Source organism: Taudactylus pleione, unplaced genomic scaffold, assembly GCF_031769625.1.
Source record: "Taudactylus pleione unplaced genomic scaffold, aTauple2 ptg000465l, whole genome shotgun sequence".
Lineage (NCBI taxonomy): Eukaryota > Metazoa > Chordata > Amphibia > Anura > Myobatrachidae > Taudactylus > Taudactylus pleione.
The window spans coordinates 1,699,454-1,843,632 of NW_028284867.1; the positions used below are offsets into that span (position 1 = coordinate 1,699,454).

The following is a 144,179-nucleotide window of genomic DNA, read 5'->3' on the forward strand; positions in this document are numbered from 1 at the left end:
ACATAAGTAATATTGTGATATATATTTATGAGCTGTGGATTTCTTTTGAGCCGGTAAAAATTTCATTTATTTAATGGTACCTAATTGTACCTATACTGACCAACATTATGGCATCGCCCAATAGAAAAATAGGGTTACCACCAGCGATCGCTTTGAACGGGGAAGCCTATGTACTGAGTAACAACACGTAACACATACTGCTGCGATACCTGTTCTGTTAATGACAGTAAACCTGAAAACCTAAAGCAAAATGTAAATATTACTTTAGTAAAGCATGGCTTTAATATTTCCACCTTGCTGGGACTGAAAGCCACAATCTGGGTCCTCGCTTCCCCTGCTCATGCACAAATCTGCAGAGACCCCAGGCCAGTATCACCAGTGTATTTATTTGGTTTTAAATACTGGTAATAAATAATTTTCTGATAAGGATCAATAAAAAAAAATCTGAGTTCTCATCGCGAACTTGGTTCTGATAATCAATAGCGCCCACAATTAGGGTAAGGCGCTGCAGCGCGTTTTATTTAGAGACCAGAGAAGTAAGACGGGGCATGTCCCACCTCTCACATTTCTCTAATACCAATGTACTGTACAAAGGGAGGTGCTTCTGCCAGTACAAGGGACAAGGAGCCGAGATTGTCTTTGCCTTCAGCAAATTCCTGAACAGTTGTCTTCGGCGATAACTTCAACTTGTCAGGATTATCGTACAAATACTTAAATAAACAACCCCCCCCTGGATTATTAACTAATGTAAGTGTCAACTATTGAATGAGAGAGGATTGTGTAAGATCATGCATTTTCTTAAATAGGCCCCTAAAATCTGTCTAATATTGGGCTGCTGCATGTATAGTGCTGCTATCGGTGTTATGACGCTTCCTGATCTCCTGGGGGTTATTGGTCCCTTATATCCACCCTTCAGTGATTGATTGGATTGTGCAACACTGTCAAAATGAGCCATGTACGCAAATAGCCGTGCCCCCAAAATGGTAACGACATGCCTGCATTTTAATCGCTACTCCCCGGCAATCTGTCAAACTGCGTTTGAAACCTCACTGCGACCGCTTTAGCAAGACCATCGCGGCACATACGCAATGCGGCGCAGGCGCACGTGCAGAACGCACAACATCGCCCATTTGCGTCACGCCTTGTCTGGGTCATTGGTGCCAAGCAAGTTGGTACGCTGCAAGCTGGCTCAGTCCATAGTACAGCCGCCACCACCGATCGCTTTTACAATCTGCACCTAAACCAAAAAGTTTTGCATTTAGGAGCTGATTCAGACCCGCTCGCTAGAAAGCGATCGCTCGTAGCTGGCTAATTCTTGCAATCAGCGCATGCGTATGCATCTCAATGCGCGTGTGCGAAAGATCAGGAAGCACTCGCTCGCCCAGCATAGACAGCCCAGTTGAATGAGTGACAGGAGAGGCCGTTTGTGGGTGGTGACAGGGACTGGCCACTAGAAGCGGGGGAGTGGAGGTGCGAACGCAGGCGTGTCTGAGCGTCGTAACGCCGTTTCAGAGGCGTGCATAATTAACAGGCAGCGTCATTGTACACGTCACCTGGTTGTATTTCACATTGAAGTGATCACAGTGTTTGCGGCCAGATATAGTCAACCTCAAGCATGCAAGCACATCTGATGGTGCTCGATATACCAATGTTTTCATGCACTTCCAGGAGATGACGTGTGCAAGTGGGCATCTTGAAAATAGCTGGTGGGTGTCTGCATACACAAAGTGATCGTACGCCAAGACATAGTGGGCGTGCTAATGCCTTGCCGTATGATCGCCTGCCTTACTGGGCGTGCGCTGGATTTGCATACACTGGGAGCAAGCAAATGCATTTAGCGAGCGGGTCTGAAATAGCTCCGTAGTTCTAAAGGCAAGTTCCCGAAACTTCTGGATGTCTGAGGCCGATGTGATCTGTGTGTGCAGCCAGGGTCACAGTGTACACTCTCTTCTATAAGCTGAAACCACTGACATTTTAATTAGCACGGCCATAATTTATTTTCTTTCTGGCAAACACACTATCCAAACATCCTCTATCCGCACCCAGACAATTAAGTTTTATTAAACGCCCTTAATTACTTTTTCGCTGAACCTCACAATGATGTTTAATCCGGCGACATCCAAATACTTGGAGAGGGTGCTAGAGGGCACGTACTGTCCCCATCTCCACAAGTCATAAACCCAGTCTGAACATACTGGTCATAATGGGGAACTTCACCTTCAGTATATACTGTACATAGGCTTCATGGAAAATGCTTGTGTTACTATTCAATGCGACCCACGGTGCAGCTACAATGTCTAATATGTAACTCGCATCCGAGGGCAGTTTGGCTTAGTAAATGAGGCCCCCCCCTATGTTAGCTGGTATTATTTATTTATATAGTGCTACCTATATGCAGGACTGTATATAGAATATTTGTCTTTCACATCAGCCTCTGTGCTGTGAGACAGCAATGCTAACCACTGTGCCACATTTGTCCCAATAGCATGTTTTCAAAGTGACAAGCTCCTGTATTGGGAAACGTGGAATGGCAAAGCGGAACATATAAAGGGACATCAACGATTTTTTGATGGTAATGCGTCACGTTACAGAGATCGCAGTACTGTACAGTGTATACTGGCGGGTTTCCCAAGTAGTAACCTTTGTTCCCGGTCACTGATCATACAGGAAAGTTTAAATACTTGTGTTTGTCAAGGAAGTGTCTGCATGTTCTATGTACGTCAGAGCATGGCAAACTTTGCTGGGAGGGACGGAGTTAACATGCCGGGGAGTGTCCGCCTGTCGCTTAGTGTTATGTCAGCGTGGGTTTATTTGATCAAACCTGGGCCTCTTCCAGGTACTGTCATTACAATCCTTCTACAAACTGGCAGCATCGTGTCCTAATTTACCATAAATACATATGTTATGCAATACATTTCTATAAAAAAAAATGCAATTTAGATTTATTACAGCAGATGATGGCCAGGGTCACTGGACACAGGTGCACTTGGGTGCTACACCTTAAGGTACCCATACATCTGCGACGTATCGCTGCGATCATATGGGAAGTGCCGACCGGAGACCATCGATGTTCAGCGATCCGTCGCAGGATCGCTGCAATTTCACATGTTAAATTTCACCAATTTGACAATCACGATAATTTTTTGAGCGCGATTGTCATATATCAGTGAAATCCAATATGTTGGATTTCTGCGATCCTGCGATAACGGGTTGCAGCATCGCTGCAATCTGTCGCAGATGTATGGGGCTCTTTACACTAATCACTGGTGAGCACTTGTGGTTCTGCTGTGTTAAGGATTTGCATGCAATAAAGAAAACGGCTCATGGTCTAGATCATGGTTAAGGCAACAATTTTCTCTTTGGACGCCAAATGCTCAACATTACAAGCCAATAAGGCTTTGCTCTACGTTCTATGGATTGGGGAGGGGGGGGGGAGGGGGTTTGCCTGAGCACCTGGTTTGACACTAACCCAATGTGTGTGATTTTTTAGGATGTCTTCATGAACGGGGGATCTTTAGCTCACAGGACCGCCAAACCAACAGCTCATTTTCTTTTATTTGCCAATTTTTATTGGGGTTTTCAAGTTTTTAGATAAAAGCACAGATCAACATACACAGAATAAGGGAGGGGGATCAGCAACTAATCTAAAAAACTCCTGCATTACATTTGGGGAGATTCAGTTGTTTTTGGGAGCCTGTAACTCCCGTCAAAAGTAACTGGGGGGTATTCAACTGTTTGCGCGACCAGCCCCGCGACAGCCGCATTCTAGGGCCCAGAAAGCACGGGTTTAGTTGCGTAAAGCGTCTTCTCTCGTGCTAAGTGCCACGCAAGCTACAGTAAAGGAGCGCCCGGCACTCGCACTATGGAGCTGATTCAGTGCTGCTCGCACGGTGTATGCAGATTGCGTAGGCAGTACTGTCGCACAGCAATGCATTAGCACGCCCAGTATTTCTTAGAGAGCGATCACATAGTGTATGCAGACACCCACCAGCCTGTTTTAAGATGCCCACTTGTGCACGTCATGTCCAGGAAGTGTATGCAACCATTGGGTAACATCGGATGCTATCGCAGCGTTTGAGGTTGACCATACCCTGCCGCAAGCACTGCGAGCACTTCAGTGTAATAATCAGCCAGGTGACGTGTACTATGATGCTGTCTTATAATTATGCACACCTCTAAAACGCCATTGAGATGCTCAGACACGCCTGCGTTTGCACCTCCACTCCCCCGTTTTTAATGGCCGGCCCATTACCACCTACAAACGGCCTCTCCTGTCACTCACTCTGCTGGGCTGTCTATGCGTAACGAGCGAACGCATTGTGAACTTTCGCTAAGGTAGGCGAACGCGCACAATGCATACACACTGCACACCATCGGCAGCAGCGAGAGTATACATCTTAGCGAGCGGGTCTGAATGAGCTCCAAAGCCGTACTCAGGAGGGTGCGAGCAGAAATCCGCAATAAATGCAGCCTAAGGGCTGGACGTCCCAAATAATTAAACAGCTCTCGGACAGCTTAGACGGGGGAGCTACGGGCACCCAAAACAATTGAATCGCCCCCAGAGGGTGGTGTACAGTTTTATAGACGATTTCCTAAGAATTATATTAAGCTACGACCCTTGGACCTGTGGGGTTGGAGTACACCAGCCTGAGCCAGTGACATAGCTGAGACTGGGTCTGGCAGTATAGGAGGGCACCCAAAATTTCTGCTTAAAGCATGTACTGTGTAGGTACAATGTGTATGCTGGAATATTCCTGCAGCTCTACACAAGGCAAGAGGGAACAAACCGGATTAAAACAAATCTATGTGAAAATTTGTTTGTGACAAAGACTATTATTTAAACGACGTCACAGGGCTTCATATCAAATAACAGGACATAAATACAGACATTATTTTCACAACAAAGAAACAATTAAATATGACAAGAATCTCCCCAAGATAATTGCGTTATAAATAATCCTTACCGCAAGTCCTGTTTACCCAGCCTATACATAACTTCCATTCTGGGGCCCCTTACAACCCTCAAATCTACACACACCCAAATGCCCATTTTCTAATCTACCACGGGTTAAATGACCAATAAGGGGCTGATTCATAGTTGCACGCTGCTGCGCCCACTTTAGCGTCTTTCGCCATAGTGGCGTCTGCGACTTTGTGCTAATGCTAGAATCCGCCCTTCCCCTGGGGTACAAGCGCGCTGCTGAGTGTGCAAGGGCTGAGACGCCCACTTTGTACGTCTGCAGAAACTGTAATACCGCTTGGTGCATCCTTAAAACTTGGAGCAGCTGTATGGTAGTTCTCAGTCTGAGCACAACCCCCAATGTGAGCGATCAATTGTTTATTAGAGATGAGCCGTTCGGTTTTACTCCTCGGTTCTATTACGCCAAATTAGCGCAAGTTCGGATTGATCTTATTGGCTATTAAAAACACGTGATAGCCGGATAGCCAATACGATTCGGTTTTCAGATCCGAACTTCACCGGGCCAAAACTGCACCGCTCATCTCTAGCGTTTATGTACGCGACCACTTCAGCGACACACCGATGCGTCTGATTAACCACCGTCTGGGAACACCCGATGCATTTCCTGTACATTCCTGATACAGAGCGTGTCCATCACTCCTGAGCCTCTGTATGTTCTCTGTGTGACGCATGCGCTGTGCGGGTTTTTAGGGACTATTGTTCATGCTCAATAGTCAAAAGTCGCTCATCTCCGTGCCGCCAGAATCAGGCCCTTTAAGTGTTAATAGGCAAAAAAGCAGCTTTATAAATATACATGTGAATTTTTCCCACAAAATAATTAGTATATCTGAAGCAGCTAAGCTAAGCCCGGGCCCTGCGGATGACACCGTAGATAGTGACGCTGTGTTCCTCTGTAGCCCTATAATAGTGCTGGCCTGCTGGTGAAACAATACTGCTCTGTATAATTCATACTTGCCCCTCAGAAAACAATCTGTCTGATTTAAAACTCATATTTCTGAAAGTTGCTGAGGCCTCCTCCAAGCAGAGAAGCGTCTATTTTCGTTTTATAGGCCCCTGCCAGTCACCTATGTGTTTCTTATTATAATTTGTCCATTCACCTCTACACACTGTACGAATGCAGCCACGCCAACTTACAAAGCACAAAAAGTTATATTTAGTAAATGCTCCTTTATGACAGTACTTTCCTGTGAGAAGGCCGTGCCATATTATTTCAGTTAATTCGGAGTATCACAGGCCTCTGTGTAAGCTGGCAGGCCTGTATAAATAGGACACTGTGCTGCTAAGCCTTATTACATAATTGTGAATGCGTCTTACTGCTAAAGAGCTTTTTTTTACCTGCCCCCTCCTCTCTTCCTGTTAGCACCCCACCTCAAACCTTCTTCAGGTGGGAGACCTCACTGACCCCGATCCCTGTGTACACACGGCAGGAGGGCAGACTGTCTCACAAAGCTCTCCTATTCTGCTCCACCACAGGCACAGTACAGCCTCAGCCGTTACAATGGCCCCTGTGTCTGTATATTACCTGGGACTGAAACGCTTTCTCTGTAAGATCCATGTATAATTCTACTGCTCACTTCATTTTATTAGTTTACATATGATTAGATAGCGCAAGAATTCCGTTACGGTTGGACAACTCCCCTTAATATATCCAGCCCCCCCATCCAGGAAATTAGGGGTATTACCTCTAATACCGCTTAAGCCAGGATGCCTATGGTACCTTGGTCAGAACTGCTTGAGGAGCAAACAATCTTTCCTATCCTAGATGACGCTCAATGAGGACCTCATTCGGAGAAGGTCGTAGCGGCCGCACGGTCGTACGCCACCGATGTTCGCTAAACTGCGCATGCGTAAAGTTCGCAATGCGCGTGCGCAAACTAGCTGCTACGATCAGAAATTTCTCTCCTTGAACACAACCAGTTCGGTAGTTTGAGTGACAGGATGAGGCGTTTTAATGTTTGTGAGTAAGGTCTGACCTGCCGCAAAGCTGGGTGTGGGTTCGATGTCCTTCGATGTGTCCGATGTTTGGGCGGTGTTATGAATGTTAGCGTAGGCAGAGGGCGTGTGTATGTTAGACGTGTAATGGCATTGCAGCATTTGCATATATTCGCCTAAGACCTGCCTACAGAATTGCACACAAGTTAGCAACTGCGATCCAAGCTGAATAAGGCCCAAAGTCAGCTCTTATCGGGTCACCTCCTCGTACTGAGGATGTTGGAACGCAATTCACACCCAGGTAAATATCCACATAAAAACTGTATTATGTTTATTAATACTATAAGATACTACAGCAATTATAGCACTTTTCAATAATTATTTTTATTATTATCTTCTATTTTGGCGGTGCCACAAGGGCCCCCGTGGCGCCATCATAGTGGAGTCAACATATAACAAAATGACAATCGTACATGGGTGATCGGACAGGACAGTAACAGAATTGTTCACAACTGTACAAATATACATAATTATAATCTGCAGATTATGCAGCAGCCACAAAGGGAGAGAGGGCCCTGTTCTCAAGAGCTAACATTCTGGAATTGGTATGAAATACCGTCGGCCGCATGGTTCGATTCCCGGCAGCGGCAGCCCGACATCAGCAGAGATCCTGGCAGCGGAAGCCAGACAGCGCTGGAAATCCCGATCGTGGATAGGTAAGTATTGTCTAACCTAACCCCACTAACCCTAACCCTCCTTAGGGGTGCCTAACCCTAACCTCCCCCCCAAGTGCCTAACCCTAACCACCCCCTTCCCCGCTGCCTAAATCTAAGTCCCCCCCCTGGGTGCCTAACCCTAACCCTCCCTCCCCCTAGCCTAACCCTCCCGGGGGGGGGTGCCTAACCCTAAGTCCCCCCCGGGAGCCCTAAACCTAACCCTCCCCCCCCCCCCCCGTGCCTGTCCGCTCGCGGCGCCCGGCATCACTACGATCGGGATGCCGGGCGCCGGTCTCCCGGCATCGGGGAAATGCCGGGCGTCTACATCTAGACGCCCGACATTTCACCCTTGCCGGGATATGACAGTCGGGAAGCCGGCTGCCGGTATTTAGGCAGTCGGCTTCTCGATAGCATACCAAAATTCTAGAGGGGTTATGGGGGACATACAAAGGGAAAGGTGGGGGGGACAGAATTAGGCATTGCAGAGGCTGGAGATTTAGAGGGCTGGTGGGACGGGGTAAGTAGATGAGTTTTGAGGGCGCATGTAAAGGCTGGGAAGCTGGGGGGTGTGCGGGAGGGCATTCCAGAGGATAGGAGCAGCACAGGAGAAATCCTGGAGACAGGCATGGGAGAAGGGGCAAAGGGCCTGCTTTTATTCCACTTGCTTTTGACGGGCATACGGATCCACAGACCCGGAAGATTCCCGATGAAACAAGACGACTGATCTTTGCATTCATTCTCCAGCCTTCCAGTAGAAGCCAGAACCTCTCACCAGTCCTCACATACAGATCATGGGGGGGGTTCCTTCAATCTCTGGGCGGAGACCTGTCCTCACCCTGTGACACAATCTGTCATTCTTATCTTCCAGGGGAGTATGTCAGAAGCTGGCCATCTCACTGAGGACCCCCTGCCCGCAGGGGCTCCATGATGCCTGTGGGGGATGCAGTCACATTAACGGCCAGGGCCATAGCTAGGGTAGTGCGGCCGGTGCCTTCGCACAGGGCACCACAGATCAGGGGGCGCTGTTTGGGCCCGTCAAATTTCTGTTTATTATCATTCTCACTTGTAGCTTCCTCTTATTTCATCCCCAGCATCTCCTGGCCTCTCCTATCTCTTCCCTGGCCCTTCCCCATGAAGCCATGGCCCTTTTTTGGGTGTATTATGTCCCTTTGAAAAATGAGGGGGGCACCAAAAAGTCTCGTTACGGCTCTGTTAACAGCTGTCGGAATCCCGACACGGGACTAAAGATAGGCGTCGAAATCCCGACGTTCATCTTTATCCCGATGCAGAAATCCCGACGGCCACCATCCCGAATGAAGGTAAGGGGGTGCTGATAGGTGTTAGCCAAGGGGGGTGTGCTAGGTTTAGGCACCCCGCGGGGAGATTAGGTTTAGGCACCCCCTTCAGGGGAGGATTAGGGTTAGGCTACGGGGAGGGGGGGGGTTGGGGATGGGCACCCTTGAGGGAGGGTTAGGGGGGGAGAAGGGAGGGTTAGGGTACTCACCGGCCCGTCAGGATTATTCACATTCGGAATGTCAGCGTCGGTGTTTTGACCGCCGGCATCCCATCCATCGGGATATCATACTGATTCCGTCTGGGGGTATCAGCTGGCACAAAAGATATTTCAAAAAAGAAGCCTAATCATAGGTGATAGGACGATCACGGCACTGTTCATATGGGGACCCCCTGCTAAGGTTGTGGCAGCAACGCCTACGTAGACTGGCTACAGGGGCAACATTACGGTGAGAGCATGCATTAAACGCTAATACATTAAGGACCTCATTGAGAGCCGCTCGCAAACAGCGAGCGCTCGCTCTGAATGAGGGCAGCTGCTTTCGTTTAGAAAGGCGGCCTCCTGGCCGCTCGCTAAGCTGTGGGTTAGCACAGCTTTAGCGAGTGACCAGATGATGGTCGCGATGGTCGAGACCATCGGGGCTTGCGACGAGACCCTTACGGTAGGGTCTCGTCTACCGCAAGCCCCAGGTAGCTTCCTGCTCTAACAGAGCAGGAAGCTCCCTACTGACATCACTGGTGCCTCCGATTGTCCAGCCACCCCCCCCACCCCGCCTACAAAACGGGGCGAGCTGTCATTCAACATCGACAGCCGCCCCTTTTGTAGCGAGCCCCGGAGCAAGAGAATTTCTCTCTCACTCCCTGGCTTGCGCAGTGCCCCACCATCGACCCGCTTGCGAGAGCATAGGCGCTTGTGAGCGGGTCTGAATGAGGGTCTAAGTCTCATCTAAATGTGGGAAGGGGATAACTAAGGAGCGCAGGTCCCAGCAGGGTTATCCTGTAATAGAACATGCCGGCCCCTGACTCTCCTGCACTTGGTGACATAGGGATATAACATAGTTGTCCTTACAGATCTCTGCTTGTTGGGATACAGGGCACAGTCAGTATAAGTGCAGAGAACACCTTGTTTCGCCAACTGCCCTCCATAAAAACTTTCTTATTAACACGTATACGTGAAAACGGGACGGGTACGGGATGTCCGCGGTCAAAACCCCGACAGGGTTAGGATACCGACACCTGTCGGTCAGTATCCTAACCCTCCCCCTCCCTCTCCAAACCCCTAACCCTCCCTTCCCGCACCCTAAACCTAACCCTCCCCCCTTACCCTAACCTGTCCCCTAGTGCATAACCCTAACCTCCCCCTAACCCCGCTACTTACCTTTGGGATGCCGGCGCTTGGACTTTGACAGGTGTCAGGATTTCAGCGCCGGTATTTTAAGCGACTGCATTTCGTGAAAACCTGTGTGTGGCAGCATAGCGCCCACCAAAAGGAAGGACAGAGGTCCTAAATATCTATAGCCAACACTCCCTCGTACCCTGTACATGTCATATAGTCCTGAATTGCATGGTCAACTTAAACATTCATCTATATACCAATGCGTATAAATAAATCACTGAGATAGAATAATGTAATGCTTGTTTGATTTGTTTCACTGTTATTCCCCATCATTTATTGCTTTGATCCTTCTACCTCATGAAAGCACTGGCCCATATTTAGCAATACCCCTTAAATGGGTCACACTGGGCCCCAGCTATTTTTTTTCAAACGTTATCTGCTGCCTGCCTCTCATGTGCAACCCTCGCTCACGATTCTTCAATGCCAACTGTGGCGTAACCTGGCAGAAATGGGCGCGGTATCACTCAGTATGGGTTTGTTTGGGCTACCTGGGTAGATTTTGGACAGATTTGCAGTTTGTGTCAGGTGAGTGGGAGTGGATCCCATTGTGTCACCATTTTTGTCTTTTATACCACTTTTCCACCAAAAACCCGGGTCCAACCTGGGTTTCCAGACATGGTTCCAACCCAGGTCAGAACCCGTTTACACAGCACCATCGATCTGGGTTATTCCCAGGTAAGCCCCGTTCACACTGAACCCGAGTCTGCCCTGCTAAACTTGTGAGGTCATAAAAAGGGGGAGGTGACTGCTCCACAACCATCAATCAGCTAATTTTAGGCATGACCCAGGTCAGATAACCCAGGTTCCGCCGTTTACACAGCACCATTACCCAGGTCCATCCTGGGTCCGACACTCGTAGCTACCTAGGTTGGATTTCTGGGTCACTTGACCCGGGTTATTTTTCAGGGACCCATTTACACTGAGCTGCGACCCGGGTAGACCCAGCAATAACCCGGGTTTTAGCTCTGGTGTAAAAGAGGTATTATTTAGAATGTTGTTCTGATGGGTATTATAGTAACAGGAAATGAATAATGTATCTTTAACCATTGTATTAATCACCTCATAAGGCAAAGTCATTTCACGTGATTGCCGGTATCAAAAAAAAATTTTGCTTTTTATTGTCATTTGATAGAGTTATCATTATTTGCTTATGTGAAGTGACCCTTGTATCCAGGCTGGTTGTGCCCTCACTGATCCTGTTATGTACAGATAAGGGTCAGCAATAAGTGTGTCTGGCTTTCACCCACACAATAGAGCAGTTACAATGCACTGCAGACAATCTCATAGGACTATTTGTGTTTACACCACAAGATGATGAAACGGATGCTCTAATATGCTAATTCCTGCAGAAAAGAATCATCATTAGATTATCATTGGCAACACCACGTCTGAGGGGCAAACAATACCCCGAACGAACGGCCAAAAGTTTTTAATTGTTCACAGTTTAATCCATTACGATCCAGCTACAGATAGTGGGACAGATTCCCTGTGATCCATGCGTTGTAATGCAACTCCCAATGCAACACACCAGGCCGGCTGAACCTGGGACACAAGTCCTGCTTGCTGGATAATCTATTTCCAGTATTGTAAATTAATTCAATCACAAATACTCAACCACCCTTCCACCATGTATCTCCAACCAGCTGTCACTCTAAATTCACAATGTGACCAGGTAGACAGAATAATATAATTATAGCAACTGTCACTCCATCTGATTTCATCCATCTGATTTCATAATAAACTGAGTTTTGCATAATGAGGTTTATGTCATTGATCATTACCGACACCTTTCTCCTGACTGCATTCTCCCTTCCTAATAGCCGCATCGCTGCCTCCTTGTGACTCCTCACAGTGTAATCATGCTCCTCTTTTCCCACTTATTTTCCAAACGCAATAACCTCAGATGAATGAATGAACCATCTTTAGCATAATAGATACAGGTTTTGCTAATGTCTGATCGACATTTCCAGAGACAGATAGTAAACGTTGATCAACTCTCCTTTCTCCCTAAGGCCCGTATTCAATTAGTTTCGCACCCGCGATACTTTCTCACATGCCGCACTTTTCATCGACTTTGTGTGTTTTAGCGGCGAAAAAGTTATCGGGCGCTCCCCCGCTATTCGCCGTATTCAATTCCAGAGGACGCGAAAACGCTCCCCGGCGACACTCAAGCAGGCGAAAGTTTTATCAGAAATGGGTAAATCAGCCTGACACCCCCCAAAAGATGCACTAACATTGGGGATCAGTATAGATGTCCCCGATTAGACCTAAGAACACTTAAGTGCTGTCAATTACTTCTAAATAGCGTCTTTGCACTAGTGGTGAAGAATAGTATTAAGCCGTTTTTTGGGGGGTGAAAATAAGTAGTCCTGTCAAATTTGGGGTACTTGAAAATGGGTGCTAGCATAGTTAGAATTCGCTAAAGTGATGTTTTATTAAACGTAAAAAACGCACCTTCAGCAATCAACTGCAATCAAAAAAACACCACACCCCTACATGCAGACCCCCCGAAAGTCTATTTCGCTACTTTTTAAGTTTGTACCCCCACTTTGTACTTTTTCGACCCCATTTTCAATGTGCTTTTTTGGGGTGTTCCTCCCTTTTTTTTTAGGGATTTTTTGACGCAGTTATCCTTTGGGGAGCTGTCCCAAGGGTGTTGAGTTTCCGCACCTTTGCACCCCAAAACAACAATTCTGCCCTTTTTTCCGCCTGCTATTCAGAAGCGAATATTTTTCGCTTATTACATTGCATTGTGTTTTCGCATATGCGAAAAGTGAATGCAATTGAATACGGCGATAAGTTTCCGCCTGGCGAAAAGTCGCAATCAGCGATACTTTTTTGCAGATTCCGACTTTTCGCCGCTAATTGAATACGGGCCTAACTTGTTGTGAGGGTCCGATAATAGGGATTCCAGCAGTTTTATATAGGGATCAATGACCCTGCTGTGACTGCTGTATATTAGGGCCTGACTCAGAGACGTGACGCAAAGCCGATGTTTCCGCAGTTTGAGCAATTACCGGTAAATCTACGCCTGCGTGAAGTGTCATTACCGATGTCGCTTGCAATGCGGATTTATTCGCAAAGTGATTGCCAGGTAGGGACTGTTTGTGGGCGGCAATGGGAGGAGGGGTGGCGACTCAAACGCAAGCGAGTCGTGACTGTATTTGGGGCCTATCTCTGTCTGCGGCTGCAATCCTGTACGCAGCACAACATAGGGACGCCCACTTTACCTTACACACATCCGTAATGTTTAGCAGAATAGCCAAACCATCGGTACAAGCGAGTACCATCGCAGCCTCACGCACACTTGCACACGCACTGACCTTACTCATAAATCGCTAACAACCACGCACGCTATGAGACCTCACGCTGCGTATGGGATCGTGGTGGCTAATTTATGCACGGCCCCTGCAAAGGCGTGCGAACGCACTGGCACGCCTGCTCTTCCCTGACCACCCCCCGTCACCACCCACAAATGGCGCTTCCTGTCACTCACTCTGCGAGGGGTCTGCGTATCCTCTGCGATCGCAGTCCCCATCACAATAGCTAGTTCGCGCATGCGCACTGCGATGCATGCACAGAATGCAACAATCGGCCGATTGCGTGCGTATTTGCAACTGCGATCCTTGCTGAATCAGGCCCTTTGTGCCAGAGTCCAAAGTGCATGCACAGGTCTCCGGGAACATGGAGTCTGAGCTTTGTTCCAGGAGACATCTCTATTGTGCATGCTCAAATCTCCAAGAAAATGGCTGCCACTCCATTTTCCCGGTAATATCTGTCTGCAGCGCCGGCCAGCACGGGGTAAGTATAATGTAATATGAAAGGTGTCAAATCGGAGCTGACCCAGTAAAATCCATACTGCTGGGACAGTATAACACTCATGTGATGTAAATATGTGTATATAAACGCCTGTAAATAATATCTTTATAAACACTGGGTTCTGTTGTCGTTTTGTTATAATCGGTGAGTTCGCCTCATTGTTCATTAACAAAACTTGTGTATTATAAGTGATAACTCTCATCACATTGCAAATCATTATGGGTTTCAGAGGTGGTGATTTCTAATAGTCTAGAGTTTACAGTAGGAAGTAAATAATCCCATGTGTTATTCTAGTTTACCATTATTATATTGTTATTATAGTTTGATCTGTAATAATAGAATGTACTTAAATAATATAACACGGATAATAATTATAAATAAATGTTAATAATAATAAATATATGATGATAATAATAATAATTCAATATTCTCAAGATACTATATAATAATGTACAGTGTTATATGTTATAGTATTCCTATTCCATAATAGTGGCATAGAATGGAAGTTGGAAAATATGCATACACTTTAAAACTATACACATATAATTGTCACTATAATATTAATGTATAACAAGCGCACTAACTGCATAATAAATAATAAACATAATAATAATAATAAACATAATAAATAATAATAATAATAATAATAATAATAATAATAATAATAACAATAAACAACATAATAATACTTATAACCAGCTTAATACTTCCAGGTACACATGGGGGCAGAGCCTGCTCTGTGTTGGGTGCACAGATATTCTTGTCCTTATCCCATTGGACGCGCAATTTTACACTTCACCTCTATTGGCCCGCTCCAATGTCAGTCATGTCAGTCTTCGCTACACCCGCGCCTCTTGATTGGCCACCGAAAATATCAAACAAACTATGCTCCGCCCACATTCCGGTGAACTCCAGCACCGCTTTCCATCGGGATACTAGAAAGTGGATGATTGGCTGAGAGCGATGACGCAAGAGGAATAGCAGGAGACGATTGGCCGGTCGCTGTGTCAGGGCGTGTCTGGCAGGCAGGAGGGGGACCTGGGCTGCTCTGGGCTGCTGTCAGTCTGATCCTGGACACTGAGAAGGGAGAATTTCTGACTGCTGCTCCCAGTGTTATTACCCTGACCTCCCACAGGACCCCACAGGCATCTGCCCCTCACTGGGACCTTCCTTATCACAGCTGCCCTCACTTCTGCCCCTCATACCCCTGCCAGCTGTACAGGGGCACTATACAGAGGACTGGCTCCTTACATACTGCACAGAGAGGACCTTTAAATCCCAGAGACCAGCTGAGCTCTCTCCCCATTACTGCTGAGACTCTGCATTGCAAACTGCAGGACTTGAATGCCCCATTTACTTATAATTCCTTCTAAATAATTGAATTATCTTTTAAGTTTTCCAAAAATAATTCCAGATTCATAGCTTGTGTGGGGTGATTGCTGGCAGAGCATGGAGGTACTGGAGAGTGGAGAGACTGTCATGCAGTGGGACTGTAAGCTGAGTGAGCTCTCAGAGGCGGCGGAGAGCGACTCGCTGTATAATACGGTGAGAAATGACATTATTATTATTATTATTATTATTATTGCTATTGTTATAAGTTTATTGAGGTTTGCATTTGGGGTAATGCAGAGCAACACAAAAAGTTATGTTGTGATGGGATTGTCACACTCTTCCCCAACCTCCACTCCTATTATTATTATTATGACATTTAATGTTTCTCATGTTGGCACCAGTCTGACCCCAATGTTGTCACCAGCCTGACCCCAGTGTTGGTACCAGTCTGACCCCAATGTTGGCACTAGCCTGACCCCAATGTTGGCACCAGTCTAACCCCAATATTGGCATTACTTATGCTTCCATGCTGCCCCCCTGCATTGTTCTGCAAATGCCACCCAGCAATGTTCTTATTTTCTGTGATTAAAGTCACCATTCCAGGTCATCGGGAGCAGCATAACCCTGTAAGAGCAAACGGACTCCTTTATCTCACTCTCCTCCCATCATATACATCGCCCCAGTCCATGAAGGCAGATGTTCTGCCCCCCCCCCTCCCCGCACCTGGATAGGTGCCAGCATCTCTTGCACAGCTGTGAGGGATATGGGGGGGGGTTATGTACATGAAACATCTGAACACTTCAGACTGACTTGAGTGACAGATTTTTATTCGCCCCCCAGGAAATGTAACTTTTTTATTTTTTATTATTATTATTATTATTATTATTCTTTTTTTTTTACTTAGTAAGTTTCTTGTAAGTTTGTTGCCAGCTTTTGTGTCCAATGTAATCTATTGTTATACAGTGACAGAGGTGGGTAACAGCAAGGTGGAGGGTCCTGTTGTTGTGCTGGGGGCCTTTGTTTACTTTGTCTCCTGTCCTTGTTATCAGGTGTAGAAGATGTTGCATTGTTGTGTGTGTGTGTGTGTGTGTGTGTGTGTGGGGGGACGGGGACCAAACACTAGATTGGAAAGATTGTATTGGATTTAAGAATGTGGCTGGTCCCCGGTTGGCTTTCCCTAGAATGTTTTTCTGCATCAAGCCATAGAGAAGGGGTGCAGAGGAAGTTGGAGGGGGGGGCTGGTGTCCTATGGAGTAATAGTGTATATACATGAAACAGATGTGCAAACACAGTACTGAGATGAGGAGTGTTTGCTAAACAGGATTTACCGAAAAGGTCAATTTATCTCCAGTGAGTGGAAACATTGACCTTTCTACTGAATCCCTGTTGTTTAAATAGCAGTAGTGGTCTATCTTTTGTCATGTATATATTATTTACATATTCTATTTATATACCACTGCCTATACCCCCCATACTGTGCGCTGAATGTGCTAGTGATAGCTCGTCCATCTGTATGGCCACCGTGCCATCCGTGTATCTTTGGTTGTATGTCTAATGTTGTGCCTGTATGAGGCTGGCCCCCAGCACTGTTGTCATCGGTGATATCAAATATCAGCATCGTTCGGTAGCGCTGTGCGTTTGTGCTTTTTGTTTGTGCACTTCATTTCTGAACGTTTCCAGGTGCTATATACCTGTTATACCGTGTGTGCACGCCTCGCCAGTCAGTAGTTGTTTATATGCACCAGTTATTTGGCGTTTGAGTTTAGACACAAGTGGTACCCACATTAGTGTGATGCAATGGCTAATCCATACTATAGAGTTAACTCTTTTTCTGCTTTTCCCACTTTTTTCCCAGCAGCAGTAGCCTGAACCAAGATAACTGGAGTTACCTCCACCTTTACCCATTGTCTGTATTTTTTGCTTATGATGTGGACGAGATGGGGGAACGTGCTGTATCCATGTATGATGGCATTTCATGTTACCCATTAATTGCTTGCATATCCCGAAGACTGCGTTTTGGGTGATAGATTAATTCTGTGCCCTGATCCGGTCCGACTTGATTCAAGTTTTGGTCCCCCCCATATATACGAAACTTTGCACATTCTGTGATATTCTAGACCAGGGGTGGGGAACCTTTTTTTCTGCTGAGGGCCATTTTGATATATATAATATTATTCGTGGGCCCGGTACAGGCTGCGCCCCCTCCATGTGATGTCACACGGGGGGCAGAGCCACAATCGCCGGTGAGTACAGCAATGCCCGGCGGAGGATGCTCCGGGGAGCTGTAAGGGCAGCAGTGTGACGCTCCAGGCATCACCGCTGCATAGATTCTGGCTGTAGGGCACCATTCTAGGCACCCTGATAGCCAGATGAGGCAAGCAGAAAAAAGCTCAGAGGGCCAGACCAAATGATTCCGAGGGCCTTATACGGCCCCCGGGCCTGAGGTTCCCCATCCCTGTTCTAGGCTAAGGGGTTTATGTATCAAGCAGTGGAGAAGTTGCCCATAACAACCATTCACCTTTGAAGTAGCATTTATCAAGTACATTCTATAATTGATTGGTTGCTATGGGCAACTTCTCCACTGATCCACTTCTCCATGTTTTTCACTGCTTGATACATAAACCCCTAAAGCTGGGTACACATTAGCCAATGTGTACCCCGCCCGACGTCGCTGGCGACAGGACTCGGCATGCGGCAAGTGCATACACTTGCTGATGCCGGCTCCGACAGGGGGCCAATCTGCAATAGGGCGATGTCGCTAATGACCCGGGGGAGCGCGCATATCATGGGTACACACCTGACGATGTACCCGATATATCGCTCCGATATGCGGGATCGGACGACATATCGTCTAATGTGTACCCACCTTAAGGTTGATAATGGGGGATATTTATGAAAACCGGTGTACGGTTAACTGCATAGAATGCCATAAGCTGTATTATTAGGATGGCAGAATCTGGTTGCCGTGAGTTACAGCATATGTAGCGTAGTTACCGGTGTACCAGTTTCCCTCATTGTCCTCTCTGCATGATGTGCAGGATAATTCTGCATGCACACACATGATTTGCCTGGTGTCAGGGGTCACATGTATGTGCCTGTCTCTGCGGGTGTTTGGCCTGTCTGCCCATGCACCTCGCAGATGCAGGCTAGTCACTGGTGAGGAATTCCTGGCTCGAGTTCAGGACGTCTGGGATAGAGCAGACTTGTACCAGTGCCCCCTGGACCTTTACTAAGGTATTAAGGGAAAGAAAACAAAATTCTATTCTTCTTAGAAATCCGCTTTTTTTTTTTTTTTTTTTTTAATCGTGTTTGTGTCTGCGCTGAACTGTTTAGGAGAGGCCTGTAATCCGATCTTCAGAAGTGGGTTAAACATGCATCCTACATGTGTAATACAATATTCTGATTATTATTGTACAGTAATTGCATGCTGTAAGAGTGTGTACTTGTTGATCCAGCATTGCTGGGGTATATTGACTAAAGTGCAGGTTTTTAGAAGTGATGAAATTGCCCATAGCAACCAGATTCTAGCTATTATCTTTCAGAAGGTGCTAGATAAATAAGTAGAGTCTGATTGGTTGCTATGGCAACATCTCCACTTCTAAAAACACGCACTTTAGTTAATATACCCCCCGGGTTTCTGGTAGTGCATGAGCTTTCAGGGGTTGTACAGGATCTTGTCTAATATTTGTTAAATATTCTCTTTGTCCAGACTGTCCCTTTTTTGTTTATGGCCATATAAATGGTGTCAGGGCCGCTAATGGTAGACCCCAGTATACAGGGGCATGTCATTAGAGAAAGACTTTTGCATATTATGTTTAATGGGGGTCTGACCTATTGGTTTCCATTAATGTGTATTTAAGTATATACTACATGATCAACAGTATTTGGTCGCCCCACCTAGTTATTGTGTTTGGCCATTACAGCCTCACCCATTGCTAATAGCCACTTAAACTCAAAAATGCAGCCAAACAATCTCCATAGTCCATCCTTAGCAATAGAATAGGGCGTACTGAAAGTGCTGTACTTGGGAAGTGGGCTCAACTAGGAGCAACCACAGCTCACCCATGAATCGGTCAGCCCCACAAGCTCACAGAACAGGACTGGCACATAAAAGACACTTGACCTCGGCTGCAACGCTACGAAGTTTCCAAACTGCCTCTGGTAGTAATGTCGGCACAAGTACTGTTCATTGGGCGCTTCAGAGATGGAGTTTCCATGGCTAAGCAGCTGCCCACAAGCCTCGGATCAAAATACGCAATGCCTAAACGTGGCCTGGAGTGGTGTAAATCACACCGCCATTGGACTGTGGAGCAGTGGCGACTCGTTATCTGGAGTGATGAGTTATGCTTTGCCATCCGGCAGTCTGATGGGTGAATCTGGGTTTGGCAGACCCCCCGGAGAACACTTCCTGTTTGAATGCTTGCTGCCAACTGTAAAGTTTGGTGGTTTGACCTGGGCCCTTTAGTTCAAGTACAGCATACAGTGATGTTCTGTAAAATGGGCTGCTTCCAACTCTATGGCAATTGGGGAAGGCCCTTTCCCGTGACAGCATGACAGTCCACCAAGCAAGGTTCATCTAAAAAATATCTTGCTGCATTTGGTGTGACAGAACATGGCTGACCTGCCCAGACCATAACCCCGTTGGACACCTTTGTGAGTACTTGGAACGCTGACTGAGTGCCAGGTCTTCTCGTCCAACATACGTGTCTGACCTAACTAATGCTCTTGAGGCTGAATGGGTGCAAACCTCGGCAACCGTGTTCCACAATCTAGTAGAAAGCCTTCCCAGGAGAGGGAAGAGTACTATAGCAGCAAAATGGTCTCAGTGCCGTACTAATACATATGGTTATGGTTATTAAGGACCTATGGATGTTCATGTCCACATACGTTCGGTCAGGTGGTGTGTGTATTTGGTCAAGCCATGAAACTTACCCTATACTTAATTTTAGGTCCTCGGTAAGGTAAAGCGGTTATAGGAACCTATTCCAGATTGCTATTAATTTGTATTTATTGGGAGTGTAAATTCAGTTAAAATTAGTATCTGGAGTTACAAATCTTGGGTGGGGATAAAAGGAGACTCTTGGAAAAAATTGAGATCTAAATATATATCCATCAGTGCAGCCTTTAAATTTAAATCTCTGATTATGGGCCAGGGATTTGATTGGCTGTATGGTCAATTTAATTAATTCACATCACAGATCTGGCTCCCTCCATCAATGTCTCGGGGAGTGAATTGACCGGCTACATACAGGCAAGTCGAGAGCTATTATTCAGGGCACAGAAATTGTCCGTGACGTCAAATATCCTTAACACTGTGCAGTATTGATTGATACACACTGTTTCCTCGGTGTAATGGTTAGCGTTTCTGCCTCACAGCAATGAGGTCATGGGTTCAATTCCCACCATGGCCCTAACTGTGTGGAGTTTGTACATATATACTGCTAGGTTAATTGGTTCCCCACAAAAATTAACCCGTGTGTGTGCGCATGTGGTAGGGAATATAGATTGTAAGCTCCACTGGGGCAGGGACTGATGTCAATGGCCAAAATACTCTCTCTGTAAAGCGCTGCGGAATATGTGTGCGCTGTATAAATAACTGGTAATAAATAAATAAATAAATAAATAAATTAGTGTGGTCATTCTGCCCCCAACACATCTCAACTAAATAGGCTTAATATGCAGCACACACCTTCGATTCACCTCTCTAACATGCCGACTGGAGAGGCGGCAGGACAGACCCAATTTTCTGGGACAAAGTCTGAACTTTTGGGAGGTACATATTAAAGTCACTTGTGTACTACAAGTCCCATCATTCACTGGAGTGCCACTGGTTGGGCAGCTGGTGATTTCTATATTCACTTTAATGACAGGGTTTCAATTGTAAATGTGAAAATAAAGGTTTGCAGAGTTACTTCAGCTTGTGGGCCTCAGTTTTGTTGTCTGCTATTTTGATCTTCAAAGATGCAGACCCTTTTGAAATATGATAGGGGCTTGCTTCTGTCTGCAGCTGGTGGTCAGTGGCGCATCCCTAGTATGTAGTCTATATGGTGCCTGGCAGTAATTTGTTCCCATGAGATGTGTTATAATTATGCTAAGAGGGATCGCAGGCCTGAAAATATTTCTGTAATAATATATTATTGACTGTGGGTAATTTCTCTCTTATTAATAAATTAATCAAATTTGCATGGATCGGCCGTTCAGACTATTTGGAAATCCTACTGAGGATTAAAGAGTCCAAATATGCAGTAACCCATAACAACCAATTGGACTTCTCGTTTCCCTGGCTGACCTCCACACCATCTATCAAAGCTAATTGCTGATTGGTTGTTATGTGTTACATTTGCCGTGTTGGTAATAAACCCCCCCCCCCAGTTGCCTGTTATTGAATTCTCTGCTTATGAATGAAGTATCAAGGTACATCGATATCCTGAGGCTGAAGAACTACAAGTCCCAGAGTGCTGACTGGGCATGCTGAGACTTGTAGCTCCACAATAGCTGGAGGGCCTTAGGAGCCCAAATACCCTATAAAAAGGTATAGAAGGAATCCAAGTCCACCCAGAGCCAGATTTTGAGGGAATTCACATAGCAAACAAGGCTACGTGCAATTCTAATTATCCTGACACAACATGGTAGAAAAAAAAACAGCTTTAAAAATATATATACATATTTTTAAGACTGCCTCCTTAATGACAGTTTACATGAAGCAAAACCACAGAGAATAGTGTGTTATAAGGATGTCTGCTGGTGCCAGGCGCAATAAGAGCCTTGTAATAACACAGCTAAATACATATCTCAGTGTGGGCTGAATGCAGAGAATGAATGCAGTGGGGGGAAGGAAGGACAGACAAAGGGTCTTTAGACCAGACTGTTACCCAACTACTGATAACACAAATATAAACGTTTATTATGATAAAGTGACAAAGGCTGCACAAACAGCGCCTGATTCATAGATGTACGTTCATCCGACGATGAACGTACAACTCCGATGCTAACGTTCTGCGATCTCGCTCGCAGACCCTCCAATTGTTTGGGGAGCGTACCTGGTCGCCGTTCCTGGAAACGAGGGGGGTGTCAACCCTGTTTTCCGTGAGGGACGACGCCATGGTCTGCGTCAGTGGACGCAGATTCCTGGCCTCTTACGTTACCAGCGCCCGGTCAGGCTGCGGGACGTTTCAGCTTGCAAAGGATGGTCGCGATGGTTGCGTTGCTGATCCCAGCCTGTGACGTCTGTCGCAGTGCTGCAGTCGCAGATGCAGCAAGGTAGTGTCTGACGCCTCCTCCTGCATTTGCATCAGAGATGGACGGATTTGCACAGGCGCTTGTGTGCCGCTCCGCAATTCCGTCCATCTCTGAATCCCGACCACAGTCTGTAGCATGTAGGGAGTAACCACTGTGTTGCCTCATGCAAAGTTACACGTTGCTGGTTATACGCTTGTCAGCCATCTTGCTCCCATCCCGCCATTATCGCTCCCAATGTCCTGCAGAGGTTGCACGTTACCTACAATAGTAAGTAGATGATGCAGCCGACTATTCCATTGGGAGTTGGTGACATCGCAAATTGCCCAGTGCCTGACTGGTGTCTCTAGGTTCTAGTGAATTGATGGGCTGAATGTTGGTGGGGCCCACACAACGCTTTGGTGTGTAGGTGACCGTTCTACTTTAGTCACATAGTAGAGGTGTAGATTGGAGATAATGAAGCCTATTGCTATGCACTTGCATTTTGTATATAATTATTCACATGCTCTGCAGCCTAATATTGCTGCACTGGGAATCGGATTAGCAAATTCCTCGTCCCCCTCTCACCTTATGTGACTTTCCAGTTACAGGGCGGTGGGAGTCTTAGCTTGGTTCTGCACTGTGTGTTGTGCTGTCACCTCTATGCAGCTTGTACAGAGATATACAGACACCCTCGGGCTGAGACCTTTTATAAACCTTTGGCCAGTTTTGTGGCTTTTGGGTAATTTACGTCCCGTACTTGTTCTACCACACCTGGGATAGTGGATGGTCGGATTTCGGCCCTCTGGCAAAGAGAGAGTCAGGAATTTGCAGATTTTTTTTTTTTTCAATTATTATTTATTTTAAATTTTTCCTGCAGGGAACGGTTTCTGGGCCTGATTCAGAGGCGCATGCTATTTGCGTGCGCTCGCTCTGAATCAGGGCGTCCTTTTTAAAAAAATTGCGGCCTCCATGCCGCTTGCACAGGTGTGGGTGACCACCCACAGTTTGTGTGTGCGGCCTGGCGATGGTCGCGGGTCTCGGCACTCGCAATGCCAAGTAATAGAGCAGGAAGTCCACTACTGACATCATGAGTGATGTCAGTAGGACCGCCCACAAACGGCAGGCGTTCCTTCGGGAACGCCTCCGTTTATACAGCCACCCCCCCTCCCCGCCTACAAAATGGGGCGAGCTGTCGATCAACATCGACAGCCGCGCCGTTATGTTGCAAGCCCCGGAGCGAGTGGATTGGCCCACTGTCGACCCGCTTGCGAGCGGGTCTGAATCAGGCCCTCTGCTCTTTAATTTTCCCATTAGATTGTAAGCTCTTGTGAGCAGTACTCCCTACGCTATGTTCCTGCATTGTGTCTCTACTTTATAATAATAATACATTGTATTTATATAGCGCTTTTCTCCAGCAGGATTCAAAGTCGTTCTACAATCATGCGTAGTTTCTCCTGACTGTTGGGTACAGCAGCGCCTCCCAATTGGACGACAGTAATAATTAATACTAATATTCCTGTCTGTGACAGAAGGATTTTACATTGAAAAGCGTTATTTTTTTCTTGCACTCCACAGTCATTCCTTCCACTTTGGGAAAAAGTGACCTATCCTTGCCGGAATCCTTCCCCCTGACTCAGAGGGTGGGCCGGGCCATTTCTGCCTATTTCCCATGGTGAGAACCTCCGACTTCTCGTTTGTTTGGTTCCTCCTAATTTTAACTGGAATGCGTAAAAAAAAATAAAATATGGTCCCAGCTTGTTTCTCTGCTCCAGACAACAGTCAGCTGTGTCCTGTGTTTATTGCACCCCTCCATCTGAATTTTAGGGCCTTGTCATACACTTAAGGGTGCGTTCCTGTTTTGTTTTATTTACAGCCATTACAAGCTAACAACATAGACGAGGGTTACTATGCATTTCTTTTTTACTGCAATGGTTCGTTCTTCCATAGTGGTGAAATCAGCTTTATTCTCTCTTGTAGGGATTAGTGATCCCTACAGTTTAAGTTTTACATGTGTTCAAGGAGCAGAAGTGAAAATACTTTTTTTTCTTGCCTTTTAACATCAGACAGATTTTTTTTTTTCTTTTACTGACTGTAAAAACCCAAAACAGATTCATGGGTATTTGAGATTTTGAATACATATGTGTCTATTTTTTAGGGGTAGGCATTTCCGTACTGACTTTACAAGAACAGATAGTTGTATCTGGGAATGGGGGGGGGGGGGGAATGCTACCTACCTCTCCCTCATTTATTAATAATCATGGGTTTTTCTTTGCAAAGCTTAATAACTGATAACACCTCATTCAGATATTTTCTCCCAAGATTAGAGCCTTCCCTTAATGTTGTCCGACGGCTCTGTCTCATCAAGAATTTCTTGTTTATCATAATTACTACCTGATCTTGTGCGCAGTATTGTGTACTTATGCTGACAAGTCCTCTCTATCTTGAATAAACAAACTCGCTAGTTGTTGTGTACGCCTCCCTCTTTATATTCCTGGAAAGATTTTTGTTTGCCGAAATTTCTTTTTGTCAGTCAAAACAGGGTTCACAATGTGTATATGTATATGTATTTATATATATATATATATATATATATATATATTTATCTTTTTTTTTAATCTTTCCAACGTTCGAGGTCTTTATTCTCTTGATGGTCTATATATTTTTCCAGCCATGGAGATCCTACAGGTAAAAGTGACAGGCCTGATATTCTAGCAAAGCCACCACTGATACAATCCAGTTTGAAGCTGAGACTGCTGCCAGCTGAGTTGCCGGTACTGGTTCTGTCTCTGCGTATGATCCAATCCAGGATCAGGTTTGCAAAGTTGTTTTTCACACTGTGTCTGCTCAGGTAAAAAACCTCCTTACATGGCCACCCCCTGCTAAGAGCTGAAAGAGATGATGGTGGTTCGGTGAAACGCAGGCGTGCCAGTGCGTTTCAACGCCGTTGCAGGGGCGTGCATAAATTAGCCACTGCGATGCCCTGTGCAGCCTGAGGCCTCATAGCGTGCAATGAAGTTAGCAATTCCTGAGTAAGGTCAGAGCTTGCGCAAGTGTTGGTGAGGCTCCGATGGTACTCGCTTGTACCGATGGTTTTGATGTCTTGCTGAGTATTACGGATGTGTGTCGTGTAAAGTGGGCAGCCTTATGTTGTGTTGTGACGGCATAGAGATCGCAGTGGATTAGCATACTATCGCAGTTGAACTGCGTGCGTCATCGCTATTGCATTCGCAGTTGCGATCCGTAATGAATCTGGCCCATAGTTAAGTATAACTAAATGTACTTAATATAATTAACACCAAGTTTTTCAGTTACGATTCCGCTCAGTAATTAATACTCAGCATATGATATATACGTGTATATTCAATGCAAGAGTGAAATTACACTTGCAGTAGTAGGATGAATTGTGTAACATGCTACTACACGGTGCCAGCAGACTATCCTCAGGCTGCCTGCACTGATGTAACTGCTTGTTCCCCATTGGAATGGTTACACTTGCTTACGAGATGCAGGTGTGTGGTTGGTTCCTAAGTTGCCTGCGGTTACCACGCATCCCCTGATTTTTGTGGGACTGTCACGATTTAGACCCTAAATGGTATGGGACTTTCGGAAAGGGGTGTGGCTCTATAAAATATGGGTGGTGTTGCCCGACTGGGGCCGGCATTTAGGCCGATCGTTGTGGCACTTATCAGTCCTATTTTTGCTTGGGAAAAAGCTTGCAATGTTACCGCTGTAAACCAACAGATTGGCATAGGTTTGTGATGTGTGGTGTTGCTCATTCGCATTGCAAGAAAGTAACAGATAAGTAATGCTGAGTTATGATTCCAAAAATATTTGAGACGCTCAGAAAGCTACCAGTTCCTCAGGGGTCTATTTACTAAGCAGTGTTAGGGAGACAGAGTGAAAAGCGATAAGTCTGTGATAAGGTGCCAGCCAATCAGCTCCAAACTGTCATTTTTCAAACACAGCCTGTGTGATGACAGTTGGGAGCTGATTGGCTGGCACCTTATCACTTTCTTATCACTTTTCACTCTGTCTCCTAACACTGCTTAGTAAATAGACCACCATAGTCTATGTTTCCTTACTGGGCACACTGGTGTTGTCCCAAACAGCAGGGCCAGTGTACTGCGGGAGCTGGCACCATCACACTTGGGGTTTCAGCATTAAAAGTGTAATTCAGGCCACAAAGGGTCATTGAGAGTTGGAAAATGTGAGTGTGGCTTACAATGGCTTGCAGTTCTGTTGCTCTCTGCACTAATAGTGCGCTGTCGTGCATGCCACGGAACGATGGTAAGATATAAAAGCGTGTAGAAAACACGTGCTACGTTCTAAATGCATTTTGTTCCATCATGCTGATCGCTCGCTATGGAGCTGCATAAATAGGCCTTTGCCACGTTCTAAAATGTTTAATTTCATCTTGACTGTGAATCTTATATTCTCCCAGTGGGAGCTGCCAAATTTATTACTCTGGTGAAATCAAAATCATTTGGCAGCCGCGAATCCCTGCCGCCTCACCGCTAAATGATCAAAAATCACGGTAGACTTTACCAACCACAAATTGTTAGTGGAAATATTTTTGCAGTGGGAGTACTCTCATTTCACAGAGTCCAAAAAACTCTTTACATACTTTTTGTTTTTAAAATATCTGAATCCCCCTTTATATCCTTTAGACGTGCTTTTTCATTTAACCCATAACTAGAATGGCGACCAATAATGACTGAAGCGTAGGCATCCATTTTACACCATGGATATGAATGGCTGGTTGTTTCTCACCCTAGTAGACTCCTGTTAGATGTATTTTGTGCTAGAGTCTAAAGAGCATGTATTTGTTCTTTATTCCTATCAGGCCAGTGACGCCATCCTACTAAGATTAGCCTAAACACAGAAATAGTCTTCTAAGTAAACCCTATTCAACCTCTATGACTAATAGACTTGAGATGGCATGAAAATTCCTGAAGCTAGCCTCTCTATAAAGAGAATGTGCCATTGAGACCCGTTTAGGAAGCTATTGTGAGTTCTTTTTTATTTTGTTTTCTTTTGTTCGTGCAAATCTATGACGTGTTTTTTCTGGTTTGCATATTCATGTTTTATTTCCTCCAGCATGTTGGTATTGAATTGATGGAGTCGGCCATTTTGTAGACTGTGCCATAATTCGTCTGGCTCTTCACTGTGAGCTTGTGGAAACACTGAAACGTGAATGCATGTGGTGATATTGATTACTAGTGAATTGATAGGCTGCATTGTAACAAATGCCGACTCGATCCACAAAATGGCTGCCTACAGTGTATGTTGGTGATGAGTGTGCTTTCTTTGCTATTGGTAGGCTTTTAGGTTCCTTTATTTATGCATTCCTTTCACAAGATGCATGCTTTCAGACGCATTTCGTATCATGCATTTCGCATGATCAAGGCTCCACCACCCACTTCCCAAGAAAGAGAAGCGGCATCTGCTCTGCAGGCAGTCTGAGAGGACTCCACAAAATTCGGGAGCCTCCTGGACATTCTGGGGAGAGTAGGCTGGTACAACGTCATTCAGGGGTGCACATGAAATGCGTCTTGGCTGTAGGCCAAATTTCACTTTGATGTTTATAAATGGAACAGTCATGTGACCTGAAGTTTTCACAAGTCCCAGTAGTCCTGATTTTGATGGGACTGTTGCAATTCATTAGACAAATGAGTGAGCAATAACATTTTGAATTATATACAGACCTGCACAATTTTTTTTGCAACAACTACTATGACTAATTTTTGAACAGAGTAAGGCGCGGGGGTCGCGGGTCGCCAGCATAACTCTCCGATATGGGAGTTCTCTTGTTTTGTTTGGAAAAATCCCAAATATATGTTTCCAAAGTGACTTACAGTATAACATAGCTTTATCGTCCTATAGAATCTAAATGTTTACTCCTTTCCCTCCCGCTGACCCCAGAAGGACAGTTTACCAACCACATCTGTGTTTCTCTGCTAGTAAACGCTTTTCAGTCCCATCCGTACACAGGGTCCTTGGTGGAGGATGGGTAGCTGGCTGCTGAACACAGTCCAAACCAAATACAGATGTACAGTTATACGAGGGAGCTGGCCTGTAATGGGTAGCAGATGTGGGCTCATTTTTCTGGTGGCATCTGGTCACCATGGCACTGCCAAGTCTCTAAAGGACAAAGCGATCTGTTGACGCCCTGTCACATACGGCAAAGTCTGGTTACCTCTTTTATTTCAAAGTATATAGCACCGTTTGTTGCCACATTGCAGTGTAGAAGTTTATTCTAAATCTTGCAGAATATTGGGTTCACTGGTTAACAAAATACCCTTTTACCCAGTGCCAGGAAAGCTTATTGTATTTTGCACAAAATGGAATATAGATATGATTTATCCCGTATAATTGGAGAGTAAATTCTATTAACTTCACAGAAACTTTTAAACCTGCGGATTTGTTAAGAAGAATCTGACACCTCAGCAAACTGTTCCTCACTTCCGGTCAGAGGGCCTGATTCAGAGCCGGACGCTCTGACAAGAGCGCTCGTTCTGAATCAGTGCCGTCCTACCTATTTTTGGAGCGGCCCCCTGGCCGCTCGCATAGCTGTGTTAGTGACCACCCACAGCTTATGCGAGCGGCCAAAAAGATGGTCGTGATGGTCAAGACCATCGCGACCATCGGGCTTGCGACGAAACCCTGCGGTAGGGTCTCGCTGCCGCAACCCCAGGAGTGCTTTTGGCTCTATCAGAGCCAAAAGCACTCCCACTGACATCACTAGTGATGTCAGTGGGGCCGGCCCCAGACGGTAGGCGTTCCCATGGGAACGCCTCCATGTGGGCAGCAACGCCCCCGACACGCCCACCAAAGGGGGCATGCTGTCACTCACCATCAACAGCACGCCCCCTTTGGTGCGAGACCCATAGTGACGGCTTGGCCGTCGCTATTCGGGTCTCACGCATGCGCACGACGGATCTCCCTCCATCGTGCGCATGCACACTAGGGCACCATCGACCCGCTTGCAAGCACTCAGCGCTCGCGAGCGGGTCTGAATCAGGCCCAGAGTTCATACTTCTGGATTTCAACAGTTGTTTTGGAAATTTGCGTACTGAAGAAAAATTCTCTGTCAGGAGATATACAATGAGCTATGAAACGTGCATCTGGCACCTACATGCTGTGGTAGCAGCCATTTTGTTTGTATAGTCACATGTCCTAGTGGCCTATTCCTTCACTAGATGCTAGTGATGTCAGTCGTGCACTAAGGGGAGATTTCTAAAACCTTGGCGCGGGATGCATCAAGTTGTGATGGATCCCGCCAATGATCACATGCATAACTGTTTTTAGTAATGCCGTATACATGTTCATTTAAGCGATCCCCTTCGGAAGTCTTCCGAAAAGAAACCCATAGGCTTCTGGCGTTGCCGATCGGGTCCAAGTTTCACTTTCCGGTGCTTGGTGCATATAGTGAATGCGGACAAACCTCCAAAAAAACGGTATATTCGGTTTGACCACATTTTTCATCATATTGCATCCCGCTCTTGGAGGATAAGAAAGTGGAAGTTACCCAAAGAAACCAATCGGCTTCTAATTGTTAAAGTCTGTAAAATGACAGCGATCGGTTGCTTCGGGCAACGTCTCTATTTTATGGGCCCTATTTAACAACGAAGCTTAATACCAGCAGCATTTTTCGTTTAGTATAGCAGCGATACGAACGGAAATGCCACTAGTATTTAACAATACTTACCCCTCCTGCGAGGTCCAGCGAAGTCCTCCAGTCTTCCTCGTCGGCAAGGTCCCCTGCTCAGCTGCTGGCTACCTAACGCTGCCAGCGACGGACTTCTGTGTAATGCACATGCGCGACGGTCTATCTGTGCGTCACGCGTTAACCTAGCAGGGACCCAGCAGTGCCTGGAAGGCTTCGCGGAAGCCAAGGCAGCGCTGGGTCCCTATTGCTGCTAGCTGGGTCCCTATTGCTGCTAATGGGAACCGCATGATTCTCACCACTGCATGGCGAGAGCGATTCAGTGACAAACAGCAGTAATCTTAGATTACTGCCGTTTGTTGAATAAAGAAAGCATGCATCGTTAATAAATGGGGGCCCTATGTCTCCGAGGCTTGATAAATCTCCCCTTGAGTTCACTTGTGTAAATATACTGTGTATACATAGGGGTAAATTTACTAAAGTGTGGGTTTTTAGAAGTGAAGATGTTGCCTATAGCAACCAATCAGATTCTATTTAACATTCATCTAGCACCTTCTAGAAGATAATAGCTAGAATCTGATTGGCTGCTATGGGCAACATCTTCACTTCTAAAAACCCGCACTTTAGTAAACATACCCCATAGTGTTCACATAGCTAGTACAAAGAACAATATGGTGCTGTATCCCATAGCAACCTGATATCAGAATTTATTGAATAAGGCTTTTTAAATGTGAATATTTATTTGCTATTAGGCAGTGTGGAGACACAGTAACGTGCAGCCAGGGGCAAGTGGGGACACAGACACAGCAGCGAGACACAGAGAGCCATACACAGAGACAAGGAAATTGAGGTATAAATACATGGTGAGATTAAAGTCCGGGTATTTGTGCTGACCAGTCTTATATGAGGTGATTCCATCCTCCCATTGCAAAGTCAGTCCTACAAAAGCCCTATTAAACGGAGCAGTTCTTGGGTGTAATTATACACAGGAACCGACGTCTTCCTCTGTTATTTTAGACGGCCTTTTAAATACATGCAAGAGATTTTGTTTTATGAGATGACACAGGCGGCTGATGCATCTCAGGAGCTTCCTTTTGTCAGAAGGTAAAAATAATAAAACAGAACCCGGGAGGAATAAGATTCCCTCTGGGCATGCAACGCGCACGGTTTACCATTTAACAAGACCATTAAAGTTGTCTCCTCGCAGTGCTGCGTCATGCTAACCCACTTACAGCTAAGTTACAGAGCACCATTAACAGGAACGTATACTAGATTATGATGTTTACTTGGTAGTTGAGGTGTTAATTAGGAAGTGCAAACGCTGGAAATGATTCAAGACCGCTGGTGAATGATGGGAGTTGTAGTGCAGCGATCTAGAAAGAAGCAGCATTTTTTTGGTTTCACTTGAGAGAGGCTGATTGTGGCAAGGCATTCTGAGAATAGTAGTTCCCTACCAGACCGAGAGCCACCTCTGCTTTAAATCAATATCACTTTTTCAGTCTTTGTAGAACTTAAATTTTATTTTTATCGTTCACTTGTAAGCATCTACCATTAGCCCTATCTCCCAGGCTACAGGGGCCGTGTGTACGGCTTTCCACCTGCATTCCCTTCATGTGATGTCTTGCCTAATTATGGGCTCACTCACGCTCTGAATGGGATTAAATCCCAATGACAGATATTCTAAATGTCAGTTCCCCCTGAGGCGAGTAAACTGTACCTTTTACCATACCTGGTGGGATAATTAGCTGTCTGGCATTTTCATTGTGCTTGCCATAATAGAAAACTGTTCTAATGGGTAATGTAAATTAGGATGATTATTTTTATCGTTAACTGTGAATTTATTTAATTAGAAATTCGTTATGTAGCTTTTATTTTCCATTGATATAACGTGTTTTAGATTACGCTGTACGTCGCTGAGAACACTTTGTGGCGCCTTGCAAATAAGTTAATTATACCTCATCCCATTATTTCTTTATTACATATTGAAATAAATAAAACCTTATTTTAGGTGGCTAGGTGTCTGTGAAAGTAGATGTATTTTGGTCATTTTTGTTTAGTCACAGGCCTAATAATGACACCTACAGATGTGTCCTTATACAGTACTGCCGCAGTCACGCCAAACAGCCGTTCTCGGCCTGCCAGGTCCCGTACGACTTAACTTGCGCCGAGCGTCTTTTTCACTTGGCCCGTATTCAATTAGCCGCAAAAAGTCGGAATCCGCGAAAAAGTATCGACAATTGCGACTTTTCGTCAGGCGGAAACTTATCTCTGTCAATTGCAAACACTTTTTTCGCGTACGCGAAAACGCAATGTAATAGGTGAAAAAGATTTGCCTACGAATAAGTGGAGAAAAAAAATGCAAAATCGCTATTTTGGGGTGCAAAGGTGGGGAAACAACTCAGCATCCTTGGGACAGCCCCCCCCCCAAACTATAACTGCATTAAAAAAAAAATTAGAGGTACACCCCAAAAAACACTTTGAAAAAGGGGCCAAAAAAGTGAAAAGTAGGGATACAAACTTATAAACTAGCGATATAGCCTTTAGGGGGGTCTACAAGTAGGGGTGAGGTGTTTTTTTAGACTGGAGGTGTTTGGTGAAGGTGCGTTTTTTAAGTTTCTTAGAACTTCACTTTAGCGACTTTTAAATATGCTTTCATCCATTTTCAAGTACCCCAAATTTGACCACACTACTTATTATCTCCTTAAAAACTGCTTAATGCTATACTTTACCACTTGTGCAAAGACGCTAATTAGAAGAAATTGACACAACTTAAGTACCCCAAATAGTTTTATTAGGGCTGTTCGGGGGCATGTACATTGATCCCCAATGTTAGTGCATCTTTTAGGGGGTGTCAGGCTGATCTCCCCAATTCCGTCAGCACTTTTCGCCTGGTTTGCATTCGCCGGGTTGCGTTTTCGCGTGTTTTGGAATTGAGTAGGGCAAATTGCGGGGACGCGCACGATAAGTTTCCGCGGCTAAAATATGCGATGTAGACGTAAAGTCCGGCAGGCGAAAAAGTATTGCGGATTCAAAACTAATTGAATATGGGCCTTAGTCGCAATGCAATGCTGCAAAACCGCTTAGTGACACTGCACTCATTAATTTGATATGCAAAGTTTGTACATCTGTGAGCGAATGAGTCTGAATCTGTATACAGAGTGCTACGAGGCAGCGGGCGAGGCTTTTTTTCACGCCATATTTCGCTGTGCTCCATCTGCGTCTGTGCATATTTCAAACTAATGCCTGTGTGGTTAAATTCGCAGCCCAGGGTCTCTGGTGCAGATTGAGTGGTGTTTTGCTGCGTCTGCGGTTCGAGTAAGACACAAATTGAAAGAAAAAGCCGCTAGGCTACACTCGCAGCTCACTCGCACTCGCCCAGTTAGTGTGATTTGTATCTTCAAGTAAAACAGTGACAGAGCTGTGCATAATGTTATTTAAACGCCATAAGTTTTTCAAATGAAAAGAAATACAGAACGGATAAAGGAAGGAGAGGAGTACAGTATAATAAGGAAGGGATAAGGGGATTGGGTACAGTGGTATAGCAATTACAGCAGTAACAGACAGCCCACGTTATATGTGTCATGAAGCTGGCTCAGAGCGGCAAGGGTTAGGTTACCTCTTCTCCGAACGATGATAAATACTTGGCGAATAAGTAAATGTATGGTGAAGCGTTAATTCGCATAGGCAGTACTTGTTCATTTTCCTGAATGTCTGGGAAACTCCAGAATTTTGGGGTGCACTGTCAGCCCCCGAGAGAGTAACCAGCCTCCGGGATCTGCCCAATTCTCTGGGGCACAATGGTGCTGTTAATTTAATTTTCCTATTTTTTACCTTGGCATGTCGGCCTAGCTGAGGCAGCGGGAACGAACACGCAGCTGCAATTTTTGGAAGCTGGGAAGTGTATCTTTAAGCTAAAGGCAGTGGGATGAAGCTGACTTTGTGCCGTACAATAGATGAGGTGTATTGCGCTCCGAGGAATGCTCTCTTCCCCCTCCCGGAGGAATGTGCTCCGTCTGAGCTGCTAGACTCATCACTTGTCGGCCAAACCTGCCATCTTTCCTACCCGACTGCGCCCTCACACGTACACCTTCTACTTCCGTTTCTGACCAAATAATGCACGCCAATTTCCCCGGGGACCATTGTACTGTCGAATATGTTGGTATAAAATCACGGTAATCATGGTCATTTTTGTATAGTGAAGGGGTGTACAGTATGTATGAAAAGTTAAAGGGGTGTTAGAAATAGGAACTCCGAGGGACAATAAAGATGCAAGAATCAGCCCCCGGGGCACCACGTAGGGCGAGGGGTCATCTTGAATTAAATATCATCCTAGGTAGTATTGCAGCTTTAATTTTCAGTAAGCAATATCTGTGTACTATATAATATTAATATAATGACTATCTCAGTGACCTCTCATGATAAGTAGTTACTTAATTAGCATACCTTGCACCTTGGCACAGAATTGGTGCATGATGGACTCCTTGGATTCCGTTTATTGGTCCAAGGTTTATTTGTCTTCCCCTAAACACTTCATATGTAGAATGTCGGCAGGTTCTGAATGTCGACAGTCAGAATGCATACCTCCCAACAGGCAAAAATGACACAAAAATGTACCGTCGACATGTTAAACATTGTGTTGGCATTTTTAACCATGCCAGCATTTGTGAATGTCCACAGTTTGTCGACCTTTTGTGCATGTTGACATTCTGGTGTCGACATTCTGACTGGATACCTTTTATATCACATTTTCGGGACTGATCCAGAGATGGTTGATATCGGCAACGGTCGCAGCCGCTGTCTCAATAGTGTATGCGGAAATATGCAAATGATAATCTTAAATGGCCCATTTTTTGCGTTCTCTTTAGGTCATCTTCCCGAAACACCGATGGATTGCAAACCCCTTCGCAAGTGTGAGCAAGCCCATACGCAATTGTGATCGACGTAGGACACTTGGGTTCATGCGAGCGCAGTAATGGTTTCCAGGAGCTTTATCAAACCATCTTAAATGGACAAGTGGGTGTGTTTCCCATAGCAACCAATCAGATTCTAGCTATCATTAATAGAATGTACTAAAAAAATAATACCTAGAATCGAATTGGTTGCTATAGATAATGTCTTCCACATTCCTCGTAAGAAGGTGTGATTAATCTCCCCCTAAATCAGTTGTCATGTGAAATGAATCCATGTTTGGCGCTATATAGACATATTCCCAATATATGAAATGAGGTAATGCGCTGACAGAGGGCATGGTCGTATTGCTTTGGGGCCTAGAAGGGCGGGCTAATTAATCTGAAGTGTTCTGCCGACCCCAACCCAACCACTTCCCACCCATAACATATAATTGCATCGGTCCGCAAAACTGTGGCGTCTGCACAAGTCATGGTGGACAGGACACACCTCTCAAAAATCCTGCCAAAAGCCTTGTCGTGACTAGAATTTGGACTGTGCAACCTAAATTGGGAGGACACAGAAAATTGAAATAGCTCCAAATCTATATAAAACCGCAAATTAACAAAAAACAAGGATTGCTGTAGAAGGACTGACACCATCGTCCGTCATACTGTAGAAATGCCTTTTAATTTATTTATTTATTTGCCGTTTTATAGGCTTTACAGTGCCCAGGCCCTTCACACGGAGCCATCCTCCGGGGTTTGTGCTTTTAGGCGTCCAGTTTATCCCGCAGGGCTTTTAGTTCTCTGGGAAAAGCATACCTCATCACTTGGAGATATGCAAACAGATTCAACATTAATACCCGTTATTTCAGCTGTACGGAAATGATTCCAGATCCGGGGGCCCCTAAGGACTTCCCTGGATAACTCGGCCCCGCTTCAGGCCAAGAATAACCACGATGCCTCAGAAAACTCCTTTGTCTGCTTTCAGAACACAAAGCTGGTTCTGTCCCTCCTGCAGCAATTACTCTGACACATCGCTGCATATTCTTTAATAGTCGTAAGTGCGATATTATGAATAAACTCCTTTCAGATACATCCCAGATCCATTTACCGCTTATAAACCTCATCCATGTGTATTTGTGAGGCGCTACAATAGTCTGCAGCGCCCACAATTACATGCGAGGTTGCTGTGGAAAGTGTCCACGTGAGGAAGGTACGGAGAGCTTACAATCTAGAGCTTACAATCTAGTGATCTGGTTATAAGGACTTAAAAACTTTTCTGAGCAATGATGTAATGACATATTCCTTTATCCGGGGTGCTTTAATGTCCAAAAAGATGTTTTGTATAAAGGCAAGCACTGCATCACTCTCCCAGGTTATATATAGTAGATTATTTATTAAAAATACAGCCGATGACCCCACTAGGAATCGGCCACATCACTGAGGCTTCTTCGTAACCTGTACGCGTGTGACAGGGTGGCCATGCAAATGCCAGGCCAAGATTCGAAGGGGGCCACGTTAGAAATTTCGGGCACCATCCACAAAGAAGCTGAAATGGGTGTGACCATAATATTATGGGTGAATGGCTGTACCTATTTTTACGGGGGCCTCGATATTATATCTACCCCCCTCATTTCGCCTCAGTGCAGTCACTAGTTTGTTGTGAATTGATTGGCTGTATAATTCTAGTTCTTGGTACAAATAACAAAATGGTTGCCAAGGCCTTTATTGGAAGTTGATCCTACCGACTTCCCAGAATGTATAAGCAAGTGTGACAGGGCATTCACTGCACGCATTACTTTTTCATGCCTTGTTCCCTCTTCAACAGCAGGACATCAGTTGTGCAACCCTCCACCTCCGCTATGGACTCTGGTAAAGGGAGTTCGGGGTCACCACGAACTGTATTGGGTTTGGCACTGGATCTGCATACAATAATAAATGACCAGTCAAAGTTTCCCTGTCCCCCTCGCACACCGCCAACATTATGTATAAAACCTTAAATAAACATTTGCCTAAATCATGGGACATTCCTGTGGGATACAACTTGGGACTGTGTGAAAGGACAAAACGAAGAGCCAACCTCCATTATTATGTTAATAAGGGGGGCTGGAGTTGCATCTTCATATCACTTTGTCAGCATATACAGTACATTCTCTCCGGGAACTTTTTGCTAAGTACACTGCTGTAATGTACTAGCGTCTCTGTGCCATCGGGGAGAGTTGCTCCTTTGCCGACCTGGGATACGACACAAAGCTGCTCTCTGGATATAATTATACAGCAGTGTCATATGAATTGCAACCATTGTTCTTTCAACAATGGCTCTTTCTCACCCTCCAATAATGCACAGAATTATGGAAGTGTCCAGATTATCGGCCAGTTCCTCAGATCCCTGCCATGGAGCAGTATAACTCCCACAGTCATCCTAAGGGTCTTGGTGGTGCACCTAGAAGTGTCTTTTCCACGGGGATATTCATTTTTGGAGTTTTAGATCCATTAATTTGTGTCGTAGTCTCCACCCTTCTCTTCTGGACGTGATCGTATACCAGGGGATATTCAGGCTTCTGGAATTTTATATCCTTCGTCTGATTGGGCGATTTCCTCCCAGATTTGCTTTTGAATGTTCTTTGATCTTCTTCATGATTGAAGCTCTTGTTTGGAAATGTGCAAAACATGTGTGGGACAGGCAGGTCAGCTTTTAAATGAATTAAAGCCCTTTTATTGCACACAAGCGGATACCAATAAATTATGTGACCTCTGAAGACAACCGATGACACCAGGGTTCAATTAGGGCTGTCTTAACGAAAGGGTTGAATACTTATTAAATCAATTTATTTTATGTGGTAAATAGGGTTTGTTTTCTTTTTTTCTTTTTTTACATTTTAAATAGTATTGTGTGTTATAAACATTCCTGATTGAAACAATTTTTTATTTCAAGAGGTAAGAAAATAGTATGGGCAAAATGCAAAGGCCTGGAATAGTTTATAGCCACTTTAAATGTTTCTGGAACTTGGATCAAATTAGGATTTTGAAATACTGTAGCTTTTGGAAACTGAGGCATTATTACCCAGTACTTTATATTAGCCCACTGAAAGAGTCTTATGGTGCGTATACACGGTACGAACAACGATATCGCTGACTGATCTCCCTGCACCTTCCCGTTGTGCTGGATGATCGATATCGATCACCCAGCACACCACCAACGACGGGCCAGCGACCCGCGGTCAACGATCGCGGGTCCTTATGTAACTTGGACGTTATTGACCAGGTTGGCCTGCATGCGCGGCCGATGGTCGATATCGTTATGGTCCATTCGTGCCCGCACATCGCTGGTCCTTTGAGGGTTGGAAGGCACTAAAACAATGAACGATATCGTTCATATCGTGCATTTTTATCGTACCGTGTGTACGCACCATTTGGGGTGTGTGGGTAACATTTATCTACCACCTTCTGGAAGATAATAGCTAGAATCTGATTGGTTGCTATGGGCAACATCTCCACTTCTAAAAACCTGCACTTTAGTAAATATGGACCCCATGAGCCTAAATTGCTGATACAAAGAATTGGGATGCAATCGGGAAGCTGGCTGACATACCGACAGCTGGCTTCCCGACTGTCATATCCCGGCGAGGGTGAAATGCCCAGGGTCTAGATGTAGACGCCGCTTATTTCACCGACGCCGGGAGACCGGCTAGGAGGGTTAGGTTTAGGGCTCCCGGGGGGGACTTAGGGATAGGCACCCCCCCGGGAAGGTTAAGGTTAGGCTAGGGGGAGGGAGGGAGGGTTAGGGTTAGGCACCCCCGGGGGGAGGTTAGGGTTAGGCACCCCCCCTCCCCCGGGGGACTTAGCTTTAGCCAGCGGGGAAGGGGGGGATTAGGGTTAGGCACTTGGGGGGGGGGGGTGAGCTTAGGGTTAGGCACCCCTAAGGGAGGTTTAGGGTTAGGGGGGTAGGTTAGGTTAGTTAATGCTTACCTAGGGACGATCAGGATTTCCAGCGCTGTCGGGCTGCCGGGATCTGTTCCAGTGTCAGGCTGCCGAGAATCGAACCGCCGGCCGCATTCCCAAAGAATTTTACCTCGCAGTGAACTAAATATGGAAACTACATACAATGTGAAACATTTACCATACGTTAGAGACATATTATATTTTGCAGCACTGTACATTGTACATGAGTCATCCCATACCACCTACCTGCACAAATGAGCAATTTCTACTTTCCATATGTACAAATAGTCATTTAGAAGCGTTCTCTGTGATTTAAGTTATAGGCGATCATACAGAGGCCGCCTTTCATTAGTGTAATTAGGGCTTCAGAGAGATTACGCTACTTTGCAGAAATAATGGCAGACGCTTGGACTCTCTTGTGTAGTTTAGGTCACACAGCCTGCGGAACATTACATCAGTGTGTAAAGGTTAGCACTTACGTGGGGTGAGCACTCCAGCTAGTCTGACTGCACACAACAGCCCCCAGGGCAGGGTCTGATGGAAATACCATGAAGCTGCTGTCATGGTAACACTAACCAGCATGCAGGGTTACATTGTGTTTTGTAGTATCTTGCAAAGTTGTATTCTTTTTTTATTGTCCTAAAATGTAGTACTATATTCCACTTCATGTAGCTGTCCCTGATTTGTCATCACATTGGCTATCCGTGTAGCCCTGTGCATTTGTGATGTCAGTAATTCCTAGTAGGCGACATTCCTATGGATATGAAGTCAGCCCCTCTGTGTACAGATAACGGGGAAGCCGGAAAGTACTAGGTTTTAATTTCCACAATATGGCCCTGATTCAGAGCCGGACGCTCTGACCAGAGCGCTCGCTCTGAATCAGGGCCCACCTCAATAAATATGCAGCGTCCTCCTGGACGCTCGTATAGCTGTGGGTCACCACCCACAGCCTATACGAGCGTGCAGGATGATGGTCGCGATGGTCTTGACCATCGCGACCATCGCCAGTGCGAGCAGAAGCCTGCGGTTGAGTTTTTCAACCGCAAGGCCAGGAGTGGGTCTGAATCAGGCAGTATGTCTTCTACTATCAATCCTCCACCTCTCTAAGGGGCAGAATAAATAAAGCTTCTAAGGGGCCGATTCTCTCTTTTTTTTTTTTTGTGCCCGATCTCCGCTATTAAGTGACAGGTGATCAGGGTGCGATTGTTTTGGCGCCCATGCCTTTTGGCGCATTTTGTGCCCAAATAGACCGGATTTAGCTGTGTAAAACGGCTCAACCCGTCTAAAGTCCTGGTTAGCGCACCCAAACAACAGTTTGGGCCCCCAAAGACCAGGATTTATCACCTATTTCCGCTCGGCCACCTCAGAAGGGTTTGCGCCTTTTCCCCTGGTGTGGGAACCCGTAGAATACGTAGGACTCGCGTTTCGCCACGTGGGGCTTAATCACCTGTTGTAATTGCATTTATTCATGCATACAGCGATAATAAACACCGCTGGCCATGCAATAAGTGGCAGGATGTGTCACATGCAATATGCAGGGCATGATATATCCCTCCCCTAAGACTGAGGGGGAGATTTATCAAAGCTTGGAGTTTGATAGCGATAAAGTACCAACTAATTAGCTCCTAACTGAATTTTATTTTAACACCGACAGGTTAGAAGCTGACTGGTTAGTACTTTATCTATCTCCAAGCTTTGATAAATCTCTCCCTTAATATTTCAATTTATCTCGTTCCCTATATACATTTATTATCAGGGAGATGTGTCGAGCTTTGGAGAGTGATAAAGTGGAACAATTGCCCAAAGCAACTTCTACACGTCATCTCCCTCCATGGCTTGATAAATCTCCCCCTATGTGCAGTAAATTGGTCTGACTTGGTCTTTACTAGTGAATTCACTATTGGTGACGCCTTTGGAGATTCTGAATGGAGCGTGTTCGTCATGACCGTAGACCCCTCTGGTGCATGTTGTAAAACGCTGTGTCCGGGGATTACTAAGGATGTTGTTTAATCCGTTGTTGCCTGTGCAAGACGATACCTCGTACCTCGTTCATGAGGGAAGTTCTTGGAAAGCAGTTTTCCGTTTGGTCCCCCTGGTTATAATTCCAGGGATCATTAGCAGTTTACCCCCAGCGCAGTTATACAAGGACTGGGCCTGTTGGTCGGGTCCTATTATAAGGTAGCTGCCTTAGGAGGCTGCAAAAGTTTTAGTTGGTCTATTTCAGATCTAAGCGCCTACTTTTCTTGCTGCCATGGCCTAAATTAGTGGTCGGGGAACAGGGGTAAATTACCCCACATGGGGTAAAAATTTAATTCCTGGGAGGAATGGACGGACAGCCGGGCATGCATATGAATCGTTCTATAATATAGAATGATTCATATGCATGCCCGGCTTTGCCGCAGGGAGGCTCTAAGCTTGATGCCCGCTGAGATGTTATTACCAGCGGGCGCCCGGCTCCTTCCCTGCAGCACCGCGTTAGCCGGAGGCTGGAGTTCTCTTCTGAACTCCAGCTTCTGCCTCTCTCCATGCGCACTATGGGAGAGACGTCATGATGTCAGTTCCGAGGAGCAGCCGGGCGGACAGGATGGCGGCGGATACAGGAGCGGGGATTAAGGTAAGTGGTTTTTTGGGTTTTTTATTTGTACAAGCTGCACTACAGGGGCATTATATGTGGGCACTATATGGAGGCACTACTACAGGGACATTATATAGGGGCACTACTACAGGGGCATTATATGGGGCACTACTACAGGGGCATTATATGGGGGCACTACTACAGGGGCATAACTATGGGGGCATTACTTTCAAATCAAGGGAGTAACGTCGGCGTATCTAAATATATTTTGGGGTAAAAGGTAAAAAAGTTCCCTGACCCCTGGCCTAAATATATGATTTTGTTCTGTGTTTGTTAAAATATAATTTATATAGCACTGCACAGTAATATGAACGTGCTGTGCCCAAGTGTCAGAGGGTAGGGACCAAGAAATAGTGACCCCTTCCCCCAGACTCGTGCTTGTCATCGGCCCCTGGTGTGGTGGGGAGAAAATATTTACAGGGCCGATTACTGCTGCAGTTTCAGCTGCATATAACGTTGTTGTCTTTTAAAAAAACAGAGCTTTGATGGGGAGACTCCCCCTCTGAATACGTGGTTTCCCCCGGCCGCGTCCCCCTCAGGCCTGCCGTCTGTAAAACGATTGTTTTTGTTTGAAAGTCGCACTCCCAGCCTTGCAGCCCTGAGTGGAGCTGTTCTCGGTCTGGGAGGGCCCCGCTGGTGATGGAAGCCAGATGCGAGCGCAAGCTGGACCTGGCCGTCTCCGTACACAGGAGACTGGTGTTCCGCTCTGACAGAACCGTTGATTTTCTGCTCTTGGCCCAGGCTTACATCTGTGTTAATGATGTCATTATGATTCTAACAATTCATCTGCCAAAGTCTTGAAATATGGATTCCAATTTAAACATTACATTTTATATCACTATGTTGACGTTCAAGACCAATAGGCCAATTCCCTTAGTCGTAAGAGCGGCCAATCAGATGCGTGCATAGGGGAGCCCTGTTCAGGGGGCAGAATACTAGTGGCTTTATTGTAAGGCAGCTTCAGCATGATGGTAAACCTGAAGGTGCTCGTCCTCTTTCAGTGCAGACAGTACGGTCGTCCTCGGTTTGACGTGTGTCTCCTCTGCGTGTCATCAGGCTATAAACTTAATTAGTCTAGTTATTTCCTTTACACTTTGCCATAGCAGTGTCTGCTGTGTTCCGGTACTCTGTAATATACAGGGTTAGAGTGCTCTCCGCTCTGTGATTGGTTGATTTGCTTGTTTCTCATGTTTAGAAAACTTTTTAAGGAACAGTCAAAGAAAATAGTTTAAAAAAATCACCTTCAGATGTGCTTAATACATTTGGAGATGACCTCCTGCAACTTTGACTAAATGCATTGTCGTGTTAGTTCTGTCTTTGGGCCCGATTCAGAGCCGCTCGTAAGCGGCCGCTCGTTCGCTCTGAGCGATGTTCGCACAACTGCGCATGCGTATGGGTCGTCATGCGCAAACCAGTCATTGTGATCGGAAATCGTGCGCTCGCAAAACAGCGAGGGGCTGCTAATTTGATTGACAGAATGTACCGTTTGTGGGTGGTAACAGGGGAAGGTGCTTGAAAACGGGGGAGTGGAGATCCGAACGCAGGCGTGCCTAACTGTCAAAAGGGCGTTTAATGGGAGTGCATAATTAGTAAAGGAGCGTCATCGACCATGTCACTTGGTTGTCTTTTAGCCTGAACTGCTCGCAGTGATAGCTGTAAGAAAAACCTACCACAAGCACTGCGAGCAGTTCAGATGCCTTTCGATGTTCCCGATTAATCTAATAAATACCGGAGATGACGTGTGATGCGAACGGCAAAGGGGCGTCTTTACAAAATAGCGAGCGCATTTTTCGTTCGCTCGCTCAGACATAGAGGGGTCAACAAACTGCAAAGAGAGAACGCTTAATTTAAATAGCCGGCCCCTTATTTGGAACGACCGTCCGCAAATAGCGTCCGGCTCTGAATCAGGCCCTCTGTTCTATGCTTTTCACCTGCATTTTTATATTTGTTCTCCTTGGGTAAGGCACAGATCTGCTGATACCATGTATATTGCAGGACAATGATTGCAATCGCAATGCCATACGCAGCCTAACATAAGGACGCCCACCTTACCTTACACACATCCGTAATACTTAGACTGCGAAACCATCGGTAACATTGTGCACCATCGGCGCCTCACACACACTTGCACAAGCTCTGACCTTACACAGGAATTGCTAACGTCATCGCACGCAGTGAGAGCCCAAGCTGCGCGTATGGCATCGCAGTGGGTAATTTATGCACACCCCTGCAACAGCGTTCAAACGCACTGGCACGCCTGCGTTTCGCTGACCACCCCCTCGTCACCACCCCCAAACGGTGCTTCCTGTCAATCACTCTGCGGTGGGTCTGCGTAGTCACCCGATCGCAGTGTAGTGTTTGCACACTGCGATCCATACGCATGCGCGGAATGCAGCAATCGGCCGATGGCGTGCGTAATGGCAGTTGCGATCGGTAGCGAATCAGAACGAATAAGCATATAAACCTTTCTGCTAGCTCATATAAAGACATTGCTTTGTTTTCCTGCTAAACTTTTTTGTGCCATATGTTTAGTAAAATTGCACAAAGGTGTTTGTGACAGGAAGCTAAAATAACCTGAAGGCGGCAAACCCCTGTTTTAAACTTCAATTGACCAAATAATAATTTGGTTTGTTCGTGTCTAGCTTTAATATGAAAGATCTTGCAATAAGGGAGCTGGTCTCTGTAACATCCCCTAATAAGGGTCTGTGCCTGGAGGTACCGGCAGCGACCGGCAGGAATGTCTGGTCCGTTCTGTGCTGGGTGATGGATTTCTGCCATATAAAGACATTCTTTGTATCCAGCCAGGTAACACCTGGGCTCACATTTCTGCTCTGCACAGCGTTGGGACTTGTCGGTATACTGCTAGCTGCCCCCAGGCTTGGAATATATAACTATATCTCTCTGACATGGGCAGGCGGAGGGGCTGGCGTACCTGTGTCTGCAGAAGCACAAGTGGTAGAGTTTTTTTTTTCTGATGGTTTTTAGTTTTTTATTGTACAAGATGATATTTTGCAGAATGCATTTTGCTGTTTAGGTATTGAGCACAGCCATCTTTTTTTTCTTTTTTTTTGTCTAAACAACTTATTTTGCCCTATTGAAGTATTTCATGATAATTTGGCCACTGGAGGGCACTCTTATAGATATTGGAAGTTGTTTGATAGTAAGAAACTTGAAAACAATATGGCGCTTCCCATTCTTGTTAGAATTTTGTGGGCTGAACCAGATTCATGAGAATGCAACTTATGGTGCATACACACGGTCAGATTTTTCTTCAGATCTGAACGATAACGATTTAAAAAATCGTTCAATCGTTCATATCTGAAGGAAAATATGACATATCTGACATGTCTGAATGATACGTGTTCCCGATGGTCAGATAACGATATCTGACATCTGATGTGTTTGCAGTCAGATTTGGACGATTCCATTCATTTTAATGCAGTCAAAAATCGTTCGTTGGTCAAATCGTTGTTCAGATCGTTCATCTGACAAATCTGACCGTGTGTATGCTCCATTATACAGTCACTGGGAACCAGCATACATCCCAACTGTCCTCATTTAAGGGGAGCCTGCCGCCAGCGGCCACATATCTCCCTACTTTAGGGGGAAGGTTGGAAGTATCTCTCTGCTCCCCATGGTGAGTGGGGATTTCACCCAGTGGAGATTCTGCGGGTACGGATAATGGGACAGTAAGAAGTAGATTATGGACCAATAAGAAGTAGGTTAATTAAGAAGTAGAAAGATTTGTAAAACGATCTGTCATTCGCTGCTGTATTGAAAATAAAACACTGGGTAAACCTTTTGGAAAGGCCATAAAGTCCCGGTAACCTGCATAATACACTGATGCAGAGGAAGTGCAATGGTCACATCATTAGGGTCTGTTTACTTTCCAGTCTTGCCCCATGCCGCCCTAGACATGAGGGGACACACTTTACACAAGAGCCCGGGGCTCCCTTTGGACCACGGCCAGTCTGTATGGGGAGACGGGGAACGTGTCTCTATGAGATCAGGGGACCCTCTGTTGGTGCAGCTCTGTAAAATAAATCTCAGTCTGTTCTGTGTATGGAAGGGGGAGTGGGGGGGTTACAGAGATGATGCAACGCAGCCCTGACTCTGTGCAATCCCATCTGTGGAAACTGTGTGCAATCTCTAACATCTGGTACACATCTCCGTTCTCTCCGTCCTGGCTCCGATCTGCCTCCTTCTATTCCCCATTTGTGTTCAGCCTCCTTTTTTGTTCATCCTATTGTCTGTCCTCTTCCACTGTCACTGTTGTATTCTCGCTCTCTAACCCAGTGACGGGCAACAGGCGACCCCCCCCCCTCCTCCCCCGAGCTTTCACCTGCGGCCCATAGCTCCTTCCTGCTTTCTTGTGCGATATATTTGTTATAGCTTCTAACGCCTGTGTAAAATGCCCGCTGATCTGTTATGGCAGATAGGTGTCTGCAACAATGCGGGATGTCTTAGAGAGGCAGTGTGTTAAAAAGAGGCACCAGAGAGGCGTTACGGTAAGTGACACCTCTGGTAATCTCCTGGGAGACTCCTTGGCGGCCCTGTTGCACGGGCGCAAAATGTCATTTAGAGCGGATAGGGCATGTGCGAGGACATTTGGCGTAGTTGGCAGGACATGGCACTTCTGTGTTACTGGATAAACAACAAAAATTTCCCAACGCCGGCATCGGGTGATCCGTACACACACTGAGCGATCCGGTGCCCGACCGCCCGATATGCCGGCCCCCGCCGCATATAGCTGCATGGGATCGTCAGCCGCATCGCCTGATCTTCCTGCATGTACAAAACATCAGGCGATGCGGCTGACTACCCCATGGGATGCACTACCCCATGGGGACACGGTGTAGTGCATACACACTGCACGATATTGACGATGTGTCAGAATCGGCCAAATCGTTAGCGATATCGTGTAGTGTGTACCCAGCTTTACTCCTTTCAGAGTCTCTTATTCTACTAGCAGGTCTCTAATTCCATCCCGCTATCTCCGTTTCCCGGCTGCACCCCTTTCTGATGGCCCTCGCTTTAAGAGGATTCTTTCCCACATCTTTTATTTCCGTATTTATTAAGTAGGAAAATCTGCGGTGACTCATGGAAAAAAGCCGATCGGGTTTCAGACTTTGGGGTGTTTGTCTGGGTTCGTGGTTCCCCCACGTAACTGTCTGGGTTTATTCTTCAGTAATGAATTTAACACTGGCCTGTTAACACCATCACTGCCGGAGAGGCCGCTTGTTATATTGTACGGAGCAATAAGCTACAGGAAAACTCTGAAGGGTTAAGTCTCTCTCCAACGTCAGCCACAATCACACAAGTCCCTGCCAAAGCATCCCCCAGATTCTTCCAAGAACTGCTGGCAGAGGTTGTGCCGGATTTAAAGGGGCAAAGTAGTTTAAATACTACAGTAACTAATTTCTTACTAAATAGCGGCAGCTGTTTCTCCTGGAAATGAGTTGAACTAAAATAAATAATCAGAAGGCCTATTCCTTATGTGTGTGTGTGTGTATGTGTGTGTGTGTGTATATATATATATGCCCATAGCAACGTATCGGCTTCAATCTATCATTGTATAGACTGTACTAAATCAGGGGTAGCCAACCTGTGGCACTCAAAACTGATGTGGGACTACACGTCCCAGCATGCCCTGCCACAGTTTTAGCATGCACTAACAGCAAAACTGCGGCAGGGCATGCTGGGAGGTGTAGTTCCACAGCTGCTGGGGTGCCACAGGTTGCCGCTGTATTAGATAAATGCTAGCTAGAAGCTGATTGCTATGGGGCAACTCCACCCATCGTCTTCTGTAGAAAGTTTGATAAAACTCCCCTCATGTCACATAGTGTAACTAGCATCATAACATAGCTGGATCAGGGCCCCATTTATCAACGAAGCATGACCCCTTTAGCGCTCGCTGACTTCATTTCTGGATTTAACAAACCGCTGTAATCGAAGATTACCGCTGCTTGTCACAGCATCGATCCCGCCATCTATAGATGAAGAGCGTTGCGGTCCCCGTTGACTGCAATAGGGACCCAGTGCTGCCTTTCCGGCTCCAGCGAAGCCTTCCAGACACTGCCGGGTCCCCGTGCCATGCACATGTGCGAATGGACAGTCACGTATGCACATTACACAAGACCCCTTTGCTGGTAGCGTTAAGCTGTCTGCAGCAGAGGAGGAGGACTTCGCGGGACCTCGCGGGAGGGGTAAGTATTGGTAAATACCAGTGGATTTTTCGCTTGTATCACAGTGATTCTAAACGAAAGATTCTGCTGGTGTTTACTTCTGTATGTATCTGGGGAAAATACAAGAAGTAAATCTATTTGCGCCCTGTGGTCATTGTTCCAGGGTGAGCTGTCTATTATTAATTATAAATAGCAGAAAATATCCATGGTCAGTAAATCTGGAAGCTGTGGAGAGTACGGGGGATTCACAAGAGGGTCCGTCCTGCCAGAGTTTACACGTTATACCAGGAAGTAAGTTGGAAAAAAAACGCTTCATAAAACTGAGCTCCCTCTAAATGATGTGAAATAAATATCTAAGCCATCATTTCCCTATTAGTCCTTTACCAAGGTCCCTGTTCAGCAGGACTGTGTATCAGTGACTCCATTAATCTGCGAATGATTAGAGAGAAAGTAGCTGGTAGCGGGGATATTACTGTTTTATCAATTGACACATTAAGTACTTGTCAGAATGTTGCACCCCAGAGACAGGTGAAGGGGGGTTTAAAGCCCCCCCTTCCCCACAGTACAAACCTTTTTTCTACATGCGTGTTTGCATAGTCTTCTCACCCTGACGTGCGGCTGGTTCGTGGAGAGTGCATGTGCTGTACACACAGGGCCTTGGTCTGAATTAGGACTACGAGCAATTTATTACTAGAACAAACCATGCTGCAATGCAAGGGGGGGGGGGGCAAATACATGTATTATTCTTGCATGCGGGATACATACTGGCTGCTGTTGCATGGAGCCCCCAAATGCTGTACCGATTTATTCTTACACTGCAATTCAGGTTTCAGTTAGGATGCACCCGATCCAACTATAAGGGGTCCATTTACTAAGCTTTGTTGGGAGATAAAGTGAACGGTGATAAGGTACCAGCCAATCAGCTCCTAACTGTCATTTTTCAAACACAGCCTGTGACATGACAGTTAGGAGCTGATTGGCTGGTACCTTATCACCGTTCACTTTATCTCCTGACAAAGCGTAGTAAATAGACCCCTAAATCTCTCTGCTCATTTTATATCTGCCCCCCCCCCCCCCTCCTGAAGATCAGCGTAGCATGTTATTATCAAGGTCCAATCAGCTCCTCCTGAATAAAGTCCAGACGTGTGCTCAGGTGGGAATGGGGAGGGGGGCTCAGACGGAGGCATTTGGTGCAGCCCTTTGTAACCTGAGACCTGCAGTGTATGAGAACTGTGCTGATTTGCGTTACTAGGAAGAGAGCGTGCAGCATAAGTGCCTCGTACCTCCATGATGTGTGCCTTATAGCTCCGTGACGTTCTCATAGGCTGAACATCTATTAGCTAAGATCATGATTGATAGAGACAAGTCACCCCGGGGGTCAGTCCATGGAAATAGCCAATGAGGGTGTAACCGTTTTATATACAGCAACCTAGATTTCACTTCTTTTTTTTTTTAAATCCTTTTTGCAATTGCCATTTGGAGGACGGTCGCTCTCAGTGTGTCGTAGGGTCATCCGGGTGCTATAATCGTGGTATATAGGATTACTCTGCTGGGGATCTTCCTGTTTACACTGTGCAGGGGTCTTAGCGGGTGGTCTGGTATCCTATTTACATAGACCGCCCTTCTCACTACTACACAATCCATAACCCTCCTGCCATATTGGTTTTTCTCACTAGATGCCGGGGAATGTGCTATATGTAACTCTTACCATGACAAATTGGGGAGGGGGGGAGTAGTGCCCCATCAAACCTGGCCCTTGTTCGGGTCTAATGTATAGATCCATAGGCACCAAAACGTGCCGACCCTGACTGATAGCGCAAGGGCCGCGTCTTATCGTGCAATGTAGCGTTTGTGTCTATTTAGCGAGTTGAAGGCTTTTTATTAAAATAACAAAATCTGAATTTTTTTTTTTTTTAACAAAAATGTTGGGCGGTAAAACCCGTTGCAAAAATATATAAATAATATAGCAGGGGAGACGTCATACAGGCCAGGCACTTTTTGCTTTGGGTTATAACTAAGCACAAAAATGGGTACAAATGAAAAGATTCCAACAGCAGCGGAATATATTGCAACACCTGGAGAGAGTGACGTGCGCACCCCAAATTCTGCGATAATGAGGAATACGGGTCTCGGGGGGACCAAGATTTTACCAAATGCTCTTGAGATGTTTCTAAAAACTATGATTCTGGAGCAGACCCCCAGGGTCCAATGTTACATATATTATAATTAGGGGTGAGCGGGTTCGGATTTCTGAAATCCGAGCCCCCCCGATCCGAGTCCGATCCGAATCAGGCTCGACTTTTCCCGCCTGACTCGGATCTGAAATCGAGGCAAAACGTCATCATCCCGCCTTCCGAGTCTCGCGGGTTTTGGATCCTATATAAGGTACCCACGTCGGCGCCATTTTCTCACTCGGCTGTGGACAGTGAAGAGGGAGGGTGGGAGTTAGGGCTGTGTAGTGTAGTGTAGTGTAGTGCTGCTGTTGTCCACTACTTCAAAGTCCATAGGGGCTGGCTGTGTTGTGCTGTGCTGCTGTTGTTAATAGGGGCTGTGTCCACTACTTCAAAGTCCATAGGGGCTGGCTGGACTGTGTTGTGCAGTCAGTTCTCCATAGGGGCTGTGTCCACTCCAAAGTCCTGTGCAGTGTCCCAGTCCTAAAGAGGTGCTGTAGTGTTGTCCAGGGGGTGCTCTGTCCATCAGGGGTGCTCCCCCCAAGTGCTAAAAAAATAATATATTTTCTGTGTTTGTGAATTGTGTGTGCAGTAGCCGCACGTGCATCAACAAAGTAGTGCCAAGCGTGCGCCTGTGTCATAAGTAAAGGGCCGGCTGGCTTGACCGTTAAAGGGTGCTGTAACCCCCGAAAGTACACTCCAGTCCAAACCAAAAAAATAATTATTTTCTGTGTTTGTGAATTGTGTGCGCAGTAGCCGCACGTGCATCAACAAAGTAGTGCCAAGCGTGCGCCTGTGTCATAAGTAAAGGGCCGGCTGGCTTGACCGTTAAGGGTGCTGTAACCCCCGAAAGTACACTCCAGTCCAAACCAAAAAAAAAATTATTTCCTGTGTTTGTGAATTGTGTGCGCAGTAGCCGCACGTGCATCAACAAAGTAGTGCCAAGCGTGCGCCTGTGTCATAAGTAAAGGGCCGGCTGGCTTGACCGTTAAGGGTGCTGTAACCCCCGAAAGTACACTCCAGTCCAAACCAAAAAAAAAATTATTTTCTGTGTTTGTGAATTGTGTGCGCAGTAGCCGCACGTGCATCAACAAAGTAGTGCCAAGCGTGCGCCTGTGTCATAAGTAAAGGGCCGGCTGGCTTGACCGTTAAAGGGTGCTGTAACCCCCAAAGTACACTCCAGTCCAAACCAAAAAATAATTTATTTTCTGTGTTTGTGAATTGTGTGCGCAGTAGCCGCACGTGCATCAACAAAGTAGTGCCAAGCGTGCGCCTGTGTCATAAGTAAAGGGCCGGCTGGCTTGACCGTTAAAGGGTGCTGTAACCCCCAAAGTACACTCCAGTCCAAACCAAAAAAAAATTTATTTTCTGTGTTTGTGAATTGTGTGCGCAGTAGCCGCACGTGCATCAACAAAGTAGTGCCAAGCGTGCGCCTGTGTCATAAGTAAAGGGCCGGCTGGCTTGACCGTTAAAGGGTGCTGTAACCCCCGAAAGTACACTCCAGTCCAAACCAAAAAAAAAATTATTTTCTGTGTTTGTGAATTGTGTGCGCAGTAGCCGCACGTGCATCAACAAAGTAGTGCCAAGCGTGCGCCTGTTTCATAAGTAAAGGGCCGGCTGGCTTGACCGTTAAAGGGTGCTGTAACCCCCAAAGTACACTCCAGTCCAAACCGAAAAAAAATTATTTTCTGTGTTTGTGAATTGTGTGCGCAGTAGCCGCACGTGCATCAACAAAGTAGTGCCAAGTGTGCGCCTGTGTCATAAGTAAAGGGCCGGCTGGCTTGACCGTTAAAGGGTGCTGTAACCCCCGAAAGTACACTCCAGTCCAAACCAAAAAAAAAATTATTTTCTGTGTTTGTGAATTGTGTGCGCAGTAGCCGCACGTGCATCAACAAAGTAGTGCCAAGCGTGCGCCTGTGTCATAAGTAAAGGGCCAGCTGGCTTGACCGTTAAAGGGTTCTGTAACCCCCAAAGTACACTCCAAACCAAAAAAATATATATTTTCTGTGTTTGTGACTTGTGTGCACTGTGGCTGCACGTGCATCAACAAAGGAGCAGCGCCAAGCGTGCGCCTGTGTCCCATAAGTAAAGAGCCGGCTGGCTCATTTCTTAAAGGGTGGTGTAACCCACAAAGTGCACTACTCTCCAGCAAAAATAAAAAAATATTTTCTGTGTTTGTGTGCGCTTTAGCCGCACGTATATATATCAATATAACATAAATGGAGGACCAAACTTTCTCTGATAAAAATAAAATAGGGAAAGATCAAGAACCACTTCCTACTAGTGCTGTTGCTGCTGCTGGGAGTTGTTCATCATCCCAGAGAGGAAGTAGGAACATCACTACTTTTACTAAACAATTGACCCTCCAACAGTGCCTAGCGATGAGGATGAAGTACGACAGCAGTCATCCTGAAGCAAAACGTATAACTGAGGCCTTGACTGCTATGTTGGTGTTAGACGTGCGTCCGGTATCCGACATTAGTGCAGTGGGATTTAGACAATTGATGGAGGTAGTGTGTCCTCGGTTCCAAATCCCGTCTAGATTCCACCTGCATCCTCAAAGCAGCAGCGACAAGCGTGCGTCTGTCTGTTAAAGGGTGGTGACACCCTCAAAGTGTGCTACACAAACAATTAAAATATTGTTCTTTTTTTTTCGGTCTTTGTGAAATGTGTGGGCTGTAGCCGCACCTGCATCCTTAAAGCAGCAGCGACAAGCGTGCGTCTGTCTGTTAAAGGGTGGTGTAACTCTCAAAGTGCTCCAAAAAATAAAAAACTATTTTTTTTATGTGTTTGTGACTTGTGTGCGATGTAGCCGCACTTGCATCCTCAAAGCAGCAGCGACAAGCGTGCGTCTGTCTGTTAAAGGGTGGTGACACCCTCAAAGTGTGCTACACAAACAATAAAAATATTCTTCTTTTTTCTGTCTTTGTGAATTGTGTGGGCTGTAGCCGCACCTGCATCCTTAAAGCAGCAGCGACAAGCGTGCGTCTGTCTGTTAAAGGGTGGTGACACCCTCAAAGTGTGCTACACAAACAATTAAAATATTGTTCCTTTTTTTTCGGTCTTTGTGAAATGTGTGGGCTGTAGCTGCACCTGCATCCTTAAAGCAGCAGCGACAAGCGTGCGTCTGTCTGTTAAAGGGTGGTGACACCCTCAAAGTGTGCTCCACAAACAATAAAAATATTCTTTTTTTTTTTCTGTCTTTGTGAATTGTGTGGGCTGTAGCCGCACTTGAATCCTCAAAGCAGCAGCGACAAGCGTGCGTCTGTCTGTTAAAGGATTACATCGGTGACAGCATCCAAGTAGGCATGTCAGACAGTCCGTACCTGTACTGGCAGGAAAAAGAAGCAATTTGGAGGTCCCTGTACAAACTGGCTCTATTTTACCTGAGTTGCCCCCCCTCCAGTGTGTACTCCGAAAGAGTGTTTAGTGCAGCCGGGAACCTTGTTAGCGAAAGGCGTAGGAGGTTGCTTCCACAAAATGTGGAGAAGATGATGTTCATAAAATGAATGATCAACTCTTCCAGGGAGACCAGCCTCCAGAACGTACAGAGGGACCTGTGGTTCCAGCAGGGACGAATTAATACTCTGTGAGGATGAGGATGTACATAACACTGAAGAGGGTGAGGAATCTGTGGATGAGGAGGATGAGGACGACTTCTTGCCTCCGTAGAGCCAGTTTGTGCAGGGACAGATTAATTGCCAGCTTGTTTTGTGGGGGCCCAAACGAACCAATCATTTCAGCCACAGTTGTGTGGCAGACCCTGGCGCTGAAATGATTGGTTTGTTAAAGTGTGCATGTCCTGTTTATACAACATAAGGGTGGGTGGGAGGGCCCAAGGACAATTCCATCTTGCACCTCTTTTTTTTCTTTGCATTATGTACAGTTTGGGGCCTAGTTTTTCAATGCCATCCTGTCTGCCACTGCAGTTTCACGCCTAGATGGGTCACGTGTTTGTGCCGCCCACTCGTGTCGCTTAGCATAGTCATCCAGCTACCTCGGTGCAACCTTTTGGACATAAAAACACTATTGTGAGGTATTCAGAATAGACTGGAAATGAGTGGAAATTAAGGTTATTGAGGTTAATAATAGCATAGGAGCAGAAAAACCTACAAATTCTGTGATTTTAGCTGTTTTTATGCTTTTTTTCAAAAAAATACAGATCCAAAACACAAAACCCAGAACCCAAAACACGGAAGGGTGGTTTTGGCAAAACCAATCCAGATCCAAAACACGAAGAAAGATCCAGATCCAAAACCAAAACACAAAACACGAAAAGTGGCCGGTGCACACCCCTAATTATAATAAAGTACATGGGGATAATATTTTAAAAACAAGAGACCACGTAGCTTATGTGGAATTCTATATTCCAGGTATTTCTGAGAACAATAAAAATGGGGGATAATAGGTAAATATTTGCTGGTGTTTGGTAATAATGTTGTACTGACAACCACCAAGATCCTTCTCCTGCAGACAATGTGAGGAGCTCTGCTAGGGGCATTGTGGGAAAAGGTGTTTTTTTTTTCCCTTTTCAGATCATAGATACTATATCTGTATTGTCTGTTTTGCACACATACTGAATAGCAGGGCCGTAGCTAGGGTAGTGCGGCCGGTGCCATGGCACAGGGCACCACAGGTCAGGGGGCGCTGTTTGGGGCTGTCAAATTTCTGTTTATTATCATTCTCACTTGTAGCTTCCTCTTATTTCATCCCCAGCATCTCCTGGCCTCCCCTATCTCTTCCCTGGCCCTTCCCCATGAAGCCATGGCCCTTTTTTAGGTGCATTATGTCCCTTTGAAAAATGAGGGGGGCGCCAATGTTCTTTCTGTCACAGGGCACCAAAAAGTCTCGTTACGGCTCTGCTGAATAGTATTAGCAGTAGTGAAGGCGGGGTGGTATTTATATTCCCAATGTTTACCTGTCTGCTCTGCCTCTAGATGATTTAAACCTGGTATCCTGAGTGTCATGGGTGCCTGGATGAATGAATACAATAGGTTTATGTCATTTCTTTATGCAGTTTAATCAGGGGGGAAAAAATTGGGATGAACACAGAGTCGAAGTCCGGCCGTGGTGCTGGGAAAGGCAACGTAATTGTCATCTATGGTTCAGATTTTGTGAACTGTACAATGCACTCTGCACTAATATGGTTGCTCGCTGCACCTTGCCATCTCTGGAAATGGGACTGACTCCCTTCCGTTTTCTCCACAGCCCTTCTCCGAACTCCTCGACGACACTGCCCTATTGGACGCCCTGGGACAGCTCATCGGGGACCCGTTCCTGACGGAGAAGTACGAAATGATGGAAGTGGAGAATCCGGGCTCTCCCTCCCCCATGATCAAGGCAGAACACAGCTACTCCCTGTGTGGGGATTCTCGCCCTCAGTCCCCCTTCACCCATGGCTCTTCTGACGACAACTTTAGCGATGGTACGATGAGTGGGTAATGTATATGGGATCTATAGAAAAGTGTGCATGTAACGTGTCTATGACATACATGTGATTTCACCAACACTGAATGTACGTTTGCTTGTCAGCTGTTTGGAACTAGATGCAGTGCATGCTGCCGAGCTATCTGCAGTAAGTGTGTTTCATGTGTGTCTAGTTGTAAAGAGCCCCTGTCGCTAGCACAGCGCAGGAAGTCATTGTGTGGCCTACACCAACACTCATAACAATGCAGCCTATGGACTCAGTGGGAAGCCAGCCTCATTAATGCTGGTCGTGATGTCACATGTTCCCAGAGAGCTGATAGGCTGCATCTTCAGGCCACAAAATGGCTGCCTCCACCAGCACCTCTGTGAATTGATTGGATTCTAGTTAGTTGCCAGCATGGCTGCCTCTGTTTTGTGTAGGAAACAGATCTGGCTGACCTGACCGCCTTATAGCTACCATGTTTTTAGAGCCACAGCCAAAGGTTTTTTGTTTTTTTAATTTTAATAGCATTAATTTATTTTTTTTCAGTGTGCATCGTTTTTCTTAGCTGCCCTTGTACAAATTATCTCCTTTTCATAATCTCTCTGGAGGTATAGAAATATGGCTGCCAGTCACACACACTAAAAGTTTTCAACATTTCTTGTAATGGCAAAAGGGGAAGGAGGCGTTGGAGGATTTTAGGGGGAGGAGGTGAAGTGGTTTGTCTCTGTAACTGGTCCCTTTTTTTGGCCTGCACAATACTATTGCTCTTTTTTTTTTTCATTTTGCCCCTTTAAGATGCCATACTTTACTCTTTATTTTTAGGGGTCGATTCAGTTACCCACGAATTGTGAATCCGACATTGCCAGTTTTTGTGTTCTCCCATAGAGGTGCACATAAAAAAATCTCTATGCAGGGTTTTATCGTATATGGCAAATATCCACGCAGCTCCGCAATGCGGCACGTCCCACCCACACTTTGCAGGTAATTGAATCGACCCCTTGGTTACTGGACTTTAACACTGAATATTTGAGGCAGATGAGCGTTTAAAAATCGAAAAAGCATTCAGCCTAGTCTCTCTGGTAACCACTGTAAAATTATAGCAATGATGCCCCCGCCAGACAGGGACTGGTGTAACTGGCCAGGTAGTGTTTGGACAATGTGACATTTTCATCACAAAACAATTGAATCTTCCATGGGTGTGTAATGTATTTATACAGGAATAACGTTCCTGCTTCTCCTCCTACGCTGAGATCATTAGACAGCCGAGCACTCAAGGTCCAGGCAGGGGTTAAAGTCTAAATACACAGAAAGGACCTGGAAGCCTAAAGGTGCTGACGTCAGACTTGTGTTATTCCCTCCTCGCTGGGTGGCTAACAGGTCCCTGGTGCTCTGTCGTGTACTAATGTAGGCCTGTCGCATTGTATAGGTCATCCAGAAGTGTCGCCATTGGTTATTTCACTATAACTGGTTTTAGGGCTAGTTACATTAGGGTTAGGGCTAAATGAGGATAAGGCTGCAATTCCGGTTAGGATTAAGTTTACTTTTAAAATCCCATTGTCAACATTCACTATGTCAGTGCGGACATTTAGGGCCTGATTCAGACCCGCTCGCTAGATGTGTTCGCTCGCTAGATGCGTATGTAGATTCGGCAAGGCAGGCGATCGCACGGCAAGGCATTAGCATGCCCACTATGTCTTGGCGTGCGATTGCTTTGTGTATGCAGATGCCCACTAGCCTGTTTTAAGACGCCCACTTGCGCACGTCATCTCCAGGAAGTGTATGCAACCATCGGTAACATCGAATACCATCGGATGCATACGCAGCACTTGTGGTTGACCATACCCTACTGCAAGCACTGCGAGCGTTTCAGGGTAAAATTCAGCCAAGTGACGTGTACTATGACGATGCCTTTTAATTATGCACGCCCCTAAAACAGTGTTGAGACGCTCAGGCATGCCTGCGTTTGCACCTCCACACCCCCGTTTTTAGCGGCCAGCCCCTATCACCACCCACAAACGGCTTCTCATGTCACTCATTCAGCCGGGCTGTCTATGCACGGTGAGCGAACGCTTCCAGATCGCTGGCACTGGTTCGCGCACTGCGTTGCGTACGCATGCTCAGAACGCAAAAATCGGCTGGCTGAGTGCAAACGCTTCCTAGCAAGCGGGTCTGAATCAGGCCCTTAGACCACATCGACATTATGCTCATGCCCACAATACCACTTATTTTTTTGTTTGGTGCAATTCTCAGCAGCAACTCTGAAATCATATTCCTCTGTGGCCCTAGCAGCTCTGTGTCCCTAGCAGCTCTGTGTCCCTAGCAGCTCTGTGTCCCTAGCAGCTCTGTGTCCCTAGCAGCTCTGTGTCCCTAGCAGCTCTGTATCCCTAGCAGCTCTGTATCCCTAGCAGCACTGTGGCCCTAGCAGCACTGTGGCCCTAGCAGCACTGTGGCTCTAGCAGCACTGTGGCCCTAGCAGCTCTGTGGCTCTCGCAGACCGGAGGAGGGTCACAAGATTCACAAACTGATATAAACAGGAGCCATCTCCCCCTCCTCCTGCTCTGTGATTATATTACCTGTCATATAACCACTAAATATTTTCCTTACAATAACAATACTCCACGCTGTGAGCTTATTACTCCACAGAAATATTTGCATTCCCCACATTCCTAGCACTGTCCCTGCTAGGAAGCGAGGTGCGCAGGAGAAAATGACTTCCCTTCTGCTTGTGCAAACTGCATCAATTCGGTAATATGTCAGGAGTATTTATTCTGCGGACCCTATGTATCCAGGGACGTTTATCATGTTTACGTGCTGCAGCCTTACGAGTATTGGTTCTACCCCAAAATGGCTGCCCTCACGGTGTGAAGACAATGGGTGCACTCTATGCACTGCAGGCTGTAGACTGTAGTCTGTGACCTGTATCCTTGTCCCATATAAATCTCTACTGTGAAATAACAATGCGAACCCTCCTTCCCTCCTTTCTAATCTTATACCTTTCCCTCCACAGGGGATCTCGCAGGTGATGACTGGTGTCTGGGAGGGCAGCTCACGCCAACCAAAATTAAGATAGAAGTCCCTATTGAGGAGACCCCGGGCCTTGCCCCTTCTGTTACCTTGACAGCCAGCATGGTAACCGCGCCACTTGAGGTGGAAGCACTGCCAGAGCCGGAACAGGTAAGAGTCACCTCATATATATGTTCCTGGCACCTAGTAAGGTGCAATATTCTCGCACCTCTTGCTACTTTCTGCTCTTCATGATGGCAAACGGATGAAACGATGGTACTGCCTAAAATGCCATAAAAAAAATAATTGTAAACCTAAAAGAGTGAAAAATATGGAGATTTCCTTCCTATTTTTTTCCGCTGTTCAGTATTGTCACCGTTCTGAGGGCGGCTTCGTAAATCCGTGCATGTAAATGGCGCACAAATCTGCCAATGAGAAAGTAAACTAAACTAATTCACCGACAAGTCAGGTCCTTTATAATGAGTTCTTTTGTTTACTTCCAGCTTAAGCCTCTGACCCTAAAGTCCTTGCCGCAAATCAAGCTGGAGCCCCATGAGGTGGATCAGTTCCTGAACTTGTGTCCTAAAGAAGGTGGGTTCCTCCCCCAGCACCTGTATTCCACAAGGCGATGCGAGCCGTGGTTGTGCTTGGGTGCTTATGAGTAAATGGTGGCTGTAGTTGTGTTTTTTTTGTTTTTTATGTCTTGGTAACCATTTTGCTCTTGTCTCCTCGTCCAGCTCCCTCGTCTGATAGTCTGCAACTGCCCCCTACTCCCCCCAGCAGCCATGGGAGCGACTCTGAGGGAGGACAGAGCCCCAGCCGGTCCCTTCCACCCTCCAGCCCCGTCCAGTCACAGTCTGGAAACAAAATGGCCGCTCGCAGCCCCTCTGCTCTGTCTAACTCTCCCCTGCTGACGGCTCCGCATGTAAGTTTGTGTTTTTGTAGTCAAGGTCGCTCGCTGCCTACTGTTGTCCTGTCATTGGGTTCTTTCTGTATAGCAGGGTCCCATCATGCATGTATAGCCGGTGGTTAGTATTGCATCTCACAGCACTTGGGGTCCTGACTTCAATTCCTGAGTTTGTATGTTCTTCATATGTCAAAAATTTGACTAAAAATAACAAACCTAAAACTCACCATGTACTACACATTTCTTTTTATCAACTCTTTCCTTTGTATTTTCTCTAAGGATATAACATCCCTAACTCTCCCTGCATCTCCCCTCTCTGGCACTCTGCCGCCCTATTGAGTCACTCACCTCCTCTAAAAACTAATGAGCTTTCTTTTCATCAAAAATTGACAATTACAGCCTCATTGTGTCACTATAAAAAACTTTTACACACCTACAACTATATCTACTTCTCCATCCTTCTGCTTTTATTATCTGGTGACATATCACCAAATCCAGGCCCCTCACACATACAGCGGATTTACTATGGAATATATATCCTGCAAACCTCACATGTCTCCCATCACCCTCCAAATCAATAAATGTGCCTTATAGAATTCACACTTGATCACAACTTATTATTTTACATCTGAACATCTCTTTACAATAACTGCTTTCACCAATTTCGACATTTACCTGAGACTGCTGGTTCACACGTTAACCACACTCTCTAAATAGCCCCACATGAAGTGGCTTCTGCCACCCGTCAGACTTCACGTAAACTGATATAACAGCCATGGCTTTCCACAAACACCTACAGAAACTGCCTCTTAAAGTAGAATGTCAGTGGCGTAAATCTTAATTCAAATGACTTCCACACATACTGTAAAATAGGAATCCAGCCATCTGTCATCCTAACCCTCTGTCCCACGCTCACTGTCTACCCCATCTGTGTCACCCCTGTCTGTCTGCCCATCCCCTTTAGAATGTAAGCTCTCACGAGCAGGGCCCTCTATCCTCTTGTGCTTATCCTTTCTTTACTTATATTATCTGCTCTATACTCAAAGCACCTAACCCGTGACTTTTGCCATCCTGCTTCTGTTGCAGCAGTGTTTATATACCATGTACTTGTCTTGTAGTGTCTTAAACTGTATGACACTGTTTTCTTGTTCTGTTCAACTGTTTATGTACTATGTTTCTGTACTATGTAAGGCGCTGCGGAACCCTTGTGGCGCCATATAAATAAAGGATAATAATAATAATAATAATATGTTGTGCTTGTTAGGGAAATTAGACTGTAAGCTCCAATAGAGCAGGGATAGAAGTGAATGACCAATATTCTTTCTATACAGCGCTTCGTAATTTTGGTGGAACTCTATGGGGGAGATGAATCAAACCGTGGAGAGAAAGTACCAACCAATCAGCTTGGAACTGTCCTCTTACAGGCTGTGCTTGAAAAATGACAGAAGCTGATTAATTGATACCTTGGGGTACATTTACTAAGATGGGAGTTCTATTTAGAAGTGATGTTGCCCATAGCAACTAATCAGATTCCAGGTAGTTGGAGCTGCTGTTGCGTAGAGATGCAACAAGCACCAAAGCTAATGGGTGGAGGTCGTCCAGCTATAGTTGCTTGGCCTAAATAGAGGGCATGGCGAAGGTAACAACGCCAATGTACTATTATTGGGAAGAGGGGATTTAATACAGGCTTCAGTGGAAAACCCCCTTTTTTATAATATCACTGTGCTAGTAGCAGAAATGTGCTGTAACACGTAGCAACCAATATGGGATGTGTGCTCTCATTATTATAGCTCACACTATGTCTGGTTGCTATTGGTTACAGCACTGATGTAGTACTTGTACCACGTTGTCAACTCCTCTTTCTACAGCTAGAATACAGTAGATCCTTCTCCCGGCTATAGACTGTTCTAGGGCAGGAGTAGTCAACCTGCACCCCTCCAGCTGCTGTGGAACTACACATTCCAGCACGCCCAGATAGCAAAACTGTGGCACGGCATGCTGGGATGTGTAGTTCCGCAACAGCTGGAGGGCCGCTGTTAAATACCCCTGTTCTTTGGTGGGGACCCCTCGCAGACTGGAAGATGATTTTCAGTGTGTTGTACAACATCTAATGGACCTTGTGTGAGTCATTGTGCAGCATATAGTATAACCATTACTTCATCTTGGCCACAATAGTCCTATTCATCAATTACACTGACTCACACTTCCACGGGCAGCCGGGCCACGCTTTCCCCTGCACAGTTTCAGTGTTAATGCGTGGTGCTCTGTCAGTGTATGTAGTGGTGTACATAGCTGTATATATAAACGCTTTCACATTGGATAAACACTGCTGTCCGTGACTTCATATGTTTTTAATTGTTTAGAAAGTAGCCCTGTGTGTATGCAATATGTTGCGTCTGTGTAACAGGAGATGCTTGGCTAAAAAGAGCAAACGCTGCCACCTACAGGCAGTGTGTAGGTATTGCACCTAATCTCTCTTTTTATTTATTTTTTGAATGAAACTCTTCTATAGGAGTTACTTGTATATTTATCTACATAACAAAGTAACATGAGCTTAACAAAACTGAATGTATTGTACGTACAGTTGTTTTCCGACGCATCCGAACATCAAATCGTCCAGAGTGTATGCACTATGAGCGGTCCCATGGTGTCGTCTGTCGCATTTTCAGATCTTCTCTACATGCAGGAAGATCTGTCAATATCGTTAACGATTCCCCTCAGATCGTGCAGTGTGTACGCTCTACAGAATGACTAGGCAATATGATACATTATATAGTTAATGATCTAACCACCAAACAATGCAAGATATATAGTTTGGTTGTTTGTTACATTGCACAGTGTGTATGCACTAGATCGTTTATCCGGGAGTTCAGGGGAAATCGTTGACGACGTTGCATCGTTTGCAAGTCGTCTAGTGTGTGCCAGGCTTTAGACTTTCTGTCTTTGTTGAAGCAGTAGGCCTCCGCTTGCTGTGGTGATGCCTTTTTGGTAATTTGTGCTCCTGACATGTTTTTCTTATATCTAATCCTCTGCAGAAACTGCAAGGGACTGGGCCCCTGATCCTGACCGATGAAGAGAAAAGAACGCTGGTAGCTGAAGGATACCCCATCCCCACTAAGCTGCCCCTCACTAAAGCTGAAGAGAAGGCGCTTAAGAAGATTCGCAGGAAGATCAAAAACAAGGTGCGGAGCTGATGACCCTTGGTCTGTCCTTTTCTGGGACCTCGTATAGATGTCTTTAGTCCACATCATACACACCGACCTGATCTTTAGTCCACATCATACACACAGACCTGATCTTTAGTCCACATCATACACACAGACCTGATCTTTAGTCCACATCATACACACAGACAGACCTGATCTTTAGTCCACATCATACACACCGACCTGATCTTTAGTCCACATCATACACACAGACAGACCTGATCTTTAGTCCACATCATACACACCGACCTGATCTTTAGTCCACATCATGCACACACAGACCTGATCTTTAGTCCACATCATACACACACACAGACCTGATCTTTAGTCCACATCATACACACCGACCTGATCTTTAGTCCACATCATACACACACACAGACCTGATCTTTAGTCCACATCATACACACACACAGACCTGATCTTTAGTCCACATCATACACACACACAGACCTGATCTTTAGTCCACATCATACACACCGACCTGATCTTTAGTCCACATCATGCACACACAGACCTGATCTTTAGTCCACATCATACACACCGACCTGATCTTTAGTCCACATCATGCACACACAGACCTGATCTTTAGTCCACATCATACACACCGACCTGATCTTTAGTCCACATCATGCACACACAGACCTGATCTTTAGTCCACATCATACACACACACAGACCTGATCTTTAGTCCACATCATACACACAGACAGAACTGATCTTTAGTCCACATCATACACACACACAGACCTGATCTTTAGTCCACATCATACACACACACAGACCTGATCTTTAGTCCACATCATACACACCGACCTGATCTTTAGTCCACATCATACACACACACACACACACACCGACCTGATCTTTAGTCCACATCATACACACCGACCTGATCTTTAGTCCACATCATACACACACACAGACCTGATCTTTAGTCCACATCATACACACACACAGACCTGATCTTTAGTCCACATCATACACACCGACCTGATCTTTAGTCCACGTCATGCACACACAGACCTGATCTTTAGTCCACATCATACACACACACAGACCTGATCTTTAGTCCACATCATACACACAGACAGACCTGATCTTTAGTCCACATCATACACACACACAGACCTGATCTTTAGTCCACATCATACACACACACAGACCTGATCTTTAGTCCACATCATACACACCGACCTGATCTTTAGTCCACGTCATGCACACACAGACCTGATCTTTAGTCCACATCATACACACACACAGACCTGATCTTTAGTCCACATCATACACACACACAGACCTGATCTTTAGTCCACATCATACACACCGACCTGATCTTTAGTCCACATCATACACACACACACACACACACACACAGACCTGATCTTTAGTCCACATCATACACACCGACCTGATCTTTAGTCCACATCATACACACACACAGACCTGATCTTTAGTCCACATCATACACACACACAGACCTGATCTTTAGTCCACATCATACACACCGACCTGATCTTTAGTCCACGTCATGCACACACAGACCTGATCTTTAGTCCACATCATACACACAGACAGACCTGATCTTTAGTCCACATCATACACACAGACAAACCTGATCTTTAGTCCACATCATACACACACACAGACCTGATCTTGAGTCCACATCATATACACACACAGACCTGATCTTTAGTCCACATCATACACACCGACCTGATCTTTAGTCCACATCATACACACACAGACAGACCTGATCTGTAGTCCACATTACACACACAGACCTGATCTTTAGTCCACATCATACACACACAGACCTGATCTTTAGTCCACATTACACACAGACAGACCTGATCTGTAGTCCACATTACACACAGACAGACCTGATCTTTAGTCCATATCATACACAGACAGACCTGATCTTTAGTCCACATCATACACACACACAGACCTGATCTTTAGTCCACATCATACACACCGACCTGATCTTTAGTCCACGTCATGCACACACAGACCTGATCTTTAGTCCACATCATACACACACACAGACCTGATCTTTAGTCCACATCATACACACCGACCTGATCTTTAGTCCACATCATACACACACACACACACACACACACACAGACCTGATCTTTAGTCCACATCATACACACCGACCTGATCTTTAGTCCACATCATACACACACACAGACCTGATCTTTAGTCCACATCATACACACACACAGACCTGATCTTTAGTCCACATCATACACACCGACCTGATCTTTAGTCCACGTCATGCACACACAGACCTGATCTTTAGTCCACATCATACACACACACAGACCTGATCTTTAGTCCACATCATACACACACACAGACCTGATCTTTAGTCCACATCATATACACACACAGACCTGATCTTTAGTCCACATCATACACACCGACCTGATCTTTAGTCCACATCATACACACACAGACAGACCTGATCTGTAGTCCACATTACACACACAGACCTGATCTTTAGTCCACATCATACACACACAGACCTGATCTTTAGTCCACATTACACACAGACAGACCTGATCTGTAGTCCACATTACACACAGACAGACCTGATCTTTAGTCCATATCATACACACAGACCTGATCTTTAGTCCACATCATACACACACAGACAGACCTGATCTGTAGTCCACATTACACACACAGACCTGATCTTTAGTCCACATTACACACACAGACCTGATCTTTAGTCCACATCACACACAGACAGACCTGATATTTAGTCCACATCACACACAGACAGACCTGATCTTTAGTCCACATCATACACACAGACAGACCTGATCTTTAGTCCACATCATACACACAGACAGACCTGATCTTTAGTCCACATCATACACACAGACAGACCTGATCTTTAGTCCACATTACACACACAGACCTGATCTTTAGTCCACATCATACACACAGACAGACCTGATCTTTAGTCCACATTACACAGACAGACCTGATCTTTAGTCCACATCATACACACAGACAGACCTGATCTTTAGTCCACATTACACACACACAGACCTGATCTTTAGTCCACATTACACACACACAGACCTGATCTTTAGTCCACATCACACACAGACAGACCTGATCTTTAGTCCACATCACACACACACACAGACCTGATCTTTAGTCCACATCACACAGACAGACCTGATCTTTAGTCCACATCATACACACGGACAGACCTGATCTTTAGTCCACATCATACACACGGACAGACCTGATCTTTAGTCCACATCACACACACACACAGACCTGATCTTTAGTCCACATCACACAGACAGACCTGATCTTTAGTCCACATCATACACACGGACAGACCTGATCTTTAGTCCACATCATACACACGGACAGACCTGATCTTTAGTCCACATCACACAGACAGACCTGATCTTTAGTCCACATCACACACAGACAGACCTGATCTTTAGTCCACATCACACACAGACAGACCTGATCTTTAGTCCACATCATACAGACAGACCTGATCTTTAGTCCACATCATACACACAGACAGACCTGATCTTTAGTCCACATCATACACACAGACAGACCTGATCTTTAGTCCACATCATACACACAGACAGACCTGATCTTTAGTCCACATTACACACACAGACCTGATCTTTAGTCCACATCATACACACAGACAGACCTGATCTTTAGTCCACATTACACAGACAGACCTGATCTTTAGTCCACATCATACACACACAGACCTGATCTTTAGTCCACATTACACACACACAGACCTGATCTTTAGTCCACATTACACACAGACAGACCTGATCTTTAGTCCACATTACACACACACAGACCTGATATTTAGTCCACATCACACACAGACAGACCTGATCTTTAGTCCACATCACACACACACACAGACCTGATCTTTAGTCCACATCACACAGACAGACCTGATCTTTAGTCCACATCATACACACGGACAGACCTGATCTTTAGTCCACATCATACACACAGACAGACCTGATCTTTAGTCCACATCACACAGACAGACCTGATCTTTAGTCCACATCACACACAGACAGACCTGATATTTAGTCCACATCACACACAGACAGACCTGATCTTTAGTCCACATCACACACACACACAGACCTGATCTTTAGTCCACATCACACAGACAGACCTGATCTTTAGTCCACATCATACACACAGACAGACCTGATCTTTAGTCCACATCATACACACAGACAGACCTGATCTTTAGTCCACATTACACACACAGACCTGATCTTTAGTCCACATCATACACACAGACAGACCTGATCTTTAGTCCACATTATAAACAGACAGACCTGATCTTTAGTCCACATTACAGACAGACCTGACCTTTAGTCCACATCACACGAACATAAAGAGTCAGTGTGTATTCAAAAATAATAATAAAGAAGTTGCAGGAGTGGACACTCACAAACCCACTTAAATTTAAAGTTCTCTGAAAGTGAAACCTCTATAAAGTATGACCGAGATAGGATCAGTCATTTGTATTCAACTTTTATCTTTTAAACCTTAAATAAGTCACATAACAGTACAGCAGTGTTCTGCATGGCGTTAGTTATACCGATTAATACTTCCTGTACTTACCAGCAAACAAGTTACGTAACGTCAGGACAGGGTAATCCGCCTGTACAGGGATCACTCAATACCTAACTCTCTCTCCAGATCTCTGCCCAGGAAAGTCGCAGGAAGAAGAAAGAATATATGGACAGCCTGGAGAAAAGGTAAATATGTACACAGGCAGGTCTAACCATGCGTTAATCAATCTGGCATGAAGAACGTCCAGTGTTATCCTTTTATTGCTGCCTGTGGCATATTTTGCAAACGAGGGGAACATTTAATCGGCAGGCAGTATGGTGGATTAATAAGACAGGTCCCTGTAGCTTTGGGAAGTGGGATTCATGGTTCACATTTATGTCTAACAACTGTTCATAGAGATCCCTGTTTGAGGTATTGATTACTGCCAGTCTGGCGTGATGTGAGGGCGACTGATGCGTAAATCCGTTCTCCGCCTCACAGACGTTGTCTTTCTGCTGCAGGGTTGAGAACTGTTCCTCCGAAAACAGCGACCTGCGAAAAAAGGTGGAAGTCTTGGAAACCACTAACAGGTGAGTCAGTAATTCAGGGTCCTGTTTATTGTAACGTGAACCCTCATCTCTAGGTCTAATTATATAAACTCGTTTTAGTTATTCCCTGCTTTGCAAACTGCGTTTTCTCCTTTGTTAGTTTGGAGCCATTACATACGGTGAATCCTGCAAGCCCTGAAGGGTTATTTAGCAACACAGGTGTCAGAGTGCCACAACCAATGTGACACCTTGCTCTAGACAGCTGCATGCAAAAACTTTGTGACTTTGAAGCTACTTTTTAGCTCGTCGATGATAAATCTTCCAGTAATTCCCTTTGATTAGGGGTGTGGCATAAGAGATAGACAGTAATTAGTTAGACAATGTCTAGATAGATACCAGATGTTAGAAAGTCAATAGTTAGACACAAAGAAATGTCAGACACGTACAAAGTGTCAAAAGTTCGACATGAAAATGGTCGACAATTATTTTTTTGTTTTTTTAGCGCTAATCTTCACCCTAACCCTCCCTCCTGGTGCCTAATCCTGAAGGTGCCCACACACATAGCGATGTGTTCCCGATCAGCCGATGTACACGATTTCCTCCTTGCCTCCTAATTACTCCAGTGCATCCTGACTTGAGATTGTCAGAGCTGCCCTACTGCACGGCAGATCTGAAGATGCGATGTGCGACCTGCGGGGACGCGCATTGCATCGTGAGTGGGGACTCACGATTTCCTCACGATTTTGGCATATGTTACACGATCTGTCGTTCCAATGCGTCGGAATCGGCCAGATCAGGTAAAATATCGCTATGTGTGTGGGCACCTTAACCGTCTGGGTAAGTGCCTAAGCCTAACCGTGGGGGTAAGTGCCTAACCCTCCAGTAAGTGCCTAAACCTAAAGTGTGTTGTGTTGATCTTTTTCATGTCGAACTTTTGACCCTGTCGACCTTTTGTACCTGTCGAACTTTTTACATGTCTAACTTTAGTGTGTCTGACTTTTGTCTGTGTCGAACTTTTATCCTTGTCTAACTATTAACTGTCTAACATCTGGTGTCTATCTAAACATTGTCTAACTAATTACTGCCTATCTATAGTCCGGAACCCTTTCATTAGTATATACGCAGGGAGAGTGGACCTCATTTCCACCTTTTCTATCCACAGGACACTTTTGCAGCAGCTACAGCGTCTCCAGGCAATGGTTGCCGGCAAGGTTTCCCGCTCATACAAAGTCGCCAGTACTCAAACCGGTACCTGTCTCATGGTGAGTGTATACCTCCTGAATTCAGTCTTGTGTGTATATATAGTGTACATGTTACTTATGCACAGCTGAGGCTGCCATTCTGTGAGCTAAGCCAACAATTTAGCCTTTTGGTCCTCTAAGAACTAGTGACATCACTGCGGAATGAGCCACTTTTTCTAAGTCGGCCCTTGGACTAAACCACCTGTACACAATTGTGCTTAGCCTGAGAGTTGGGCTTTGTTACATGTACATTAGAAATGACTATTTGGCATAATGAAATATTTCTAACCTTTTGATTCGATTAATTGACACTGGTCCTTTCCTCTCTGTAGTTTCTATTACATTGTTTACCCATGTATCTGGATGGTTCTACATGTAATATAACCAGATCTGTCCAGGTATTGTACGCCTATCAATTCTATGAACCCAGTGACTTGATCGGCCGCATTCTCTGGAATATTGTCCATCCAATGTATCAGTGAGGCACATACAGAATAGGAAATCTGGTCCTGTAATTCTAAATATACGTGATAAAGAGCCCCATAACTAGATGGCATGGATTAAAGAGGCTATTTAGACATAAAGATTTGCTTAGAGTTAATCCCCAAAAATTCTAATTTTCTTGGATAATATGATGCAGGGGTATTCAACATGCCAGCTGCTGTGGAACTACATATCCCAGCATTCCCTGCCATAATTTTGCTATTAGGGCATGCTAAAACTGAGGCAGGGCATGCTGGGATGTGTAGTTCCACCGCAGCTGGGGGGCATATGTTGAATACCCCTGATATGATGGATGAACTACGATGTAACACCTGAATATTGATAGGCATACTGTATAGCATTGTAAAGCTGGGTACACACTGGGCGATTATAACAGCCTTTCAATAGGACGACTGATTTATTGCAAGAGCATCGGCGGGTGTGTACCGTCGATATGTCTGTGAATGATTTTGTTAGCCATCTGCTGTGCTGCAGGTATATTGGTTATGTGACTAACGGCTCAACAGGACGGGCATTCGAATTTCAAATGCCTGCACAGATGTGATGTCAAGGGACACAAATCAAGTGGCTGATCAGTAAGTCTGCATAGCTTACCTGGTTGGCCACTGTGTCTGCCGATCTGCCCGTCGGCACAGTGTGTACCCAGCTTTAGCCTGCTAAATACGGTAACTGGACCTGTCGCCTACTCAGTAAAGGAAGGATGTTGATGAAAATCAATAGTGAATTGTGCCTCCATATCATCACTGGTTATTAGTGAATTTATTGCCTATAATCTTATATTGGCTCATCCCACAAAATTGGTTTGGGTTTGCTCTTTACGGGTTCGATTCAGCTGCGGGCAGTACCCGCGATCTAGTACGTGCTGTGATAGAAGCTCTGGTTAAGTGGTTAATGGCAGATATGTTTGGGTTTAGTTTTTTGGCCTATGTATTTTCAATGGTATGTAGTTATGAGACCAGCGGACGCATGGGAAGGTTAGGGCTAGACACCCCCCCCGGGAGGGTTAGGGTGCGGGGAGGGGGGGTTAGGTTTAGGAACTAATGGGGGGAGGTTAGGCACTATGGGGGGAGGTTAGGCACCCCTAAAGGAGGGTTAGGGTCAGGGGGGGAGAGGGTTAGGAATAGTAAACTTACCTCCGCTGTCGGGATCTCCTCCATCGGGCTGCCGGCGTCGGGATTTGACCGCCAGGCTCATGACCGGCGGTCAAACATACTGATTCCATTTAAAACCCCCAGGAAAAGTCTGCTCTGCTAAACAGATTAGAGTGTCTGCTTTTGGTAAAAGCCAGATCATGGGTCCTGGGGGTGTGGATGTGAAAGTGAAGGGAGGGCTCCATCCACAAGGCCGCTTTGGCCTTTCCAGCTTTCAGCCTTAGAAGAGGCTGATTAGTACCTGGAGCTGTGGGAGGCTCATATAAGCTGTGTGAGGGTTTAGTTCAGGGTCTCATTTACCTGGGGAGAACAGACAGTGAGGTTTGTTCAGAGACACTGTAATGTATACGTAAGTACGGGAAACAGTTGGGAAGCCGATGGACGGAATCCCGACCGCCGGCTTCCCAACTGTACAATCCCGGCAAGGGTTAAATGACAGGCGTCGAAATCCAGATGCCTGTCATTTTCCCTACGCCGGGAGCCCGACACCAGGCTTACCGATCAAAGGTAAGCCGGGCGATGGGCGCGGACAGCCGCAGGGGGGAAGGGTTAGGTTTAGGGATCCCGGGGGGGACTTAGGGTTAGGCACCCCCACGAGAGGTTATATTTAGGCTAGGGGAAGGGGGGGTTAGGGGTTTGGCACCCCCCCACGGGGGACTTAGGTATAGGCGGCGGGGAATGGGGGCTTAGAGGGGGGGTTAGGCACTTAGGGGGGAGGTCAGAGTTAGGCACCCCTAAAGGTTCGGGTTAGGGGGTAGAAAAGGTTAGTGAGTACTTACCTTTCGACGATCGGGATTTTCAGTGCTGCCGGGATGCCGCTGTTGGGATTTGCGGCCGGCGGTAAATCATACTCTATCCGTAAGTGCTGTGGATGTGTCTATGTTTGTGTTGAGCGCAGTAGGCCATGCCCTTTGAAAGAGGGCGTTATTTGTTTAGTTAGTGCACAGACGGGCTAGGTTTTATTTTTTATGATTTTCATATATTTTATTACTGCACAATAAAAACTGTCTCCGGCCAGCTTGCACGGAAACCCTGGTCTGGTGTGCACGTTTCCTGGCTCCTGTGTGTAAGTAAATCCCTCTCCTGGGGTAGTTGGACACCTCCTTACACACAGCAGCCAGCAAACGTGCACACCAGACCAGGGTTTTCGTGCAAGCTGGCCGGAGCCAGTTTTTATTGTGCAGTAATAAAATAAATGAAAATCATAAAAAAATAAATCCTAGCCCATCTGGGCACTAATAAAACAAATAACTCTCTCTCTTAAAGGGCAGGGCCTACTGTCCCCACCACAAACATAGGAATATAACAAGGACTTACATATACATCACAGTGTCTCTGAACAAACCTCACTGTCTGTTCTCCCCAGATAAATGAGACCCTGAGCTAAACTCTCATACAGCTTATATGAGCCTCCCAAAGCTGCAGGTACTAATCAGCCTGTTCTCAGGCTGAAAGCCGGAAAGGGCCGATGTGGCCTTGTGGATGGAGCCCTCCCTTCACTCTCACGTCCACACTCCCAGGACCCATTATCCGGCTTTTACCAAAAGCTAACACTCTAATCTGTTTAGCAGAACAGACTTTTCCTGGTGGGTTTAAAACACATAGGCCATAAACCTAGGACAAACGTATCTGCTATGAACCACTTTACAAGTGCTTCTATCACAGTGCCTATGCCGCACTTGCGGTAGCTCAGAGCTTGTGTATTTTTTTAATCATCTCTATGGGGCTGCCAACAAACTTACACTATTTTGGGGAGTTATCGGCACGGTTTGGTGTGCCATTTCTGGCATTTTAACGCCATTGAGTTTTGGACTGAACCCCCTTAAATGTTCTACAGTTTTTCACCCCATGAGAGGTGAATTATCCTTTATTTCGCCTCTAATCTCCTCTTGCCTCTTGTGCTCCCCCAGGTGGTGGTACTGTGCTTTGCAGTCATTTTTGGTAGCTTCACACAGACTTTTGACCCCTACCCATCAGCAACCAGGGCGGTGCAAGAGCAGAGCCAGCATTCACTGCCAGAATCCTATGCAGCATCGATAGGTGAGTGACATGATGGTATAACCGGTAAATCCTTGCACCCTACAAACTGTTTGTGATCAGTCACTGACAGCTGCGTTCTCGCCCAGTGCGTTCCAGAAATCTCCTGATCTTCGAGGAGCATCATGGGTGGGAAGAGCTCCATAGCTCCGCAGTCACCGTGGAGACCCGCGACATCTGGGAGAGGAGCACAGAAATGATCTCTCAGCACCACGCCGCCGTACTAGAGGAGCTCAGCCGCTCCCAGGAGAAATCGCACACGCCTTCTAATGACAGTAGCCGGGACGGTGCAGTACGGCACAGGTGAGGGCAGCTGGTGACACAGATGGAAATTGGAAATCAGACAGGAGATGGGTAGAATTGAAAGGTGCATAGAGGAGACTGCGGAATTCAGAGACTTCGGGGATTGCAGTACGGCAGAGATAAGAGATGCAGGTGGTACGGTATATCCAGGTAGGGACTGAATCAGGAGCCAGTTTTGCGCAGTGACCTCAAACGTCATTTTACGCAGACTTCACGTGATATTTTGAGAGGTGCTTAGTGAGAGAGGTTCTGTACAGCAGGGATGGGGGTGCGGGTAACACAGTGCTTAGAGGGAGAGGTGCTGTACAGCAGGGATGGGGGTGCAGGTAACACAGTGCTTAGTGGGAGAGGTGCTGTACAGCAGGGATGGGGGAGCAGGTAACACAGTGCTTAATGGGAGAGGTGCCTTACAACAGGGATGGGGGTGCAGGTAACACAGTGCTTAGTGGGAGAGGTGCTGTACAGCAGGGATGGGGGTGCAGGTAACACAGTGCTTAGTGGGAGAGGTGCTGTACAGCAGGAATGGGGGTGCAGGTAACACAGTGCTTAGCGGGAGAGGTGCCGTACAGCAGGGATGGGGGTGCAGGTAACACAGTGCTTAGTGGGAGAGGTGCTGTACAGCAGGGATGGGGAAGCAGGTAACACAGTGCTTAGTGGGAGAGGTGCTGTACAGCAGGGATGGGGGAGCAGGTAACACAGTGCTTAGTGGGAGAGGTGCTGTACAGCAGGGATGGGGAAGCAGGTAACACAGTGCTTAGTGGGAGAGGTGCTGTACAGCAGGGATGGGGGTGCGGGTAACACAGTGCTTAGTGGGAGAGGTGCTGTACAGCAGGGATGGGGAAGCAGGTAACACAGTGCTTAGTGGGATAGGTGCTGTACAGCAGGGATGGGGGAGCAGGTAACACAGTGCTTAGTGGGAGAGGTGCTGTACAGCAGGGATGGGGGAAGCAGGTAACACAGTGCTTAGTGGGAGAGGGGCTGTACAGCAGGGATGGGGGTGCGGGTAAGACAGTGCTTAGTGGGAGAGATGCTGTACAGCAGGGATGGGGAAGCACGTAACACAGTGCTTAGTGAGAGAGGTGCTGTACAGCAGGGATGGGGGAGCAGGTAACACAGTGCTTAGTGGGAGAGGTGCTGTACAGCAGGGATGGGGAAGCAGGTAACACAGTGCTTAGTGAGAGAGGTGACATACAGCAGGAATGAGGGGGTAATGGAAAGATCTAGGTGCTGATTGGCAAAGCTGATCAGTATTCAGTGCTCTAGTGGAGGTGGTGAAAGTTTTGTTTCTCTTAGTTTATCATCTGCATAACATTATGAACCTGGTGTATATATTGCTTATCATTTTTTTATTTTTTCGCAGGTTCAGCTCGGATTTTGGACAAAATGAGACGATGAAAATAATAGAACTGGACAGAGTAAACACGACTTCATAATAGTATATTTTATCCACATCCTGTCCCCCTAAACCCTGTTTCCCAAACTGACGCAGCCACCCCTCAAGTTCCCATACTGACCGCCCCTCGGACTGTGCCTCCCTTGTCAGGCGGAGGAGGCTGGGACTCTAAACCTGATACTGGCAGATGACTGGTGATAGAAGCGAGGAAGATTCTGTGGAACATGTCCCCCGGATTATACGGATGACCAGCAGCGGAACCATCTAACATTTCCTGTTTGAATGGGGACAGACACTGAAACATTAATCTTATATATGAGCTTTAACCCCTTGAGAGAAAGACCGGCATTGAAATGTGACCTAATTGGGGGCTACAAGGCCCTTCTCCTGCAGCCATCGCCAGATAATGCATCTTAATAGGAGAAAATTTGGGACAGGAAATGGACGTATTTATAGAACGACATTAACTCTTTCAATTCAAGATGAGCCAGGAATGTGTAGCAGACAGGAAGGGAAAAGGTTAAAAAAAAGGGAAATCTTCCCCGGCGGTTAATCCACAACTGGAAGGAGGAGAATTTCTATACTAATTTGTTTTTCAAGACTCACTTAATCCAAGTTTAGCCAATTTTGCGGCCCGCTAGATATTGTGGAACTACATGTCACAAGTCCTGCTGAGACTTGTAGTTCCACAACAGCTGTGTAGCCCACAGGTTGCCTAAATGAGCCCTAATCCCCCGGTGCCCGATCCATTCTGAGCCCACTTGCCCCCTGTATCTATAGTGCCTTATATCTGAGTTACAATAGGACATTACTGTCCTATCATCCGATCCCTCCCCGGCTCTAGAACGTTCATATTATTCCTGTATGGGATCCTCTCTCACCACAGTCCATTAAATTATGTTTCTTAATAAAACAAATATTCCTTTGCCCCATTCCCCTCCACGTAGCCACATAACTGTCCCTCCTGCTTTTGTAAATAGTATTTATTAGTCGTATTTGCTACTGTAATCTGTATTTGATGCCTCTTATTACCGTCACTGTGCCTCCCGTACCATCTGATTACCAAGGTGCAGAGTAGGTCCGTTACTGATGGCAACGATCGTTCTACCAAAGAACGCAGGTTCCCGCTGACTCCCATGATCCTTTGCAAGCTAGTGACTGGCAGAGAATCCTGGAGTTTGTCATTTATAGAACTACTATAGAAGAACATCTCCATCACAAAGTATCAGTTATAACAACGACTATAACAGGTGTAGCGGCTGCGTTTCAGATGAGACATTAAATATTCTGTTGCGTTTGATCACTTGTTGCCCTGACTGTTAGTAGTTTGCGTGTTGTCCCTCAGGACAGGCCTCAATCTTACTCACCTGCCTCGTGCTAGAACGGGGCGCATCTCGCACCTGGCACTGAAGGGGTTACATTTCTGTTCCACACTTGTTATCGCTTCTCTTTATTTTGGTATAATATTTTTTATAAAACCTAAAATGGAAAAAAAGTAATAAAAAAAAAATATCTGCATACTGGATGGCGAGTGATTATTTAGTGGTTATCATTAGAGGGAACCGTCGGAGGGTGGGGAAGCACCTGGACGCTGGGAATTGCTGTTGGTAGGAGGGGGTGACAATGTAATCGGTGAGCCCTGTTAGTAGGGGAGAGAGAGGCTGACCTCTGACACCAGGATGGTGAATAGTTATTGCATGGTGCAATTCGGTAGCTCTTTACATCCTGGGGTGCCTTATGTGCCCCCTGAGGGTACCTGGAATGAGTTTGGAATCACTTAGGCAAACAGGCTCTGATTCAAAGCCGGTCGCTCTGACAGAGCACAGAGCGCTCGCTCTGAATCAGGGCCGGGCTATTTTTTTTTTTTAGAATGGCCTCCTGGCCTCTCGCATAACGGCCTCCTGGCCGCTCGCATAACGGCCTCCTGGCTGCTCGCACCCACAGCTATAGTGAGCGGCCAGGAAGATGGTCGCGATGGTCAAGAGCATCGCGACCATCGGGCTTGCGACGAGACCCTTGTTGTAGGGTCTCGTGGCTGCGAGTCCCAGAGAGATTTCTGCTCTAACAGAGCCGAAATCTCTCCCACTGACATCACTCACATGGGAACGTCTCCATTTGGGCAGCCACTCCCCCACTACACTCAACATCGACTGCACGCCCCCTTTGTTGCGAGACCCGGAGCGACGGAGTGCCCGTCACTATCTGGGTCTCGCGCATGCGCACGCCGGAGGCGGCTCCCTCGTGCGCATGCGCACTTGCCCACCATCGACCCGGTTGCGAGCGCATAGCGCTTGCGACCGGGTCTGAATCAGGCCCATAGTTGGAAAGGTACAACTGTATTTTTATTGCAAAAATATTTATAGGTAGATTTACAGAAGGTCATCTAGGAATACAGAATAATTACCAAAGCCAGGGGGGATTTGAATAGAACAGACAGCCTACCACTCCTCCCCCTCCTCTATAGGGGCTATAGTGACCATTCATTCTGGAGCGCCATCTCTGCCACTGAGCCGCAATGTCTTAAGTCCTCTGCCAGCTGCGCAGGGACAAGGCTCCAAGTCCCTACAGCCTTTGGTGGGTATACAAAGGAAGCAGCAGACCGACACGATCCAGGACCGTGACCAGGAGGAGAAGTGACTGTCAACCTTTTAGAAATACAAGATAGAACCCAGGACCTGGTGGCCGGGATCCCTTTTTTTAATCCCAGTCCAATTCTCACAGAGGAGTATCTTAGATGGTGCTGAAATGAGATTACCCTACCTCACTGGATTGAGGGCCTGATTCAAGCAAGAATCACTATTGCGATTACGCACGCAATCGGCCGATTGTTAGCTTCTGCGCATACAAATGCATCTCAGTGCGCAAACACACCACTGCGATCGGGACTGTAGGGACTACGCAAACCCATCGCAGGGCATTTGACAGGAAGTACCATTTGAGGGGGATGGTCGGCAAATCGCAGACGTGCCAGTGCGTTTTGAAGGCCGTTGCAGGGGGCGTGCATAAATTAGCCACTGCGATGCCATACGCAGCTTGTGTACTCACAGCGTGCAATGAAGTTAGTAATTTCGGAGTAAGTTCAGACCTTGTACAAGTGTGCGTGAGGCTGCGATGGTACTCTCTTACCCAGGGGCGTATCCATAATGGGTGCAGAGTGTGCGGGGCACACGGGCCCCTGGGTCCAGGGGGGCCCCGCACCGCACACCCTGCACCCATATCATACTTACCTCTCCGGAATCCCACGTCGAGCAGGTTCCGGCGCTCTAAAAACGACTGGAAAATGGCCGCCGCGGCCATTTTCCCGGTGACCTGTGCATACTCTACAGACTCTGGGCGCACTCTAGTGCCCAGAGTCTGTAACAGTGCGCCACCGGACAGAGAGGAGGGGGCCCGTGTTGGAGACTTCACACGGGCCCACTCCTCTCTAGAAATGCCCCTGATGTTACCGATGGTTTTGCAGACTTGCAAAGTATTACGGATGTGTGTAAGGTAAGGTGGGTGTCCTTGTGTTCATGTTACTGTGTGCGTAATCGCAGCCTCGAGCGCAATATCGATCCGTGCTGAATCAGGCACTGACTATGGGCCTGATTCAGAGCCGCTCGTAAGCGGCCGCTCGTTCGTTCAGAGCGATGTTTGCACAACTGCGCATGCGTACGGAGCGTAATACGAATGCGCGTACCAGTCAGTGCGGCCCAAAATCGTTTGTTCGCTAAATAGCGAATGCCTGCTATTTTGAGTGACAGGAGGAGGCGTATGTGGGTGGTAACAGGGGAAGGTGCTTGAAAACGGGGAGTGGAGATCCGAACGCAGGCGTGCTTAAAGGTCAAAACAGGCGTTTTATGGGTGTGCATAATTAATACAGCAGCGTCATTGACCACGTCACTGGGTTATTTTATAGTCAGAACTGCTCGCATGATTGCGGTAGGAAAAACCAACCACAAGAATAGCGAACAGTTCATACGCTGGTCCATGTACTCGATTAATCTAATAAATAGCGGACATGACGTAGGATGCGAGCGGCCAGGGGGCGTAGTTTTCCAAAAAACGACCGCATGTTTGGTTCGCTCGTTCAGACCTAGAGGCGTAAACAGACCGCAAAGAGCGAACGGTTCATTTGAATAGCCACCCCTTTTTTCTGAATGAGCGAGCGCAAATAGCGTCCGGCTCTGAATCAGGCCCTATGTACTTATAGGAGAAAGGCTGCGGGAAGCCTACTTGGACTAGGCAGAGTTCAAAGGGTAACCATTTGTCCGGCCTAAAGGATAATCTGCTTAAACCCTCTTGTGATACCCCAGAATTCCCATTAAACTCCATCTGGTCAAAGGTAGTTCCCCAGCTGCTTGGTATGTCCGACACATCATGGCAATTTCTAGCATAGTCCTGCAAAGGCCCTCATTCAGACCCACTCGCTATTTGCGGTCGTTCGTTCTAAAACAAGGGGTGGCTATTCAAATGAACCGTTCGCTGTTTGCGGTCTGTTCACGCCTCTAGGTCTGAACGAGCGAATAAAACTTGCGTTCGTTTTTTGGGAAACTACGCCCCCTGGCCGCTCGCATCCTACGTCATGTCCGCTATTTATTAGATTAATCGAGTACATCGACCAGGGTATGAACTGCTCGCTATTCTTGTGGTTGGTTTTTGCTACCACAATTTTGCGAGCAGTTCTGGCTATAAAATAACCCAGTGACGTGGTCAATGACGCTGCTGTTTTAACTATGCACACCCATAAAACGCCCGTTTTGACCTTTAAGCACGCCTGCGATCGGATCTCCACTCCCCGTTTTCAAGCACCTTCCCCTGTTACCACCCACATACGCCTCTTTCTGTCACTCAAATTATCAGGCATTCGCTATTTTGCGAGCACATGAATTTCGGCCGCACTGAGTGGTTCGCGCATGCGTATTACGATCCGTACGCATGCGCAGTTGGCCAAACATCGCTCGGAGCGAACGAGCAGCCACTTGCGTCCGGCTCTGAATCAGGGCCAAAGTCTTTAGCTAGTGGCATGCCCATTCCCCCCCCCCCCCCCCCCTCACCTGGTGCCTTTGGGAGGCCTGTTGTCCCTGTAAATCTAGGTGATCCGAACTCTGGACCTCATTCAGAGTCTCTCGCTAGCGCTGTGCGCTCGCAAGCGGCCCGATGTTTTGCGTACACGCATGCGCACGCTTCATTCTGCAGGTGCGCGAACTACTCTGCGATCGCAGGCCGCTCGCTCGCCCAGCAAAGGCAGCCCAGTGTAATGAGTGACAGGAGAGGCCGTTTGTGGGTGGTAACAGGGGCAGGACACTAATAACGGGGGAGTGGAAGTGCGAACGCAGGCGTGCCTGAGTGTTTCAATGCCGTTTTAGAGGCGTGCATAATTAACAGGCAGCGTCATAGTACACGTCACTTGCCTGTTTTTTAGTGTCTGTACAGTGGGCCTGATTCAGACCTGCTCGCAAGCGGGTCGATGTTGGCCAAGTGCGCATGCGCACAACGGAGGCGGTTCCGTCGTGCGCATGCGCGAGACTAATAACGACGGCCAAGCCGTCGCTCCGGGTCTCGCTACAAAGGGGGCGTGCTGTCGATGGTGATTGACAGCACGCCCCCTTTGGTGGGCATGCCTACCCAAACGGAGGCGTTCCCATGGGAACGCCTACCGTCTGGGGCTGACCCCACTGACATCACTAGTGATGTCAGTGGGAGTGCTTTCGGCTCTGATAGAGCCAAAAGCACTCCAGGGCTTGCGGCAATGAGACCCTACCGCAAGGGTCTCGTCGCAAGCCCGATGGTCGCGATGGTCTTGACCATCGCGACCATCATTTTGGCCGCTCGCTATAGCTGTGGGTGGTAACCCACAGCTATGCGAGCGGCCAGGAGGCCGCTCTAAAATTTCAGCAGGACGGCCCTGATTCAGAGCGAGCGCTCTGTCAGAGCGTCCAGCTCTGAATCAGGGCCAGTGTACGCTGCAAAACGCTGCTGTGTCTGTACAGTGTACACTGCAAAATGCTGCTGTGCCTGTACGGTGTATAATGCAAAACGCTGCTGTGTCTGTACAGAGGGCCTGATTCAGAGCCGGACGTATATTTGCGCTCGCTCGTCTAGAAAAAGGGGCTGGCTATTTAAATTCACCATTCGCTCTTTGCGGTCTGTTGACGCCTCTATGTCTGAACGAGCGAACAAAACATGCGGACGTTTTTTCGTAAAAAACGCCCCCTGGCCGCTCGCATCATACGTCATCTCCGCTATTTATTAGATTAATCGAGTACATCGAAAGGGGTCTGAACTGCTCGCACTGCTTGTGGTTGGATTTTCCTACCGCAGTCATGCGAACAGTTAAGGCTAAGAAACAACCAAGTAATGTGGTCGATGATGCTGCTTTGTTAATTATGCGCACCCTTAAAACGCCCGTTTTGACCTTTTGGCACGCCTGCGTTCGGATCTCCACTCCCCGTTTTCAAGCACCTTCCCCTGTTACCACCCACAAACGCCTCCTCCTGTCACTCAAATTATCAGGCATTCGCTATTTTGCGAGCACACGATTTTCGGCCGCACTGACTAGTTCGCGCATACGTACTAAAACCCATACGCATGCGCAGATGTGCGAACATCGCTCGGAGCGAACGAGCAGCCGCTTACGAGCGGCTCTGAATCAGGCCCAGAGAACGCTGCAAAACGCGGCTGTGTCTGTACAGTGTATAATGCAAAACGCTGCTGTGTCTATACAGTGTATAATGCAAAACGCTGCTGTGTCTGTACAGTGTATAATGCAAAACGCTGCTGTACCTGTACAGTGTATAATGCAAAACGCTGCTGTACCTATACAGTGTATAATGCAAAACGCTGCTGTACCTATACAGTGTATAATGCAAAACGCTGCTGTGCCTGTACAGTGTATAATGCAAAACTCTGCTGTACCTGTACAGTGTATAATGCAAAACGCTGCTGTGTCTGTACAGTGTATAATGCAAAACGCTGCTGTGCCTGTACAGTGTATAATGCAAAACGCTGCTGTACCTATACAGTGTATAATGCAAAACGCTGCTGTGTCTGTACAGTGTATAATGCAAAACGCTGCTGTGTCTGTACAGTGTATAATGCAAAACGCTGCTGTGCCTGTACAGTGTATAATGCAAAACGCTGCTGTACCTGTACAGTGTATAATGTAAAACGCTGCTGTGCCTGTACAGTGTATAATGCAAAACGCTGCTGTACCTATACAGTGTATAATGCAAAACGCTGCTGTGCCTATACAGTGTATAATGCAAAACGCTGCTGTGCCTGTACAGTGTATAATGCAAAACGCTGCTGTACCTGTACAGTGTATAATGTAAAACGCTGCTGTGCCTGTACAGTGTATAATGCAAAACGCTGCTGTACCTATACAGTGTATAATGCAAAACTCTGCTGTGCCTATACAGTGTATAATGCAAAACGCTGCTGTACCTATACAGTGTATAATGCAAAACGCTGCTGTACCTATACAGTGTATAATGCAAAACGCTGCTGTGTCTATACAGTGTATAATGCAAAACGCTGCTGTACCTATACAGTGTATAATGCAAAACGCTGCTGTACCTGTACAGTGTATAATGCAAAACTCTGCTGTACCTATACAGTGTATAATGCAAAACGCTGCTGTGTCTATACAGTGTATAATGCAAAACGCTGCTGTACCTATACAGTGTATAATGCAAAACGCTGCTGTACCTGTACAGTGTATAATGCAAAACGCTGCTGTGTCTGTACAGTGTATAATGCAAAACGCTGCTGTGTCTGTACAGTGTATAATGCAAAACGCTGCTGTGTCTATACAGTGTATAATGCAAAACTCTGCTGTACCTGTACAGTGTATAATGCAAAACGCTGCTGTGCCTGTACAGTGTATAATGCAAAACGCTGCTGTGCCTGTACAGTGTATAATGCAAAACGCTGCTGTGTCTGTACAGTGTATAATGCAAAACGCTGCTGTGTCTGTACAGTGTATAATGCAAAACGCTGCTGTGTCTGTACAGTGTATAATGCAAAACGCTGCTGTGTCTGTACAGTGTATAATGCAAAACGCTGCTGTACCTGTACAGTGTATAATGCAAAACGCTGCTGTGCCTGTACAGTGTATAATGCAAAACGCTGCTGTGCCTGTACAGTGTATAATGCAAAACGCTGCTGTGCCTATACAGTGTATAATGCAAAACGCTCTGTACCTATACAGTGTATAATGCAAAACGCTATGCAAAACGCTGCTGTGCCTATACAGTGTATAATGCAAAACGCTGCTGTGCCTGTACAGTGTATAATGCAAAACGCTGCTGTGTCTGTACAGTGTATAATGCAAAACGCTGCTGTGTCTGTACAGTGTATAATGCAAAACGCTGCTGTACCTATACAGTGTATAATGCAAAACGCTGCTGTGTGTATACAGTGTATAATGCAAAACGCTGCTGTACCTATACAGTGTATAATGCAAAACGCTGCTGTGTCTGTACAGTGTATAATGCAAAACGCTGCTGTGCCTGTACAGTGTATAATGCAAAACGCTGCTGTGTCTGTACAGTGTATAATGCAAAACGCTGCTGTACCTGTACAGTGTATAATGCAAAACGCTGCTGTGCCTGTACAGTGTATATTGCAAAACGCTGCTGTGCCTGTACAGTGTATAATGCAAAACGCTGCTGTGTCTGTACAGTGTATAATGCAAAACGCTGCTGTGTCTGTACAGTGTATAATGCAAAACGCTGCTGTGTCTGTACAGTGTATAATGCAAAACGCTGCTGTGTCTGTACAGTGTATAATGCAAAACGCTGCTGTACCTGTACAGTGTATAATGCAAAACGCTGCTGTGCCTGTACAGTGTATAATGCAAAACGCTGCTGTGCCTATACAGTGTATAATGCAAAACGCTGCTGTGCCTATACAGTGTATAATGCAAAACGCTGCTGTACCTATACAGTGTATAATGCAAAACGCTATGCAAAACGCTGCTGTGCCTATACAGTGTATAATGCAAAACGCTGCTGTGCCTGTACAGTGTATAATGCAAAACGCTGCTGTGTCTGTACAGTGTATAATGCAAAACGCTGCTGTACCTGTACAGTGTATAATGCAAAACGCTGCTGTGCCTGTACAGTGTATAATGCAAAACGCTGCTGTGTCTGTACAGTGTATAATGCAAAACGCTGCTGTACCTGTACATTGTATAATGCAAAACGCTGCTGTGCCTATACAGTGTATAATGCAAAACGCTGCTGTACCTGTACTGTACAGTGTATAATGCAAAACGCTGCTGTGCCTGTACAGTGTATAATGCAAAACGCTGCTGTGTCTGTACAGTGTATAATGCAAAACGCTGCTGTGTCTGTACAGTGTATAATGCAAAACGCTGCTGTACCTGTACAGTGTATAATGCAAAACGCTGCTGTGCCTGTACAGTGTATAATGCAAAACGCTGCTGTGTCTGTACAGTGTATAATGCAAAACGCTGCTGTACCTGTACATTGTATAATGCAAAACGCTGCTGTGCCTATACAGTGTATAATGCAAAACGCTGCTGTACCTGTACTGTACAGTGTATAATGCAAAACGCTGCTGTGCCTGTACAGTGTATAATGCAAAACGCTGCTGTGCCTGTACAGTGTATAACGCAAAACGCTGCTGTGCCTGTACAGTGTATAACGCAAAACGCTGCTGTGCCTGTACAGTGTATAACGCAAAACGCTGCTGTGCCTGTACAGTGTATAACGCAAAACGCTGCTGTGCCTGTACAGTGTATAACGCAAAACGCGGCTGTGCCTGTACAGTGTATAACGCAAAACGCTGCTGTGCCTGTACAGTGTATAACGCAAAACGCTGCTGTGCCTGTACAGTGTATAACGCAAAACGCTGCTGTGCCTGTACAGTGTATAACGCAAAACGCTGCTGTGCCTGTACAGTGTATAACGCAAAACGCTGCTGTGCCTGTACAGTGTATAACGCAAAACGCTGCTGTGCCTGTACAGTGTATAACGCAAAACGCTGCTGTGCCTGTACAGTGTATAACGCAAAACGCTGCTGTGCCTGTACAGTGTATAACGCAAAACGCTGCTGTGCCTGTACAGTGTATAACGCAAAACGCTGCTGTGCCTGTACAGTGTATAACGCAAAACGCTGCTGTGCCTGTACAGTGTATAACGCAAAACGCTGCTGTGCCTGTACAGTGTATAACGCAAAACGCTGCTGTACCTGTACAGTGTATAACGCAAAACGCTGCTGTGCCTGTACAGTGTATAACGCAAAACGCTGCTGTGCCTGTACAGTGTATAACGCAAAACGCTGCTGTGCCTGTACAGTGTATAACGCAAAACGCTGCTGTGCCTGTACAGTGTATAACGCAAAACGCTGCTGTGCCTGTACAGTGTATAATGCAAAACGCTGCTGTGTCTGTACAGTGTATAATGCAAAACGCTGCTGTACCTGTACTGTACAGTGTATAATGCAAAACGCTGCTGTGCCTGTACAGTGTATAATGCAAAACGCTGCTGTGTCTATACAGTGTATAATGCAAAACGCTGCTGTGCCTATACAGTGTATAATGCAAAACGCTGCTGTGCCTATACAGTGTATAATGCTAAACGCTGCTGTGCCTATACAGTGTATAATGCAAAACGCTGCTGTACCTGTACAGTGTATAATGGAAAACGCTGCTGTACCTGTACAGTGTATAATGCAAAACGCTGCTGTACCTGTACAGTGTATAATGCAAAACTCTGCTGTACCTGTACAGTGTATAATGCAAAACGCTGCTGTGCCTATACAGTGTATAATGCAAAACGCTGCTGTGCCTGTACAGTGTATAATGCAAAACGCTGCTGTACCTGTACAGTGTATAATGCAAAACTCTGCTGTACCTGTACAGTGTATAATGCAAAACGCTGCTGTGCCTATACAGTGTATAATGCAAAACGCTGCTGTGCCTGTACAGTGTATAATGCAAAACGCTATGCAAAACGCTGCTGTGCCTATACAGTGTATAATGCAAAACGCTGCTGTACCTATACAGTGTATAATGCAAAACGCTGCTGTGCCTGTACAGTGTATAATGCAAAACGCTGCTGTGCCTGTACAGTGTATAATGCAAAACGCTGCTGTGCCTGTACAGTGTATAATGCAAAACGCTGCTGTGCCTATACAGTGTATAATGCAAAACGCTGCTGTGCCTATACAGTGTATAATGCAAAACGCTGCTGTGCCTATACAGTGTATAATGCAAAACGCTGCTGTACCTGTACAGTGTATAATGCAAAACGCTGCTGTACCTGTACAGTGTATAATGCAAAACGCTATGCAAAACGCTGCTGTGCCTATACAGTGTATAATGCAAAACGCTGCTGTGCCTATCCAGTGTATAATGCAAAACGCTGCTGTACCTGTACTGTACAGTGTATAATGCAAAACGCTGCTGTGCCTATACAGTGTATAATGCAAAACGCTGCTGTGCCTGTACAGTGTATAATGCAAAACGCTGCTGTGCCTGTACAGTGTATAATGCAAAACGCTGCTGTGCCTGTACAGTGTATAATGCAAAACGCTGCTGTGCCTGTACAGTGTATAATGCAAAACGCTGCTGTGTCTGTACAGTGTATAATGCAAAACGCTGCTGTACCTATACAGTGTATAATGCAAAACGCTGCTGTACCTGTACAGTGTATAATGCAAAACGCTGCTGTGTCTGTACAGTGTATAATGCAAAACGCTGCTGTGTCTGTACAGTGTATAATGCAAAACGCTGCTGTGTCTATACAGTGTATAATGCAAAACTCTGCTGTACCTGTACAGTGTATAATGCAAAACGCTGCTGTGCCTGTACAGTGTATAATGCAAAACGCTGCTGTGCCTGTACAGTGTATAATGCAAAACGCTGCTGTGCCTGTACAGTGTATAATGCAAAACGCTGCTGTGTCTGTACAGTGTATAATGCAAAACGCTGCTGTACCTGTACAGTGTATAATGCAAAACGCTGCTGTGCCTGTACAGTGTATAATGCAAAACGCTGCTGTGTCTGTACAGTGTATAATGCAAAACGCTGCTGTACCTGTACATTGTATAATGCAAAACGCTGCTGTGCCTATACAGTGTATAATGCAAAACGCTGCTGTACCTGTACTGTACAGTGTATAATGCAAAACGCTGCTGTGCCTGTACAGTGTATAATGCAAAACGCTGCTGTGTCTGTACAGTGTATAATGCAAAACGCTGCTGTGTCTGTACAGTGTATAATGCAAAACGCTGCTGTACCTGTACAGTGTATAATGCAAAACGCTGCTGTGCCTGTACAGTGTATAATGCAAAACGCTGCTGTGTCTGTACAGTGTATAATGCAAAACGCTGCTGTACCTGTACATTGTATAATGCAAAACGCTGCTGTGCCTATACAGTGTATAATGCAAAACGCTGCTGTACCTGTACTGTACAGTGTATAATGCAAAACGCTGCTGTGCCTGTACAGTGTATAATGCAAAACGCTGCTGTGCCTGTACAGTGTATAACGCAAAACGCTGCTGTGCCTGTACAGTGTATAACGCAAAACGCTGCTGTGCCTGTACAGTGTATAACGCAAAACGCTGCTGTGCCTGTACAGTGTATAACGCAAAACGCTGCTGTGCCTGTACAGTGTATAACGCAAAACGCGGCTGTGCCTGTACAGTGTATAACGCAAAACGCTGCTGTGCCTGTACAGTGTATAACGCAAAACGCTGCTGTGCCTGTACAGTGTATAACGCAAAACGCTGCTGTGCCTGTACAGTGTATAACGCAAAACGCTGCTGTGCCTGTACAGTGTATAACGCAAAACGCTGCTGTGCCTGTACAGTGTATAACGCAAAACGCTGCTGTGCCTGTACAGTGTATAACGCAAAACGCTGCTGTGCCTGTACAGTGTATAACGCAAAACGCTGCTGTGCCTGTACAGTGTATAACGCAAAACGCTGCTGTGCCTGTACAGTGTATAACGCAAAACGCTGCTGTGCCTGTACAGTGTATAACGCAAAACGCTGCTGTGCCTGTACAGTGTATAACGCAAAACGCTGCTGTACCTGTACAGTGTATAACGCAAAACGCTGCTGTGCCTGTACAGTGTATAACGCAAAACGCTGCTGTGCCTGTACAGTGTATAACGCAAAACGCTGCTGTGCCTGTACAGTGTATAACGCAAAACGCTGCTGTGCCTGTACAGTGTATAACGCAAAACGCTGCTGTGCCTGTACAGTGTATAATGCAAAACGCTGCTGTGTCTGTACAGTGTATAATGCAAAACGCTGCTGTACCTGTACTGTACAGTGTATAATGCAAAACGCTGCTGTGCCTGTACAGTGTATAATGCAAAACGCTGCTGTGTCTATACAGTGTATAATGCAAAACGCTGCTGTGCCTATACAGTGTATAATGCAAAACGCTGCTGTGCCTATACAGTGTATAATGCTAAACGCTGCTGTGCCTATACAGTGTATAATGCAAAACGCTGCTGTACCTGTACAGTGTATAATGCAAAACGCTGCTGTACCTGTACAGTGTATAATGCAAAACGCTGCTGTACCTGTACAGTGTATAATGCAAAACTCTGCTGTACCTGTACAGTGTATAATGCAAAACGCTGCTGTGCCTATACAGTGTATAATGCAAAACGCTGCTGTGCCTGTACAGTGTATAATGCAAAACGCTGCTGTACCTGTACAGTGTATAATGCAAAACTCTGCTGTACCTGTACAGTGTATAATGCAAAACGCTGCTGTGCCTATACAGTGTATAATGCAAAACGCTGCTGTGCCTGTACAGTGTATAATGCAAAACGCTATGCAAAACGCTGCTGTGCCTATACAGTGTATAATGCAAAACGCTGCTGTACCTATACAGTGTATAATGCAAAACGCTGCTGTGCCTGTACAGTGTATAATGCAAAACGCTGCTGTGCCTGTACAGTGTATAATGCAAAACGCTGCTGTGCCTGTACAGTGTATAATGCAAAACGCTGCTGTGCCTATACAGTGTATAATGCAAAACGCTGCTGTGCCTATACAGTGTATAATGCAAAACGCTGCTGTGCCTATACAGTGTATAATGCAAAACGCTGCTGTACCTGTACAGTGTATAATGCAAAACGCTGCTGTACCTGTACAGTGTATAATGCAAAACGCTATGCAAAACGCTGCTGTGCCTATACAGTGTATAATGCAAAACGCTGCTGTGCCTATCCAGTGTATAATGCAAAACGCTGCTGTACCTGTACTGTACAGTGTATAATGCAAAACGCTGCTGTGCCTATACAGTGTATAATGCAAAACGCTGCTGTGCCTGTACAGTGTATAATGCAAAACGCTGCTGTGCCTGTACAGTGTATAATGCAAAACGCTGCTGTGCCTGTACAGTGTATAATGCAAAACGCTGCTGTGCCTGTACAGTGTATAATGCAAAACGCTGCTGTGTCTGTACAGTGTATAATGCAAAACTCTGCTGTACCTGTACAGTGTATAATGCAAAACGCTACTGTACCTATACAGTGTATAATGCAAAACGCTGCTGTACCTGTACAGTGTATAATGCAAAACGCTGCTGTGCCTGTACAGTGTATAATGCAAAACGCTGCTGTGCCTGTACAGTGTATAATGCAAAACGCTGCTGTGCCTGTACAGTGTACAATGCAAAACGCTGCTGTGTCTGTACAGTGTACAATGCAAAACGCTGCTGTGCCTGTACAGTGTACAATGCAAAACGCTGCTGTGCCTGTACAGTGTACAATGCAAAACGCTGCTGTGCCTGTACAGTGTACAATGCAAAACGCTGCTGTGCCTGTACAGTGTACAATGCAAAACGCTGCTGTGTCTGTACAGTGTACAATGCAAAACGCTGCTGTGCCTGTACAGTGTATAATGCAAAACGCTGCTGTGCCTGTACAGTGTATAATGCAAAACGCTGCTGTGCCTATACAGTGTATAATGCAAAACGCTGCTGTGCCTGTACAGTGTATAATGCAAAACGCTGCTGTGCCTGTACAGTGTATAATGCAAAACGCTGCTGTGCCTATACAGTGTATAATGCAAAACGCTGCTGTGCCTATACAGTGTATAATGCAAAACGCTGCTGTGCCTGTACAGTGTATAATGCAAAACGCTGCTGTGCCTGTACAGTGTATAATGCAAAACGCTATGCAAAACGCTGCTGTGCCTATACAGTGTATAATGCAAAACGCTGCTGTGCCTGTACAGTGTATAATGCAAAACGCTGCTGTACCTGTACTGTACAGTGTATACTGCAAAACGCTGCTGTACCTATACAGTGTATAATGCAAAACGCTGCTGTGCCTGTACAGTGTATACTGCAAAACGCTGCTGTGCCTGTACATTGTATAATGCAAAACGCTGCTGTGCCTGTACAGTGTATAATGCAAAACGCTGCTGTGCCTGTACAGTGTATAATGCAAAACGCTGCTGTGTCTATACAGTGTATAATGCAAAACGCTGCTGTACCTATACAGTGTATAATGCAAAACGCTGCTGTGCCTATACAGTGTATAATGCAAAACGCTGCTGTGTCTGTACAGTGTATACTGCAAAACGCTGCTGTGCCTGTACAGTGTATAATGCAAAACGCTGCTGTGCCTGTACAGTGTATAATGCAAAACGCTGCTGTGTCTGTACAGTGTATAATGCAAAACGCTGCTGTACCTATACAGTGTATAATGCAAAACGCTGCTGTGCCTATACAGTGTATAATGCAAAACGCTGCTGTGCCTGTACAGTGTATAATGCAAAACGCTGCTGTACCTATACAGTGTATAATGCAAAACGCTGCTGTGTCTGTACAGTGTATAATGCAAAACGCTGCTGTGTCTGTACAGTGTATAATGCAAAACGCTGCTGTGTCTATACAGTGTATAATGCAAAACGCTGCTGTGCCTGTACAGTGTATAATGCAAAACGCTGCTGTGCCTGTACAGTGTATAATGCAAAACGCTGCTGTGCCTGTACAGTGTATAATGCAAAACGCTGCTGTACCTATACAGTGTATAATGCAAAACGCTGCTGTGTCTGTACAGTGTATAATGCAAAACGCTGCTGTGCCTGTACAGTGTATAATGCAAAACGCTGCTGTGCCTGTACAGTGTATAATGCAAAACGCCGCTGTGCCTGTACAGTGTATAATGCAAAACGCCGCTGTGCCTGTACAGTGTATAATGCAAAACGCCGCTGTGCCTGTACATTGTATAATGCAAAACGCTGCTGTGCCTGTACAGTGTATAATGCAAAACGCTGCTGTGTCTGTACAGTGTATAATGCAAAACGCTGCTGTACCTATACAGTGTATAATGCAAAACGCTGCTGTGCCTATACAGTGTATAATGCAAAACTCTGCTGTGCCTGTACATTGTATAATGCAAAACGCTGCTGTGCCTGTACAGTGTATAATGCAAAACGCTGCTGTGCCTGTACATTGTATAATGCAAAACGCTGCTGTGCCTGTACAGTGTATAATGCAAAACGCTGCTGTGCCTATACAGTGTATAATGCAAAACGCTGCTGTACCTGTACAGTGTATACTGCAAAACGCTGCTGTGCCTATACAGTGTATAATGCAAAACGCTGCTGTGCCTGTACAGTGTATAATGCAAAACGCTGCTGTGCCTGTACAGTGTATAATGCAAAACGCTGCTGTGCCTGTACAGTGTATAATGCAAAACGCTGCTGTGCCTGTACAGTGTATAATGCAAAACGCTGCTGTGCCTGTACAGTGTATAATGCAAAACGCTGCTGTGCCTGTACAGTGTATAATGCAAAACGCTGCTGTGCCTGTACAGTGTATAATGCAAAACGCTGCTGTACCTGTACAGTGTATACTGCAAAACTCTGCTGTACCTGTACAGTGTATAATGCAAAACGCTGCTGTGCCTGTACAGTGTATAATGCAAAACGCGGCTGTGCCTGTACAGTGTATAATGCAAAACTCTGCTGTACCTGTACAGTGTATAATGCAAAACGCTGCTGTGCCTGTACAGTGTATAATGCAAAACGCTGCTGTGCCTGTACAGTGTATAATGCAAAACGCGGCTGTGCCTGTACAGTGTATAATGCAAAACGCTGCTGTGCCTGTACAGTGTATAATGCAAAACGCTGCTGTGTCTGTACAGTGTATAATGCAAAACGCTGCTGTACCTATACAGTGTATAATGCAAAACGCTGCTGTGTCTGTACAGTGTATAATGCAAAACGCTGCTGTACCTGTACAGTGTATAATGCAAAACGCTGCTGTGTCTGTACAGTGTATAATGCAAAACGCTGCTGTGTCTGTACAGTGTATACTGCAAAACGCGGCTGTGCCTGTACATTGTATAATGCAAAACGCTGCTGTGTCTGTACAGTGTATAATGCAAAACGCTGCTGTGCCTCTACAGTGTATAATGCAAAATGCTGCTGTGCCTGTACAGTGTATAATGCAAAACGCGGCTGTGCCTCTACAGTGTATAATGCCAAACGCTGCTGTGCCTGTACATTGTATAATGCAAAACGCGGCTGTGCCTGTACATTGTATAATGCAAAACGCTGCTGTGTCTGTACAGTGTATAATGCAAAACGCTGCTGTGCCTGTACAGTGTATAATGCAAAACGCGGCTGTGCCTGTACAGTGTATAATGCAAAACGCTGCTGTGCCTGTACAGTGTATAATGCAAAACGCTGCTGTGTCTGTACAGTGTATAATGCAAAACGCTGCTGTACCTATACAGTGTATAATGCAAAACGCTGCTGTGTCTGTACAGTGTATAATGCAAAACGCTGCTGTACCTGTACAGTGTATAATGCAAAACGCTGCTGTGTCTGTACAGTGTATAATGCAAAACGCTGCTGTGTCTGTACAGTGTATACTGCAAAACGCGGCTGTGCCTGTACATTGTATAATGCAAAACGCTGCTGTGTCTGTACAGTGTATAATGCAAAACGCTGCTGTGCCTCTACAGTGTATAATGCAAAATGCTGCTGTGCCTGTACAGTGTATAATGCAAAACGCGGCTGTGCCTCTACAGTGTATAATGCCAAACGCTGCTGTGCCTGTACATTGTATAATGCAAAACGCGGCTGTGCCTGTACATTGTATAATGCAAAACGCTGCTGTGCCTGTACATTGTATACTGCAAAACGCTGCTGTGCCTGTACATTGTATACTGCAAAACGCTGCTGTGCCTGTACAGTGTATAATGCCAAACGCTGCTGTGCCTGTACAGTGTATAATGCAAAACGCGGCTGTGCCTGTACATTGTATAATGCAAAACGCTGCTGTACCTGTACAGTGTATAATGCAAAACGCTGCTGTACCTATACAGTGTATAATGCCAAACGCTGCTGTACCTATACAGTGTATAATGCCAAACGCTGCTGTGCCTATACAGTGTATAATGCCAAACGCTGCTGTGCTTGTACAGTGTATAATGCAAAACGCTGCGACTTCTGGGAGAGTAGGCATGTATGATGTACATTAATTTACCTTATGCATTCCATCCTCCAGTCCTGTCTGTCTCTGTAAAATAACAAATAACAATGGCATTTGTATGAAGAGATTACATTTTTATTGTAAGAAGTATATTCGTTATAAGTATATTAATTATATTAAAGTATATAAGAATGATTGCAAAGCCATGATGTGAGTTCAAAACAGGGTTTAGAGTTTTCCTCAGCGTAATCAACAGGCACCCAGATGCTTCCTGGAGATTGTGGGTTACAGCTAAAGATATACGTCTACTACCAGCTGAGGGCGGTATCTGATACCATGGAGAAGGCCCAGGAGAAGTTGGCACAGTCTGTGCTCAAAGACTGCCCCGTGTGACATATGGGACATTTCTCGGAAACCAAAATGACCTGAACCTATGGACATTGAGTTGTAACCCTGGACATTTCCATAGGAGCAATGAGAATTAAGGAATGTCACTTTAATTTCTCTTAGATATGGATTTGGAAAGTTGATTAGCTTGTGACGCTGTATACTTATGAATATTGTAGTGAGATAAGCTATATAAGGCAACTAATGTAATGAGGAATTAGGTATTCTATTTTGAAGCCCATGACAGCATGTTGTCGCTGCAACGATAGGTGGTGATGTCATTGCTGATTTATGATGCTTGCTGAGAAGATATAAAGAAGAATTTTGTCCTTTACCTCGTGTGGTGTACCATTATCGCTTCCATATACTGAACGCCACTTTTCAGGCGATCGGACTCCCGCCGGGGGGCCCCGGATCGTACACTCACGTGGGGTGGTCTCACTAACGGCAGTTTTTTTTTCGGAAGTGATAGTTTAGGGCAGGAGGCACTGCACCTTCCTGGGCATTCTACTGTATATAGAACACTTTATAAACTCACAAACCCAGGGGCGAAATTAGGAGTTTTGTCGTCTGGGTAATTTGGTGCCCCCCTCCATTATACCATGTACAGTAATGGCCCTTACCCCAATATGCCACACACAGTAATGCCCCTTATACATTCAGCCACATACAGTAATGCCCCTAACACCATAATGGCATACACAGTAATGCCCCGTACATCATTATGGTCCTACACCACGCAGCCTCTCACTTGGTCCCCCTCCTTCCACAGCAGCCCAGGGGCTGTGGATTTAAAGTTGCATGCCCGCCCCACACCCAGCCGCCTACAGTCCTTCCTTGAGAGAGAGAGACAGCGCCCGCAGCCATCATTCTAACGTAGCGCTGACCACGAGCCAATCAGAGCTCGCAGACCAGCAGCCGCATTCGAAGGATGGTGGAGGTGCTGTGTCTTCTTGGGGATGCAGATGCGGGTGTGCGGCTTCAAATCCACAACTGCTTCCACCTGGCCCCCCTCAGCGGCACGTGTGCCCCCTTAAATTATTTGCCCAGGGCACATAACCCCCCTAGTTGTGGCCCTGCACAAACCACATACATGAGGAAGCCAAAAAAAAAAAGTAATAAATACAGTAACAGAAACAAAATGGATCACTGCATCCAGAAATAATGACAAGACACGTACAAGCCTGGACGTACAATAATAACAGCCGCTAACTAATTTATAATGATTGTTCCTAGATACCGATTGGTGGAAATGTCACTGAGACGGAATCGGTATGTAATCCCACCGGCCACGTGGCCGGCAGTTCGAATCCCGGCAGCATCAGGCCGACAGAGGAAGAGATCCTGGCAGCGGCAGCCCAACAGCACTGCAAATCCTGATCGTCCCCAGGTAAGTACTAACTAACCTAACCTACCCCCCTAACCCTAACCCTCCCTTAGGGGTGCCTAACCCTAACCTCCCCCCCAAGTGCCTAACCCTAATCCCCCCTCTTCCCCGCTGCCTAAACCTAAGTCCCCCGGGGGGTGCCTAGCCCTAACCTCCCCCCGGTGGTGCCTAACCCTAACCCTCCCTCCCCCTAGCCTAACCCTAACCTCCCCCCGGTGGTGCCTAACCCTAACCCTCCCCCTAGCCTAACCCTAACCTCCCGGGGGGGGGGGGTGCCTAACCCTAACCCTCCACCCCCACGGCTGTCCGCTCTCGGCGCCCGGCATCCCTTCGATCGGGATGCCGGGCGCTGGTCTCCCGGCGTCGGTAAAATGAGCGGTGTCTACATCTAGACGCCGGTCATTTCACCCTCGCCGGGATATGACAATCGGGAGGCCGGCTTCCCGATTGCATCCCCACTGAGACAGGTAATGATGTGATCTGGACAAAGGCGATTTAAGAGAGGAGGAGACCCGCGTGCAGGTTCCGATCGGGCGGAGTTGTAGGCTCTAGCCAGGGATGTAACTAGACCTAGGGGGGTCCCATTGCAACATTTTTTTTTTTTTTTATTCTTTATTTAGAAAGCTCACAGAAAACATGGAAGAACACAAGTATAATAAACATTACAAATGAGCCTTTTTTTTTTAAATAAATTAATTAGCAATAAGCATATGAGGAGGGTCAGTAGAGGGGGTGGGAGGGTGTTTGGGGGGGGGGGGGAGGGGAGTACAGGACTACCAGGGGAAGCAAGATACCACAGACAATAACAGATGCTAGACAAGAAGCATTATAAGAAAGAGAAACCTGCTATTTGGAGAACAGCAGAGAAAAGTATTCAGTTAATTAGGGGGGTTTGTCACAGAGGGGTCAGATTGGGGGGGGAGCAGACTCAGGCATCGCGCATGGGTCACATATGGGTGGGGAGCAGAGGTGGTGAAGTGTTTTTGTATGAGAGCCATGGAGCATAAACCTGAGAAAACATATGGCCTTTATCATGAAGATAGTAGGTAATATTTTCCATTTCTGCTATATGCCCAGGGCCGGTCCTATGGTTACGCATGGTACGCGGCCGTGTAAGGCGCCACGTAGTGAAGGGCGCCGCGGCCGCAACCATGCAGAATTACCGCGGTGCAGACTGTGTCTCTGTGACACAGCTGCACCGCGCGTGTAGCGCTGACCGGATGGAGTTCGGTCAGCGCTACACAGTGCCAAACACACAGTTGCCGGAGCCGGCAACTGTGTGTTTGTATCAGCAGCTGATGAGAGTCTGTCAGACTCTCATCGGCTGCTGTAGCTCCCACTGCGGGAGCCATCTTCCGGCTCCCGCAGTGGGTAATGGGAGAGACGTCGTCATGACGACGTCTCTCCCATAATGCAAAGCGGCCCTGGAGAATGGTCGGGAGTAGCGGATATCGGCGGCGGGAGCAGGAGCGGGGGGTTCAGGTAAGTGGTTTTGTTTTGTTTTTTATAACGTGTGTCTCTACTGGGGGGGGGGCTACAAGGGGGGATTACTACTGGGGGCACTTGAAGGGGGGATTACTACTGGGGGCACTTGAAGGGGGGGATTACTACTGGGGACACTTGAAGGGGGGGATTACTACTGGGGCACTTGAAGGGGGGATTACTACTGGGGGTACCTGAAGGGGGGATTACTATTGGGGGCACTACTACTGGGGGCACTTGAAGGGGGGCTACTACTGGGGGCACTTGAAGGGAGGATTACTACTGGGGGGGACTACTACTGGGGGCGCTACATGGGGGGGAAACCTCCACTGGGGGGACTACTACAAGGGGGGACTACTAGGGGCACTACAAGAGGGGGGACTACTACTGGGGGCACTGTATAAGCTTACTAATGGGGGCACAAGGGGCACTGCACAGGGGGGACCACTACCGCGGGCACTGCATAGGGGGGACGCCAAAAAACCTACTCGCTTACCAAAAAATTTGGGCTAGGGCCGGCCCTGTATATGCCGATTTGTGACCTTAGGGCAGAGAGGGTCGGTGGAAGAGGGTTTTTCCAGTTACAGGCAATCAAACTTCTAGCAGCAACTACAGTGCAACATTTTCATGGTCACCCTCCCCCACCACAACTTACCTCTCCACCATGGTCATCTTCCTTCAGAATGTGCTGTGCAGGGCGAGCATATCTCCTCTCCTTGCCGTGCTGAGACATCCCCGAATCACGTCCGCGCCTCCTCCCAGTTATCAGTCAGAGAGACGAAGGTGACGGGGAGGTCAGATGTGACTGCGCCGCGCGGCACACTGCTGAAGGAGGACGCGGGTTGGCCTGGCAGCATAGGTGCAGGCAGGCCCGCCAAGAGCCTTGGCGGGCCTCGGTAATAGGGGGCGTGGCCTAATAGCAGGAGGCATGGCCACGCCCCCTTGCCGATAAAAAAAAAAAGATTTGCAACGCCGCTTCGTGCTGGGGAGGGGGGGCGCTCTGAGCCCCCTCAGCCCGGCGCAATGCCAGGGGGGGCGCGATCAGTGTGTGCTGGGCTGCTGTGAGGGGGGGAGCGGCGCCGGATCCGGGCCCCCGCCGGGCCCCTCAGAAAGCCCGGGCCCGGGTAATCTGTACCCTCTCCCCCCCTCTCGGCGCACCTGGGTGCAGGGGGAGAGCCCCCAAGGTGGCCCCATAGCAACCTATGATAGTTACGCCAGTGATTTCGTCATTGTGCCACAGTCTACTGTGCATACGCAGGTCTCCGAGAACATGGTGCCATGTGCCGCGTTCCTGGAACATTCCTACTGCGCATGCTCAAATCACCGGAATATGGCCGTGGTGGCCATTTTCCCAGTGATTTCTGTAGCTCTGCAGCTAGCGCCAGTATGGCGGAGAAGTAATTATTTTTTAAAAGGGTGCAGGGTGTGCAGTGTGTGAGCCCTCCTCCAGGGGCCCGTGAGCACCGCACACCTTGCACCCATTATAAATACGCCCCTCCATCTGGATGTTTATGCAATGAGCCCCCACCCACACTAAGTGTTTCCTATCAGCACCAAACATCAGTGTGGTAACATATAAAACACACCCACTGGTATCTGAGTGTCAGAGACTTACACTTTCATTTCTCTCTCCTGCTGCCAGCGATGGCATCTGCTGATCTGAGACAGGAGCTGGACTGTTCCATCTGCCTGAGCATTTACACAGATCCTGTAACCCTGAGATGTGGCCACAACTTCTGCCGGGTCTGTATTGATCGTGTGCTGGATACACAGGAGGGGTCTGGAGTTTATAGCTGTCCTGAATGCAGAGCAGAGTGTCAGGAGCGTCCTGCACTGCAGAGGAACATAACTCTATGTAACATAGTGGGGAGTTATCTGTCTACTCGGCCAGATCAGGAGGAGACTGGGATCTTCTGCACTTACTGTGTGGACTGTCCTGTACCTGCAGCTAAATCCTGTCTGCTGTGTGAGGCTTCTCTGTGTGATAATCACCTGAGAGTACACAGCAAGTCAGCAGAACATGTCTTATCTGATCCCACCACTTCCCTGGGGAACAGGAAATGCTCCGTCCATAAGAAGATACTGCTGTATTACTGCACTGAGGATGCTGCCTGTATCTGTGTGTCCTGCTGTCTGATCGGGGAACACAGAGGACATCAGATGGAGTCACTGGATGAGGCCTCTGAGAAGAAGAAGGAGAAGCTGAGAAATGATCTACAGAAACTGACCACAAAGAGAGAGGAGACTGAGAAAAGAGCCCAGAGTCTGCAGGAGCGCAGGAGAGAAGATCAGGGAAAAGCAGCTGGTGTAACAGAGACAGTGACTGCCCTGTTTAGAGACATCAGGAGACAGCTGGAAGATCTGGAGATGAGAGTCATGTGTGAGATCTCCAGGCAGGAACAGCACGTTTCACTCTCAGTCTCTGATCTGATCCAGCAGCTGGAAATAAAGAAGGACGAGCTGTCCAGGAAGATGCGTCACATTGAGGAGCTGTGTAACATGTGTGACCCAGTGACTGTCTTACAGGAACCAGACACAGGTGACTTGTGTGATACTGAGGACACAGAGAGACATGATAACCAGGTCCATGGTGCAGGAGATCTGGATGTGGATCTCCTATCAGGGAAATTACACACATTATCCGATATAATAACAGGTATAAATACAGGGGGCTATGTACAGGAAGCTACAGACCTATTACTGGATGTAACCACAGCTAGTAATATTATACAGATATCAGATGACAGGAAAACTGCATCCAGGTCAGATATAAACCAGAATCGCCCAGTAACACCAGAGAGATTTGAGTATCCCCAGGTAATAAGCATCAGGGGATTCTCCTCAGGGCAACATTACTGGGAAGTGGATGTCAGTAAATCAGAGTGGTGGATGGTGGGTATGTGTTATCCCAGTATAGACAGGAGAGGAGTTCAGTCAGTCATTGGATATAATAACAAGTCCTGGTGTGTGCGTAGGTGTCATAATTATTACTCAATGATACATAACAACACAGGGCTCCGGTTATCTGCCAATATCCCATGTGACAGAGTGAGGATCTACCTGGATTATGAGGCAGGACAGATGTCCTTTTATTCTATGTGTGAAACCATCAAACACTTACACACAGTCACTGCCGCCCTCACTGAGCCCCTTCATGCTGCATTATGTGTAGGGAGAGGTTCTATAACTATGGGCCTCATTTATTAATTAGTTTTATCATCAAAACGAGTGATACATTTCATTGTCTATGATAAATGGTGCTCCAGTCAATCTGCTCCCAACTGTCAACTGTTAGAAAAATGACAGTTGGGAGCTGATTGGTTGGAGCACCATTTATCATTCACTCGTTTTGGTGATAAAACTCGTTAATAAATGGATGCCTATATCTGGGAGTCAGGAGCTGGGAGAAATTACCATAAGAAATCTGCCCAGAGACTGGTGACATGTTGCAGTGGGTGTGGTTACAGTTGAGCTCCTCCAGCTTTTGCTCTAGGTCTAGGTGTTAGGATACTTAGGGGTCTATTTACTGAGCAGTGTTATGGGGGGCATCCACTAGACTATTTTATCCCTGTCCAACCTCTTAACGATTTTCCCTTGAAGTTTCCCTTGAAATATGATCTTCCACTCTGAACAATTTGCAAAAGATTTGCAAAAAATTTGCAAACGATTTGCAAAAGATCTAACAACAAAACTATAATGTTGTTTTAATCTGTGATTGAGAGCTTTCAGCTATAGTGGGCAGATAGTGGTTCATCGTTTGATCGTTCAGCATGAACGATGTGTAAACGATGTGTAAACGATTTGTAAGCAATCAAGTGAAATTGACCTGCATGTTCAGTCGATGGAGGAGACGATCAAACGACCAGCGGGAGCGCGCATCGTACATCGTTAGAAACAATTACTGCACGATTTGCAAACGATGTTCGAACGATTATCGAACGATTATCAAGCGATTTTATCATTATCGTTCAATCGTTCAACTTTATCGTCTAGTAGACAGAGTGAAAAGTGATAAGGTACCAGCCAATCAGCTCCCAACTGTCATTTTTCAAACACAGCCTGTGAGATGGCAGTTAGGAGCTGATTGGCTGGCACCTTATCATTTTTCACTCTGTCTCCTAACACTGCTTAGTAAATAGACCCCCAAATGCCCAGTCTCCCAGCACTTGGCCTTTGGCTGTGTTACATGTGTGCCCAGCAGGTTCACATCAATTATCTGAGAGATTTCCAGCTTCCCTGTTTCTGTGAGCAGCTGTAATACCTGTCAACCAGTGTGTGGCCAGCTATTATATGGCATTATACTTGTTGTAGCTCTTAGAATCACATTGTATACTAATATAAATACTATTAGTGTGTCTGTATAATAACAGTGTAACTTCTGATTATACCAGTCAGTGACTGTAATGTACATTACTGTGTGACCAGCCTATTATATGGCATTATACACAGGGCCAGCAAAGGAAATCTCTGGGCTCGGTACACTGATGTCTCAGGGGGTCCCATCTTCTCACCACCACCCCCGATCCCGCACATCCCTCCCCTGCATGTGTGATATGTGAAGCATGATACTGTTAACTGTAAGATATGCCAGACTTTAAATAAAGTAAGAATACACTATGACTTACCTCACTGTGTCTCTATCACTGATGATACAGGCTGCAGTTCTTGTCTTCTGTCTCTTCCAAGGTCTTCTTGATGACAGTGCTGTGGATGCCTCAGGAGTAGGAGTGATGGTGTCTGCAGCCAGCCATCCTCAGTCCTCAGCCCTTCATCACCTTCCTCAAATTCAGCCTCTCATCACCATCAGCTCAGAAGCTCCCATCACCTTTCTCCGTCCCCAGCCCCTATCACCTTCCTCTGCATCCAGCCCCTGTCACCTTCTGCCCCCATCACCTTCATCTGCCCTTAGCCTCCTTCATCTCCTAAGCCTCCTTCACTTTCCTCTGCTTCTAGCCCCTGCCACCTTCTGCCCCAGCCCCATCACGTTCCTCTGCCCCCAGCCTCCTTCACTTTCCTCTGTGTCCAGCCCACCTTCTGCCCCCAGCCCTTGTCACCTTCCTCTGTTCCCTTCATCTTCTTCCAACCCCTGCCCCATCCCTAACGGCAGCCTCAACTTCAGTCCTTACTACTGTAGCGGCGCAGCCTATACTACCGCAGTAGAGCAGCCACCACTAGCGCAGCAGCTCAGCATGACTGACGGTCGGCCTGAGAGCTATAGACTTCTGCCCGGGCAAGGAACATGTGCAGTGACATGACCTATGACATCACGCCACTGCGCCGCTTAGTTAAAGGTCATGCCTGGCCCGGGCTGCAGTTGAGCCTGGCACTGCCTGGGCCAGGATACAGGAGAGCTGGGGCTTGGCGGCGGCTGCGGGTCCCAGCGGCGGCGGCTGTGGGTCGGCGGCCATGCCTGGAACAGTAAGTCCGCGGCCCTGATTTGTGCCCGTCTGGACCTTGGGGCCCCTCTGGACTTCAGGGCCTGCTATGGTTGTCCCCTTAGTCCCTCCCTGTCGCCGGGCCTGGGTGCATGTCATGCAGTTTTGGATTTCTAATTCAACATGTTGCTCCATGGAGGAAAACTGTACCTTTTCACGTAAAAGTTGTTTGGTCTTTACAATTCCTAAATGACTGGCATGGGCAATGTCAGTTACTTGCTTTCTCAAAACAGCTGGAATGACAATTATGTCACCTCTGAGAATGATTGAATCATCATGGACAATTAGTTCTTGACAATGTTTATGAAGTGCTCTAAAGTCTTGTTACTCATCTGTTGAAAACAGAAACCGCCCCAACCGCCAATCATTGGAAATAATACATTGTTGTACTGCTGACAATACTTTATCTGAGGAAGAACCCTTTTTGATGCTGTCACTAGTAAGGGAATCAGGAATTGAATTGTTGATAATAAAGTTCACATACTCCTCCACTGACGTAGACTGTGAGATGTCAGAAGGCAAAGGGTGTCTAGACATGTAATCTGAAGGATTATCAGCGCCAGCTCTATGAATGATGGAGAAATTGTATGCCTGTAAACATAAGCCCCATCGTTGTATCCTAGCTGGTTGTTTGGATTTCAGATTTCCAAAAAGTGTCACCAGTGCTTGATGATCAGTCTGGATGGTAAAGTCAATGCCGTATAAATATAGATGACAGCGTTGACAACCCCAGACTACTGCAAGAGCTTCCCTTTCTGGTTGGGAGTAGCGTTGTTCCACCTCTGTCAAACTGCGACTCGCAAATGCTACAATGTGATGATCCCCATGGGTATTCACCTGAGTCAAGATAGCTCCTAACCCCACAGGACTAGCATCCAGTGGTGTAACTATCGCAGGGCGAGCGGGGTGCGTGCCCTGGGCGCCGTTGGACCAGCGGCGCAGGGGGCGCCGCCGGCCATGGTACCGGCCCGCCCGCCCTAGTTAGCCAGTGTAGCGCTGACCGCAATGAGTGCGGTCAGCGCTACACATTTACACAGGACCGGCGCTAGGCTTCCAGCGCCGGTCCTGTGCTTCACACCTGAGCCCGTTCCCTCCCCCTGAGCGCTTGCCCAATAGCGCTAGGAGGCGGGCTCAGGCTGTGCATAACACACGCATCGCCGCCAGCGCTGGCGGCGATGCGTGTGTTAAACAGCAGCCAATGAGAGTCAGATAGACTCTCATTGACTGCTACAGCACCCACTGCAAGAGCCGGACTTCCGTCTGGCTCCTGCAGTGGGTAATGGGACTGACGTCATGACATCTGTCCCATAATGCTGAGCGCGCCAGCCCGGGCGGGAGCGGCGTCGCGAGCAGGACCAGGAGCAGAGATTCAGGTAAGTATATTTTTATATATATATATTTTTTTTAACCTATCTGCACAACGGGGGAGGGGGGTGGCTACTACTGGGGGGACCTCTACTGGGGGAGGGGTGGCTACTACTGGGGGCGCCATTGGGAGGACCTCTACTGGGGGAGGGGGCTACTCTACTGGGGACTACTACTTGGGGGGGAACTACCACTGGGGGCATTATAAAAGGGGCCTACTACTAGAGGCACTGCACTCGGGAGACCACTACTGGGGGGCAATAATAGGAAGGGCCACTACAGGGGGCACTGGATAGGGGGGATCACTACAGGGTGCCTGCATAAGGGGACCACTACTGGGAAAACTGCATGGGGGGGGACTACTGCTGGGGGCACTATATAAAGGGCACTGCATAGGGGGGGACTACTACTGGGGGCACTATATAAAGGGCACTGCATAAGGGGATACCGCTACTGGGCGCACTGCATTGTGGGGACTGCTACTGGGGGCACTGCATAAGGGGGAACACTACGTGTGGCACTGCATTTGGGGGGGCCACTACTGGGGGTACTGAGTAAGGGGAACTAATTGGGGGCTGTATAAGGGGGACCACTACTAGGGATACTGTATAAGGGGCACTACTATGGGCCTGCATAAGAGGGACCACAACTGCATACTGGGGGTACTGTATAAGGGGTACTACTGGGGTTAAGGTGCATATGGATAGGAATGTTCAGCGTGAAAATAAAGGGGTGTGTCATGTTGACATGCCCCATTTTTAAGTGACCACGCCCATTTGTTTTCCGCGCGCGACTTTGGCGCGCGCACATCTCGGTGTGTTGGGGGGGGGAGGCTCCCTTTTCAAATTTGCCCTGGGCTCCAAAGACCCTAGTTACGCCACTGCTAGCATCCACAATAAGTTCTATTTTCCAAGCAGTGTTGTAATGTGACATTGTGACTCTATCCTGCAGACATCAAATGCTTATGATTGAGAGGAAGTCCATAAGAATTGTAGATAAAGCCTTCTGGCATATTATCGCTGTCAGATGATTCTGCAGTTGGAGACGATGTAGAATCCACACAACGCACTGTCTTTCTCCTGGATTTAAACGTCTGTGAAGATTGTTTAAGTGTAGATTTGGTTTCTCTGGATTTGCAAACAGAGGAAAAGTGATTCAGTTTACCACATGCAGTGCAAAGTTTACCAGTGGCAGGACAGTCTCCTGAATGTGGATAGTCCACACCTGTAACATGATCTAGAGTTACTGGACTCCATATAGCCCCTTGTGTCAGTATGTGATTTATTGCACACTTCCAGCTGGTTCATGTCCCTCTCCATGCCCTTACCATGTGTTTCTGAAACTTCAAGACTTCTAGCATATTGCTGCTGCTCTGTCAGTGTCATTTCAGATTTAAGAGCACGTCTGCGCAACTTTCCACATGTGCCGAATGCAATTAGCTGCTGCCTAATTTCATCTCCAACATCAAGGAACTGACATGTTCTGGCAAGAATCCTTAGTCTAGTAATATATGCATCAACAGATTCTGGCCCTGATTCAGAGACACTCGTAAGCGGCCGCTCGTTCGTTCTGACCGATGTTCGCACATCTGCGCATGCGTACGGATTTTAATACGCATGCGCGAACCAGTCAGTGCGGCCGAAAATCGTTTGTTCGCTATATAGCGAATGCCTGCTATTTTGAGTGACAGAAGGAGGCGTATGTGGGTGGTAACAGGGGAAGGTGCTTGAAAACGGGGGTGTGGAATTCGAACGCAGGCGTGCTTAAAGGTCAAAACGGGCGTTTTAAGGGAGTGCATAATTAATACAGCAGCGTCATTGACCACGTCACTTGTTTTCTTTTTACTCAGAACTGCTCGCAAAATAGCGGTTGAAAAAACCAGCCACAAGAATAGTGAGCAGTTCATACGCTGTTCGATGTACTCGATTAATCTAATAAATAGCGGACATGACGTAGGATGCAAGCGGCCAGGGGGCGTATTTTTCAAAATTACAACCGCAAGTTTTGCTCGCTCATTCAGACTTAGAGGCGTGAACAGACCGCAATTAGCGAACGGTTCATTTGAATAGCCACCCCTTGTTTTAGAACGAACGACCGCAAATAGCGAGCGGCTCTGAATGAGGGCCTCTGTTTGTAGTTGCATAGCTGTCCTGAACATATATTTGGAATGTGATAGGCTGCATTTTGGAGCAAAATAGGCAAAGAGTCCCTGCATTTGGTATAGTCCCTGGTGTCTGTCTCTGGCATAGTATCATAAAGTTCATAAATCTTAGGGCCTGCACTGATAACAAGCATGCTTTTCTATATGCTGTCAGTAGTTACTCCCATAGCTTCAATAAAATGATCAAACCTTGCAGCCAGTCTCCATAATTCTGCAGCATTAGGTGCATCAACATGCAGAAACTGAGGAATTAATGCTAGCATGTCAGCCATGGTGACTGTGAATAAGGAAGCTGAGTGTGAGTAATGAAAAGTTTATCCTCGTCGCCAGTTGTTATACGGTTGCTGCTATTTCCTATGTGGCTAAAGGACCTCTGTGATGTATCCACCACGTGACCGCTGCAGGAGGCTGGACCGCTCCTGCGTTACCATCCACTAGGGCATAGAGGGGGAATAAATATTTGTGGTGAGCGCAGTGAGCCACCGCGCCCGAAGCATGGCGAGCGGCCACTTTTGGTCCCCCGTTAGCATCCCCGCCCCTCCCCGTGTCAGGTGGGTGTGACGTCACAGGTCCATCAGCGCTGTATGGTTTAGTCTAGACCTAACCATTGTTATATACTGATGTACCTTTCTTCATAGCAATGACTCATCACGTATGCTGTTTATGTAGTTTATTTATTATCAGTAATACTTGCATTATTACAGGTAGATAAAGACATCACATCCTCATGGCTGTTCTCCTTTCTCTTCCTTTCTCCTATATCCTTCACTTCCTGATCACACGTCCTTCTATGCTGCAAGATCCTTAAAGGTACACTACCTCATTTTACTAGTACATGACAATGCACATAAACTATCTTAATAGATACTACAGTGGGAATGCCACTGAGAACATGTCATTATCTCATCTGAATGATTCTGCAATCAGCCTCCACCCACACTAATTGTTCCCTGACAACACCAAAGTTCAGTGTACAAATATATGAAACACACCCACTGGTATCTGAGTATCAGAGTTGACTTTCATTTCTCTCTCCTGCTGCCAGCGATGGCGTCTGCTGATCTGAGACCGGAGCTGGACTGTCCCATCTGCCTGAGCATTTATACAGATCCTGTAACCCTGAGATGTGGCCACAACTTCTGCCGGGTCTGTATTGATCTTGTGCTGGATACACAGGAGGGGTCTGGAGTTTACACTTGTCCTGACTGCAGAGCAGAGTGTTGGGAGCGTCCTGTGCTGCAGAGGAACATAACTCTGTGTAACATAGTAGGGAGATTACTATGTACTCGGCCAGATCAGAAGAAGACTAGAATCTTCTGCACTTACTGTATTCACTCTCCTGTACCTGCTGCTAAATCCTGTCTGCTGTGCGAGGCTTCTCTGTGTGATAATCACCTGAGAGTACACAGCAAGTTAGCAGAACACGTCTTATCTGATCCCACCACTTGCCTGGGGAATAGGAAATGCTCCGTCCATAAGAAGATCCTGGAGTATTACTGTACTGAGGACACTGCCTGTATCTGTGTGTCCTGCTGTCTGATTGGGGAACACAAAGGACATCAGATGGAGTCACTGGACAAGGCCTCTGAGAAGAAGAAGAAGCTGAGAAATGTTCTGCAGAAACTGACCACAAAGAGAGAAGAGACTGAGAAAAGAGTCCAGAGTCTGCAGGAGCGCAGGAGAGAAGGTCAGGGAAAAGCAGCTGGTGTAACAGAGACAGTCACTGTCCTGTTTAGAGACATCAGGAGACAGCTGAAAGACCTGGAGAAGAGAGTCCTGAGTGAGATCTCCAGGCAGGAACAGCGCGTTTCACTGCCAGTCTCTGATCTGATCCAGCAGCTGGAAATAAAGAAGGACGAGCTGTCCAGGAAGATGCGTCACATTGAGGAGCTGTGTAACATGTGTGATCCAGTGACTGTCTTACAGGAACCAGACACAGGTGACTTGTGTGATACTGAGGACACAGAGAGACATGATAACCAGGTCCATGGTGCAGGAGATCTGGATGTGGGTCTCATCTCAGGGACATTACACACATTATCTTATATAATAACAGGTATAAATACAGGGATCTATGTGCAGGAAGCTACAGACCTATTACTGGATATAACCACAGCTGGTAATGATATAAAGATATCGGGTGACAGGAAAACTGTATCCTGGTCAGATATAAACCAGAATCGACCAGTAACACCAGAGAAATTTGAGTATCCCCAGGTAATAAGCACCAGGAGATTCTCCACAGGGCGACATTACTGGGAAGTGGATGTCAGTAAATCAGAGTGGTGGATGGTGGGGATGTGTTATCCCAGTATAGACAGGACAGGAGTTCAGTCAGTCATTGGATATAATAACAAGTCCTGGTGTTTGTGGAGGTGTAATAATCAGTACTCAGTGAAACATAACAATAAAAGGATCTGGTTACCTGGCAATGTCCCCTGTGCCAGAGTGAGGATATACCTGGATTATGAGGCAGGACAACTGTCCTTTTATTCTCTGTGTGACCCCATCAGACACTTACACACAGTCACTGCCGCCCTCACTGAGCCCCTTCATGCTGCATTATGGGTAGGGGACGGTTGTATAATGATATCTGGGGGAGTCAGGAGCTGGGAGAAATTACCATAAGAAATCTGCCCAGAGACTGGTGACGTCACAGGGAGGGGAATCTGATTGGTGTAACATTTAGCCTATGAAATGAAGCTACAACTGAGCTCCTCCTGCTTCCCTGTAGGTGTTGGGTTACCATGTGCTAGGGATAGATATCAGAAGAAGTCCATCATTGAATGGTGGACAAGCTTCTTCCATCAGATGTTGTGATGTGATGGTAACTGACCATCAGATCAATAGCATCCGATGGTAAATCCATCACAATGTTTCACAAATGCACAATTATCCTGCTTCATGCATTCGCAATAACACTGGTGCACAACTGACTGCGGGTGGATGGCGGTGCTGGATTGCCACTGGCTTTTATTTGAGGAGGCACAAGGTTAGAGCTGCTGTGGCATAGGTGATACGGCCTCTGCGGCCAGTGACCATTACCTTATTGATGCCGCGCCCACAGACACAAAGGCCATGTCTCAACAAGAGGCAATGGCTGCACTCTGATTGGTTTTCACTGTCTCAGAGAGCCAATCAGTACTAGCAATGTGTCTGTTGCCTAGCCGCAGCCTGGGAAAGGGGAGGAACTGAACAGATCACATCTCAGGCACAGAAAACACCATAGAATCTTTGAACAAAAAGAAGTAGAAGAGAAGAAAAGATAACTCCCATGGGTGGGGCACATTTTGTCGCAAAATTATCACAAAATTACTTTTAATATTGAATATGTAAAGTTGAAAATAAGATGGGGCAAAAAATAAATAAATAAAAAATGTATGTAATACAAAAATATGTTAGACTAATAATTCATAATATATGTAACATCCTTGAAAAGAGGAAAATACTAAATTAGCATCTCATAGATCCATAATAGGTGATGAACAGTGGGCCTGATTCAGACCCGATCACAAGCGCACAGCGCTCGCAAGCGGGTCGATGGTCCCCCACTGCGCATGCGCGAGACCCGGCCAGCGATGGGCCTCGCACCAAAAAGGGGCGGCAGCTCGCCCGTTTTGGAGGCGGGCAAGGTGGGGGTGGCTGGCCAAACGGAGGTGTTCCCGAAGGAATGCCTGCCGCTTGGGGGCGGCCTCAGTAGTGATCTTCCGGCTTTATTAGAGCCGGAAACTTACTGGGGCTTGCGATGGACGAGACCCTACCACAAGGGTCTCGTCACAAGCCCGATGGTCGCGACCATCATCTGGCCGCTCGCAAAAGCTGTGGGTGGTCACCCACAGCTTAGAGAGCGGCCAGGAGGCTGGCTCACAGGAAAAAAAAAAATGCCGCCCTGATTCAGAGCGAGCGCTCTGAAAGAGCGTCTGGCTCTGAATCAGGCCCAGTGTCCATTGATTAAATCCATAACCTGTGGAATAAAGAATTCAATATTGTTTCCCAGCAATGACACCTTATGATGCTGAGAAAATATATTCACACACTCTCTAATAATATTAGCAAATAGCAATACACTGTATGTGAAAAGTTCAAAATATCTATTATGTCAACAACAATTAGCAGCAATAAATATGAAAGTGCCCATGCATATCAATACTTATATTTAAACAACATTATTGCTACAAAGGACTTGGGGGTCTATTTACTAAGCTATGTTAGGAGATAAAACGAAAGAGATAAGGTACCAGACAATCAGCTCCTAACTGTCATGTCACAGGCTATGTTGAAAAATATAAGTTAGGAGCTGATTGGCTGGTACCTTATCTCCGTTCACTTTATCTGCTAACACAGCTTAGTAAATAGACCCCTTGATTTGATATGCATGGGCACTGTCATATTGGCCTATAACTCGAGCATTGGGTAGGGTCCTTCCCGTCTTTAGGAATTATAGAAATCTGCGCCTCAAGACTCTGGGGAGAGAAGGCATCATTGGTAGAAATTGCATTACACGCATTCAGGAAAGGGGGCATAAGGGAAGAATGATATGTTTTGTAGTAACTGACTGGGAAACCGTCTGGACCTGAGCTTTTCCCAGTTGGGATATTCGACTGTGCCGAATCCAACTCTTCAATGGTAAAGGGTAACTCTAATAAAGACATATCCTCTTCAGTGGTGCGTGGAAACTCGACAGAGTTAAGGTAGTCTCTGACTATTTGTTTAAATGAGGGGAGGTCAAAAGAGGTGTGGGCATTCCTCAAATGATAAGGTTTTGGTAATAGGTTTGGAAGGCTTCAGCAATTTATTTGAATGTATGAACACAGGGCCTGATTCAGACCCACTCTCAAGCGGTTTGATGGTGGCCCAGTGCGCACGTGCGAGCCCTGGAGCGAGCGCAAAAAGCACTCGCTCTGTGGCTCACTACAAAAGGGGCGGCTGTCGATGTTGATCGAAAGCTCGCCCCGTTTTGTAGGCGTGGTGGGGGGGTGGCTTCACAAATGGAGGCGGTACCATGCGAACGCCTGTCGTTTGTGGGTGGCCCCATTGACATCACCAGTGATGTCAGTGGGAGAGCTTCCAGCTCTATTAGAGCCAGAAGCTCTCTGGGGCTTGCGGCCACGAGACCCTACCACAAGGGTCTCATCGCAAGCCTGATCATCGCGATGGTCTTGACCATCACGACCATCATCCTGGCCGCTCGCAATAGCTGTGGGTGGTAACCCACAGCTATGCGAGCGGCCAAGAGGCCGCAACTAAAAAAAACAGCGCCCGCCCTGATTCTGAGCGAGCGCCTCTGAATCAGGCCCACATTTCCCTCCAGAGTCACGTACAGAGTGAAGGTACCCTCAATGCCCTAGCAAACATGGATCCAGGCTTATTGCTCCAAAGTTAAAAGCCAACCTCACCTCAGTGAGCTCTTCATTTGAGAGAGTGGACTTATAGGACAATTCAAGGGTTTTGATATTTATTAAAGAAGTGTTCTTTGGGCCATCCTTTCGAGCTGAGCTGAATACATTTACCTCGAATGATGCATTTATGCGCCTCCCAGACTGTCACCGGTGACATGTCATGACTGTCGTCTTCAGCAATGTAGTCAGATATAGTATGGACAAGCTCATCTTTAAGAAAGGGGTCCCTGAGTAAAAGCTCATTAAACCGCCAGGTCCATGGGTGGGGAGGTGCTGGTTGAGAACTTATGGAAGCAAACACTGGGGCATGGTCAGACCACATAATATGGCCAATATCGCTGTGGAAATAGGATTGTAAAAAACGGTGTTCAACAAGAAAGTAGTCAATGCATGAGTATATGGAGTGGGGAGCTGAATAATATGTATAATCTTTTGCAGTAGGGTGTTGTGTCCTCCGTAAATCAACTAACTCACAGGTTCTCAAACTCGGACCTCAGGACCCCAAACAGTGCATGTTTTCCTGGTCTCCATACAGAAACGCAAGTGAAATAATTATCTCCACCTGTGAATCTTTTAAAATGTGTCAGTGAGCAATTAATACACCTGTGCACCTGCAGGGAGACCTGCAAAACGTGACCTGTGTGGGGTCCTGAGGACCGAGTTTGAGATCCACTGAACTAACTGGTTCAGGAAGAGGCTGGCGAAATCTACAATGGTCTCCTAGATGTTGATGGGACGGAACAGGTGAACAGTCAAGAGCAGGCTCTAAGAACCAGGTAAAATCCCCTCCCAATATAAGATACCCCTCTCCCAGTGGTTCCAGGCATCGGAGTACCCTACTCAGAAATTGCCACTGATGTGATTGGGAAAATATACATTGGAAAGGCCTGTGGGTAGTAATAATGACCTAATTTAGGAGAGGCATTTAATTTTAAATGTGTTTCTTGCAGAAATGACACATCTACCTTATCAATTCTAAGTTCTCTGATTAAATTGGATCCTTTTTCTGGTATATTAAGCCCTTTTACAATAAAAGAGCATAACTTAGTAGCAGTGGGGTCAATGGGAGCCATAAGAAATGAAGGAGGATAAAAAGGACTGCAGTGCATTTATCAAGGTGGACGGGGTGGGGCGCGGTAGGGGAAGGGAAAGGAAAGGAGAGGCTAAAAAAGTAAACAACAAAAAGCAGACACATTACAAAATACAGAAAAAATATGGAACATTTTGCATAGAACAATAAACATAATCGAAAAACGTTTTCGGACCCGATGGGTAGAGTGATGAAACCCATGGGCCAAGTGGTATATGCAGTGTTGACCCATCTGGGGTTAGGTGGCTATATCCACCGTCTGGAGCCATATAAGCAAACAAATAACAAAAGGCTAGCGTGTTCAAAATAGTGGATTATCCTTTTATGGGCTAGGCGGTTAGCGCTCCTAACAAGTGTGGGGGGGGGGGATGTGGGAAAGATGTGTACTCTACCACCACTAGCTGCTACCTCAGGGAATGTCCTACTTCCCACTAGAAATACATAAACATAAGGTTGGAGGGAAGCGCTTGATGGCGGATGGGTCTCTAAAAGTAATTAATTCAAATGAAAATGTAGAGGTGAATCTGATCTATCTATAATTGGGGTAGTGTCTTAGGTTCTTATAACTGGTCAGCAATAACTTGTGGCTGGAACTTGCCATATAGAAATATATCTAGAACAGGAAGGATTGAGACATCTGTAACATAAATGTCAAATGTATGTAGGATCCTATCAAGGGGATTATGGCCCTCATTCAGAGGCGCTCGCAAAATGCGAGCAGTCGCTCTGAATGTGGGCGGCCGCTTGGGTTTTGAAGTGCGGCCTCCTGGTCGCTAGCTAAGCTGTGGGTTACCACCCACAGCTTTAGCGACCGACCAGGTTGATGGTCGTGATGGTCAAGACCATCGCGAACATCGGGGCTTGCGATGAAACCCTAAGGTTGGGCCTCGGCAACCGCAGGGTCCAGGGAGCTTCCTGCTCTGATCGACCAGGAAGCTCCCCACTGACATCACTGCTGATGTCAGTGCGGCCGCCCACAAAATGGCAGGCGTTCCTTAAGGAACGCCTCCATTTGTGAAACCACCCCCCCGCCACGCCTACAAAATGGGGCAAGCTGTCGATCAACATCGACAGCCACCCCTTTTATAGTGAGCTCCGGAGCGAGAGAATTTCTCTCTCGCTCCGGGGCTTGCGCACACGCAGTGCGGCCCCTGCACGTGCGCAGGGCCTAAACATTGACCCACTTGCGAGCGCTCAGTGCTTGCGAGCGGGTCTGAATGAGGTCCAATGTGTGCAGAAACATATTATCTGGACAAACTGCACAAAGCAATGATGTTGAATAGCAAACAGGCTAGTCCCTCTTTATAAGAGAAATAAATACACCCACAAGTAAATAGAAAATCAAGTACCAGTTTCTGAGTGGTCCAGACGTGGGAAAGGAGTGCCTCGCTTGTGAGCCCGGACTGATAGTCAAGGTCTACGTTGTGGAGGTGGGAGAGGGGGGACTAGCCGAGAGGACAGTTGGGTCCAATCAGGAAGGGATGGCTTGGCGATATCCAGGGTCAGACAGAATTTGTCTAAATATTCAGGATCCTGAAAAACAGCCTGACCCCCTTCGTGGGAAGCCTGAATGCTAAGTGGGAAACCCCAACGGAATTTGATACCCTTCTGTTCCCAGGAATCAGTGAGTGACTTGTGGAGACGTCTCTGTTGGAGAGTGCTCCAGGATAGGTCGGGGAAGATATGAACTTGCCCACCATTGAACTCAACTGCTTCTAATGCGCTTTACAAAGGATGTCCTCACGGATACTGTGATTGTGTAAATGGCAGATAATGGTTGTTTCAGACTGAAGGCCACGTGGACGGCGAGAACTGTGGTCTCGGTCGAAGAGTATGACATTGTCAGGGTTAGTAATCTTACTGAAGATCTTAGTAAGAGCATCCACTATGCCCGGGCCCTGGACACCTTCTCGGATCCCTCTGATAAGATTGTTGTGGCGACCTCTGTTGTCTAAGTCATCTAGATGGCATTGCAATAATTTCAGTTCCTGAGCATGGACGAAGATGGTGTCCCGAAGGTGAGCGTAGAAAACACCAACAGTATCAGCACAGTCTTCCAGCTCAGATCCCCGATGGGTGACTTAGGATATGTCAACTTGAAGCGCACAAATTTCCACCTTCACTGTGTTAAGTAATCTCTTCTCAAAGTCCTGCTAGGTGAGGAGGCCATTTTTGGTGGGGAGAGAACGCAAATGGACAAGGACATACGCCATGGTAGGCTCAGTGTCAGCTCTCGAGCTTTGGGAAGTTGAGCAATAGGAATCCAGACCACGGTCATAGCGCACCATCCCCTATTGTATACGGGTAGTTAAGGGGTCATGGGTCTGCAGAAGAGACAGAGTTCGGGCCATTTGGGGGAAGTGCTTGGTCGCCGTACTGGAAATGGAGACGTGTCACCTTCACTTTCCAGGAGGGACGCAGCCTGGGTCTGCGTCAGTGGATAAGACACCAGCCAGGTTGCGGGAAGCATCAGCTCCCGCAGCCTGGCCAAAGGATCATGGTTGTGATGGTGATTCAAGCCCGCAACGTCGGTTGCAGTGCTGGGATCGCAAATGCAGCAAGGGTCTGACACCCCCATGGGCTCTGAGGAGCCCATTTGTGATGCATATTTGGAGCTTAATCCCAGAAAACACCTCTTTTCGGGGGTTAATCGCAAATATTAGGTTTCCCCTAGATGTATGAAGGAGATAAAATACCTGCTACTATCCCTCCATTCCCGCAGGCAGCCGCATCCATACGTTTCTATGGGGGATGCGATGCTGCCAGATTTACCAACATCCAGAATGCGATGCATTCCCCATATTGGCCCCCCGTAGCTAACTGCAGATGGCGTTAGCCGCTGTAGCCTATGGCTGCACACCGCATGATCAGCCGGGAGAGGGTCCTGCGGCAATGGCGGCCGTTCATGTGCTGTTCTGGAAACCCCCCCTGTCCGACCCGGCGAGCAGCGCTGCTTAACAAATGTTTTTTTTTTTTTTTATTACACATACTGACACTGCCTGGGCTGGCTGTAGGAGGAGCTGCAGCACGCAAGCCCCTCCCAGCCAGCTCCCAGGCCAGGCACCGTGACGTCAGTAGCGCCTCTCATGCCACCCTGGACACTGTCAGCGGCGTGCTGTGTGGACTGCGCCAGGCTCCGGAGCTGCTGAGTGCGGCCGCAAGAGGTAGGTGGCCGCCGGGTGCGGGGGGGATAATGTTTAATTGTTTAAGCTACTGAGCTACTGCTGTGTCGGGGGAGCGCCGGGGATCTTGCGGGCGGGCGGGCGGCGGAGGCTGGGAGTCCCAATAATATTTTTTTTGAATTGTGCCATTTTCTACTGCGCGCGGGGGGCGGCGGTGTGGTGTGTAGCGGAGAGAGGAGAGGAGAGGCACGGGCGGCGGGGCAGCCAGGAGGGGTTCATGATATAATGTATTAAACATTACATTCAACTGCTCCATGTATACGGTGGGGGGATGAAGGGGGGAGGATAATATTTATTACATTATGCCAGCTGTCTTCTGTATGTTATTCCAGGGGGGGTGGGGGAATGGGAATAGCAGACAGATGGCATAAACTAATAAATATTATCCTCCCATCCTCCCATCCCCCCACCCCTGGGAATAGCTGACAGCCTGGCATAATCTAATAAATATTATCCCCCCTGGCCACCCCTGGGAATAGCATAACATATCAGGTCAGATCTGCAGCACAGACAATGTACAGGGACTGCCGACACTGACATAACAAATGGGCAGGCAAATTTAAATGCCCGCCCAGTTCTGATGTCAGCACAGACATATACAGTATAGCAGCTGATTGGTAAGTGTGTATAGCTTACCAATCAGCCGCTCTGACAGTGGATCGCTCTGTCGACCAAACCGTCATCTAAATGCGTTCCCAGCATTATTTTCATAGAATATAAGGGTGGGTTAGTAGAGTTTTACAACATGGATTTATTTTTTACATTAATCTACAACTTTTTATGCCTCTTTTTAATTCAACATATGTTATGAAATTTAAATATCTTGTACATTTCTATTTCTATTATTTATTTTATTTGCTCTGCACAGAAATTAAGCATTTGGAAACCCCCCTCTAGAATTCCTGCGTTTGCCCCTGCTCTCCCTGCATGTGCCGCATGGTACATCCGGGTGCTATGATCTCATCTTGCAATGTGATCATTGGCGGTAGTCATGCAAAGATCGCATTGCAAATGATTAATAAATGGACCCCTAAGTCACCTGTGCTTAAACATGGATATCCTTAAAACCTGGAATGTTAGGAACTGCGTTTGGTAACAATGTACTGTATACTGCACTTTCCATGATCTACATACCTAGATGTCAGCCATTTCATTGTGGCTTTTATGCAATGAAGTTTTATTTGTTTACTTTTGTTAAGTCATATTAAATATGGTGCATATATTAACATTTGGTGCATCTCAGTAACGGGGAACAATGTGGTCTCAGAGGGTGACTCAGCAGAGGACGGAATTGCAGAGACGCACACAAGCAGCTTTGCAATTCCGTCCTTGCTAAAATGCAAATGCAGCAGGAGGCTTGCTGCATCTGCGATCCCAGAGCTGAGACTGAGGTTGCAGCCTGGGATCACCATCGCGCTCACTTACGCAGGCTGGCCGGCATGTTAGGTCAGAAATCGGCATCCATGGATGCAGATCCTGGCCTTGCCAATCTCGTAAAACGGGGGTGACACGTCCCCGTATCTGGGAACACAGGACTCGCACTACTATTTCAGGCCCATGGAGCTTACATTCTACATGCCTTCCAAAGGATAAATTCATCAATGTAAAGACTTGCATAGTTAAAGCGTTAACACCTCTCAGGAGTTTAGTGCAACTGAGAGAACTAATGAGCAAGATGTACAGAGATTATATATAACAGTAAGATCCCCCCCTGCTGAGGATGTTAATGTGCAAAGGGCCTGATTCAGTACGGATCGCAAGGCTGTGTTTGCACGCACCTGGTCGATGTTTGCGTTCTGTGCACGCATCACAGTGCGCATGCGCTAATCGGCTGCTGCGATTGGGAAGCGATCGCAGTGAGCACGCGGTCCTATCGCAATGTGATTGACAGAAAGTGACAGTTTGGGGGTGGTGACGGGGGGGGTGGTCGAAGGAACGCGGGCGTGCCAGTGCGTTTGAACGCCGTTACACGGGGCGTGCATAATTTAGCCCCTGCGATTGCATATGCAGCCAGAGGTCTAGATGGTGACAGGAAGTTGCCCTTTATACATTGCCCCCAGTAGTGCCCTTTATACATTGCCCCAGTAGTGCCCTTTATGCATTGCCCCCAGTAGTACCCTTCATACAGTGCTAGGCTCTGACTGTGCTATCGGGGAACAAGCTAATTCCCCAGTGGGCCACAGTGCATTGTGACCACGCCCCTTTCAGTGAGGGGGCGGGGCTTAGCGGGCCGCAAACGAGGGGGGGGTATGCTGCCATCAGGGCCTGATTAACAATGGGTGAGTGAAGCTCCAGTCCGAAGCCACACCCATGGCCAATGAAGCCCTGCCCACCTTCGGGTGGCGGAGGCTCTGCCCACTTCTTGGGTAAACTAGTGATGTCATGCGCAGCCAGCAGGGGGGGGAGCTCAGGCTGCTGCAGGTGCTCACAGCACAAACACAGAGCAGAGGAGTCAGGTCCATCCATGACTGAGACAGAAAAATGTTGAAGTTTTATTTAAGGGGGTTGGTGTATGGGGGGAGAGGGGTGGATTTGTTTTTTTCTGGGGGATGCTGTGTTTTAATATTGTCTATGGTGGTGAATTAAGGTTGTATGTGTGTAAAGGATGTATTCATATTTGTGTTATATGTGGGTCACTGACACTCTATTATATCACGTCTGCTGCAACGCCCTGCATTATATGGTGAGCACTGCGACACTGCATTATATGGTACGTACTATAGCACTCTCTACTATATGGTGGTAACTGCGTCACTCTCTGTATTATATGGCGATCACTGTGGCACTCTGTAAATATATGGTGATCACTGCGGCACTCTCTGTATTACACGGCGGTCACTGCGGCCCCTCTGTACAGGGCCGTAGGGAGGGTGGTGTGGCCGGTGCCTCTGCACAGGGCGGAATCCTCCAATGGCCACACACTTCCAGGCGCCGGAGGTCTGCAGGAAGAGAGACCTCCAGCAGTGGTGCTCAGCGCACAAGAACGTCGGCACAGGATCCCGCCCGCCCTCCTCCCCCTGGAAGGAAAGGTAAGCGCTCAGGGGGAGGAGGGGGGCGGAGAGGGAGCGAGAGGGGCGGCAGTGCTGCACAGGGCGCACTGCCATCCAGCTACCTCTGTAAATATATGGTTGTTACTGCCGCACTCTCTGTATTATATGGCGGTCACTGCGGCACTCTCTGGATTACATGGCGGTCACTGTGGCATTATATGATGGTCACTGCAACACTCTGCATTATATGGCAGTGACTGCTGCACTCTGTGTATTGCATGGTGATCACTACAACACTCTGTATATTATGGTGGGCACTGCGACACTCTGCATTATATGGTGGGCACTGCAAAACTCTCTGTATTATATAGTGGGCACTGCGACACTCTTTGTATCATATGGCAATCACTGAGGCAGTGTCTGTAAATATATGGTGATCACTGCACACTCTGTATTACTTGTCAGTTACTGCGGCACTCTCTGTATTACATGGTGGTCACTGGAACACTCTTTGTATTACTTGGCAGTCACTGTGGCATTCTCTGCATTATATGGTGGTCACTGTGACACTCTATTATACGGTGTTCACTGCAACACTCTCTGCATTATATGGTGAACACTGCGACACTCTCTGCATTATATGGTGAGCACTGAGACACTCTATTATATGGTTAGCACTGCGACACTTTGCATTATATGGTGAGCACTATGACACTCTGAATATATAGCAGCAGGGGCGGATTGACCGTAGACTTCACCGTGGCTTTCCCTGGTGGGCCAGACCATGTTGGGGCCACTAAATTCTCTTTTTTTTTTTCTTGTAGACTGTGTTCCGGCCAGCGCTGATCAGGAGGCGGCCTGGCCTCAGCTCATGTTCCTGAGCTGGAGAGAGGCCCCGCCTCCAATCAGTTCAACAGCCTCTGTTCAGGTGGCTGCCTGAGACTGACGGCCCGGCAGTCCCACCCCACCGGGCCGCGCCACACCGCGCCGCCACCACCGAGAGGGGGGGGAGCGGGTACTAATTACCCGACCCCCCCATCTTGCTGGAGGGGTCCGGCGCCGCCCCACGCCCTCACTCTTACATCAAAGCAGCCCAACTCATTCTGCTGTGTGCTGAGTTGCACTGGGAGACTGCTCGCGGCTGCAGCCAGGGGCATTTCTAAAGAGGAGAGGGCCCGTGTGCAGTCTCCAACACGGTCCCCCTCCTCTCCATCTGGCGGCCTGCAGCGCACTGAGCTGTGCATGGCCAGCACCTGAGTTATAGACTCTGGGCACTAGAGTGCGCCCAGAGACTATAGAGTATGCACAGGTCACTGGGAAAATGGCCACGGTGGCCATTTTCCCTGTACTGCGCATGTGCAAATGATGGCAAAATGGCCGTGGTAGCCATTTTCCATTTGTTGATATTAAAATGAACCTCTATATACCCCTGCCTGTACCTTCTAAAATCCTTCCTATAAACCTCTAAGGATGACGCTACTTTGCGTATGCAGTCATACAATAAATAGAGACTCCAGACTCAGAACATGTGGTTCCGAAGCACAAAGTATTATTCAAGTAAAAGTACAGTCAGTTACACGCTATGATCTGTGTACAATTTAGCACAAAGGAATTATACAGACCCCAAGTACAGTATACATACGCAGCGCCTCTGGATCAGATCCCGGCATTCAGAAAGAAAACCTCCGTCAATCAGCATTCAGCAAGAAGACTAAAGACCCAGTGTTTGAGCACACATGTTTATACCCCCCCAGAACAGACAGGACAATAGAGAAGTTTCTTGCTTATGCCATTGGTTCCCAGGGGAGAAGCATATGTTACAGTGCATTTAACAGGCTGGTTCAAATAGACTCGCCCAGCCTCTAACAACTGAGAGTCTTTTCCCTCCCGCCTCCCCATGTTGCATCCTAACAGTTGTTCATAAAATATACATTTTGTTGCTTGTAGTTTCTGCGGTCCATAAGTTGAGAATGCCTGATGCGATCTCCACACCGATAGTACCTGAATTCTGTTGAAAGAGTATGCATCAGTACGAACCCAAACACGGCTGTCTTAACATGTATAGAACCTTAGTTATCAAATATCTTTATTTCACAGCATTTAAACTAACTGAACTAACTTAAATCATATACTTTAAAGCTTATTAAACCTTATGTGTGAATATGTAATGTGTGAGTATTCGGGGTTTGATATAAAGACGTATTAATGTGTGTATGAGGAAGGGTGCACTTAACTCTCACTAAGTGAACATCTTAGCAGTGTGACATGCTGAGCCAGATAGTTCCACATGCCCCCTCTGTTAGCAGTCCCCCCCACCTGTCCCAGGCTTCAAAAGAAAAACTCTTTATTCTCCCAGTCTCTTGTGTGAAATGCAAATAGCCCAGCTACAAGAGACAGACCTAAGATGACACTCTAGTCTTTGAAATCATGTGCTTGCAGGAAGCCTGCTAATGTAGGTGTGTATTCGAGCCAGACCACCTGTAGTGAGGGCAGACACTGTCCAGGAAGCTTATCTACACAAGCTAGTTGTCACGTAGCCATTTGCTTTATTCAGCTAATGCAATCAATTTTGGCATACTGTAAAGCCATTTCTGAAATATATATCCTTTATAATACGTAAAGTAATGAAATAGGCTTCTGGTGAATCACCGTAACTTATGGCGATGGTCACAGATGCATTCGCATGATGCTAATAGTATTATCGCCACATGTACTAAAGTGTGAGTTTATCTAAAATGGCGCTTAGGCGGCCATTTCGCAAAATGGTGTCTTGCGGCCAGTCGCAAGATGGTGTCGCTGCGATTCAATTTTAAACTGATATTCTGTCAGCCAATAATCTAGTTTCGACAGTCCACCCTTTGATAGCGAACAACATGCTATCACAATCTGATCTTAAAATTTAATTTAGGCTTACATTTAAATATTATTTAGTGTTATTATGGGATGGCACAAGGTGGTTCTTAATCCATCAATAATGTGTCTCTGAGTGGGGACATAAAACTACTATTATACGCACACCGTGGACCTTGGAAGATCATGTGAAAGGTGTGGGCATGCACCAGTCTTATAAAAGCAGTCTTGAAGGGGAATTTAGACTTTACATTATCTGAGGTGTTTTAAAAATAACATTTCAATAATACATTCTATGCATGTCTAAATATAATACATTAAATGATGGTATTTCCTAGCTCAGGGTTGTAATGCAGTTCTGTATTTACCTCGGTATTCATACTGGCCACCATCATAATTTCATTCTTTCATTTTACTCTATTTTTACATTTTCAACACTTCAACACAATAGGAACACACCGGACACATATGCCAATTATTATGATGACAATTAGTATAAGGATCAAGAATTTGCCTATGCTGGCGATCACTTCCTGGACCCATTCCCCTAGACCTGAGAACCATTTCACTGGTTTCAGCCATGACACCCATCCTTCTATCTTTTCCCCTACTTCAGCCACTGAAGCATTATGGTTCTTACGAAATTCCCATTTTAGCTGCAGAATTTCATCCATCCTCCGGTCTATCACCTCCTTAGGGTCGCTGGTATCATTGGTGACATAAGTGCAACATTTTACTCCAAATTGGGTGGCTAACGTTACGCAATACCCTCCAGTAACAACAGTTAAATAATTCAACACTAGCCGGTGTTGCACCAGTTCTTTCTTGTACGCTTGCAATTCTCTCCCTGTATACCTGAATGTGTCATTGTACATCTCGGTGATATTATCTATCAATTTAGCAAGTTCCTGAATATATATAAAATTGTATGTACCCCGAGCAATTCTGGTGGGATCCAGTGCGACTAAAACTTGAAAGCCAGATGTCTCATTAATTAACTGAGCGGCTTTATGCACATCATCAGGTATCATGTTTCTTTTGCCTCTGTGTTCATATTGCGTGTGAAGATATGGTGATGGTGTGTTTTTATGTATACCAAGCATTTCAACATGTGTGAGGGTCATAAGTTCTGGAAGTATTCTTCCCAAATAACATAACAATTACAATACTAAGACTGGTCAGACACTCCCCTGGTTTGGTATAGCACTCCTCCTCCTGACTCCACTCCATCAGCTCTGCCATCAGCTCACATTTCCTTTATCGGTCCTCCATCACAGACACTGAGTATCCCCAAACAGATCATCATGACAAAAACTCTGGAAAAAAAAGAACTAGGATGACCACAGCAGACCACTCCATTGCTGGAAGCACTGATCTACACATTTCTTTAGCTCAGATATCTCACCGTCACCTTTTTAATTCTTCCGGCACAAGCTCGCAATCGACAGGTCCACGTTATCGGCCTTGTCTCCGCCTTGTATCTCCACCGGTTGGTTAACCTCCCTATAGTGAGCGGAATGGACCCACGTATCTTCCTCGGCCACCCTTTGAGGATGTTGTATCGTCAGATACGGACCTTTCCACCGATCAGTCAAACAACCTGAGCTAAAAATTTGGATCATAACAAATTCTCCAGGTTTGACATCATGACAGCTTGCATTAAATATGTTAGTTAATAACACTTTCAATTTCTGTTATTCGCATTCATCTTCGTGAGACCCTGCACAGTAACCTCATTATCATATTTTCACATGAGGCTGCCTGTTTGAACAGTATCTCCAAGGGGGGCAAATAAAGGAAAAGACAGTCTGGGATAATCTTAGTGTTGTTACCCATCACCTTACACATGTTCTTGGAAACATCACCTGTAAAATAAGTCCCCCTAACATTTTTAATAATTCTAGGGATATAGTATCTGCATACAGGTTCCTGCAATAAAATTTTGTTATTAATAGCTACTGCTCTAAATAATGCCTGTGCCACTGGGTTGGATAGTATTCAGAGTAGTCGACCTTAGCCTGGCATGGCTGCCGTTTATCCTTAGCAACCTTGTGTCCTATGAGTGGGAGATAAAGCACAACAGTTTATTATCATTTAAACATGACCTAAAATACAACAATAAATCGTCCACATTTTAAATTATAACAGATCCATTGATAGGTTGAAAAGATTGTAAACAGTCATATAAGGCCTGGGAGAAGATACTGGGGTTACCTATGAACCCATGGGAAACCCGTGTTCATGTGTGGTGTTCTTTACTTTGCAGTACTTACTTATGTGTCCCGCTTGGTTGCAGTTAAAACATGTTTTTGAGCGGGGTGGATGAAAAGATTGTTGTGGGATTTAAGCAAGAGGGAAAGGTGGTGGGTATGGGTAAGGATGTGAAGGATAAGGGTATTGTGGGAGGTATGAAGTTTGTGGGTAGTATGAGACCTATGGTTGTGTATGATATGTGGGGTAAGGATGTGTTTGCTGTGGTGTGGGATTGGTGAGGACGTGTAATTGTTCAGGTGCAGGTGTGTAGGTTGGCTGTGATGTTATTGTCATTCCTTCCAGAGCTTGGATACTGACAGCCATTAGTTTTTCGCTCTGGGTCTCTGTCTTCTTTGTGATATTTTTATCATGTTCTATGGCAGACTCTATGAGGTTATCTATTGTGATTCCCCTCCAGCCAGGTTGTGAGGTCTGAACCCGAGTCTTTAAGTCGTCTTTCAGACCGTCCGTGACTATCATTCCCCTGTGGTGAATCCTATCTTTAATATCTTCTATCCCAGTGTACTGGGTGATAGCCTGCAGAGCTCGGTCACAATAGTCTTCTGCAGTTTCACTCTCCTTTTGCTTGATTGTGAAAATTTTGTTCCAGTTAACTACTACTGGAAAATATATACCCAATTGAGTTACAATGCGGGAAATGTTACCTTGGTTTACTTGGTCTGTTAAGGGAACGTCACTATCCAATACACAATCCGTGATAAATTTTGTCACGTCGGTATTGCGTGGTAGACAGGCCCTTAACACCACACGCCAATCTTTATTAGTGGGTTCATGTGAACTACCCAAATTTCTCAAAAATCTTTGACATTTGGCTAATTCCTTTTTGGGATCGGGGAAATCATTTATGATGGAATTTAGTTCTGCTCTTGTCCGAGGACAATGCATTACTACTTCCCTCGTGGGCACTATACCGTTCGCGTCTGCATTTCCATTTGGAACAGTTATTGTCCAAATGGGATGCAGACCGGTAGTGCTGCTACCTTTGACCTGGTTACCTGGCTGGGGGTTTAGTCTGCTGCTGCTGCGTATGGTATGAACAACTTCCTCTACGGGTGCAGAGGGCATTAACACTTCCCTTGCTGTTACCGATGGAGATGGCGGCACCACTCGTGATTGTGGTGATGCAGCATCTATCATTTGTACAGCATGAGAAATGGCAGACATTACAATAGGTTCATCATCCACATCATGAACATTTTCTTTATAGTTGCTTAAGAGAGGGTACAAGTTGCTTGTTACATTTTTATGGGTATTTTTGGTAACTGTACTTGCACCTCCATCCACATAAGGTGGGGGAGGTGAGCGTGAACTGTTGGCAATACTCTCCACGACGCTACCGTGCCGCATGGGCGCACCATTTTGCGGCTCGCCCATATTGCAATTCAGCGTCGTGGATGTATTTTCTGGCAATGTGCTCACAACACTAGTTTGCGTCGTTTGCACATTCTTAAGCCACGCATCCCCTTCACGCTGCCACAGTTTTAAATATTCAAAATATTTAACCTTTTTCTCTCGGGAGCGCATCAGACCGATGTGATCCCGGACATTGTCTAACACATTTTTATCAAAACTACCAATTCTGGGAAACGGTCTAACACTCTTCATCGTCATTTTAAACCATACATCACAATACCTTATTGCATAAGTACCGTACTTAGTATGCATAATACGACGGGCCGATCCAATCGGAGCTTTCATTAGCAGCACATCATTGTCTAACATCTCTACTGTTTGCGCGGCTCCCATTCTGAGACAAAATCCTACGCTTTTCAATAAAGATTTAAACTGCTGAAATACAATCAAGATACTTTCACTTACCTGTGGACGATTTAAGTCGGCGGCGCCCACACACCTGGATAAGATTTGAAGAAGGCAACTTCCACACCCGGATAAGATTTAGTAAGGCAACTTCCACACCTATGGGAGTTTATATGTCGGCCGCTCCCACGCACCTCTCTACAACAAAGACAACATGTACACCTGCTACTGTGTATATAACGGTAAAGCTACTTACCGAGCGGCTAGACTAACCCTTGAACCTAGCCCTTAAGGATCATACGATACCCTTAACTTTGTCCAACAAATATTCACTGTTACACACTTTTTCCTGCGCAGAAAAAATAAACGTTAACCCAGATATTGCTAACTATTGAAAAAATGTAAACCTCAACGGCTTTGTTTAAACACCATGGCAGCACAACCGGAAGTACGTATATGCTATTGTGCGACCAGCCACATAAAAAAGAATGCGACTACCACACAACCGTATAATGACTTTTTAACTGCGTACGCAAAAGTGCATCTTTTCTGTGCGCAAAACTGCGACTCAGCCGCATACTCAATACTGCGTCACCCCTTTAAACGCTAGGTTCTATCAACAAAGGAAAACAAACTTTTTCCTTTCTTGTCCCTGGATTCTAGTCAGCTTCCTTTGCTCACACGAAAACGGATAGCGATTTTTCAGCACAAAGCGGTTGCAGGAAAAACCCTGCATGTGGCCACTCCACCCTTTGCTGAGATATCGATAGCCGTATGTGCCGTGTGAGTAGGTAAGTGACTTCACTCGACGAGCCCCCATCTGTTTATATTAAAATGAACCTCTATATACCCCTGCCTGTACCTTCTAAACTCCTTCCTATAAACCTCTAAGGATGACGCTAATTTGCGTATGCAGTCATACAATAAATAGAGACTCCAGACACAGAACATGTGGTTCCGAAGCACAAAGTATTATTCAAGTAAAAGTATAGTCAGTTACACGCTATGATCTGTGTACAATTTAGCGCAAAGGAATTATACAGACCCAAGTACAGTATACATACGCAGCGCCTCTGGACCAGATCCCGGCATTCAGAAAGAAAACCTCCATCAATCAGCATTCAGCAAGAAGACTAAAGACCCAGTGTTTGAGCACACATGTTTATACCCCCCCAGAATAGACAGGACAATAGAGAAATTTCTTGCTTATGCCATTGGTTCCCAGGGGAGAAGCATATGTTACAGTGCATTTAACAGGCTGGTTCAAATAGACTCGCCCAGCCTCTAACAACTGAGGGTCTTTTCCCTCCCGCCTCCCCATGCTGCATCCTAACAGTTGTTCATAAAATATACATTTTGTTGCTTGTAGTTTCTGCGGTCCATAAGTTGAGAGTGCCTGATGTGATCTCCACACAGATAGTACCGGAATTCTGTTGAAAGAGTATGCATCAGTACGAACTCAAACACGACTGTCTTAACATGTATAGAACCTTAGTTATCAAATATCTTTATTTCACAGCATTTAAACTAACTGAACTAACTTAAATCATATACTTTAAAGCTTATTAAACCTTATGTGTGAACAGGGCTGCCACCAGAAATTGTGGGGCCCGGTACTAATAAAATAGGCAGGGCCCCCCTGGGGGAGAGCATAGGGCAGGGAATGCTGAACCTTATTGGGGGGGGGCAGGGTAGGAAAGTCTGGAGTAGGGGGGAGGCACAGGGGAGGGAGGGCTGTTAGGAGTAGGGGAGAGGCAGACTCTGGCAGAGGGCAGGCGAGGCTTCGGACTTGGTGGGGGGGTGGACGTGCAGTGAAAGGCTACTGCATTAGGAGGGCTTATGAACTTACCTATTTACTGACTTCAGCTGGTCCGGAGAGAGCGGGGGCCCGGGTTGCAGGGCCGCAGCAGTGCAGTTATGGACCGGCAGCCAGCTAGAAAACGTCAATGTCGGTGGCACTTCAAATATGTCACTGACCGCGAGCCAATCACAGCTCGCGGACCAGTAGCCAGTCAGGAGCGAATGCTGCTGATTGGCTGCTCGTGGGGCAACCAATCAGGAGCAGCTGCTCCTGATTGGCTGCTTTCAGAATGACAACCAATCAGGAGCGGCCGCTCCTGATTGGCTGCCGTTCCGCGAGCTTTAATTGGCTCGCGGCTGGCAACTTGTTTGGAATGCTGCCGCGCAGCGCTAGGTCTTCTCCCTGGCTTCCCTTATAATAATGGCCACTACATTAATTCCGACATCCGGGCCCCCTCTCTCCGGGCCCGGGACTACAGGCCCGGCAGTCACCCCCTGATGGCGGCCCTGTGTGTGAATATGTAATGTGTGAGTATTCGGGGTTTGATATAAAGACGTATTAATGTGTGTATGAGGAAGGGTGCACTTAACTCTCACTAAGTGAACATCTTAGCAGTGTGATATGCTGAGCCAGATAGTTCCACATGCCCCCTCTGTCAGCAGTCCCCCCCACCTGTCCCAGGCTTCAAAAGAAAAACTCTTTATTCTCCCAGTCTCTTGTGTGAAATGCAAATAGCCCAGCTACAAGAGACAGACCTAAGATGACACTCTAGTCTTTGAAATCATGTCCTTGCAGGGAGCCTGCTAATGTAGGTGTGTATTCGAGCCAGACCACCTGTAGTGAGGGCAGACACTGTCCAGGAAGCTTATCTACACAAGCTAGTTGTCACGTAGATATTTGCTTTATTCAGCTAATGCAATCAATTTTGGCATACTGTAAAGCCATTTCTGAAATATATATCCTTTATAATATGTAAAGTAATGAAATAGGCTTCTGGTGAATCACCGTAACTTATGGCGATGGTCACAGATGCATTCGCATGATGCTAATAGTATTATCGCCACATGTACTAAAGTGTGAGTTTATCTAAAATGGCGCTTAGGCGGCCATTTCGCAAAATGGCGTATTGCGGCCAGTCACAAGATGGTGTCGCTGCGATTCAATTTTAAACTGATCTTGTCTCAGCCAATAATCTAGTTTCGACACATTTTCCATCGCCGGACCCCCGCGCTGACGTGGGACTCTGGAGAGGTAAGTAATACTATGGGTGCAGGGTGTGTGGTGCAGGGCCCCTCTGGACCCAGGGGCCCATGTGCCCCACACACCCTGCACCCATTATTGTTACGCCCCTGCTCACAGCGCCCCCCTCCAATATGCTGCAAAAATTAATTTTTTCACGGTAAGGGGGCATTGCCACACATCCAGCGATTAGGCCATGTCCCCTTCTTCCCCCAGCCCCACCCCCACACCAAACCATGCCACTCCACTCCACTCTCAATCCGGCTCCTGGACCTCAACTCCTGCCTCCCAAATCCCAGCAGCTGGAGCTGAGGTGCTGCTGCTCTGGAGGCTGCTGTGGCTATGGACGCTGCTCCAGTGACTGTACAGGGACCAGGCATGCTCAACAACCCCAGGTAAGTACTCCCATCCCTGTGTCTCCACCCTACTCAGCCCAGTGTCCCTCAAACCCCCACCATCTCATTGACCCCCTCCCTGTCCCCAATCCCATTGTCTCCTCCTTTCCTCCACAACCAGCTCTCTTCTCACTGCCCAATCTCTTAAAAAACCCCAGTCAGCCCAGTAACAGTGCCCACCTCATTGAGTCCAGTGTTCCCCCTTCGCATCCCAAATGTCACTGCCCTCCCTTCCCATCCAGCTAAGTGCACCCCCATCTCACTGTCCCTCTCATATATCACTTTCTCCATCTCTCCCCCAACTACCCCCATCCAGCCCAGTGTCCTCCCTCCCTGTGAACAATGCAGCCACCACTTTGTCTCCCCCCATTCCCCCCCTGATCATTAGGACAACTTGGTTGGGCACGGGATGCCGGTGCTCTGGATCCCGGCGGACAAAATCCCAACGCTGGCATCCCTACCCCTATCCCTCTCATCCTGGTGCCTAAACCGAACCTCCTCCCTAGTGCCTAAACCTAACCTCCCCCTCCCCGCACCCTAAACCTAACCTCCCCCCTAGTGCCTAAACATAACCTCCCCCTCCCCGCACCCTAAACCTAACCTCCCCCTCCCCGCACCCTAAACCTAACCTCCCCTCTAGTGCCTAAACCTAAACTCCCCCTCCCCGCATCCTAAACCTGACCCTGGTGCCTAAACCAACCCCTAACCCTCCCCCTAAACCCACTGTTTACCTTCGGGGATTCTGTCAAGGGTTGGGATTGTGACACTCTGCATTATATGATGGGCACTGCTGCACTCCCTGTATTATATGGCGGTCACTGCGACTCTCTGTATTATATGGTGAGCACTGCAACACTCTGCATTATATGCTGGGCACTGCAACACTCTCTGCATAATATAATGATCAATGCGACAATTCTCTGCATTATATGATGGTCACTGCAAATCTCTGTATTATATGGTGAGCACTGTGGCACTCTCTGCATTACATATATGGTGGGCACTGCAACACTCTGCATTATATGATGGGCACTGCTGCACTCTCTGTATTATATGGCGGTCACTGCAACTCTATGTATTATATGGTGAGCACTGTGACGCTCTGCATTATATGGTGAGCACTGTGACACTCTCTGAATTACGTATATGGCGGGCACTGTGACACTCTGCATTATATGGTGGGCATTGCGACACTCTGCATTATATGGTGGGTAATGCAAAACTGCATTATATGATGGGCATTGTGACTCTGCATTATATGGTGGGCACTGCGACACTCTATTATGTATATTGCGGTCACTGCAACACTGCATTATATAGTGAGTAATGCGACAACTCTCTGCATTATATGGTGGGCAATGCGGCACAAGGTGCAGCAGGTGCTGGCACCTTAATATAATGGGACTAACAATGGGTTTTTCCTCACCGTACATACTTTTCAGACCTTACAATGCTGATAGGTGTATCCTAGCTAGCCCAAGGTGACTGGAGCTACAGCTTCTGAACCCTATGCCTTCTGGAGACTGGACATAAGTAAATATTTTTATCTAGTTTAAAACTATAACTAGAATACCAGATTCAGCGTTACTGTTGTTGTACTGCCCCGCACTAAGTGTCTGACAAATTTGGAGCAGCCAGCATAACCAATACTCTATCTTCCAATAATCCAGTCAGATGTGATCTGAAGAACTGAGTTTATTATTTGATAGAGGAACTTGCATGGATGTACACAGATCGATGCGTATAAACAAGTGTGCATGTGTGATGATAATGAGATGAGTGATGATAAGTAATGTGGTAAAACATCGGATGCTGTACCAGGTTGAGTATATGTAATGATGACTGTCTGGGACCATGTGAAAAGGAAAATGGCTCATTACAGCTCCTTTAGCCCAGAATGCATTGCTAGACTGCTATGGAATGTTAAGAAGGACAAAATAGATCAGATTTAAACTCCTGCTGTCCTGACCACTAGGTGGGGCTGCTAATGTGAATTAGTGCAACATAACAAACCCTATGCTGAAGGCATGACACTCCCCGTCTGGTATCGTTGATACCACAAATTTAAACTCTAAGTAGGTAACAGTAAAAACAGTTCAGACACTGGTCTGAGAAACAACTTAGTCTCTCCTTGCTTACAGATCTTGACCTCGACCTTACGAACTTTTCCGTCCTTGCTCGGGAATGTCTTGGTGACAATACTCAAAGGCCACTCATTATGTTGTGACTGACAATCTCTGACAAGCACAATGTCACCAGGTTTTAGGTTGGGTTTGGCAACTTGCCACTTGGTCCTTGGCTGCAGGGTAGAGATATATTGTCTTTTCCACCTGTCCCAAAAGGTGTTTTCTAGACTTTGAACTTGCCTCCATAATTGTTTGAATAAGTCTTTGTTGGTGAACTCTCCAGAAGGAGCGTAGATAGCCCTGGTCTTCTGAGTAAGAAGAGTAGCAGGAGTAAGTAGAAGCGGATCTTCTGGGTCATTACAAACTGAAGTCAAAGGTCTAGCATTGACGATAGCTGAGACCTCAGCCATGAAAGTTGTTAAACTCTCGTGAGTAAGTCTTGCAGTACCTACTTGTAGGAATATGGAATCAAGGATTCTGCGTATGATGCCAATCATCCTTTCCCATGTACCTCCCATATGAAAAGAATGAGGTGGGTTAAAAGTCCATGTACAACTTTGCTCATTGAGGTATATCTCTACACCTTTAGTGTTGATGTTTGAGTGAATTTGTAGTTCTTTGGTTGCTCCAACAAAGTTAGTACCTCTGTCAGAGCGGGTTGTGTTTTACAGGGCCACGGATTGCAATGAAGCGTCTAAGGGCATTGATGAAGCTTGAAGTGTCCATCGATTCTATAACCCCAATGTGAACAGCTCTGATGCTCATACAAGTGAATACAACTGCCCAGCACTTGCTGTTTGCACTTGCTCCTCTTGTGTGTCGTGTGACGATAGTCCAGGGGCCAAATACGTCAAGACCAACGTTAGAGAAAGGAGGGTCTGTACTAAGTCTGTCTGCTGGAAAATTAGCCATATTCTGAGTTTGAGAAGTACCACGAAGTCTGCGACAGGTAATACATTTGAAAATTGTGTTACTTACACACCTTTTCGCTCCAATAATCCAGAACCCAGCTGATCATAGAGCTCCTTCAGTAAACAGTCGTCCCTGGTGTCTAACTTCATTGTGATAGTGCTGCACAATTAAAGAAGTAACGTGGTGACTTCCAGGCATTATTAACGGATTTTTCTCATTTGATGTTAAATTTGCTTCTTGAAGATGACCTCCTACTCTCAATAAATCATTTTCATTGAGAAATGGGTCTAACCTTTTTAAGAAGCTGTCTCTGGGAATAGGATTTTTATTGCTAATGCAGTCGATCTCTCTTGCATAGGTTTGGTGCTGCACAACACGGATAATGAGGCTCTTAGATTGTTGTGTTTCTTCTGCAGTGTAAATATTTTGACACTGATGCCAACCTTTACATTCATTCACCCTTAGAGATGTGGCACGTTTAAATGAACGGGCTATATGAGTTAGGCAGGTAATTGCTCTAAGAAGTGATTTCCAAGTAGAGAATCTTTGGAATCTGTGCGGCACAAGTTGACAATGTGAGATCATGGTATGGATCGTAGTCACTTGTGGACGGATTTCCACATCTGTATCTGCTTCTACTAGCTCAAATGTGTCACCTACAGGATTGTTCCCATCAGTTTCGTACAAGAACTCCGGTCCTCTGAACCATGAAATGTCTTTAAGGAGACTGGCTGAGACGGCTCTTGTAGCATGATCTGCAGGATTATGAGATACATAGTGCCATTGTTTTGGATTGGTGGACCTCCTGATCCATAGCATGCGGTTGCTGACGTAAATATGGAATCTATAAAATGGGGGAAAGGGGAACTGGGAGAAGGGATTCTGCACAAGAGAGAAAAAGTAAGATATAAATATAACCAACTATAGATACCAATTACTGGAGAAAAAAAACCCTGTTTAATAGAGATGGTTGGTGGTGCTCCCAAAAGTCAATAATTATGAACAGAAAAAATATCCCTACACAGGTAGGTTTAAGTGGACTCTTTTACTGGGGCACTCTTCAATAATAGTTTGAATTGATTAATGATATGATGAATAATTAATAAAATAAAAATTTTAATTCACTCATTAAAATATTGGTGCTAACAGCACTGAAAACATTGAATACCAAGACAAGACAAAAAGACAAACATAAACATATAACATGTAATATAATAGATCCTGCCTGAAGTATCCAATCAATATTCTTATTGCAGGAAAAAAATTAGGGCGAAAATATAGCCTATCTCTTTGAAGAGATGGAGAAGGCTGGCAGCCGTAGACAAGGTAAGTGTGGATAAATAATAAACACAAAGCAGGTATCCCTTACCAATGGTGACCACACATAACCCTGTTATTCAACAATTAGGCTTTCTGTGTCTAAATATCATGAAACACAGTCAGGTGCTTATCAAGCTACTTGTTAAAGCCTAGCGTACAATCTGTAATCGATGTAAATTGATCCTAGGTTTGACGTGAATAGATAACAGCGTTAAGGATCATCACTTGCTTGTTGAATACACATAATATACAAGTCTCAACCAATAATATTGAGATCACATTTGTGCATATCATCAGTATGGATAAATAATAAACACAAAAACAGGTATCCCTTGCCAGTGGTGACCACACATACCCTGTTGTTAAACAATTAAGCTTAGGTTAGAATATAATCACATAATAAATAATAGATCATGGTACCTCTGTGTCTAAATACCATAAAACACCATCAAGTGTTTATCAGGCTACTTGTTAAAGCCTAGCGTACAATCTGCAATCAGTATATATTGATTCTAGGCTTGACATAAATGGGCAACAGCATTAAAGACCATCACTTGCTTTTTGTAAAATACATATAATATACAAGTCTCAACCACCAATATTGAGATCACATTTGTGCATATCATCAAAAAATAGTAGCTTAAAAAAGGAAAGTAGGCACATAGGATAGCTCCCCACTTCTGCTTTCACTCAGAATGAGTGCAGGCCGAGTGATGAGAGAGTGGAGAGTTTAGTGTCCATGGAAACAACAGGGTAGTGGTGTATGTTAAAGATCTGTAGGGTGTTAGGTGGGCTCTGTTACATAAGCATTGCAGAACCTCAAATGCGCCCCAGATCAGTCACACTGCCACCAGAGGGGATAGAAAGATACCTGTAAAGTATAGTGTAGTCTGCACCAGCAGAAATGGTAGGCGCTGCACTGCCTTCAGCCGTCTGATCAGCTGCCTTGTTCCAAGCTGCAACAAGCTAGTGTATACTGTGCAGCATCTGTAGCGTGTTGCACAGTGGCAGTCACGTGACGGCGGTCAGCTGATCATGCCTGTGACGCGCGTTTCGCCCGCAGGCTTGTTCACAAACAGGATGCCCAGCAGCATTCTGGCTCCATGTGCCTGTATTTATATGTGGGCTGGCCAATCCAGACCTTGTATTTCAGATTGATGTCTTCCTTGGCCAATAATCTGCCAACCCCGGGTTAGCCTATCAGCCTACTGTACACCATGACTGATGGCTATTTCAATCAATCCCGGTTAGGCTGTTATTCTGGCTTAGTAAAACGCTATGAAGTTCAATCATTTATAATTAAACTGGAACTTATAATCGAGTCAGTATAGAGAGAATATTATTAAAATATTATCAGAATAAAATCCAAGTGGCAATAATCGATCTAATAATGACAGAATTTGAGTCAGTAATTATATCAATATTATTGTATATCCAACATATTGTCTGTTATGTCAAATTGCTATCATATTCATATGAACTAATATAGTCATGCAGATATTCTAGCTCCTGTGTCAGTCAAACAAGGGGATTAATCAACATCGGGCTACATATAATCATCATCGTATTCCCTGGCCATAGATCTGACAGCCCCGGATAGCAATCCTGATTAAACGAAAAAATGAAAAGAGTAAAGATTAAATCACATACACCTAAAGATCTTATAATTAGGTTAATGAAACATTAGATAATATAGTATAGTTTAGGTCCTGCAAAAGCAAAGATCCGATAGCAGCAATATCGTTAGTTTACCTAGCAATGACACAACCGATGGTTGCATTAATGTCATGGTGTGCCCGATTGTACTGTCTGTTTGCTTAATTATATTAAAAAATAGTACATGTGAGAAAGGAATATACCTAGGAGGTTTATAATATAGTTAGTGAAACATCCAATAGTTTGATAAGAGTATTGCCAAAGCAAGATCCGATGACAATAATTTAAGTAGTTAACCCAACAGTGACAAAATCGATGGTTACGTTACTGTCATTATATAGCCTAAATTTCTGTTAAACGTACATATGAAGGGGTAATAAGTATAAAATTGAAAATTAAAAATTAAAATAATAATCATAATAGTAAATGAATGGTTTTGGATTAAGAATACACCACCTTCTAATCAATATGTTCAATAGGAAGAAAAAGGGAGGGGAAAAAAAAGAAAAGAAAAAATAGTGAACAGGTGCTCCCTGAGAGTGTGCAACCTGATTTGTAATACAAAAATAATTATAAGTGATGTGTATAATTCCATAACGATGTTTGTGTGAAAAAAGTGAAAAAAAAAAGTAGAAGTCCCTAATCAATCTAGAAGTAATGCGAATAATAATACCAAGGGCCTCCCTATGAAAATGTGTTGCTGTGAAAATAAAGATCTAGTGATGTGGGGTAGTGTATTATGAGTGATGGTCATATAAATAAAAACACATAAATCAGGTGAAAAAAAGCAATGTGATCGATTGTGATAAGTAATAAGTGGAAAAACTGTGTATGTAATAATATATAAATAAATACAACTACCTCAGCATGTATCAATATCCTGTGTGTAAAATAAAAATTTTTAAACCAAAATTTAAAGAAAAACACTGCAATTAATGTGTTCATTCATTCCATGCGGTGCGGTACTGTTCAACTTGAAGGTCCAAAAACTCTCTTTCTTAAGGAGTGCCTTAGTAATATCTCCTCCTCTGATACCTAAATTAACGGTTTCTAACCCAAAAATCTTCATATCCTTGTATGAGTTGTGATGTTTCTGATGAAAATGTCAGGCTACAGTAGTCAATTGTTTCATCTTCAGCATGTCTTGTTGAGCATTCCTGATTGTGCCCATGTGCTCCAATATTCTTTCCTTTAGCATACGTGTAGTCATCCCCACGTATCTCATCCCACAAGGACACTCAATACAGTAGATTACATTCTTGGTGCGACAATTGACATACTGTTTCAATGATATCATATTGTCGTATCTATCCTCAATTTTGTTTAAGTTATAGGTGTAATTGCAAATCTTGCAAGAACCACAAGGATATGTTCCGGTAGTTGTTGATTTTTTAGGTGGATATTTAGTGTAATGGCTTCTCACCAGTTTGTCCCTCAAATTTGGAGATCTTTTCCAACTCATGGAAAGTTTTGAGGCAAGATCAGGATCTGCTAGTAGAATATGCCAATGTTTCTGGATTCTTTGTTTTATATCTCTCCAGTTATTACAAAAATTGCCCACAAATCTGATGTTATTAGTTTGTTTGGGAATCTTTCTCCCAAAAATAAGTGAATCCCTTTTGATTTGAGAAACATTGTTAAATACTCTTTTTATAGTTCTTTTACTGTATCCCCGTTCTCTTAGACGGTCTGTTAATTCCAGACTTTGTGTCTTGAAGGTACTATCGTCAGAACAATTCCTTCTAAGTCTTAAGAATTCACCTTTGGGGATATTGTCCAAAGTGGAAGGGAAATGAAAGCTTGAATAGTGTAACAGGCTATTAGTAGCCGTATCCTTTCTGTACAGTTCCATCGCCAGGGTATCATCCGCATCTCTATAAATTTTTAAATCCAAAAAAGAGATGTCCGTATTGCTTACTGCATATGTGAATTTCAAATTAATATTATTCACATTAAGATCACTCATGAAGTTCTCAAATTGTTCTCTGGTGCCATCCCATATCAATAGGATGTCATCTATGTAGCGTAACCAAGACATGATGTGTCTCGTATGATGTTCGTTATTGTCTCCAAAGACAATTTCACGTTCCCACCACCCCAGAAAGAGGTTGGCGTACGTGGGGGCACATGCCGCCCCCATCGCCGTGCCTCTTATCTGCAGAAAAAAACGATCGTCAAAAGTAAAAAAAAATTTATATAGCACAAAATGCAGGAGTTTCAAGAGAAAGTTGTGAAAATCATTCGGTCCTTCCATATTAAGGAAGTATCTCACAGCCTCTATACCCTTTTCATGCCCTATGCTCGTGTAGAGGGATTCCACATCAATGCTAATCAGTAGATCGTTTTTATTGAGATGAATTTCATGAATTCTTCTTAATACATCAGTGGTATCTTGTACATAGGATGGTAATCCTATCACATGTTGACGGAGATGAGTGTCAATAAAAATACTCGCTTTCTCTGTTAAGCTCCCAATCCCAGACACAATGGGTCTGCCTGGCAGTTTTTGTAGGTTTTTGTGTACTTTGGGGAGTAGGTAAAAGGTTGGAACTTTCGGATTGTCTACGGTAAGAAATGCAAGTTCTTGTTTCGTGATCGTGCCATCTTGAACTGCTCCGTTAATGATCTTATTATAGTACTCTTTATAATTTTCCAAGGGACTGAGAAGAAGTCTCCTGTAACAATCAGTATTATACAGTTGTTTATTCGTTTCTTCAATATACATCTCAAGAGGCCATAGGACGATGTTGCCGCCCTTATCAGATTGTTTTATGATCACATCAGGTATGGCTCTGAGTTCATCAATTGCCTTCAATTCACTTTTCTTGAGATTCCCTTGATGGGTCTGGTATTGCTGTTCAGATGACAATAATTTTATAAATCAAGTTTTTTTCTGTAAAGCAGGGCTTTGCTATTAAACTAGTGATTTTTCAATCCAAAAAAATATATTTTTTATATATTTATAGTGGACACCTTACCATATTTTTCTGGGTGTCTGGCACACTGTTATTTTAACAAGTATTATTAAAAGTTTATGTTTTAAATTAACAAACTATTCAACTTCTCTACTATTATAATTCATTAACTAAGAGTGCCCCACACAATAGTCTCTTTGGCCTGCCTGTGCAGGAATTTTTTTCAATTTGTTGTTTCAGACTATTGGGTGCACCACCAACACCATTATCACTGCAAATGATTTCTTCCAAAGCACATATCATTATGGTTGGTTTATCTATCTATTTATTTTCATAATCATATTTATAATATTTACTTTTTGTTTCTCTGTGCAGAATCTCAGTTCCCACCTTCCCCTCTCCTGTTTCTTATGAACATTTGTTGAATGCCAGCTGTGAAGGCAATAGAGTCCTTGCGGAAACGTATGAGTACTCCAAGGAGTTTGTTGTTAAGGTCTGGTCCTGTCAGGAGAACATCATTTAAGGAGATGCCTTTGAACTTAGCACTGGAATCAAACACGACTCTGATCTGACCTGGTTTCTTTGGGTGGTAAACTCCAAACATTGGTAAGTACCAGCATTCATCTGTGTCTTTAAGAATGGGAGCTATCTCAGCATGACCATTCTCAAATATTTTGTCCATGAAAGAGAAGAAGTGATCTTTCATTTCTGGCTTCCTGTGGAAGTTGCATTTTAGTGTAGAGAAGCGTTTAAATACTTGTTCTCTGTTGTTAGGTAGGCGCCGTCTGTGTGTTTTAAAGGGAAGAGGTGAAACCCAGCTGTTGGCATCATCTTTGACTAGACCCTTTTTCATTATTTCCAGGAATAGATTGTCCTCTATGGACATTGCAACTTGATCATCCCTTTTTGTTCTTTGGAAAACTGTGCACCCCAAATGTTCTTGGCAGCTGTCACAGATGTGGTTGTCACTAGGAGAGGCCATGACAGTGCAGTGTGGTAGTTCCATTATGAGGAAGTGATTGTGACATGGTTGAAATAGAGAAGGGCGTCCGTTTTCTAAAGTACAGGTAAGCATGCTGTTGACAGTAACTGGTTTATGCACATTTCCAAGACATACTTCTCCTATTATGACCCATCCTAGGTCTAATCTTTAAGCATAAGGAGCATTGTGTGGACCGTTAATCTGACTTCTGACTTTGTGGCTCATAAGATATCTCTCCCAATGAGTAGAATTATCTGGGCTAGTGGGCCCAGTTCTGGTATCAGATGTGCAATACATTTCAAATGTGCATGATGGATAGCTGCATCTGGTGTAGGGATTTCAGACCTATTATCAGGGATCTCATTGCATTCAGTGATAGTGGGTAAGGGAAGGCATGTCTTTCTGTCTATGGACTCGACTTGATAGCTGATTGCTCTTCTCCCCAATGTCTCAAAACTCCCTGCACAAGTCCTTAAGGAGTATGGCATGCTGGGTCCTTTGATATTAAAGGTCTCAAAGAAGGTTGATCTGGCTAGAGACTTGTTACTTTGGTCGTCTAGGATTGCATAAAGTTTGACGGCTTTCTCTAGTTGGCCGTTAGGGTAGACTCTGACTAAACAGATTTTGGAGCAAGATTTGCCACTAATAGTGTCTTTGCAGACTTCAGTACATTGTGAAGTTATCTCTGGTATGACTGCAGTAGTGTCTCTTTGCACCACACTGAGCTCCCCGCCATGCTCTGTGTCACCATAACTGTGTTGTAAAGTCAATGGGGAAGGTCCAGGGTGTAGAGCTGTGTTGTGTTCTGTGCTGTGACATTCTATGCAGTTAATACTACCCTTACAATCCTTGGGAAGGTGGGTTGTAGAAGAGCAGCACTTGTAGCAGATGCCATTTTCTCTTAGGAATGCTTTGCGGTTCTCCAGGGACTTTTCTCTGAAGGCTCTGCATGTCAGGAGAGGATGCGGTTTGTTATGCAGGGGACACTGCTTGGCAGGATCTTTATCTTTGTTCTCTTGAAGAGTAGAATAGGTAGACCTGTGGGAAGAATCTGTATAATGCACATTAGTCTTGTGAACTGCGACTGACATTTTGCGGGGGTTAGGTAGAATAGGGGTTGAGCTAGTCAGTGTAAAGGCAAAACTAGGATCATTCCTGGTCTTAGCTTGTTGGTGCACAAAGTCCACAAAAACAGAGAATGGTGGAAATGGCACGTTGTGCCGCTGCTTATATTTGGAACCATGGATGAGCCATTGCTCCTGCAGATTGTAAGGTAGCTTTTGCACTATAGGGTTAATGCCTCTGGCTGTGTCAAGGAAGGCAAGTCCTGGTAAGTCTCCCTCACACTTGGCTACTTGAAGCTCCATTAGTAAGTCACTTAATTCTCTCAGTCTCTGATAGCTTTTGTCAGGTAACCTAGGGAAATCATCAATACTTTTGAACAGTGCACTTTCTATCATCTCTGGTGAGCCATAGCACTCATTAAGTCTATCCCAGATCATATTAAGGCCATTCTCAGGGTGGTTAATATTGATCACTCTTAACCTTCTAGCATGTTCAGCGGATTAATTCCCCAGCCATTTAATTAAAAGGTCTATCTCTTCACTATGTGAAAGGCCTAACCCTCTGATTGCATTTTGGAAAGAAGATTGCCAGGCTCTGAAGCTCTCGGGGCGATCATTGAACTTTGAGAGTCCGTTTGTGACCAGCTCACGGCGAGCAAGAAACTTGGCAAAGTCTAATGTGTCTTGATTGGCTCTAGGAGATGCTGTTTGTGCATTAACATGGTGAGTAAATGGTGTGTGGTCATACCTGTTAGGATTGTATGGTTCCTGTTGGCTTGTATCATACCACTTTTGTGTGCGGGTAGTTGTGCCTTTGTTGTAGTTTGCAGATTCAGACACCTGGTGTGGGGGAAGGTTGTCCCTCATGGGTTCCTTGTGTCTAGAATTCTCTTGTTTGCAAGTTTGCAGTTCACTGTTGACTAGTGGGGGCGCTGCATTGTGTGTTTGGCTTGTTTCACTGACAAAATCTGAATGCATGCTTTGTACTGATTGAGGTTTGCTGTCCATTTTGGATGCTTGATTTACATATTCTGATGTGTGTTGCAATGAATTCTGCGATCCAAGCTCTGCGTCAAGCACATTGATCTTCCTTATATTAAGAAGTTCTACAGACTCTAAGAATGCTGCTTCAGCGATAGCAGCCGCTGCCTCCTTCTCTGCAGTGAGCTTCTCACTAATTGCTTCTAGGCGTTGTTTCTCCATAACTCTTTCTGCATCCAAACGTGACCCCTCCATGGGCTCTATTTATTAACATTATTTTTACTAAAATAAAGTGAAAAAGGGTGTTTTCACACCCTTTTCACATTATTTTAGTATCACCTATAGTTATTACAGGGCAATTGGAGTAGAATTCATAAAATTCTACTCCAACCCCTAAGTATCACTTATTTTTAGTGAAGCAGATCGCAGTTCCCATAATTGTAATGGGAAATGTGATCCGACCAGAGTTACTAAAAATAAATTGTAAAAAAATATCGGGGAAAGCCCTGTGATAATAATGCCACCTGGAGGTGGCATTATCCAGGGTCTCTCCTGGTTACCGGCCTCCTACTCTGCTCTAACGGGGAGAGCAGAGCAGAGCCGGGAGTCGGTCCCAGTAATCAGCTGTGTGGTCTAAACAGACGCAAGCTGATTACTTTTAAAAAAATAAAAAAAAAATTGGCAAAATTTTTTTTTACTTACCTGACTCCAGGGACCAATGATTGGGCCTCCAGTGATGTCTCCCCTCTGGTCAGCTGGTCTCCCATAGTGCACTGCGGCCCGGTCATCAGGTGATCGGGTCCCAGTGCAGTATGGGAGATCACCTGATCGGAGGCATGGAGAACATCACTGGAGGCCCGGAGCATTTAGGTAAGTGCTATTAAGGTAGAGGGGGGGGTCGCGGGGGGGGGGTCACAGGGGGTCTGTGATTGCGGGGGTGGGGATTAGCGCCGGGGGGGTAGCAGCAACGGTCGGTCAGCGCATGCCCGGGCACTTTGTCACAGTATTTTTTGCGAAAATACCGTGACTAGTGTGCGGAGGGGATTTGCAGGGACAGAGCTTTATCGCAAGCTCTGTCCCTGCAAGGGATTTGTAGTAAATCCCTGTGATAATATCACACTACAATCTGCATTCAATATGCGGATTGTAGTAAATAGAGCCCTATATCTCTTTCTGCATCCAGACGTGTTCTTTCTGCATCCAGATGTGATCTCTGCTTCTAAACGTGATTTTTCTATTTTCAATTGCATCTCTTGTTCAGCAAAGGCGGCCCGCACTTTTGCAGCTTCCGCTTTTGCGCGTGCCGTTATGGCATTGCTGACAGATAAAGATTTGGAGGAACTAGAGACTTGGGACCTTGTCTTGTATGAAGATGTCGTTTTCTGTGACATGATGATGGAATGGAAATGCTTGACTGTGTAGAGGCTGCTGTTATATCCTGATTAAACCTTGGTACAATCCTGCCTATACCTTCTAAATCCTGCCTATACCTTCTAGAATTGTCGCAATTTAGCGTAATGAGTCGCACAGTAAATAAATGCCTTCAGACTTTGAATGTATTTCCAAAGCACAAAAAGTTATTATTCAACATAAAAACAGATGGTTACATGCTGTGATCTAAAGACAATTAGCGCAAATAAATCATACAGACCCAAGGTATAGTTGTTATATACGCACGCGCTCTGGCCCAGATACCGGCATCAGCAAGAAACCTCCATCAACAGCATCAGCAAGAAGACTCCCTACTGGGGTCAGAGAGCGCACATATATACCCTTGCAGGGATTTGGAAATACAATAGATAAGTTTGGCATGATTCCATTGGTTCTTCTTAAAGGTGTCTTGGTTACAGGATAATTTATTGGACAATTTCAAATGGACACAACGTCCTCCAACCGCCCTTTGTATCCTTTTTCCCCCTGCATGCAAATCTAAGCTGCTAACATTACAGAGTACATTTTTAATGTTTTAACTCTCTATAGTCCATAGTTTGCAGACGTAGGTTCCGATCTTCTCACCGATGGTACCGGAAATCTGTGGAGACACAATGGATCAGTACAACACCAGATACGGTCTGCTTACCATGTACTAAACCTTAGATATCAAATAACCTTTATTACACAACATTAATAATCACTGAATAAACCTTGAATATTACACTTTGATACTAGGGAACCTTTCATGTAATTTGTGTATGTGTAAGTGTAAGAGAATATTGCATAAAGTTGCTAATATGCGTGGTGCGTTTATTTGTAGAGTGAAACAGCGCAACTGTGTGTAATGTGCGGTGTTTATGCATGTAAATTTATTTATGATGGATTTAATATATATATATGTATATATATATATATATATATATTATCCCTTACTAACATATTTTTAAAACTATAATGCAAGGTGTTACAAACAGCTAGGTTCACTTTCAAGCAGGATGGGGACCCCCAGTTGATTGTCGTTGCCACTGCGTCTGGTAAGCAAAACCTCTGACCATTGTTAACTCAGACAAATTCAATTGTGCATATCAATGTCTGGGTTATATTTCAATTGCCACAGCCATACTTGTCTATATACAGGGCTTCCCAATTTATATGTAAAACACTCACAGTATCCTGGTGTATTGTTTTTTTTAATGACTTTTCTCAGACATGTATACAGAAGCTGTTTTTTATTACTATCTAAACCCTGCATGAATATTGTGTTTGTCAGTGTGAGAGTGTTGTATATTATTCACTATTTAGTGTTGTGCGAATGTGTGGATACGTGCACACACTGGGTGCATGCGCACGCAATGTTACAACATAAATCGGGCAGCGGATGACCAAATCGTCCAATAACAGTTGAATTGCGGTCGCATGCAATCATTCGACTTCGACACTGCTGTATTGTAATGTGCAGATAACTGAGCTGACACTGTAGCAGATCTCTGAGTAGTCAGGGTCTTGGGACTGTTGTTAGGCTGTTTGACTGTGCAGGGACTGTTGTCTTGTCATATGCAGGTGGCTGTACTGACAGTGTGAAATTCGTGTGTAGTCAATGGCGGTACTATTGCTAAGCTGCCACGGTTAGACTGTGTAGAAACTCTTGTGCTGTCATATGCAGATAGCTCTGGCTGGCAGTGTAACAGATCTATGAGTCAGTATGTGTCCCACTTGCTGACAGAAAATGTTGCTGATGAAGTCAGATATATGCATCACATGCTGGGAGCCCGATGTTTTACTGTACTGCCCCGCACTAAGTGTCTGACAAATTTGGAGCAGCCAGCATAACCAATACTCTATCTTCCAATAATCCAGTCAGATGTGATCTGAAGAACTGAGTTTATTATTCGATAGAGGAACTTACGTGGATGTACACAGATCGATGCGTATAAACAAGTGTGCACGTGTGATGATAATGAGATGAGTGATAATAAGTAATGTGGTAAAACATTGGATGCTGTACCAGGTTGAGTATATGTAATGATGACTGTCTGGGACCATGTGAAAAGGAAAATGGCTGCTTACAGCTCCTTTAGCCCAGAATGCATTGCTAGACTGCTATGGAATGTTAAGAAGGACAAAATAGATCAGATTTAAACTGCTGCTGTCCTGACCACTAGGTGGGGCTGCTAATGTTAATTAGTGCAACATAACAAACCCTATGCTGAAGGCATGACAGTTGTTTTGTTTTTTTTGTTTTTTTAATTCAGCTCTGGACATTTGCATTTTTTTTTCATTTTACTGATGCTCCTCTGCTAGCTGGCCACACCCCTTTAGCTTTGCAGCACCTACCTTCAATGGGCCCCTACCATTGCATTCCCTCTGTGGGCCCTTCGTGTCTCAGTCCGACACTGTACAGTGCCCCCAGTAGTAGTACCCTGTACACATAAAACACACAGACACACATATAATTATACTTACCCGATTCCCCGCTCCTACGCCCACCGCTGTCCACTCCTCCGATCCTGCTCAGCACCCACTGCGGGAGCCGGAAGGCAGAGCTCTTAAGTGAGCTCCAGCCTAGCTCCGGGCATGGGTGCAGCAGCCAATAAGAGTCTGTCTGACTCTTATTGGCTGCAGTGCTAAAATAAACACACCGCCGGTGATGTAGTGTTGTGTACCACACTGTCCTGGATGGCGGATGGCGTTCCCGGCACT

At 46.0% G+C, this 144,179-nt stretch overlaps 2 protein-coding genes across 3 annotated transcripts; both read left to right on the forward strand.

Moving 5' to 3' along the window:
• Nucleotides 1-15,103: 15,103 nt before the first annotated feature.
• On the forward strand, nt 15,104-75,986 carry CREB3L2 (cAMP responsive element binding protein 3 like 2). The gene is made up of 12 exons (XM_088448803.1): nt 15,104-15,682; nt 55,387-55,603; nt 58,596-58,762; nt 59,095-59,182; nt 59,329-59,516; nt 62,534-62,680; nt 67,439-67,497; nt 67,813-67,881; nt 69,002-69,101; nt 72,646-72,775; nt 72,862-73,075; nt 74,436-75,986. The coding sequence occupies exons 1-12, from the start codon at nt 15,587-15,589 to the stop codon at nt 74,506-74,508; spliced, it is 1,548 nt and encodes a 515-aa protein (XP_088304929.1). The 5' UTR covers nt 15,104-15,586; the 3' UTR covers nt 74,509-75,986.
• A 21,786-nt stretch (nt 75,987-97,772) lies between these two features.
• Nucleotides 97,773-107,781, forward strand: LOC148504610 (E3 ubiquitin/ISG15 ligase TRIM25-like). 2 transcript variants are annotated; one of them, XM_088448802.1, is made up of 2 exons: nt 97,773-99,340; nt 99,532-100,147. In XM_088448802.1, the coding sequence occupies exons 1-2, from the start codon at nt 97,795-97,797 to the stop codon at nt 99,567-99,569; spliced, it is 1,584 nt and encodes a 527-aa protein (XP_088304928.1). In that variant the 5' UTR covers nt 97,773-97,794; the 3' UTR covers nt 99,570-100,147. The 2 variants fall into 2 exon arrangements, with proteins under 2 accessions (XP_088304928.1, XP_088304927.1); XM_088448801.1 differs by lacking the exon at nt 99,532-100,147 and adding an exon at nt 106,157-107,781 and having other exon boundaries at nt 97,795-98,869.
• The last annotated feature ends 36,398 nt before the right edge of the window (nt 107,782-144,179 follow it).

What these genes read in the sequence shown, in the direction of transcription:
- LOC148504610 (XM_088448801.1), top strand. Translation starts at nt 97,795, where the DNA reads ATGGCATCTGCTGATCTGAGACAGGAGCTGGACTGTTCCATCTGCCTG. An exon ending in ACTGGATGTAACCACAGCTA is followed by an intron (nt 98,870 to 106,156) that starts GTAATATTATAC and finishes TCCTGCTGCCAG; the next exon opens with CGATGGCGTCTGCTGATCTG.
- CREB3L2 (XM_088448803.1), top strand. Translation starts at nt 15,587, where the DNA reads ATGGAGGTACTGGAGAGTGGAGAGACTGTCATGCAGTGGGACTGTAAG. An exon ending in ATGGACAGCCTGGAGAAAAG is followed by an intron (nt 67,498 to 67,812) that starts GTAAATATGTAC and finishes TTTCTGCTGCAG; the next exon opens with GGTTGAGAACTGTTCCTCCG. An exon ending in GTCTTGGAAACCACTAACAG is followed by an intron (nt 67,882 to 69,001) that starts GTGAGTCAGTAA and finishes TTCTATCCACAG; the next exon opens with GACACTTTTGCAGCAGCTAC.